Source organism: Cupressus sempervirens, chromosome 4 (genome assembly GCF_028749045.1).
Source record: "Cupressus sempervirens isolate cs-2001-9-10 chromosome 4, ASM2874904v1, whole genome shotgun sequence".
In the NCBI taxonomy this organism is placed as follows: Eukaryota; Viridiplantae; Streptophyta; class Pinopsida; order Cupressales; family Cupressaceae; genus Cupressus; species Cupressus sempervirens.
Window position 1 is genome coordinate 366,980,349 of NC_143121.1, and position 144,179 is coordinate 367,124,527.

Sequence of the window (144,179 nt, forward strand, 5' to 3'; positions counted from 1 at the left end):
TGAAAGAAGTTTTGGTCATCCTCATTCTAGTTTTCTCTCATTATATCTAAAGAGTGAAATAAAATACAATTATTAACATAAAAACAATGATTGGTTGACATATAAACTATTGGAAAAGTTTGGTTCTCTAAATTCACTAATTCTGAACTTATATCTCATTGTAGATGTATGCCAATTTTTGCATGCACTTGAACATTTTTGACTTGCAAAGTTATAAATCCATTTCTAGAAACCAAACCTAGAATGTACAATCATTTCCTTGAGCTAGATATTTGTAGTCAATGTTCTAAATTATGGGGCGTGAAACTTGACTTAAGCCCTCAAAAGAAGCTTGGAAACCCTTATATGGAAACCCAAATGGTGCATGTCTCCCATCAAATTTTACTGATCTATAACTCAATAGATTGAAAAAAGTATTATAGTATTTTAGATCTAATATATAAACTCTACATAGATAAAAATCCTTGCATAACTTGATAATATATAATAAATACAATATATAAACTCCAACTAGATAAAAAAGATTGATCATAACAAAGATTGAGCATAAATTTGTAATATAGAATCAATGCAACCCATTATATACATATGGTCATAACTAGAAACAACTCTAGCACATATGATTGCATGCAAATGATTGACAATTTATAGGCATTGATAGCACAAGATAATTTGAGCTTGCAGTAGAGGACTATAAATGAATCGATTAACATTTTGAATGTGTAGGTCCTTGTAGACATGGAAAGACATTGAACTCTATTTCTTCTTTGTGTTATACATATGGACCATAATCATTTCTTTATAGTGGCCATATAGCAGCCATGGAAATGAATTATAATAGAAGATCCTTTATATAGTTTTCTTATGAGACAAAGATTAGCTCTAAATGAAAAGTGATACACCAAAATATATATCACTTTATCTACACAATTCTGACACTAGCAAGCACCATCTTCTCCAACTTCTTGTTGATGCATCTTCATACTTTTAAAATGTCTAAAACTAAATATTCCCTTCATACTTTGGATAGGTTGGAGAAATAACCACCACTAAAAGTAGAATTGAAATGGTTGGGACATCACCTTCAAAGAAATTAGGTAGAGATTCTTCAACCATACTGAAAACAAAAATATGTTTATGAAATTGACATCAAGTGATGTCTTTTAGACATTTTATTATTGATAGCATTCACTATAACATTACTAACAAGACATCATACATATGCTTTTATAAATTTATCATTTTTATCTAGTCTTCATAATACTACTTGAGCATCCACTAAATATAAATATCTCATAATGATATATGCAATATAATGTGACAATAAGCATAACCAAGATCTTGGTTTTAATTGCTCTATAGAAGAAACAGAGTTTTAGCAATAGAGGGGTGTTGTAGGTAGGGTAAAAGCATAGATCTATGTCACCGTTTGTGATACCAAAACTTGTTTTGGTCAAATCTCATTTCTCTATCAAAACTCAATTTTTTTCAAAAACTAAAAATACCCTTTTATAGATCTTAGATTCAATATCATCATTATATAAAATTTTGAGTGTTTTGATTAGTTATAATATCTTATAATCTCAAAGTATTATAAGTTGATATTTCAACATTTTAGAAGATGCTCCCTCAAAAAAGGAAAAAAAATAGTAAATCATATCAAAAAAATTAAAAAATTATATTTATCTCTAGAGGAGAGAATCCTCTTCATGAATATGCAATTTTTTTATAAGAAGGTATAGATTTGATAAGAAAGTTTTAACAAGAGGAAAAAACTATTGGATTCTGATAAGGTCGAACTTGAGTACTTATAACAAAGAAATTATACATCAAAAATAATTATTTCTTTTTTTGTGCACTAGCTATACATGTCATCTATAAGATATTTTCAAATCAGAACAAAAAAAGATGATTTGCATATACTTGTTTGATGGGAACTACACCCTATATTTTTTACAATTAAAAAAGGGACTTCAAAATAAAATAAAATGAATAAATTCCTAATCAAAAAAATTATAAAAATTAGAGGCATAAAATTCATCCAATTATACACATTTCATCAGTTAACATCATCTTCATATTTTAAACACAAATACCATTTTTTTGGTCACTAATGTTGAACTGTCACATTCTAATATCACATTTCTTTATAAAAGGTGACACAGGTTTGTGCTTTTACCCCATACATTTTCCAATGAAAAATAGATTAAACTTTGTAACATATATACAATAAAGTTTAAATAGTTTAGGTAGCATCGGCAATAGTGGAGACCGTGTTGTTAGTCTCACATTTGTTGTATTCTTTATAGAGCTTGTAGTACCCATTTTCTCCCCAATTTGATCCCCATGGATTCTTTATGATCCTATAGGGATTTTTCTTAAGCTTGATGTGTACATTGGCTTCAGCAACATATCCTACCAGTAAAAATCCATGGTCCAAATTAAGCTTGGTACATATGTATGGGCAAGAAAAACCTACTATGTACATCTGCATAAAAGCAACATTGATTCCCACAGCAGATAGAATTTGCAACAATAAATAAGTCAAAATAAACAGTAATTATTTTGAGTCCAATGCAAATGTAGTTGGAATACATATCATTGTCTAGAATGGTACAATATTTGTGTTGATCTATCTTCAATGATTACAAATACACTAGATATCAAAAGGTTGGAAAAATTAGGCTTGTTTTCTTATTAGACGATAAATAAGTCCATATAGCTAAAAGGAAAGAGGTTAAATTAAAGTAAATAATAGGGTTGTCTTTCACAATGTTCAATTCCAAATGTTTCATTTGAAGCACCTACACACCTAAAAAAGAAATTGGAGGGCTATTTTTGAGATGGAAGGTCTTGACACACAATATGGCCCTTTGTTAGGGTAATTGATATGCTATTCTTATTTTATTTGAAAATGGTGGGCATGAGTTTGAGTTGGATCTATGCAAGAGGATTCTTCGATGATACCTATAAGCCATAAATCTCTCATACTTATTTTCTAAACTATGAATATCTAAATAGAGATGTGTAGTGTAATGCTTAGGGATTCTCAAATGTTAATAGGAAGAAGGTGGGCATGACTGAATATGTTTACATTCTATAAAATAGAATATATTTGTCTTAGATATCTACAAGATTGACACCCTTACTAGGTTACTACCCATTGCTTTCTTATTGCTTTATCATGCTATTAATGTGTGGAAAAAGATGGAAAAATATTTTTGAACATCCAAATTCAAACCCTAAATCTGGTTCAAAATAGAAGGATTTCACCCTTAAAATTTATAGTATGTAGGGAATAATTAAATATTATAGAAATAGGAGATTTGGATATTAAAATTTGCGAAAATCATGCTTATTCAAAGCAATAGACTTCACTTCATAATTTTCCTTATGCATGGGAAAATTGATTGTTTGAGGAAAAGAAGAATCTAAACCTAAAATTTGCAAAACACATGGCATGTTACCCAAAATTCAAAGAATAGGATAAAAGTAAACTCTACCACAAAAAGTATTAGAGTTGATAATAACAACTCTGCATAAGCCTAGATGATAATCTAAAAGCAAATACTCAACTACTTGGAAGAATGGAGCAAGGAACACATAATTGCTCTCAAAAGATGAAGTATATTTAACAAGAGAAAAAATATATAATTGTTTTACATTATGTTGTGTAATTTTAAACAAGGGGGGTGAACATCCCTATAAACAATTTCACCCACTCAACAAGGGGCAAGGTTGGTAAAGCAAGCCTTGTCATCCACTAGGGTAGGATAGGGGTCAACCTAGTCAACCACCCACAAAAGAAGGATAGGATGACAAGGCACAGTCACCCACTCATGAAGTGGTATAGTTTCCTATTCACCCACTCTTCAAGATACCATTTAATAATGAATATAATTATTAAATGTTATATGAAAAAGAAAGTAAATCTTAAGAGGCAATAGTAAAGTTGATTAACCTTTTACTTTATCAAGAGGTAAAAGGTTAACATCTTTACTATGCAAGAGTAAAAGGTATACAAACCTTAACTCTAATGACCCCCCCTTAAGATGAGCATCAATGTAGGATAAAAAATACAATGCATCCTTGGGCCCTAGCAACAAAGGCCTGATTAGGTACAAAATTACAACCAAATCTCTATAAGATGGAGAAAATAGAGAAAACCCCATGGGAAAAAATCTACTCCAAAAAAGAGATAACTGAAAAAGAAAGTACAAAGTTTCAAGAGACTCTCTCAAAACCATAAGTACAATAATACCACCCCACCCTCCACCCCCCCAAGAGAGGTGCAAGATCCATAGGCCCCCTTAAATGGTAGAACCCTTGTGTTGTTGATCACACTAATGTGGCTCCAATTTGGAAGAAACAAAGGTAATAGACAAAGAAGAGGAATTAGTGCCTACCCCTAGTTGACTTTTTGTATTATTGTCAAACTCTTTTAGGGCATCTTTATGTTTATGCTTGACGACCAGTGACATTGTTTTAAAATTGTTGGATATTATTTCATACTTAGTTAACTATATGATGAGTTACTTTGGTACTAATTATTTCATATATGCATGATTTTTCTTCGATGATGCTGATAGTATACAATGATTCCAGTTATTTCATGATGATAGTTAGATGGATAATTTATATGTGTTTTCTATGGATACTTACCCCATACATGCATGTGTATGGTGTACCTGTATGTTTTATTTTATGTATGATGTTTCTAATATGGTTGAGGGAGGGAGTCATAGTAAATTGCTAGTTGAAATCTACATGATGCACCACTTTCTGCAATTTCTTGTTTAGTTTAAAATATATGTATATGTGCATGCATAGATTTTATGTAGATTGTAGGTACCGGGTATCAACTTCCTTGAATTGCTAGGATGAGTGTACCCTATCGCAATATCTCAATGGTAAGAGAGGAGAGATAACTCTTGAGTCTAAATCCTATCCTTAAGCCAATTGTCCTAGAAAGTAGGAGAAGTACCTAAGTTGTTGACCTTCCAAATTTGTCAAGTGACATAAATTCATGATTATAACCCTTGAGTTTGATCTAGTATTTTGTACTTTGTTATGGATTTTCATATTCAATCTCATGGATCTATGATGATTTTCAATTATAATTAAATCAATTTAAAATAATATTTAATTATTTAATTTAATGGAAAATTTAATGTTTAAATAAATTTAATTAAATAATAGAATTAAATTTAAAGAATTAGGGTAAGTGCACCAAGTTGTGGTGCCAAAAAGATGACACCTTTTTTTTCTAGTTTTCAAAAGCACATATGCACTTTTTAAAACAAAAAAAATTTATAGATGGGCTATAAACCCATAGCCCATTTTATTATAACTTCATTTTGCAAGATTTCCTCCTCACGGTGCATACACGAGTTGAAGTAATTGAAGATTTTCACCACCCACATCCTCAAAATGCCTCCTCATCATCGAAGTTTGAGATCGAGATCATGCTATATGTTTTCTACCCTTTTTTTTGCATTATTTTATATGTTTTTGCATTGTTTTGTAGGTTTTTCTCGATTTTTCTTTAAATTTGTTTATTTATTTAGATTGCAATTGGTTTCTTATCAGGAAATGTGAATAATGAATTGGTAAATCCCGAACAAGATCAAAACCAAAACCCTCCACAAGATCTAAATGAAAACCTTTCACAAGATGAGAATCAAAACCCTCCACAACAAGAACAAGAAATTCCACAACTTGTGCCAATTGGATGACCTCCTATTGGCACACAAGACAACATAATAAATGAAATAGAAAGAGGGACAAATGAATTAGAAGCACTCATTGGTAGGTTGAAAGCTTGTGGACAAACCAATCCAATGAGAGCGGAATTGGCATCTTCCCTCAAGTCCATTATGACCCATGTAGCTTTTGTTAGTGGCTAGTTGGATATTTGGCATGTTAAGAGGGATGAACAAAAAAGATATTATGAAAAAAAAATTATCATATAAGGATGTAAAGAAAAAAGAAATACCAAAAAGTAGCATTTGTGCATTGTTTAGAAAGCCTAGTTAACAAAATATTGTTAGGGAGACAATTAAACGATTCCCCATCCATTGGTTCATACATGATGGTATTAGAAATAATTTTTTGGATAGATGGTGGATGGTCCCTGATGCCCCTCCCTACAATAAGCACGAGGTCCCAATGTATTTCTTAAGGAAATTGTATTATGAATTTTTCCTTGTGAAGATCCCCAATTATTTTGATAAATTAGAATCTCAGGGTAGAGGTGGGGGGTCATCATTTGAGAGGCCGGGGGCACATCATGACCCTAATGTAGTCAAGGCACCTATTGTCAAGCCACAAGGTAAGCATGTGATTATTCCTTCAGTTGTGAAAGAACATGTAGAGACTAGCACTCTAGTGACTATTAATGTTTTGACATGGACCTTCATTCATTACATGAGTTCATTAGTTGAAGAGGATCCTTTTGTGCATCATGGTCACATGTGCACATCATTTGGATCCTTATGCACATTTGGCAGTCATGCTAGAGATAGCATGGATGATGGGCTAGTCACTGATCAGTTCTTGAGTTAGACATTTGGCATTGACACATAGGTAAATTACAATTATAATAAACTAATTTGATCACATTTCATATGTATAGTGAATGACTAATTAATTAGCATGTATTGACATTGTTCAAAATCTAGGGTAAGAGTGTTGGTAGCCCTGGTAGAGATCCCTCGACCTCATTTTTTTTTCTCGTCAATGAGTCCAAAGTTATGTATCGATTTAATCATTTAAATTAATACATATATTTATTAAGTAATCATATGAAGGATTGACAAAAAAAAAAATTATGTATGTGCATCAGTTCTCTATAGGACCATTAATAGTCACTAGGGACTCCAAGCCTAGACGTGATACAAGCTTCATAGAGGTACAATTTTTTTCATGTTAACTTAATTCATTTGATTATATTTGCTTCATGTGTAATGTTACATGTAACTTGTATTGTATGACATGCAAATCTTGACATCTGAGATTCCTCATCTTTGACAGTCCATTGATCATGGAGTTGCTATAGTGATGGCTAGTTCAGAGCCATTAACTAAGGTATGAAAGAATTTTCTTGGTTTTAGTTGTTCTTTATAAATAGTTAGTATCAAAATTTCTAATTTTATTTATAAGTGATTATATTGATTGAATTTTTGTAAGGCCTTGTTACACCCAATCATTTGCGAGCCTTTGAGGTGGATGTATACAGTGACTATTTGATGGCAGTATGAAAATAATTAATTTTGTGGTGTTCATATATTTGATTTCATTGTATAATAATTTTTTATTCATATCTACTTTGTTTGTATTAGCTCGAGTTAGAGAAGAGCCTAAATAAGAGGACAAGCGAGCGTGTGAGGAAGACCCCATCATCCCCATCATCTCCCTCCACATGACAACTAAAGACCTCTAGGGATTTGTTTCCTTCCCCTCGTGGGAAAAAGAAGATATAGTTGGTAGACACACATGTATAGGAATTAGTGGACATATATGTTGGATTTTATGTTAGTGGACATATTCGATATACATTTGATGTATATATGACATTTTATATTTGATGTATGACATATATTTGATGGATGACATTAGACTTATTACATTATTGGTTAATATATGATATGTTTGTTCATGTATGACATTATTGGTTATCATTATATATTATTTGTTTGTTAATATATGACATTATTGGTTATCATAATATATTATGAGGTTGCATGGGTAGTTGTACCCACACCCCTGGTACTCGTACCCACATACCCAAGTACCGGGTACATGTATCCCAAGTACTAGATACTCGGTGGTAAGCATAATAGCTAAGGACATTGATTGAGATTTCTGAATTTTTTTTTTGGTTTTTTGTTTGTGTATTAGCTCATTGTTTATCAAGCTTAATTCAATACCTAATTAGTTTGAAACTTGATAGAATATTGATTAACAATAAAATTTATCATTGTTCAAGCATAAGTTTATCATTTCCAATATGTCATCATCATATGATTTATGATCTTGTTCATGATTAAAGTTTTCCTTCTCTGTTATTTTTTTATCAAACTTAATTCAATGCCTAATCAGTTTGAAATGTTGATACAATATTGATCAAAAATAAACTTTACTAGTGTTAAAGCCAAAAATTTATCATTTGCAATATGTCATTGTCATATGATTTATGATCATTGTTACAATACATTACATTTGCAAACTTTATCACTATTCTTGATTTGAAAAATCATTGTCATGACTCATAAATTCAGGTTTTCTATAAATATAAAAGTATAATTAAAAATAAAGTTTGACATACCCAAGTACCCCCATCCCCTATTATAAAAAATAGTTGTACCTGTACCCCTACCCATACCCATACCCTAAGTACCCCAAGTACCCCCATCCTTGTGCAACCTTGTATATTATATGTTTGTTCATGTATGACATTATTGGTTATCATATGTTAGTGAATAGATTATCATCTAAAGAAATAAATACAAATTAACTCTAAATGCCCAGATAGGAAGATTGAATCAGCACTAATAGTTGGATAGGTTATCATTGAATTGATAACCTTCTTTTGAATGTTATCAGGTAAAACTCCCCGTACATGATTTATAATGAATTAAATGTGGATGCTTTTAAACAAAAAGCACAAAAGGTTTACAAACATCTACTCGTAAACATGAAAGAGATGCGAAAACTAAGTGGCTAAATGAAAAGAACAAAAAATAACACAAAGTCTATTTTCCTAGATGGTGCATTACAAAATGAATAAAAATCCTAAGAAAAAAAAGAATCAAGACTTTAAAGGTATCTTGAAATCAGATATATTCAAGAAATAGCGATACTAAATGTGTTTAGAGAAAATTTAAAGTTACACCAAGATAATAGTCAATGGAAAGAAATCTACCCAAACTCAAAGTTTTGGTATACAATTTTCTCCCAAATCTCCCTTCCCGAACATGTATAAGATTACACAAACCTCAATACATATTGCATCAAAGTCACTATCTAAAATAAAATAGAATCTCCCTTCATTACACCTTAAAATCATAATGTCCTATTATTACTAACACAAAGTTTAGAAAAGACAACAAAGATTAGCTCTCCTACAATCCCAAAATCTATTGCCTCTCTTTCCTGCTATAGCACCCCAGTCTACCTCTGGGAAAGAAAAGTGGAACCCTCTACCTCTAGCTCTATCCGTTTATATAATTTTTCATCTTTTTGATGGGTCTTATTAATTATAATAAATTATTCTTGAAATAAAACCATCTCCCTCTATTCTCTTATACTTCTATATGTGTGTAATGCTTAATTCATAATTAAACATTTTATTATCACGATGAAAGGTGAGAGAGATTTGGCAATTGCCAACTTTGTACTGGCCAACACTACAAGTTTCAGCATCACCTAAGATGGCATCACAAAATCAAAATAGAGTAAGATCACCACAGAGAGAGAGAGAGAGAGAGAGAGAGAGAGGTTATTGTAGGTCTCCACAACATGGTCCTATAGCACCTAGAATCACATTCATACCTTGCACAAGCTTTGAGATATGCCCAATCAAAGATTGCTTCCCTATGACATTTAGTGATTCTTAGGGATGTTTCGGTTTAGCATGCTCAAGAATATTTGAGAGCTCAATGGGACAAGAAAAGCTTGGGGCTAGGGTTTACCTAACCACCCGAAGCTAAAAAAATAGATAGTTTGATCCCCTGACAAATGGTGAGGGAGATTTGGTAGTTGGCAACATTATACTAGCCAACACTACGAGTTTTAGCATCACCCAAGAAGGCATCGTAAAATCAAAATAGAGTAAGATCTCCAAAAAGAGAGAGAGGTTATTGTAGGTCTCCACAACATGGTTCTATAGGACCTAGAATCACATCCATACCTCACACAAGCTCTGAGATATGCCCCATCAAAGATCACTACCCTATGGCATTTAGTGACCCTTATGGATGTTTTGGTTTGGCATGCTCAAGAATGTTTGAGCACTCAATGAGATGGGATAAGCTTGGGGCTAGGATTTACCTGGCCAACTAGAGATAATGAAATAGACAGTTCTATCCCACGATGAATGGTGAGAGAGATTTGGTAGTTGACAACTTTGTACTGGCCAACACTACAAATTTCAGCATCACCCAAGATGGCATCACAAAATCAAAATGGAGTAAGATCTCCAAAAAGTGAGAGAGGTTATTGTAGGTCTCTACAACATAGTCCTATAGGACCTAGAACTCTATCCATACCTTGCATGAGCTCTTACATATGCCTTGTCAAATATTTCTGCCCTATGGAATTTAGTGACCCTTAGGGATGTTTCAATTCGGTGTGCTTGAGAATATTTGAGTGCTCAGTGAGACTAGATGAGCTTGGCACTAGGGTTTCAGCATCACCCAAGATGGCATCATAAAATCAAAATGTAGTAAGATCTCCAAAAAGTGAGAGAGGTTATTGTAGGTCTCTACAACATGGTCCTATAGGACTTGGAATTATATCAAAACCTCACATGAGCTCTAAGATATGCCCCATCAAAGATCATTGTTCTATGGCATTTAGTGACCCTTAGGGATGTTTTGGTTCGGTGTGCCTGAGAACATTTGAGCACTCAACGGGATGAGACAAGCTTGGGGCTAGGGTTTACCTAGCCACCCAAAGCTAATAGAATAGATAGTTCAATCCTAGGACAAATGGTGAGAGAGATTTGGCAGTTGGCAACTTTGTATTGGCCAACACTACAAATTTTAGCATCACTTGAGATGGCATCGCAAAATCAAAATGGAGTAAGAACTCCAAAAAGTGAGAGAGATTATTGTAAGTCTCTACAACATAGTCCTACAGGACCTAGAATCAAATTCATACCTTGTACGAGCTCCAAGATATGCCCTGTCAAAGATCGCTACCCTGTGTCATTTAGTGACCCTTAGGGATGTTTCAATTTGACTTGCCCAAGAATGTTTGAGCACTCAATGGGATGGGATGAGCTTGGGGCTAGGGTTTACATGGCTACCCAGAGCTAACATAATAGATAGTTTAATCCCACAATGAATGATGAGGGAGATTTGGCAGTTGGTAACTTTGTGTTGACCAACACTATGAGTTTCAGCATCACTCGAGATGGCATTGCAAAATCAAAACAGAGTAAGATCTCTAAAAAAAGAGAGATTTTATTGTAGGTATCTACAAAATTGTCCTATAAGACCTAAAATTGCATCCATACCTTGCACAAGCTTTGAGATATGCCCTATCAAAGATTGCTACCCTATGGCATTTAGTGACTCTTAGGGATGTTTCAGGTTGGCATGCACAAAAACATTTGAGTGCTCAATGGCACTAGATGAGCTTGGGGATAGGGTTTACCCAGCCACCCAAAGTGAATGAAATAGATAGTTTGATCCCACAATGAACGATTAGGGAGATTTGGCAGTTGGCATCTTTGTACTAGCCAACACTATGAGTTTCAGCATCACCTGATATGGCGTAACAAAATTAAAATAGAGTAAGATTTCCAAAAAGTGAGAGAGGTTATTGTAGGTCTCCACAACATGGTCCTATAGGACCTAGCATTGCATCCATACCTCACACAAGCTTTGACATATGCCCCGTTAAAGATCATTGCCCTATGGCATTTAGTGACCCTTAGGGACATTTTGGTTCGGAATGCCTGAGAATGTTCAAGTACTCAATACGATGAGATGAGCTTAGGGATAGGGTTTACCTAGCCACATGGAGCTAACAAAATAGACAGTTTGATCCCATGACAAATGGTGACGGAGATTTGGCAGTTGGCATCTTTGTACTAGCCAACACTATGAGTTTCAGCATCACTTGAGATGGTGTCACAAAATCAAAATGGAGTAAGATCTCCAAAAAGTGAGAGAGGTTATTGTATGTCTCTACAACACTGTCCTATAAGACCTAGAATCACATCCATACCTCACACGAGCTCCAATATATGCCTCATCAAAGATCACTACCCTATGGAATTTAGTGACCCTAAGGGACATTTCGATTTGGCATGCCTGAGAACGTCGAGCACTCAACAAGATGTGATGAGGTTGGGGCTAGGATTTACCCAACCACTCAGAGATAACAAAATGGGTAGTTTGATCCCAGGACAAATAGTGAGGGAGATTTGGTAGTTTACAACTTTGTACTAGCCAACACTACAAGTTTCAGCATCACCCGAGATGGCATCATAAAATCAAAATGGAGTAAGATCTCCAAAAGAGAGAGAGGTTATTGTAGGTCTCCACAACATGGTCCTATAGGACCTAGAATTGCATCCATACCCCTACGAGCTCTAAGATATACCCCATCAAAGATCACTGCCCTATGGTATTTAGTAACCCTTAGGGACATTTCAATTTGGCATGCCTGAGAACATTTGAGCACTCAAAAGGACTAGATGAGCTTGGGGTTAGGGTTTACCTAGACACTTGGAGCTAACAGAATAGATAGTTCAATCCCATGATGAATGGTGAGGGAGATTTGGTAGTTGGCAACTTTGTACTAGGCAACACTACAAGTTTCAACATCACCTGAGATAGTGTCACAAAATCAAAAAGGAGTAAGATCTCCAAATGGAAAGAGAGATTATTGTAGTTCTCTACAATATGGTCCTATAGGACCTAGAATCGCATCCATACCTCACACGAGCTCTAATATATGCCTTATCAAAGATCACCACTTTATGAAATTTAGTGACCGTTAGGGATGTTTTGGTTCGGCATGCCCAAGAATGTTTGAGCACTCAACAAGATGGGATGAGCTTGGGGCTATGATTTACCTGACTACCCAGAGCTAACAAAATAGATAGTTCAATCCCACGACAAATTGGGAGATTTGGCAGTTAGCAACTTGGCCAACACTATGAGTTTCAGCATCACCGGAGATGGCATTGCAAAATCAAAATGGAGTAAGATCTCTAAAAAGAGAGAGAGGTTATTGTAGGTCTCTACAACATGGTCCTATAAGACCTAGAATCACATCCATACCTCACACAAGCTCCGAGATATGCCTTGTCAAAGATTATTTCCCTATGGCATTTAGTGACCCTTAGGGACGTTTTGATTCAGCATGCCCAAGAACGTTTGAGAACTCAATGGGATAGGATGAGCCTTGGCCTAGGATTTAACCAACCATCTAGAGCTATTGAAATAGACAGTTTAATCCCATGATGAATAGTGAGAGAGATATGAGCAAGATATGTATGCCTAGGCCACTTTGTGCAAGATATGAGCTAAAGTTGCTAATTAGGCCAAATTGAGACTTTTTGAATTTTTGGTCAAGATAGTGTAGGATTAGGTTTTCTTAGTTGTTTTTAATAGTTTAGAACCTTTCCAAGTCCTAGAAGTGAAACCTAGTGAACTTTTCATTAGTTGCACTTTTTGTGCAAAATTGCAAAAAATTGTAAAAGTTTCTTAAAAATAAAAATTTGGCTAGAAACCTTCTAACCTTCAAAAAAATGTTTCCCATTCTCATATACCCAAGCATGGATAGTTACAACTTCCCAAACTTCCATTTGCAACTTTTTTGCAAAAATTGGAAAAGTTGCTCAAGCAACTTTTTGAGCAACATTACAACTTTGCATTTACAAGACATGGGAAGCCAAGATACTCAAGTTGGGCATGATCCCTCAAAGTTCTCCTTGAAATATATTAATGATCTTAATAGAACAACAAAAATATCATTGCTACCTTTAAATGAAGACTTCAGTTTAAATGGAGATTGTCAGTTCCCAAACATGTCCCAGTCAAGTAGATGATTGGTTTACAAAGCAACCAGTAGGAAAAGGGGTCGTGGAAATAAAATCAATGCTTAGGAATGTTTGGAAACACTAAAGTAACCTATTTCCAAATGCCCATCCCTTCACCAATTCCCAAACTTCTGCCATTCACAAATCAACACACTACAACAGGTCAAATCCTTCATGGTACTTGACATAGGGCTTAATTGGAAAAATCACAAAACACATCCTCCAATCTTGAAACCCTGTAATCTTAAAAAAGAACCTACTAAGTATCATTCCCCAAGTGGCCATGAAATTTCAACTCAGGAAATTGCAGTTAGAGGCCCATTTTTGCTGTGTGCACCAAAATGTTGTCCTAAAAACCTAGTTTCACTAAAAATGCAGTAACTTGAGTTAGAAAACATGTAGAAGGATGAGACTAGAAGAAAAAGAAATTTGATTCAAATCTCTATTACAAAAATCTATCACATTTGGTCTAAAAGTGTTTACATTTTGTAAAGCATGCAAAAAACAATAAAAATGACTCGAAAACTAAATTTCTTTCTTTGCAACTTCTTCCAATCCGTATATTAATGCCCTCTAGACCTCACAAATGAGGTATATATGTCTCCTATGTATATTTTAATGGTTAGAACAAATATTTTAATAGTTATAACCCTTTTCCTATTAAGTTACAAATTTGAGCAAATTTTACAACTTTCAACAATGCAACTTTGCACAAAAAGTGAAATTTATACATTTTTCACTTGATTCCACTTCTAGGACTTGGAAAAGGTTCCAACATACCTAAAACCAACTAAAAAAAACTCAATCCTAGGATTTCTTGAACAAAAACATTAAAAATTCCAAATTTTCCTAATGAGTAACTTTTGCTTATAAATTGCATAAAGTGCCTTAATCATAGAAAATGGTGTCTTTCTTTGACAATCATGGACTTCTTTCCAAGGGTTGTTTATTATAGCCTAAGTAGGTTTTTTTTTAAATGAAAACCAAAATATAAACCAAGTGCCTTGGTGCTCTGCACCAGGAACATACTCCCAAACATGAATGAAAAGAGAACAATGACCATGGACACAGTGAGATTGGTGAGATGCAGTAATAAAACTCTTCGTGTTTGCAAGTTTGCAATAAATGGCATCCAATACCAATACTACCACACCTAGGTCCAATTTGAAATTTTCATTTATTTAGATGAAGTGTTTTAGATAGTCATTATCACATTGTTCTGATGCAAAGCTTACAACCTTCTTTCACCAAAAGCTTCCTAAGTGCCTAGTAGCACCCAACACACTACAAGATGCCAATTAGGCTTACCAGCCTTTACCCAATGTTGACCACTATCTCTCCAAGTGGACTCCACTTTTCTAAGGTCTTTCCCCTTCTCTAGGGCTCTTAGCAAACTCGGGTCAATTATGGGTCTTTGGGACACTAGCCCTCAACTAGGCGAAATAAGGCAAAATGTGAAATCTGGTCTCCAAACTCCAAACATAGGCTAGGATCAACATCACTAGGCTCATAAAATAGAGATTCATGCACTTTTAGGATTCTAACACCCCCAAAAGACCAAATTCCCAAAATCAGGCCTAGAAATCCAAATAGGTCAATTTTCAATTTTCTATGGTTAACTTCCAAACTTTCCAAATGAGGTATCAAAAAAATTACCTTTTTAAATACCCTTTACTAGGTTCTTGAAGACTCCAAAATATCTTGGGTTGACCATACTCCAGAATGTCCTTACTCCCACTTGGTTTATAGACCTAATAGGCCTAATTAGGTTGGCTTTCCAAAGCAAGTGTTAGGAAATGGGTTCATAGAACTAGCATAACTACATGGAACTCTTCCTCTCCATGCCACATCTCCATTTCACCCTTTTCTTGGGTTAGATCAATTGGTTTGGAAGTCTAATCACCACTTCTGCTACAAATCTGGGTTGGACACATAGGGATGTTCAGCCTAGGGTAGGCTAGTAAAAATATGAAACCTTCTCCTCTAGGCCTAAAACTGTACCATATCAAAGTAGACTCCCCTAACTTGCATCCCTCCAAGTAGCATCAAATTCCAACTATGAGATTGCAAGTTAGAGGCACATGTTTGCCAAAATCCTCAAATTCAGCCCCAAACAAGAAACTTGAACAAATGGAAAGATAAATCCTTCAAACCAAAAGAAAATGAAGCCTAGTTCATTAGGCTATCCAACCATGTCAACTGATCCCTTCTCCCAATCCGTACAGTTTTGTACAACATAGAAAAATACTGAAAATGGAAAAAAATCAAAGTTTTATTCATGCAAATATTCACTAATCCGTACCATCATGTTGTCTTCTCCATGTACAACATATTTAAACATGTCCTCTATGTCTTCAATGGTCATAACCATATTTCAAATGGTTATGCCAACATACAACCATTTTTGCAATTTTGCTTGACAATTTTTGACAACTCACTTCCTATAGACCTAAGACTTGACCAAATGACCCTAAGGACCATTAAAACCTTCTAAGGATCACAAATATCCTATTTGCATTTAAAAACCACCAAAATTGCTTATTTTCTACTCATTGGTACAATTTGGCACTCTGGCTTATAATGGCACCTAGAGCCCAATTGACCTTACATTTTGGTCTTATTACAACATTCTTATTAATGTTCCAAATCTAAAACTAGGATCACTATCCATTTTCCTTGGTGCCTTGCACCAATTTCCTTCAAGAAAAATGATGTAAACGTCCCCTTTCTATCCTAAGTATGACTTGGGGATGGATTACTAACATGTATCATATGTAATTATGCATATGAAAGCAAGGGATAGTCAGGGGATGTAGATGGCCATCCAACTGGACAAATTTGGAGTGCTTGGGTGCATGAAAATCCATTAAATTTGATGCCATAGGTATAGCAGCTGGAGATCTACCTAAAGGAGGCCATGGTTTTACATAAAATGGGAAAATTAATCATCATAAACATGGTCTAGGATCAACTAACAGGTCCTAGAAGTGATTTCTTGGTCAGATTTGAAGAGGCCCTAGTTTTTTGCCTTATTTGGTGAGGGTTTCATAAAAAGCACATATAGAGAGTTTATGGGTTCAATGAAAATAAATAACCATCACTTTAGGATTATATTAAGATTTTTTACTAAGTTTTATGGTTGGTGGATAATTATTCCATATAGTTCTTTTGTAAATGGAGGGGTTTTTATGCCTAAAAAGTGGCCCATAGTGTAATAGAAAAGACTTGGTCCAAAACAACAATACCTAATATTTTTATATGTTATATAGAAGTCAAATGGGTATCCTAATCTTCAATTTATTTTCTTGATGTTTTTGATAAAATGTGGAGAAAAATGCAAGAGGACAATATTTGAGGGCTAGTTGGGGCTTGTAGGCCTAATAGGCTGGGATGATTGGTTTACCTTAGAGATAGGATCTTGGTATTTGGCAAACTAATAATTTGGGGAGTATTAGGGTATTAAAAACCATTAAATTACTAATAAGTCTTTGGATAAGTCATTTACCTAATTTGGGAAACTTAAGCCTTAAGGTTACATTTGGAAACCTTTGGGAAAACACATTGTTTAGAGTATTTTCTCATAGAACTTGGGAGGGCCCATATTTCTCTGCATCACTTTTCCTACAAGTGTTGATAAAGAAGATACATAATCATACCCTAAAGACTTGATTTCAAGTGTAGAAGAGATACAATATGTAATTGGGTGCTACATTACAAGTTGTAAGTTCAGTACATGTTGATATGTAGTCAAGTCTCAAATACTTAACTATGATTGTGTTAAAAGGGTGATATGCAATTAGGTCTTCAACAATATATTTTAGGGATGCAAGACTTAACCCGATGAAATATGAAGATGCTTAAAGAGCTTGCAATCAATTCCTAAAGACTTGATTACAATACGTGCCTATCAACATAGAAGGATGACTTATTGGTTGGGTCTTAAGGCTTGGCAACCACTTAGGCATGAGAAAACTCGCAATCAAGTTTGTGCAACCCAATTGAATTTTTTTAATGCATGTAACTTATGACTTGTAATTGATGTCAAGGTCCTTGACTACATATGATAACTAAGACAAACTATTCACATGTTGAGATTTAAATATCAACCTATACACTAGTAACTATGAGGATAATGCAAGGGCATTCAAAGACATAAAAAAAGGGCCTAACAGACATGAGCCACAATGCAAATGGATTTTTGTGTAGATTTATACTTAATTCTTACCAAGAAAAAATCAAGAGCAACATATTGAAAGGTTATTTTAAACAAAAATAATGTTGATGATGACCTTCAATCTACCTTTGAACCCTTTTAAAGAAAGTCGCATCTCAACATACCTTGTTATTTAAGATGAAACAATGTGTGGATTTTTCAATTCACTTTCTTCATATGTTCTTTACTCTTTTCTATCCCCAATTCAAACTTCTACTACTTGCAAAATACTTTCTAACACTTCCAACTTGTTAAATGGGCTATCCCTTAGCAATTTCAATGTAGGGACCCTTCCCTAAGCTACAGACTTATCCCTTAACTTTCTCATTGACCTATGGTAAGGTATGCCTTGACTTTTAGGCCAATTAGTGACTCTTGCAAATACATTGGGACTTCCTACACCCTAGCTATCACACCTAGGTCTAATGACCCTTATTAATGTAGAGCACATAGCCTACTTTTGCCACTTGGTTCTTAAACCTCTAATGATACCCAAACCCACTTTAGGATGATGTCTTGGTTACCAGCCTTTGCCAAATGATGACCTTTACTTATCCAAGTGGAGTCCACTCTCCTAAGGTCCCTCCCTTTTCCTAGGGCTCTTGGCAAACTTGGATCAAAATATGGCTTTAGGGGCACTTGCCCTCAACTAGGCCAATGAAGGAAAAACAAGTAAAAAGGTGTCAAGAATTCAAAATTAGACTTGATTCAGAATTTCTAGGACTTAACCACTAGGATTCATGCGCTTTCAAGGCCCCAACACCTTCAAAGGATCAATATCCCTAACTTAGGCCTAGAAATCCTAGTAGGTCAAAATTTAGTTTTCTATGGAAAACTTCCAAACTTTCCAAAGGAAAAGGAAAAATTATCACCTTTTCAAATACCTTTTACCTAGTTCTTGAAGACTCCAAAGGATCAAGGGCTAACTCCATTCTAGCATACCCAAACTCCACTTTAGTCCATAGACCTAATAGGCTTAATTAGGTTGGGTTTCCAAAGAAATTTCTTGAAGATGGGTTCATAGAATCAACTCAACCCCATGGAAATCTTCCTCTCCTTCCTAAAACTCCATTTCACCCTTCACCTAGGTTCAAACAATCAGTTTGGAAGCCTAAATGTCACTTCTTCAATTCCTAGTTGAACACATAGGGATGTTCAGTCTAGGGCCGGCTGGTAAAAATATCAAACCAATTCCTCTAGGTCTAAAACTCTATCATATCAAAGTAAACTCCCCTAAATTGCATCCTCCAAAGAGGCATTAAATTCCAACCATGGGTTTGCAAGTTAGAGGCACATGTTTGGCCAAACCCTTGAATTCAAGCCTAAATAAGCAACCTTCACAAAAACATTAATAACTTAAGCAAATGAAAAGATATAACCTTCAAACCAAATGAAAATGAGACCTAGTTCATCAAGCTATCCAACCATGATAGTTTATCTCCTTCACCAATCCATACACATCCATAGAACTTAGAAAAATAAATCTTCACCAGTCTATACAACTATGTTGTCCTCCCCATGTACAAAATTTTTAAACGTGTATTCCTTTCCTCCAATGGTCATAACCATCATTCAAATGGTTATGAAAATTTTCAACTTCCTTTTCAATTATTTAGCAAGAAAAGTTTTCATTTTGCATTTTTTTTGCATGACAACATTGACATTTTGCTTTAATAACCTCCTAGACATCTAAATCTTTTCCCAAAGACCCCAAGGCATTTAAATCTATCTAATGACCTACAAACTCCTTATTGCATTCAAAATAACTCAAATTCTTCAAATTTGACCTTTGGTTCAAATTGGTATCTAGGCTTATAATGACACCAAGGATCCAATTGACCACTCTTTCTCTCTCTCCCTCTCTCCCTATTCAATCTAATGAACCAACTAGATCTGCTCTACATTTTAATGTCTTAAATATTGCCTCATGGTCAGACTCACAAAATTTTCAAAGAGTCTTACTATGTGGTTTTTCACCATATTTTATCAAGTGGACTTTTGATGTGACAACAAGGTTCGAATAATGAAGAATCTTCCTCTCTATTTGCCAATCTTTGAATAACCACAAGTTAGGGTTCTTCATAGAATATCATCTAATCCATGTGTTAGTTACAACCACCACACCAATATGGTACTTTAAGCCTTCACCATCTATAACCAAGTGATCCAACTTTTTTTTGGCTTCGACACATTGACACAAATAATAATTTGTCCCTTCTTCATTGTCTTCAAGTGCAAAAATAGCAAAAACATGGCTTGTAGTGATAAATGTACAAAATGTGGTCATTAATTTAGAAAATACTTAGGTAAAAGTTATAAAGTTACATATTGAAATTACAAAGATATATAAAAGATATATATTACCAGGTTGCACTAGATCAGACAAGTGGTCAAAGTCAATGGACCAATCTATCTCTACCATTTCTAGTACTTGTGGGGGACGATAGGTGTCAATTAGATCCGAAACTTGTATATCCCATTTGTCCACCCATTCAGTCGACTCATAGTCATCCCAATTTTTCTCTGCACATGATGGACAATAGCCTACCATTTTTTCATGTGTGGATACTCCATGAACCTGCATTAGAGCTTCTAAAAGAGTGCAACTCACTTGATCCTATTAGTGTGCAACAATCTTCATATGGTGCAATATTAGTATTATCTATCAACCAAAAAAATCTACAAACTATAGACTCAGCTTCCTTACCTAGACTTATTGTAGCATTACACCACAAGATGATGGATTTTGCATCTGTCAATATTGCTCCATCTTTTTATTTTAGTTCTTCACAAGTTAAGGCTCATTTGATGCATGTGCCTACACCATTGTTGTCTCCCTTTCCATGACTAGCCTCTGTGAAATTCCATGTGTATTGAATTCTACCTAACTTGTGCATCTTGCTCAACGAATAGAACATTTATACATTCTTGAATTGAGATGTACAATTGTCTGACCAAATAATGTATTGATGATATGGTATGCCCTTGTTAGCCAAATCTCCATAAAATAGTTGAAAACGACCATGTACAAACTCTGTAGAATGTGATCAATCATTGCTAATGTAAAAATGGTACTCCCTCAAAATCTTCCTATCATCCTCTGTACTTTTAGGTGAGTGCATGAATGTTATGTGAACAAATATGAAAACCTATTGATAAGTATAATACTTTTCTTTCACCTCATTTTGTGGTTGTAGCGTGTAGTTGTCTGCGAATTCTACAACTAAAACAATGGTATCTAGTGGAAATGTATCCTTGCACAACTTGAATTGAAAATCCAACCATCGAGCTCTATGTGTATTCCTTGCATACTCATAAATAATCTTTTCATGAAAAATCTTCATGAACTCATACACAAAAATCTTTTCAATGACTAAATCACATCTTTTACCCTATTTCTCATCTTTTAGAGCATATGTCACTATCTTAAATTTTCTACAATCTACTATTTCATTTCCACTTGCATGTGTACTATCCATATGTTCAAAAGTTGATAAAAGTTACAAAGAACTACAAAATAAGCATGTACCATCCAAGCATGATATATTTTAAAAATTTTGGCCATCCCCTATTTTACATAAAATGTTCGATATGAATTCCCTTGAAGATCTAGGTGGCTCATTCATGTCACAATCCTACAAAACAAACTTAGAATGCAAAAATACACATATATGCCTAAAAACAGCAAAATGGTTAGAAAATTCAATATGTATCCTATAACAACAAGTTGTGTATGTGTGATTTATCTTCACATAAAAAGGTTTACCCATCTTAAAAAATCTTTGACTTATTCAAATTTGAGGATACATACTAATAAATTTTGCAAAAAAAAAGTGTCTGAGTTGAGTCCATAAATTTTTTTGCATGTGGGTGATGATTTTGGCTACCAATCCTCCTTCTTACAACATCTCTTTCAATAGGGGAAACATGTGTGTTATTTTTCCAAAAATCTTCAATCAGTGATTTCAAAGCTTCACTAATTTCTTTATCCTTTTATGGTAGTTTACTACTAAATGTCCATAACTCATTTTTTGTTGGATCTTCCAATCTCTCACACCTTAGCATGGCTCTCCTTATAGTGCCTCTACCAATTTTCAATGTTTTGCTTTTCTTTCTCATGAGTCGAGCTTTCTTCATTTTGGTACTTACTATTCTCAATGTAAGTACTCGTTTTGTGATATTACTATCTTTGGTGTGTGATTTAGAACCCACTTTGTGATAAGCACTCATTAGATTCTTTACAATGCTTTTTTCATTTGAATCATCCATCATTCTTAGCCCAAAAATCTTCATGATAGGCCTAAATTTCAAGTTCCTCATCATTTCAAAAAATAATTCGCATTGACCTATAATATTTAATTCTTCAAAGAATAATCTCCAAATACGATTAACTTTTCTTTGACAAATACGCTTGCTAATCTTGTCAGGCATTGATTTGAAAATGTTAGTATCAATATCAATCAAATATTTTGGTCTTCTAAAATAAATTCTTGAAGGTTTTATAACCTCTTCCATTCCCTCAACATTTTGAACATCAACATAAGGTTGAGTGCTTTGCATACCTTTAACCGAAGATGATGTGCCTTGGCATTAAGATGCAAAAGATGGAATATCACCTAATTGATATGTTGATGTTGTGCCTTCAACATGTCATGATGGAGTGTGTACATTTTCGAATCTAAAAATTAGTGTATCTTCAACATGAGATGATGATATGACTCCAACATTGGAAGATGGTGTAGCTTCATAATTCAATTGTCTTTTTGACCATAACAGTCTAATTTGTTCTCTTTGTTTTTCCAATTCTTCCTCTTTGAAAGTCAATTCTTCATTATTGCTTTGCAATTTTCTTTGTTCACGTAGTAGTTTCATTTTATCTCTTTTAATTGCCAAATTTGTCTCCCTCTCTTGCTTTCTTTGAGTTTTTGGTTTCTTCCTTGGCATGATGATGATTTCTATATGTCAAATTATTCAAACATCTAAATTACTTACAATTTGTAAATTACAAATCATTCAAATACATATAAAAATTACAATTATTTCAATGAATACACAATATATATTAAACAACTTGCTGAATTTCTAGACATTTTCAAATAACAATTCATTCAAACGTACAAATTTCAATGAATTCACTATATATTAAACAACATGTCAAATTGTAATCAAATTTGTCTCTATATATCAACAAACAATATTTAAAAAGGACTCCACTAACCTTTTCTATAGAAAGAATATTCAAAAAGCCTTCAAATAGCATATCCAATGATTGAATTTGGTGTTTGCTAGCTTCAAAAAGTCTTCAAATAGTGTTTGCTAACTTCCAACAACTTGAAACCCATGTTTTCTATCAGAAAAATAGAATGCGCAATAGACAAAAAGCAGAATATGGATCAGCAAGGACCCAAACTTGCTTTATGACCATTTTTTGGTGATTTCAACTAGTGCATATGCACTATAGCATGTACGCACTATTGTGTAGACACACTGTGTGAAAATAAATCTCTCCCTAGCCCACCATCCCCCATCCCCCACTCTCTCTCCCTACTCTCTCTCTCCTCTCCCATCCCCTACTTTGTCTCACTCTCTCTCCTCTCCCATCCCCTACTCTCTCTCTCTCTCTCGCTCTTGCTCTCCCTCTCCTACACCCTCTCCCATCGCCTACTCTCTCTCACTCTCTCTCTCCCACCCCTACTCTCTCACTCTCTCTCCTCTCCCATCCCCTACTCTCTCTCGCTCGCTCTGTGTCTCTCCTCTCTCATCCCCTACTCTCTCTCACCATCTCTCCTCTCCCATCCCCTAATCTCTCTCTCTCTCACTCCCATCCCACCCTCTCTCTCTCTCCCACCACCTACTCTCTCTCCCATCCCCTACTCTCTCACTCTCTCTCCTCTCCCATCCCCTACTCTCTCTCCTCTTCCATCCCCTACTCTCTCTCACTCTCTCTCCTCTCCCATCCCCTACTCTCTCTTGGGCTACTCTCTCTCTCCTCCTCTCACTCTCACTCACACACTCTCATTCTCCTCTCTCTCTCCCTCTCCCACTCCCTCTCTCATTGCCTACTCTCTCACTCCCATCCCCTACTCTCACTCTCTCTCTTCCATCTCGTTCTCTCTCTTTTTCACTCCCTACTCTCTCTCACACTCTCACACTCTCTCCTATCCCCTGATCTCTCTCTTACACACACTCCCATCCCACCTCTCTCTGTCTCCCATCTGCTACTCTCTCTCCCCCCTTTCCCATCCCCTACTCTTATATCTTTCACACACACACTCCAATACCCCCCTTATCTCTCCTCTCGCATCCCCTACTCTCTAGATCTCTCACACACTCTCCCATTCCCCCTCTCTCTCTCCCTCTCCCACTTCCTCTCCCACCACCTACCATTTCTCTCTGACTCTCTCTCTCTCCCTCTCTACTCCCTCTCTCTCCCCCATCCCCTACTCTCACTCTCTCTCTCCCATCCCCTACTCTCTCTCACACTCTCTCCCATCCCCTACTCTCTCTCACACTCTCTCCCATCCCCTACTCTCACTCTCTCTCCCATCCCCTGCTCTCTCTAACACTCTCTCACATCCCCTACTCTAACTCTCTCTCTCCCATCTCATACTCTCTCTGCCACCCCCTACTCTCTCTCACACTCTCACATTCTCTCTCATTCCTTTCTCTCTCTCTTACACACATTCCCATCCCCACTCTCTTTCTCTCCCTCTCCCACCACCTACTCTCTCTATCTCCCATCCCCTACTCTCTCTCTCTATCTCTCTCTCTCTCTCTCACTCTCTCTCTCAGGCTATTCTCTTTCTCTCTCTCTCCCCTCTCCCATCCCCTACTCTCTCTTTCACACACCCACACACTCCCATCCCCCCTCTCTCTCTCTCTTTTCCCATCCATTACTCTCTAGATCTCTCACACACACTCCAATCCCCCTCTCTCTCTCCCTCTCCCACTCCCTTTCCCACTACCTACTATCTCTCTCTCACTCTCTCCCTCTCTACTCTCTCTCTCTCCCATCCCCTACTCCCTCTCTTACACATACTCCCATCCCCCCTCTCTCTCTCCCTCTCCCACTCCCTCTCCTATCACCTACTCTCTCTCTCCCATCCCCTACTCTCTTTCTTTCACACACACACACACCCATCCCCCTCTCTTTCTCTCTCTCTTTCCTTTCCTATCCACTACTCTCTCTCACTCACTCTCCCTCTCCTAGCACTTACTCTCTCTCTCTCTCTCTCTCTCTCTCTCTCTCTCTCACACCCCCTACTCTCTCTCACATTCTCACACTCTCTTCCATCCCCTACTCTCTCTCTCTCTCTACCACCCCCTACTCTCTCTCACACTCTCTTCCTTCCCCTACTCTCTCTCTCTCTCTCTCTCTCTCTCTCTCTCTCTCTCTCTCTCTCTCATACTTACACACATTCCCATCCCCCCTCTCTCTCCCTCCCCCACTCCCTCTCCCACTACCTACTCTCTCTCTCCCATCCCCTACTCTCTCTTGGGCTACTCTCTCTCTCTCTCTCTCTCTCTCTCTCTCTCATGCACACACACACACACACAGACACACTCCCATCCATCCTCTCTCTCTCCTCTCCCATCCCCTACTCTCTCTCTCTCTCACTTGCACACTCTCATCCTCCTCCTCCTCTCTCTCTCTCTCTCTCTCTCTCTCTCTCTCTCCCACTCCCATCCCCTACTCTCACTCTCTCTCTCTCCCATACACTACTCTCTCTAACTCTCAGACTCTCTCCCATCCCCTACTCTCACTCTCTCTCTCTCTCTCATCTCATACACTCTCTCTGCCACCCCCTACTCTCTCTCTCTCTCCCACCACCTACTCTCTCTCACTCTCTCTCCCATCTGCTTCTCTCTCTCTTTCACAAACACACACTCCCATCCTCTCTCTCTCTCTCTCTCTCTCTCTCTCTCTCTCTCTCTCCTCTCTCCCTCTCACTCCCATCCCCTACTCTCTAGATCTCTCACACACACTCCCATCCCCCCTCTCTTTCCCTCTCCCACTCCCTCTCCCACCACCTACTCTCTTTCTCTCACACACTCTCTCTCTCCTTCTCTACTCCCTCTCTCTCTTTGCCACCCCTATTCTCTCTCACACTCTCTCTTACACACACTCCCATCCCCCCTCTCTCTCCCTCTCCCACTCCCTCTCCCACCACCTACTCTCTCTCTCTCTCTCTCTCTCTCTCTCTCACACACACACACACACACACACACACACACACACACACACACACTCCCATCCTCCTCTCTCTCTCTTGCTTGCGCACTCCCACTCCATCTTTGATAGCCTACTCTCTCTCCTCCACCCCCCTCTCTCAATCTCTCTCTCCCATATTATATACTCTCTCTACCACCCCTACTCTCTCTCTCCTCTCTCTCATCCCCTACTTTCTCTCTCTACCATCCCTACTCTCTCACATACTCTCACACTTTCTCCCATGCCCTACTCTCTCTCTCTCTCTCTCACTCCCATCCTCCTCTCTCTATCCCTCTCTTGCTTCCTCTCCCATTGCCTACTCTCTCTCTCTACCATCCCCTACTCTCCATCTCTTTCTCCCATCCTGAACTCTCTCTCTACCACCCCTACTCTCTTTCACACTTTCTCTCTCTCCCATCCCCTACTCTCAATCTCTCTCTCCCATCCCATACTCTCTTTGCCACCTCTACTTTCTCTCACACTTCCTCTCTCTCTCTCTCCCCTCTCTCTCTCTCATAGACACCCATCCCCCCTCTCCTCTCTCTCTCTCTCTCTCTCTCTCTCTCTCTCTCTCTCTCTCTCTCTCTCCTTCCCTCTCTATGCACTATTTTGCTCTCAATAGTGCATGCACACCAAATCTTGCATGTGCTATTAAGACTCAAATTTAAAAAGCTTTAAATAGCATGTGCACACTATAGCACATACACACTATTCAAAGCTTTGCATTCTACCAAGCCTAAGGCTTGGTTTTGCCTTAGGGATCCAACCCAAAGGTTTGGAGTCTGTAAACTAGTCTGAGATGTATTTTGTTGCAAACATACAAAAAATGATTGATTTTTCTTGTGTGCTCTCCTTCAAGTTTCCTCATGGTTGAGCATCGATAAAATCAAGTTACATGACATTGTAGGTCTCTGTGTTAGCTATATAACCATATAATTTATTTTTATTTGAAATATTTCAAGCCTTTCATCTATAATTTCTTTTGAATGTGTTGGTAAACAGATTTGTTCTTTTTGTTTTGACTCTTTAAATTCCAAGTTTCTAGAACAATATCTGAATACAACAGTTGAAATGCCACCCATAAATGAAAGGCTTTTCTCTAAATTGATAGGTATAGCTCCCTATGATATATTTTTAGTGAATTATTTTTGTTCCTACTATCTAATAAGGATGTGTTCTTAACCCCAGAACATCAAAGGTGTAACCAAGTTAGACTTAGACAAGACCTAACTCAAGCAAGTTTTAAATTCTAAAATAGCTATTCGATTTTATGCATCCAAAAATCTTATGGATTCATAAAACTTTCTAAAAATTAAACTATGAGAATTTAAATATAAACCTGAACTATGAATTAATCATACTAAGGATTCCTCTTCGAATGAACAATAACAATACTTATCTCATTCATTTGTTATATTATGAACAGGGGAAGTAAAACTCTATTTCTTCCTTGTTTCAATTCAAATCATATGAGGAAAATACTAACTTATAATCCTATGGAATAGAAAATAATTGATATTAAATACTCTCAATTGTCTCTGCAACAAAGGTACCTCACACCAAAAATTTGCAGACCTTTCATTAATCATTCAACTTCATACATATAGAGTTCAGAGATGACTATTATAATAGGAATTTTAATCGGTTCATCTTTTGAGGATGAAAAATGGTAAGATGCCAGTTTGTAGTATTAAAAATTTACAAAATTTGCTAAATGTACATCAGAGAATGAAAAGGTAGTGTCAACTAAATCACTCAGACTTCTTTCCCTTTTTAGTTTTCACTCTATATGCCTTAGCAGCTACTATAATTGGAATCATTTCTTCATGACTAGGCACATGTACATTAGTGAATCTTAAGAGCCACTTCAAATGCTCTCAAGCTAGCTCCTTCACTATATTTAGCTGACTTGTCAATTCTCTAGTAGCCACATGTACATATCCACCAAGCATCTACAACTCTACCACTCTATTTTGACCTCTTGAAGTCATTCCAGATAGATTATTCAAGTATGTGGAGAAGTTGTTTTTCATTACTTCTACCCCAATGAGAGCTTTCCCTTGCACAGTTTTTTGTGGGTCAGTGTGTAATCCTCACATGAGTTTGAATGCTCTATCTTGGGTCTTCCTCACTTTTTCCTTTATTTCTTTGAGTCCTTCTTTAGCCTCTTGAATCATCTCCTACTTAAATTGCATATTTTGAAGCCATTCAAACAAAGTCTCTGTCCCTTTCTTCAAAATCTTTGCATCAACTACCTCTTTTGCCTTCATTTGGATGACTATATTCAGAAGAGAAATACATTCATCAAACCTTGCCTTCTCTGCAGCCAAAGTGTTGTGATTAGACATGATATTATCCTTCTCAATTTCCAAACGAAGGATAACATTTCCAATTTGATCAATCAGAGCAGTTCCATCTACATTGAGTTTCTCAATCCATTATCTTCCAATCTGGCCAAAATGCCTATCCTTCTGAAGTTGTGAGATGAAGGCTTGCACTTCTTCTGTTGTAGGGTTCTCAGTAGCAGGCACACCATTAATGGTTGCCAATGGAACAACCAATTGCCTGATAAAATTTTTCAATTCTTCAATCTCAGCCTTCATTCTAATTTTTGACAATTTAAGATTCTCCAATTGTTCTTCTATCACCTCATTACTTGATCTCAATAGGCCCACCTTTGTATCATGCCTAGCCTCTCCAAGATCAATTGAATGCAGAGTGAAATCATTAGGTGTCATGTCCTCAATTCTCCTTTCTTTTTTCAGCTTTGCTACCTCCATTGTTAAGTGTCCTATTTCGAGATCTTGCCCAAGTATTGATAAAGTCTTCTACTTCTTAGCTTTCACTACTACAGATCTAGAACAAACTACTTGAGACATAGTATCCTTTGTAGGGATACTCTCCTCTTTCCTCTTGCTCTTCCTTTCTAAGGTGTCTTCTAGCCAGGACTCTATGCTAATCACTTTAGAAGCAACCCCAAGTGACTCTATCCAAAACATCTTCTTCTTCACCAGAGTCACTGGCACTAAAGTTCCAAAAAAAAGATTCTTAGAATCCTGAAATAGAAGCCTAGAAGAACTCAGGGCTTTCTCTTGCTCTTGAGTTTTCCTTGTGGCTTTGTCATATTTAGTGGATTCACTACTACTACTCTATTCATCCCTGATCTCTACTATCTGAATGGGGGAACCAGTTGGTTTCAAAAGGGGATCACTTGTAGATGGGCCAAGGCTATGATGAGGCGATGGAGTAGCAGTCACATGAGGAGGTGATACTAGAGCAGGAACATGAGGAGGTGAAACTAGAGCAGTAACACCATCTTTCGGCTCTTTGTCCTCTTTCCTTCAATGTTGGCTTCGGCTCCAATAACTGGTAGAGGACCGCCTAAGCAAGTTGGAGCTATTGAGATGTTCTTCTCTGAGGGTTGGTCACCTCCTCCTATAGATTGAGTAGCCAAAGTTGTAACACTAGGTCTGGCAGTTTGAGAAGAAGTGGGTGTAGCAGCAACTCGAGAAGCTTGAGTAGTCTTGCTCCTACTTTGGCCCTTTTTTGCTGTCCACTCGACCTATTTTTTGATTCTTTTGACAATCTAGGCCATCATAACATCAAGGTCTTCTTCCACATCAACATATGGCTTGGAACTTATTGGAGTATTTCTCAATTTGGTCAAATATGTATTACTATACATATTTTTCCCATCATCTTCTAGCCCTTCCACATCTAAGTTAATGTTATATGTCTTTATTTGTTCTATTGTCAATCTAGCAAAAGCCTAATCACAACTTTCCAACTCATTTTTACAATCTGCCCAATAATCTTCCACAGTAGTAACATGCTTAATCATGCTTCCAATTTGAAGCACATCTCTGGCATACCCATTTGGGTCAAACATAGGCCTCCCCACTTCATATTCTTCTAATTTGAACTTGTTCTCGAATACCTTGAGCATGTTTTTGGCATTGGATCGGGACTCACAACTGTATGCCCCAACTTTTATGGGAAATTCATATCCCTTTTTCTTCAAACTAGTGCTTAGCACATTCACCTGGATTTCTTGACTCATGATCTCAATGAGCATGATCATGTCATCTAGATATCTGGGCAGCTTCAGGGGAAATCCATCAAAAGCTGCAAGACACAAATATGAAAAGGATGAGAATTGGATGAAATAACTACCCAAGTGACTGATGGCCACCATTTCTTCTGGGATGAATCTCCTCTCCACACACCCTTGGAGTTCCCTACAAAGCCTCATTATAAATGCATCATTAACTCTAATATACTCTTCATAACTATTATGTAACTACAAGCATGGGTAAAACTCATAACTATTTACATCATCTAGAAAATTCTCTATTCTGGGAAGGCTCAGTGATAATTGTAGGGAAGCCAACATATATATAAGGAAAGAAGACATATAAAATGAATTGTAGAACTTGGCTACATTGAGAGCCCTAGATAGATGCTCACTTAGCTCATACGCCCAGTCAATTGTGTATCTGAGCAAATAATTTGCAACAAAAAGAAGTATTGTTCTACAAAGTTAAGGGCTTCAACCTCACCTTTCAATCGATGCAGAAGAACTAGAATGTCCACAATCTCAGGCTTGAGATTAGTGCCAAAAAGGGTTTTAGGAACTTTACTTTTAGCTCCCCTTGGCTTTTGGAACCAAGAACTCCTAATCTCCTTTTGCCACATCATCTTCTTCAGAGAGAATTCAGACATAGCTCCTCCAATTGTTAGTTTAGATAATTCCTCTCTTTCTGGAATCCTCAGACAATTGACCACTACTTGCCTATCAATTGAAATTAACACCATTTGATTAGGCAGTAAGATTTGCTTCATATCTGGGTTATAGTGATTGATACATTCAATAATTAGCTCCGAGGCTTGTACTACTATGGGAAATCTTGTTGCTTCTACTAGCCCACTTCTTTGAAATTTCTCCATTATGGGATGAATTGGTTCCATCCTCAACCTTCTTTGGAAATCTTGCATGTCAAAGAAATGAAGTGAAGTGTCTGTGATATTCTGCCATGTAGATTTGATTCTGCCTAATCCATCAAATCCAACAAATCTTGTTGCCATCTTGACTGAGGTAGAGATAAAATGGAAATCTTAAAACTCAAAATAAGATAGAGAGTAGAACATTGTATCTGTGGGGATTTTGGAATCAATATTCAACTTAACAGCATAATAGTTCAAATGAGTAAGTAGTAGTTTGAAAATCCATTATGTTCATCTCTATATAGAAACTCCAATCCACTCGTTAATCTTTAAAATCTGTGCCACACAAACAAATTAAATGATAAATCCATTAGATTATTAAATGTAGAGGTTACAATGGATTCTTTCTTGTCTTTTCATTGTTTCCATTGGCCCAATTGTTATTTTCCTTTATTATAGTTTTACTTTCCCATTTTTCACCAAGCTGAAAAGAATTAAGAACGGAGTACTCCGTGAGTAAAATTTTTCTCAGCAAGATTTTGAATAGAATACCTTCCTCAAAGTGATCAGCATGGTTCCTTTACCCTTTTTAGCTTCCTATAACTGATTCATCAAATAACCATGCTCGCAAGAGTGGTTTTCTATTGGATGCAAAAAACTACCTTCAAGGGTAGAAATCCCGTAGAGGAGAAGATGATTTCCACTTTTCCATTTTTTCCCTCGTTCTACCTTCTCTGCCCTAACCACTTTACTTAAAGCCTTTAGAAATTATGAAACTGGCTTCACAAATGAAAGGTGGGACCCACTAACTCAATTTATTCTTTCAAAAATGCTCTTTGGAAAAATTGACTTCGTTGTTTGAAACCCGTTGAGGAGAAGTTGTTTCTGAGTTTTTCGCCAATGCCCTTTTTTTTATCATCTTAGTGAGTTTTGAAAGATTCTCACAACAAGAACATGGAAACACTTGAATGATCTGTCCAAAATATAATTCCCTTCTCTTCATTTAACCTTGGAAATCGCATTTATGAATCTCGATGGAGTTTCACCTTTGGGGTGAGAAAACCCACCAAGGAGAAGACAAAACTTGATTTTCCACTAGTTCAACTTTTTATATGTCTAGAACAAAATGAGCTACAAGTAAGTTCATCTGAAGTAACATAATTTAAGAATCTCCATTGAGCAAGGTCTTAAACTACCTCAAAGACTCATGATGATATAAAAAACCCACCCGACCATACAATGCGAGAGAAGGGAAAAGATGAAAAATCTGATGGAGATACTTATCACTTGAGGAAGAAAAGGGGTAACTAACTTGACTAAAATAAAAATAATACAAGCTAATCTCCACTTTCCAAAATTGGTACATGGTGAAAAGTGAGGCAATAGAATGTATGACCATTTTTTGTCAAAAACCAACGTGTACTAATTGGGTTGTAGATTCTAGCTCGTTCACCAAATTTTGCAACAACTTTGTTTTTTAGAAACTAGACTCCATTCTACACACTTTGAAAAGAAAAATTTGATTTTAGATTAGTTTGCAATCATTTATAAGAGGAGCTATTAACATCATAATGTTTTTTTTGAAAAATGAGTGCCAACACACTTAATCATATTCCAGATTGGATGCCGAGTACATCATGCATGCCGAGTGAAGATCAGTTACAGAGTGAAGAATAAGTGTCGATCAATACAAGGTGTTGAGTGTTAACAAGTGCTGAGTAGAATCAAGTGCCAAGTGTTAACAAGTGCCAAGTAGAATCAAGTGCCGAGTGAGTTCAAGTGCCGAGCTAGTATAGGTTCCGAGTAACACAGAGGTGCCAAGCACCAGTAACTCAATAATGCCAAGTTGCTGCATTATTTAGGAAATTGAAGATTCGCCAGATCGAAGCCGACAAGGTTGTTATCTAGAAATCTATGAATTAAAAAGGAAGATAAGAATGATGAGTTGGTAGCACAGAACACCATGTAGAACATTTTTAAGATACAACTGGTGAAGTTTCAAGAAGAAAACAAGATATGGGGTAGATACATTATATCCTACCTAATCAATTTTGAAATCGTAATTGAAGAGGGAGAATTGAGTGGTAAAGGCATGCAACCAATCAACAAAAGATAAGTATTGAGTGGAAAATGAAGATTGAATATGGATCGTAGATCCATACCTAACCCTAAATCTTCAAATGTCTTTATAAGGAAGACAAAACTTCATTGTAAAAAGAAAAAAAATGAGAAGATATACAAGGGTTCGCAAGGAAGTCTATTTTTAGAAGTGAGGATTATCAAATCACAAAAGGATCCAGATCAGAGAAAGCAGAACAAGTGCCTGCAATCAGCAATCAAGGATTGTAATCAGTCAGGTTTATTATACCTAATATTTTCTAGCAATTGTATTAGAATAAAAATCCTACAGTGATAGGTTAGCTTTACAGCTATTTTGTAAGAACCTTTTGATTAGGTGATTAAAATCCTTTAACAGGGTAACACTTCATGTTAAGTGTTTGAAAGCCTCTAACCAGGTCACTATTCACATAGTGTAAAGCCTTTAATAGGGCAGGCCTTTAACAGGGCAAACCATCAGAAGTGGTTGAACAATATTGCTGCAATAATTTTTGTGGGTATCATCCCCACCCTAGTTTTACCTTCTTATTCCTGGAGGGTTTCTGGGTTACCAAATTCTAGTGTTAAGTGTTATGGTGCATGTGTCTGGTTTAATGATTATTTGATATGCTTACATGCATGCAATTTACTTTCAGTTAAAAGTTTCTATTGGCTAAAGTATGATACTTATGATTCACCCCCCCCCCCCCCTCTCATAAGTACTCTTTCCATATTTAAATATTCCAACAATTGGTATCAGAGCATAATCTAGGTTCTCTTAAAGAAATAGCCTAACAGCTTGGAGGAAAAGATCTAAAGATGGAAGCCTTCAAACTTGGAAAGAACATTGAAAATCAGGTGATAGATGTGTAACTTGCTTTGCATAGCTTGGAGGAATTCAGAAACAAGTTGAGAAACTCATTAAAAAAGAGGAAGGATCTAGCCATAGCTGAAAATGATATACACTACAAGGAGATTGATACCACCAACATATTTTCCAATGGAGACACTAAAGAGTTTGATGCAGCAATAGCAGAACTGATGGAGAAAAATAAAATTCAAGTAGAAGAGATAAGAACTCTCAAGATGGAACATAAATCACAGGCTATAATGATATGTGAAATTACTGAACAAAAGAAAAGAGTAGTTGATGATAAGGTCATGATGGAAAATGACAAAAGGAATCTTGCAAATAGACTTGAAGAAAAATGTACTGAACTGACAAGGATCTCAAACATGCAGATGGATACACTTGCGCAAATGATGAATCTTCATCATGAACTCAATGTAAAGGATATTGAGATCTCTACCTTGAAGATGCAAAATGAACAAATGCAGAATGAGTTGAACAGGGAAAAAGAGGTAGCAGAGAATCTCAACAAATCAAGTGAAACAATCAAGTATTTTGAACAGTTACTGAAATCACCAAAATTTTCCCATGATACATCAGGACTAGGATACAACAGCACTAAAGTTGGAGAATCATCAAATAGTGTTGAACAAAGAAGTGATAAAGGTAAGAATTCTAAACCCACTTGTCATTTCTTTAAAAAGAAGGGACATAGAGCTAATGTGTGCAGGAGTAGAAGATTCAATCAATCAAACATACCCAAAAGTTTTTGTCACAAGTGCAACATGCAAGGACATATGACACAAAATTGCAGATCCACTGTCACAAGGACTCAAAGATTTGACAGACATTGTTATAATTACAAAAAGTATGGACATAGGGCATTTGAATGTAGATCAAAACCTATGTGGACATTAAATCAACCAAAAAAGATAGAAGGAAATGAAAGTCATTATCATTGGGATTACAACACCAGGTACAGTTGTCACTATTGTCAAGAATATAGACATATACCACAAAACTATATAAGAACACATTTCAAAGGAAACTACAAAAGATGGTTGAATCAAACCACATGATTTAGTTGCTTAAAAATTGGTCATATCAGTAGAAACTGTCCTACAAGATCAAAGGCACCCAAGACTGAAGATTGCAAAGGAAAACAAATAATTGATGTTGAAAAGATAAGAGGGCAAATGAATAAGACTTGGAAAAAGAAGGAAGAGTGCAACACATCAAGTGGAGGGATCACTTCACCCAATGGGTCAAGTGATCATACTTCATCAAACTAAGCACAAGAAGTACATAGGACTGATATACAAAGCTATATCATACATCAGTCCCAAGAAAAGGAAGTTAAGCAAAGTATAAATACACATGAAGCAAGATGTTAAGATAAAACTAAATGTTGATGCCGAACTGCCTTTGGATGTTGTGCTCCCAACAGCGACCAAGATGAAAATTGATGCCGAGTTGGGTAACTCCAATAGAAGCTGAGTAAAATGGAAATAATGGAAGCCGAGTTAGGTCAAAATTTCTTTAGAAGCTGAGTTGGCAGTTGAGCATTTAATGCGATAAAATCGGGGTATATTATCGCAATTTGAATCATTTTTTTGCATCTCAATCAAGAAGCAAAGGAGAAGAAAGAGAGCTTAGCAACTTCATAGCAAGAATCTAGTGTTTCAAGAAGATTGCAAACTCATTCAACACATTTTTCATCGATCTAAAGGTATTTTTGTTTGTGCCGAGCTACGCAATTTTATACCCATTTGTTGTATAAAACCTAGTTCACAATAATGGCATCAAGTTCAAAGAAAACCCAAGAAAAAGAGTCATTTGAAGTCCAGTTAGTTTCAAATGAAGTGAAGCAACCTGATTTCCACCCTATTCCCGAAGTTGCCTACAAAAATGACCCAGCCAGAGCTCTCTCCCACATTTCCCCAAAAGTTGTAATGGTTCAAGATGTGAGGAAATGTTACAATTGCAAAATTGGTGCCATAGGAGACTTAGAAATTCATAATGCATATGATAAACTGTGTGAAAACAAAGTACTGAAAAATGAGTTTTCAATAGTAGAAAGAAAAGGATTGACCAAAACCCTAGCATTTCTGACTGTTTTCAAAACAGAATGGGTACGGATAATTTTGAGCCGAATACATGACGGACCTTTTTGGTTAGAGTTAGGGCCAGTAAAATTTACCAAGACAACTGTTCATAGGGTTACTGGTATTCCAACCCTAGATCGGCCAAAGACCCTGTGAAGTGACAAAAGGGAAATAATAGAGAAAAATACAAGTGCCAAATGGAACAATAGAGGAATGACTATCGACATAGTCACAGATCCCCTACTAGATTTTGCTGCAAGAATTATTTCACACAAATTTTATCAATCAAGCAGGTTGAACAGTGTACCTTGTATAGCAGTTGATGTTGCATACAAGATAACCAAAAGAGATCACACTTATGATCTAGCAGAGCTCATGTTTCAACAGATTAATGAAAATCTGGGAGCCATAAGGAAAAGCAAGTGAGCTCAATGCAAATTTGGATCACTTTTGATGTGTATGTTCTTCTATCTGATGAAAGAATTCCCTTCTATAGGGAAAGTAAAATGGAATCCAGATAAAACAATTGTTGAAAAAATTAATCAATACATTAAACAAATGGGTGAAAATTTTGATGCCCAAATGACAGGTTATTTTGAGGATTTCAAGAAATCCATGAAGCAAAGGTCAAGGATACCAACTTCATTAGTAGAAAAGAATACAAATGACATATGTTTCTTAGTTGATATAGATTATACTTACATACAAGCAGTTATACCTAGAATAAGATGGCTTAGGCCACTAGGTTATGAACTTGATGTTGATCAAGCCTCTGTAGCAATAACAACTCTACTTGCAAAAGAAGCTAATAAAAATGCACCACATTTTGGCACTTATGATGTGGTAAGATAAAAAATAAACATGGAATTAAAAACTACTTCTACATTGAAGAAGAAAGATAAATTAGTCAAGAAGATCAAGAAGAAGTTTGGCAAAGAAATTGAGGCTGAGGTAGAAGAAGAAGAAGATGACAGTGAGGATGAAGATGAGTAGGAATAAGGGCCAATAAAACTAACCCATGGTCTTGAAGAAGACAAGGAGGAAGGTGCAGAGGAAGAAGAAGCCAAGGAAGCACCAACTGAAGCCGAGCCAAAGAAGAGAAAGGCAACAGAACAGACTTCAGCCAAGCCAAGAATGAAGAAAGCTGCCACTCCATCACCTCAAAAGCCAACAACATGAGCATCAACAAGAGCCTCTATTCAAAAGGCTAAAGAGGAAGTTGCCAAGAAAAAACAAGTCAAGGAATCTCAAGAAGAGCCGAGGAAAAGAAGAAAGTATGTGGCTCAACTTGACACTGATGACGAAGAACAACCAGAAGAGGTAAGCAATTCATCAGTTGATACCCTATGTAAAAGGATTGCAAGTGGTGACTTGAATAATTTAAATAAAGTTGATTTTAGTAAATTTAATAAAGAAGAACAAAATAAGATAGAAGAAATAGTGTATGGAATGATGGCATAGTTCAAGTACACCCCACTTGAACTAGAAGGTCAATTGCCAAAGGAGCTGTCAAAAATTATAGAAGACAAATGGCATTTTTGCTTAAAAATGGAGAAGGAGATGAGGGAATCAACCCTAGCCAGTGTATTGCCAGATTTGACTAAAGAACAAATTAGCAAAGCAGTCAAAAGGCATAATAATAGGTTCACACCCAAATACAGGGCATTCTTTATACTTCAAAATAGAATGGAAGAGATTGTTCAAAGAACAATAAAATCGTGGAAGAATTTGTATAAAAAGATTGAAGATTTTTTTGAGGAAGAATACAAGGAAGAAGCAGCCATACCAATAGAAGACAGAAAAAAGAGGAAAGAAGAAGAAGAAAAGATAGATGGAAAGGAGGAAAAGACACAAAAATAGGATATAATGGCAACAGCTAAACAAGAGGAGCAACTAGATCAGAGTGTGCAAGACACACAATTTCCACCCCCTAGCCCTCCACAAGCATCCATTCCACCTATAGATACAATAACAATTACTGATGTTCCTAATACTTCTGGTCAGAATGTCAATCCATTAACTGCAGAAGACCTGAAAAGAATTCTTGACCAGTCAATACAACAAGCAATATTATGTACAGAACCAGTATTGGTTAGTATAGATGAGTTACAAAAACTAGTAGAAAGTACAGTTAAAGATAAGGTGAATACACAAGAACCATGTTCTATCACAACTACTAGTAGTCAATTTGAAATACCAACTAGTATAATTGATGCTGCAAGACAAAAGCAAAGTGCAGCTGTAGAACAACGAAAGGAACAAATAGGACAGACCATTACATCTAATCCTACAACACAAATACAAGGTGGATTTCCACATATAACAATAATTGATCATGGTAGACAGAAGGAGGAGGAAATATTAAAAACCCCTAAAGAATAGGAGGCAATACAAACACTAATAAATTTGCCTACCTCGGGGACTCCTTCACACAAGCCATTACAAATTTCAGTACCATCATCTAGCACTACCAGAATTGCAAGGGTACTTCATTATGGAGACCTTGAATTAGATGAAGAGATAGTCATACCAAGTTATGACTCAAAATCAATAACCATTGATCAAATCAATGAAGTGCAGGATGCACTAAATAGAAGAAAAAGGCAGGAAATACTCAGGAAAGAGTATAAAAATAAGCAAACACTTTATGAGATCAAGGACATCTTTATGGATGCCTTCAATTTGCAATCACCAGATGAGTTGAAGCATATCACAGAGCAACAGATATTGTTCACCAGGTGACAAATGAAGACCTAGAAACTAGTGCAAAACTTATGGAATGGTCAGAAAAGAAATTTCAAGGGAAAGTGAACGAGAAAATATCAAGACAAATTGCACTTTCACAAGTAGAATTGGCAAAGCTCATTGATAAGGTGAAGAAAGTACTTGAGAATATATTCTCACTATATAAAAAGTTGTGTGATTTTTAATATTTCACACAAGAAACAAGCCAAAAGATACTGAGCTTGGAAAGAAATTTAAACATTTCAAGCATGCAACTACCGAGTGATCCAGCTTAAAGTGAGAAGCATTTTGCTCAATCACTTCACACTCACAAAGAAATAGTTGTTTTAATAGCAAATGAGGCCAATATTAAGGCAAAAGTAATACAACTCCAGTCCTCCATTACCCCACATTTAGAGATACCTCATAAAGAGCAAGTATATTCTGAAAATATACTCAAGAAAGATCCAAATCTTTCTACATTAGATGGACTTGTTCATCTTGCTGTCGAAACTACCATCCAACATAAGTCACTAGAAATTGCTTTGAATAATTGGGATGCAGCTCTCAGAATCATTATGGAGGTAAATAGCACATTCTTGGCCAAATATGGTCTTAAACCTTAAACACTCTTTGACATAAGTGTCAAAAAGGGGGAGATAAAGATTGTAAAGGGAGAGTCACAAATCAACTTAGGGGGAGTTACAAAATTTTTGAGTTATATAGATTAATAAGGGGGAGAACAGATACAAAGGAGGAGCATTGATATACATTGTAAGATTGTAAGACATAAATTTTGATCAAAGTTTTCAATATGTACATACCAATCAGATTAGTAAATGCACTTATAAGGTCAGTTAAGTGTTTTTGTCACTCATGTCAAAGGGGGAGATTGTTAACATCATAATATTTTTTTTGACACTTGAGTGCCAACACACTTAATCATATTCCACATAGGATGCCAAGTACATCATGCATGCCGAGTGAAGATCAGTTACCGAGTGAAGAATAAGTTTCGAGCAATACAAGGTGCCGAGTGTTAACAAGTGCCGAGTGTTAACAAGTGCCGAGTAGAATCAAGTGCCAAGTGAGTTCAAGTGCCGAGCTAGTATAGGTGCTAAGTAACACAAAGGTGCCGAGCGCCAGTAACTCAGTAATGCCGAGTTGCTGCATTATTTAGGAAATCAAAGATTCACTAGATCTAAGCCGACAAGGTTGTTATCTAGAAATCTATGAATTAAAAAGGAAGATAAGAATGATGAGTTGGTGGCACAGAACACCATGTAGAACATTTTTAAGATACAACTAGCAAATTTTCAAGAAGAAAACAAGATATGGGTAGATACATTGTATCCTACCTAATCAATTTTGAAAGCGTAATTGAAGAGGGAGAATTAAGTGATAAAGGCATGCAACCAATCAGCAAAAGATAAGTATTGAGCGAAAAATGAAGATTGAATATGGATCGTAGATCCATACCTAACCCTAAATCTTTGAATGTCTTTATAAGGAAGACGAAACTTCATTGTGAAAAGAAAAAAAAGAGAAGATATACAAGGGTTTGCAAGGAAGTCTATTTTCAGAAGTGAGGATTATCAAATCACAAAAGGATCTAGATCAAACAAAGCAGAACAAGTGTCTGCAATCAGCAATCAAGGATTGTAATCAGTCAGGTTTATTGTACCTAATATTTTCTAGCAATTGTATTAGAATAAAAATCCCATGGTGATAGGTTAGCTTTACAGCTATTTTGTAAGAACCTTTTGATTAGGTGATTAAAATCCTTTAACAGGGTAACATTTCATGTTAAGTGTTTGAAAGCCTCTAACCAGGTCACTATTGACACAATGTAAAGCCTTTAACAGGGCAAACCATCAAAAGTGGTTGAACAATATTGCTGTAGTAATTTTTGTGGGTATTGTTTTCAGTTAGGTTTGCACCCTTGTCCAAGGCCTATGTGCAAGAACAACCTAGTGAAACATGGAAACAACCTCCAAGCTGTGGGACTTGAACTACGAAGTTGAGTCTCTAGAGAAGGCCGGATTCCTCTTACTGTCAGGGCACACCTATCTATTCTCAAAAGAAAAAGGGAGAAGGGGAGCATGAAAGCAAATCTACCTAGTCTAATCTAAGGCGGTGATGCACCAAAATAGAGTGTTCAGACTCATTTCTGCCCATGTATGCACTACAAAACTAGGGTAACATCCAAATTCATACATTCATTCAGACTTATATCGATCAACAACTACATACAGATCAGGAAACCAACTGAATAACACCAGGAAAAGAAGATTTTGCTTGTATATTATTCAATAGGCCAAAGATAGATACAGTATGTAGACCACTGATCTCAACGATACATCAATGAGAGGCAAAATGATGCACATACACATTGATGGCTGAAAGAGATGATACAAGATGCTTATCTAGCTCAAAGACAGAGGGATTTTTACACTACAAGTCTACAAGGAGTAGCAGAGAAAATCAGGAAGAGTCGACCCTAAGAACAGATCACCAAATTGCCTTTATAGATTAGGTGTAACAGAAGATTTTTGCATTACATTCACTTCTCACCTACTGGCATTAACTTTCCATCCTGAGAATCCAATCAAAGATCTGATTGAACATGGCATGGATACTGAGAAATCTGATATCCCTCTAAGAAAGAGCCTGGAGAAGACAGGAACGACACCACAACATTCCCTGACATGGTAGATGGATCGACCGAATGGATGGAGTGTCTTCCTGCGCTTGGCATTCATTCCGAGTTGGTAGCAATTAATCCCACTATCAGATTGTGGCAAAACCCAGATTTCTCATCATTCATGATTTGTGCGCCCATCAGAATTGATTAGTCAAATAGGCTCGACGAGCCAACTGGGCCATGCAGGCCAATCACACCTTCGATCTTGCCACCCTGGCAGTCTCTTACGTTTGATCGGGTGCTTACCACCCTTTCTGTGCAATTGGGTGCTATGTCACTATCGAAAAAGTCTTCAAAGATCTTGATAGTGCCATAGCACCTAAGGGTTTCAACCTAACTGTGCCACCCTTCATCATCTTGTCGTAACCTTACGTTAACCGCCATGTTGACTGCGACGATTGCAATGACCTCCAACTGCCAACTGTCTTACTTACTATGCTTCCAAATTTGGGCCCACGAGGACACACGGTGCATGGGCGCTAACTCGCCATCATAAAACTTGCGCGGCTTCTCCATGGCGAGATAGCGCCCACCACTGATCTCCGTAGATCTGACGGTCACAAAACTTGACCTCCCGCGACCCTTCTTCTCTATTGATTCATCGGGCCCACTGATACGTGGCATCTCCTTGCTGGTCTGTTGGTTACTTAAATCTGACTGCACTGGCAGCATGTAATGTGGCCCCACCAGGACACGTGGCACACGGGCGCTATGTCACCGATGTTAACTCCTGGGCAGTTCTCGATAGCGAGATAGTGCCAGTCGTAGATCCCTGTGGATCCGATGATCGTGAAGACTCACCATCTGTGCTGAGACTACTGGGCCCGCTGTATGTTGTGCACTGACTCATACACATGGCACTTCCCTATTTGGTTCGACGAAACACTAGCTGAGAACCCAAGACCTGATCTACAGAGCAACCACGTGTCAGCTAAGTTCCATGTCGCTATGCGAAAATTGAGACCAAATTCCCATAGTGCCATAGCGCCCACTGACAGCGTGCCCTGAGATTTACATGTGTCCCCATCTGATTCACCACGTCGACTGCGCTTGCACGGCACCCGCTGGGACCTATCTGTCTAATCATTCCTTGCCACGGTGAACTTTCTGTTTGGGCGCTATGTCGCCATCAAAAAATGCATGGGTTTTCTGTTGGTGCCATGGCACCTCGCCATTTTTTGAAACCTCTGGGCCATGAAACTTGTTTGCCCGCCACCATAAAACTTCTGACCTACCATACTCTACGATCTGCGACCAGACCCATCCCACTCGGTGCCATGTCTGCAACTGCACCGCATTCTGGATGACACCTGGCAATCCTTGGTGAGACTTGGTCCTGTCAATCCATGTGGCAGATGGTCGCTATGTCGCCATGATAAAATCTGCGCATCTCTGCCATAGCGAGATGGCGCCATCTATTGATGCGACCCAATCCGACGATCATGAGGACTCGTCATACCTCGTGCTTTCGCCCTCCATGTTGATACACCTAGCATTGCCTTGAGACATGGCCCCACCTAACATGTGTCACCAAGGCGCGATGTCGCTGTCATAACGTTCACGCAACTCCTCCATAGCGCGATGGCGCTTACCGTTGATCCGAGCTGATTTGACAGTGGTGATCGTAAGCCCCAACTATGTTAGCTGTGCTGACAGAAAATCTGACCTGGCACACATGGTTCCTTCTGATTTGTTACCACAACACCTAATTCTGTCGGTCGTTGAAACTCGCCGCTGTGAATATTTTCATCAGGTGCTATGTCGCTATGGAGATTTTTTGGCCAATATGTGATAGCGACATAGCACCAAGGGCATCAAAGAAACTTTTCTGACCCGCAGAACGCCGGACACACCCCTGCAACATGTCATCAGGGTGTCATCGTGCTATAATAAATATCATGCATTTCTTTTATAGTGCGATGGCGCCAACCGTTAGTACTGCTTAGATCTGAAGGCCAAAAACTTGCAGGTTGTAACATTAAAATACTAATTCGAGACTAACCGTTGCACGAGCCATGCTTTCAAATTTAAATCCTTGGCGGTAAAACTAGAGGTAACACTTCTGGTGACTCGCAGGGGGCATGAGCCTGCTCAATGCATGACTAGTGCTTGAGAATGATCCATTGGGCCATGGAGTCGGAAAAGAGGGCCTGGAAGGTACGGAACCGAGAGCTGCAAGAAACCCTAACCCTTAATGAGGAAATCAAAACATTAAAAACCCTTGAACTCTGGCTCTGTCTCTATGACTTGGAAACAAAAACAAGACCTCCTCAACACCCTGAGACTTGTCAAAACTTCGAGAACTGACAACTCAAGAAGTGAGCCATATGCACATGCACTTATTGCAAAATAGGGACAAACAGGAAGCAACTAAACTAACTATGTACATGGATTCACATTTTTTCTAGAAATAGGGCTTCAGATGGATCCCATTGACTGGAATGGGCAGAATTTCACCATTTGGCCTGCTTAGCTGGAACGCATTGGCCTATTTGCAACTGGAGATCAGATAAGGGCCACTCCATAGTGGATCAAATTTGGAGTGCCTTCTTGGTTTTGCTCTGTCTGAGTCCCACTTGAGAACTAAATCTCCCTCTCTAAAGATTCTAGCCCTTGCCTTCTTATCAAAACTCTTCTTCATCTGCTGCTAGTGTATCTCTAGGGTTTGCATAGCTTTGTTTCTCTTTTCTTCTAGTTCAATCAATTCTGCCATTCTCACTGACATGGAACTATTTTCAACCAATTCCAGCTGATGAGCCAACTCCAAGGATGGGATTTCCAACGAGATTGGAAGTTTGGCCTCCCTACCATATACCAGCACAAAAGGTGAATTCCCAATAGATCTCTTGGGTGTTATCCTATCAGCCCATAGAGTAGTCCTTAATTTAATATGCCAGACCCTTTGATTGTCTTCTATCGTTCTCCTTATGATTCTGATCAGATTTTTGTTGAAAGATTTAGCTAAACCATTACCTTGGGGGTAGTAATTTGATGATGTGCTCAGATAGATATTGTGACTCATTGCCCATGCACAAATTTGGGTTCCAACAAAAGATTTGGCATTACCTGAGATGATAGTAGAAGGGGCTCCAAACCTAGATACAATTCCATCAAGGAATTCAACAACTGATGGCTCTGTAGCATCCTTCAAGGCAACTGCCTCTGTCCACCTAGTGAAATAATCGGTAGCAGCCAAGATCCATTTATGTCCTGCACTAGATGGAGGATTAATGGGGCCTATAAAATCCAACCCACACTGGGTGAAGGGCTGATCCACCTGAATAGGATGAAGAGGAAGAGCTGCAAGTCGCTGTTTGCTTGAGAAAAAAGCACATTTCTCACATTTTCTCACATACCTATAACAATCATGGAACAGAGATGGCCAATAATATCCAGCCCTCATGATCTTCATGGCGGTTGTTCTTGCAGAGAAGTGGCCACCATCAGGGCCATCATGAAGTTCTTTAATCATCCTCTCAACCTGATCCTCTTCAATACATCTCAACAGGGTCCCATTAAAATCCCTCCTGAATAGGATATCATCAATCACAACATAGGGAATGGACTACAGTCTATATTGTCTTCTTTTAGCTCTGTCCAATCCCTGAGGGTATCCATTCCCTGATAAAAAGTTCCTCATGTCATCCATCCAGCTCCTTGGGGCATTAACATTTCTTTCCTCCTGCTGCTCTGCAATTACCATAGCAGTCCGTTCATCTGAATCCTGACCTGATAACATTTCTTTGCATAATCCTCTCCCTCTTACCAATTTGGTAATCTGAATATCAACATCATATTCCATTACCCTAGTGATCCATCCAGCTCTCTTTTCACTGATGTCCTTGCTTAACAGGAAGTCTTTTACACTCACATGGGGCACCAACAAATGGATCCTATTGTGGGATAAGAGGTGTCTAAATTTCTTCAAGGCTCTAATGAATGCAAGGGATTGCTTCTCAAAAAAGCTATATTTATCTTCATATTCCTTGAGTCCTTCACTACAGAAGGCTATGGGTTGCTCCTCATTCTTGTCATTTGTCTGAGTCAAGATAGCAGAAACACTTGACTCACCACCTAAAGTGTAGAGGATGAAATCTTCCTCAAAATTTGGGTTCATGAGAGTGGGAGCTGAGGCTATGGCTGCCTTGATTTCTTCAAAACTCTCCTTCCCCTCCTTGGTCCATGAGAAGACCATATCTTTCTTAAGCATGGCTGTGAGGGGTTTCACCATGATGGCAAGATTAGGAATAAACCTTCTTACAAAATTTATCCTACTAAGGAAACCTTGCAGCCCCTTCTTGTGTTTAGGGAGAGGAAGGGAAAGTATTGCTTTTGTTCTTTCTGGATCAATGGTCAACCCATCCTTAGATACAATGTGTCCCAGTAATTTTCCTTGGCTTGTAGCAAAGACACACTTGGCTGGGTTGAGGGAAACCCCAAACTCTCTACATCTTAGAAATACCTGTCTCAAATGATCAAGATGATCTTCTACATTCTTGGAATATACAGTTATATCATCAAGGTATACTAAGACAAACTTGTCGATTAATCTTTTGAAAGCCACCTCCATTGCCTTTTGGAATGTGGCACCTGCATTTGTTAGTCCAAATGGCATCTTGCAATGAGCATAGGTGCCCCATTTAGTAGTAAATGTTGTCTTGTATCTGTTAGATTCTTTAACCAACACTTGGTTATAACCAGAAAATCCATCAAGAAAAGAGAACCTCCTTGACCCACTGACCTTGGACAGAATTTTCTCCATAGAAGGGAGAGGGTGGTGATCCTTAAGGGAAGCCTGATTAAGATCCCTAAAGTCCACACACAATCTGATTTCTCCATTCTTCTTCCTTACAAGGACAAGGTTAGCCACCCATGATGAGTTTTTGATAGGAAAAATTATGTTAGCTTCAATCAACTTGGATAGTTCCTTCCTCATTACGGGTTCAATCTTGGGATTCACTGGCCTCTATTTTTTCCTTACTGGTTTGACCCTATCAACTAAATCTATGGTATGTTGAAACAAACTAGGGTCAAACCCCCTTAAGTCATCATATGTCCAAGCAAACACATCATTAAATTCTTGACATAGATGAATGAAATTTTCTTGCTCAGCCTCAAAACATACCTTCCCCATGTTAAGAGATTTTCCATCAGCAATTGTAATTGGGGCATGATCATCTTTTTCTGCAGCTAGATTCATTCCTTTGCCTCTTGTCTGATCATCAGGATTAAAGACACTCTCCAAGGTAATGAGACCCTTGGGCAACTTGTTGGAACTGAGGTGAATCATCTGATCACCATACTGATCTTGTAGTCTTGACTGATTTCTTTCTGAAAATTCTGCTTCATTCTGCAAGAAACTCACAATCTTCTCATCAGACTCAAACACTTGCCAATGAGTATTATTATCAGGAACAATAGGCCTTACTACCACCTTTATTTGTTGCTTCTTCTTTTCCTCAAGATTCCCTAGCACATCATAAGATGCCCCCACTACTACAAGTCTATCAGCATATTTGTTTTCTTTCCTAGGAATGCTCTAGATATTAAATGCTTGGAAACCCTCAAGAAAATCCAAGACTCTGTGTTTGTAAGACTTGAGCAGGCCATTTTTGCTGATATTCTGATTTCTCACTTGGTTCACTACCAACTCACTATCTCCATATACTTTTAGGGCTTGAATTCCCCTCTTTTGGGCAAGTAGGAGACCTTGGATCAAAGATTCATACTCGGCCACATTATTGGTGCAACTGAATTGGAGCCTAAAAGAGAAGTAGTATCTTATTTGTGTAGGAGAGATCAACATAACACCAGCCCCTGATCCATTTCTATTCCTTGAGCCATCAAAGTACATACTCCATATTCCACTTATGTCATCATTAGCTCCAACAAGATCAAGAACTTGAGCCTCCTTCTCTATTATGCAATATGTACTAAGGCCTATCTCAAGAGTTTTCGACATAGGCTCAAACTGACATGTATTTGCCCACTCATCTAAGAAGAAATCAGGAATCTCTACTATGGAGGTGGCAGGCTCATTTACTATGTCATTTTCATCCATCTCTAGAATAGGGCAATTCATATTAATGAAGTTGGGGGTGTAGGTTTCAGTGTGATGAAGGGCTTGAGGTTCTTCTCTAATTGAAGCATTGGCCCCATTTCTGGTCTTAAATGACATATAAGACCAATCAACAAATATGAATCCACCTATTTGGGTAGTGAAGTCTCTTGAAAGACAGATGGCAAAATAGGGCTTGACTTCAGCCACAGATATGTCTTGAATCATAGTACAACCAGGGCATGCATGTAGGGCCATTTCCACATTCTTAAGGATGCCTATGGTTTTGACAATACTCCCATCTAGTTGTAACACATCCCTAATAATGGGCTCATATTTCATTCCTAAAGCATCAGCAACACACCTAGGCATTACTGAGCTACTAGCCCCCAAATCTATCATGCAATTATGGACTAATTTTCCCCCTATAATCAGAGAAACATAGAATGGAGGAGGTCTAACCTTTTTATTTGTCTCCACATCACCTGCTGGTTGTACTAAACTAGTGTCACTTTCCATGGTAGATGACTAATATTTGGGTTCAATCTTTTCCAATTCTTGCTGCAGCATCCTTTTCTGCATTGGTATGGTGGCAACTACATCCCACATGGAAATGCTTACATTGGTTTTCTTCATTTGCTCTACCACACTCAAGGGTGCATTAGGAATTTTGGTGGAAACTTTGTGAGCTGTACCCATGAGAGGCTAAGATGGAGCAACATAGGGATCACTTGTATCCTCCTTTCTTGGACCTTGCCTTTGCTGTTGTGAAGTGTTTGTCTTCTCATTTGCTATTTTTGTATGAGGTATAACACTCGAAGTTGAGGCCTTCTTAGGAGAAAGGGGGGCAGTATGTTCCATAGCTCTCTTCTTGCTTCTTGTGTTATGAGCAATGAAATCCTGGTTTACATTACAATGCTTCTCTATCTGGTGATTCATGAAAGAGAAATCACCCTCCCTTTGAATATATGAGGCCTCTTTGGGATGATCTTCCTTGTATGATTGCTTTACTACGAACTCCTGGACAGTTAGGGCCAAATAAGATTCTGCCTTCTAACATAGGCAGTAGGCATAAGAATAGTTACATGAAGGAAAGAAGTCTTGATCTTGGGCTAAGTTATTTTGAGGAACTAAAGCTCTATTCTGATTTGAGCTTGAAGCAGCAGCATGACTATTTTGCCTATTCTGATCAAAAGAGCTATTCCAATGATTAGGAGGCCTACCACCACTTGGAACCTAATGTTGTAATTGGGGAGGCTTTCCACTTTGGGCTTGCTACCTTTCTAAGGTCACCACCTTGTTACTCATTTTTTGTATTAGAGAAAAACTATCCTCTAATCTCTTCCCTTGGTCCTTCAACTCCTTCCCCTACTCTTGCAATTTTTTATCCAGAGTCCTATCTCTTTTATTTGTATTCAGCACTAGACCTTGGAGCATTTCCTTGAGTTCATCTATTCCATTTGAGGATGTGGAAGCTTGGGGAACTGGAGTAAGGGCTTGTGATGTAGAGATTGTAGGAAGGGGGGCTATTGCTGGTTGGTGGTTGGGAACATCAAGAAAGAAAGGCATAGGAGGCCTTGGAGCCAACTTTCCTCCTTGTATTAGGATGTTCTCAGCTTTTATAGCTGTCTCATAAGCATTCGGTAATGTATCTCCTCCCATAGTTTGGATTGTAGTGGCGATGTCACTATTGAAAGCTCTAAGGTAATGCAAGAAGGCATTACCAGGGGTAGGTTTCACTATATAAGGTATTCTATCCCATGTCTTTTGGAATCTGTAATTAAAATCAGTCATACATTCATGGGGGGCTCTTTTTATTATAGTCATCTGCTCTAGTAGTAACAAATGGTCACTCTTATCCTCAAAATGTTTGCATAATCCTGCTCCTAGTCCATCCCAATCAGTTATGGAACCATGAGCTAAGCCTCTATACCACTGTAATGCTTTTCCTTTTAAAGATGAGGCTAGAAGTCTGACAGCAACATCGTCCTCTATAATACCATGAATATTGCAGACATTGGCTACCTCTTGGATATGCTCTAAAGGGAAAATAGAAGTTTCACCAGTAAAATTAGGTATACTTTTTAGTGCAGATACTGGGATATCATGTCTTTGGGCTAACAACAGAGGACTTCCACCATTAAAGGTGGCAAAAGCATGAACTCTTGGCTATGCCATATAAACAAGTGTTCTATTGATGAGTGTTGATGGCAATCTAGGCTGAGTTCGAACAGTAGGGGGAGTAGAGACAGATCTTATAGGTATATCAACTGTTATTCTACTCCTAACTGGTGATAATGAAGTTCTAGTCCTTCTTCTCCTAGGATTTGAAAGAGAAAGCTCTTGATATTGAAATTTACCTCTAGGAGATGCCCTTGTTTCAATCCTAGGCATGAATTACTGCAAACTTGGTCTGGAACCAGACTTTTTTGATGTTCAGAGTTGCAAAGTACTTGAAGAAACAACCTCTTGAAGGCTCGAAAACTGAAGCCAACACTACTCTTAAGCATTTATCTCTAGAATTGTTTCTTCTTGACATCAGTAGACCTAAAATCTTCTGATATGAGTCCCACCAGGCGTGCCAAAAAATTTTGTCACTTAGGTTTGCACCCTTGTCCAAGGCCTATGCGCGAGGACAACCTAGTGAAACATGGAAACAACCTCTAAGCTGTGGGACTTGAACTACGAGGTTGAGTTTCCAGAGAAGGCTGGCTTCCTCTTACTGTCAAGGCACACCTATCTATTCTCAAAAGAAAAAGGGAGAAGGGGCGCACGAAAGAAAATCTACCTAGTCTAATCTAAGGCGGTGATGCACCAAAACAGAGTGTTCAGACTCATTTCTGCCCATGTATGCACTACAGAACTAGGTTAACATCCAAATTCATACATTCATTTAGACTTATATCGATCAACAACCACATACAAATCAGGAAACCAACTGAATAACACCAAGAAAAGAAGATTTCGCTTGTATATTATTCAATAGGCCAAAGATAGATACAGTATGTAGACCACTGATCTCAACGATACATCAATGAGAGGAAAAATGATGCACATACACGTTGATGGCTGAAAGAGATGATACAAGATGCTTATCTAGCTCAGAGACAGAGGGATTTTTACACTGCGAGTCTGCAAGCAGTAGTAGAGAAAATCAGGAAGAGTCGACCCTAAGAACAGATCACCAAATTGCCTTTATAGATTAGGCATAATAGAAGATTTCTACATTACATTCACTTCTCACCTACTGGCATTAACTTTCCATCCTAAGAATCCAATCAAAGATCTGATTGAACATGGCCTGCATATCGAGAAATCTGATATCCCTCTAAGAAAGAGCCTGGAGAAGACAGGAACGACGCCACAACATTCCCTGACATGGTAGATGGATTGACCGAATGGATGGAGTGTCTTCCTGCGCTTGGCATTCATTCTGAGTTGGTAGCAATTAATCCCACTATCAGATTGTGGCAAAACCCAGATTTCTCATCATTCATGATTTGTGCACCCATCAGAATCGATCAATCAAACAGGCTCGACGAGCCAACTGGGCCATGCAGGCCAATCACACCTTCGATCTCGCCACCCTGGTAGTCTGTTATGTTTGACCGGGCGCTTACCACCCTTTTTGTGTGACTGGGCGCTATGTCGCTATCAAAAAAGTCTTTGAAGATCTCGATAGCGCCATAGCACCTCAGGGTTTCAACGTGACTGCACCACCCTTCATCATCTTGCCGTAACCTTACGTTAACCGCCACGTCGACTGTGACAATTGCAATGACTGCCAACCGCCAACCGTCTTACTTACTATGCTTCCAAATCCAGGCCCATGAGGACACGCGGTGCACGGGCACTAACTCGCCATCATAAAACTCACGCAGCTTCTCCATGGCGAGATAGCGCCTGCCGCTGATCTCCGTAGATTTGACGATTACAAAACTTGACCTCCCGCGACCCTCCTTCTCTATTGATTTGTCGGGCCCACTGATATGTGGCATCTCCTTGTTGGTCTGTTGGTTACTTAAATCTGACTGCACCGGCAGCATGAAATGTGGCCCTGCCAAGACACGTGATGCACGGGTGCTATGTTGCCGACGTTAACTCCCAGGCAGTTCTCGATAGCGAGACAGCGCCAGTCATAGATCCCTACGGATCCGACAATCATGAAGACTCACCATCCGTGCTAAGACTACTAGGCCCGCTATACACTGTGCACTAACTCATACACATGGCACTTCCCTATTTGGTTCGACGAAACACTAGCTGACAACCCAAGAGCTGATCTGCAGAGTGACCACGTGTCAGCTAAGCGCCATGTCACTATGCGGAAATCGAGACCAAATTCCCATAGTGCCATAGTGCCCACTGATAGCATGCCCTAAGATTTACATGTGTCCCCATCCGATTCGCCACGTCGACTACGCTTGCATGGCACCCGTTGGGACCTATCCATTTGATCATTCCTTGCCACGGTGAACTTTCCGTTTGGGCGGTATGTCGCCATCGAAAAACGCATGGGTTTTCCATTGGTACCATGGCGCCTCGCCATTTTTTGAAACCTCCAGGCCATGAAACTTGTTTGCCCGCCACCATGAAACTTTTGACCTGCCGTACTCTGCGATCTACAATCGGACCCATCCCACTCGGTGCCATGTCTGCAACTGCACCGCACTCTGGATGACACCTGGCAATCCTTAGTGAGACTTAGTCCTGTCAATCCACGTGGCAGATGGTCACTATCTCGCCATGATAAAATTCGCGCATCTCCGCCATAGCGAGATGGCACCATCCGTTGATGCGACCCAATCCGACGATCGTGAGGACTCGTCGTACCTCGTGCTTTCACCCTCCATGTCGATACACCTGGCATCACCTTGAGACACGGCCCCACCTGACACATGTCACCAAGGCACAATGTCACTGTCACAACCTTCGCGCAACTCCTCCATAGCACGATGGCGCTTACCGTTGATTCGAGCTGATCCGACGGTGGTGATCGTAAGCCCCGACTGTGTTAGACGTGCCGACAGAAACTCTGACCTGGCACACGTGGTTCCTTCTAATTTATCACTACAACACCTGATTTTGCTGGTTGTTGAAACTCACCGTCGTGAATATTTCCGCCAGGCATTATGTCGCTATGGAGATTTTCCGGCCGATATGTGATAGCGACATAGCGCCAAGGGCGTCAAAGAACCTTTTTTGACCCATGAAATGCCGGACCCACCCCTGCAACGTGTCGTCAGGGCGTCATCGCGCTATAATAAATATTGTGCATTTCCTTTATAGCGTGATGGCACCAACCGTAGGTACCGCTTAGATCTGACGGCCAGAAACTTTCAGGTCGTAACATTAAAATACTAATTTGAGACTAACCGTTGCACGAGCCATGCTTTCAAATTTAAATCCTTGGCGATAAAACCAGAGGTAACAGGTATCATCCCCTAGAGGGTTTATGGGTTACCAAATTCCAGTGTTAAGTGTTATTGATGCATGTGTCTAGTTTAATGATTATTTGATATACTTATCTGCATGCAATTTACTTTCAGTTAAAAGTTTTATTGGCTAAAGTATGATACTTATGATTCACCCCCCCCCTCTCATAAGTACTCTTTCCATATTTGAATTTACCAACAGGAGCACGTAGATATTTCACATTTTTGGGATGTATCTAATTAAAAAATTCATTAAAAAAAATAAACATTATAAAATTACCTGAAAAATCTGAGATAAACTACATAGTGTTAGGTAACTTTTGACTAAAGTGATTGAAGAATTTCAAAAGAAAAGTTAAAATTTTAGGGGAGGCCACACTTTGTACTATGTTATATTTTTTTGGAATAAACAATACCACTTTCTATGGCCCCCTTTTTGAGGACCTAAAACAAAACCATTTTGAAAAAAATTAGTAGTTTAGAAACTAGATTCCAAGGACTACTACTTTTGTTTTTGTCATATCTTAAAATTTTGAGCGTAAATATCTTCAAATTCTTGTTGAAGTTCATAAATTGTTGATTTCAAAAAAAAAGGTGTCCACTTATACCCCCTTTTGGCACCACAACTTGGTGCACTTACCCCTTAGTTAAAGTCTAATTTTGGGCGTAATAATATTTATTTAATTTAATAATAATATATTTAGGAATTCATTTTTAAATAAATGTTAAATATTATTATTACTTAAGTTAATAAATATTTTTATCAAAAACATCTCAAGAATTAATTAAAGAGAAAAAGAAAATTATTTGATAAAGATATTTTAATTAAATGGAAAAAAGGTTGTGCATGAATGTTAAAATATAATTAAATAATAAAAGTAAAGTGTTTTTCATGTAATTGCACAAACAAAGCCCTAAATTGGGGAAAAAGTCTTTATTAGCAATTTAGAGTTCATTTCTTCATAGCTAGATTTTGGAGGAGCAATTTCAGATAAGAAGGGTTTTAGAAAAAAGGGAATTATTTGTGTGCTTTGTATGTTTTTCATCTTAGCATCAGATCTAGGTAGGATTTGGTGGGTTTATTTGTATAGTGGTTTTTTGTTCTTCAAATTCCTGTCTTCTTTGTTTCTAGATAAATTTATATTTTGAGTTTTAAGTTAGGGTTGAAACCCTTGTTGAGAAGAAATTTATGTCCATTATTGTGTTATTTGTATTTTCTAAAACCTCAGTTGTTTAAATTTGGTAATTTGTAGATTGAATTCTTTAAGAAATCTATTTTTTTCAGGTAGGGTTCGAAGAAGAAAATCAAGAATTTTATATAGAAAATTTGATTTGCTGAATGTAGTTGCCCTATCAAATCTAATGGAGAGAATTTTTTTTAAACACACACACACACAGAATAATTTGTGATTATATTATTAAATATAAGAAAAAATGAATTGGGGGCATTTTTTTATATTTTAATATAATAATAATTATATAAATAAAATAAAATTTGGGTGGGTGGGGCCACCACACCTCCCACCCCACTTCTCCTTTGTTTTCCTTCATCCTAACGGTGTATGGAGATTGTCACAACAATCTTGCTAGGGTCGCAACAATGTCTGTTGTAGAAGCATATTTGCTACAGGCTAGTGGGCCTTTAAACATGCCAACTTTTGTTTTTAAATTTTATAAAAAAAATTTAATGATTTTTAATAATAGTTTTTATTAATTACTAAATTTATTAATTATAGTAAATGTTGTGTAATAAGTTTCAATTAAAATTTTATTATGTTATTATTCAATGATTGTGATTGTTAAGGATCTTGTAATTATTTTATTAAATAATTGATAATTATTATATAAATTATTTTATAATACTTAATAGAGGCATTATTATTTTCAGAGGTTAATGGTAATTGTGTGATCGATTTTAAAAGGTGAAAATGGGTTCAATTATAGGGAAAATTTATAAACTTTATAAAGTCAAAAACTTAGAAATGAAAACTCAAACCTTACTATTAAATCAACTATGTATTTTCAAAACCAAACAGAACTATGAAACTACACTGCTAGTTGTATGTTTTTTTGTGTGTGTTGGGTTTGGGGTTGACTTAATTCTTTGACAAAATCAGGATTGTTTACTAGAGGCTTGTGGGTTTGTTCTATGATGTCATGATGATGTTTTGTAGACAATCATTTATACCCAACTTTGGTGATGTGTTACCTATTTCTATGATAAGTTTGATCTATTGGTGGTTATTGCTTTCTAGTGTTCTTATGTGGAACTAAGGTGAATGGTGTGACTTTTCTAATATAACCTTTGATTCATTGATCAATTATCTTTGGGTTGTTTCCTAGTTACTTGTATGGGGCTAAGGTGATTATGAGTTATTATTTTTAGGTGATGTTTTTGTATATGTGTACTTGTTTTTGGATCAGTCATGTTAGGATTATTGTATTGGTGAAATCTATGATTTTTTATCAGTGATATTTTAGTTATTTTTCAGTTGTTTGTTTGAGAACTGATGTGTGATTTATGGTCATATGAGACCTTTTCTTTTACTTAGCTTAGGGTAGGTTATCTATATGTTATGCCAAGAAGTGGCTTGCAATGGAGGCTAAAGTGCTAAAGAGGTTGCCTGGGCAACCCATTGTAGGTTATTTTAATAAGGGATAACATTTCATTAAATGAGAGTAAAATGAATTAATAATTCATTATTTTTCATTGCCCATGCCTCTAGTGCTAGTACAAGCTAGGATGGGAGTAGAGAGGGCACTTGGTTGCGACCATGTTTCATTAGTATGCCTTGTCAATATGAAAGGATACTAGTGCTATATAGAGTCACTAGGGGGTTGGAGTCCAGTCAGGTTGCCTAGATAACCTTAGAGTTGGCTCATGCAATGACACTTGCCCACTTACATAGTAGATTTCCTATGTGTCTTTTTTGCCTCTAGGTTTAGATGTCACTTGTACCTTGGTATCTTGAGTTAGATTGCTTTCAGGTTTTCCTTGACCTAGATGTTGATTTTGATTTTTGGGATCGTTATCTTGTTTGGGACTTGAGACTATCTCCTTAGTGCAGTGGGAGTGGACCCTTTTCGAGTTACCACAAGGTCAAGTGGTAGTATTTTTTACATTTACCATTGAGATCTGACTGTTCGATGTTGTGCCTGGAGTTCCTTGTTCTATATTTCCTTTCATTCTATTTGTGTGTACTATGATGGATGGTTATACCTATTGTATTTTATTTTGTTTCATGGATCTTAAGAGATAATTTAATGTATTTTATTATGTATCTTCTTTTAGCCTTTCATACTGTGTGACCTATATAGTGGATGATTGTGCATTCTAATTATTGCCAAGTCTCATTCAAGATAATTTAAATGGATTCATACTTGTAGTTATTCTTTAATGTGGATGTGCTATATATTGGTTTTAGTATTTAATTAAACTTAAAAGTGATTCAACATCATCAGACCCTTAAGAATTGTAATTTATTTTATGGCATGTGCTTATGTGTATGTTATTTCTTCCACTATATTATTTCTATTGTTGTTAAGTTATTATCTCTCTCTCTCTTTTTAAATTTTTGGCAAACTTATTGACACTTTAGGTTAATTTCTTTTGGGTTCCCTAGCAGGCATTACAAGGAAACCTCAAAATGTGAGGAGAAATTGGAAGTCTGAGCTAATGCTTAAAGGAGTATACATGAGAATCTTGAAATGGAATCTCCAATGGTAGTGTGATAACAAGTGTGTTGAATCTATCATCAGAGAGGAGATGAATGTCCTCTAAAATATTTGCAACAATTGCACTAGGTGGCTTGATGAATGGAGTTGCAATGTCAGGCGATGCTAAAGAGGAATCTTATGCAATCTAAATAGGAGGAAGAGGTGTGGAAGTCTCAACACAAGTCTTAGGAACAATACAAAGGCTCAAGTGACTTGACTTCAGGGTAAGTGCAAGAAGTTGGGTCTCACTTTTGGGAAAAAAGTGAAAGTGTTTTTCCTATTTTTGAAAATTTTTGTCAATTGATATCAAAATTTGAGGCATTTAGTGATTGAATATAAAAAAACTTTAGAAATAAAATTTTTAGTGCTCAAAATCTAGTTTTTGAATATGTAATTTATTTGTGTACCTATATGACAGATTTTGTTTTTTCTATGGATCTTTAAAAACCACTTTTTCAAAATGGTTGTTTCAGGACCATACCACACTCGTGTACGAACACCATAATTTGACACAAATAAATGAATTTTGTAAATCCTTTTAAAGAGAGTTACCTAATACACCTAAGATTGATGAAAATATTTTTCCTTAACTTTTTATTGAATAATTTTATTATTATTAATTATTAATTAGCTATAAAGGTAAATTTTAAAACCTCTCGTGTATGGACACCATAATTTGATCAAAATTTCACTTTTTTCAAAAAAATATTTTTTTTAACCTCAAAAGAATTGTATGTAGATTGATGACATATAAATTAATTTAAGAAAAATTATTAAAGTTTTAGTGAACTTCACTATTTTACATTTAGGTACCACCTTTCATTAAAAAATAATGCAAAAATAGTAAATAAAATCATAGCACTATAAAATTTATATTTATGAAATCAGGACAGTGAAAGCAAGTTTTTGTTTCATAAAAAAATTGATCGGGAAGACCCTCTAAAAATTATGGCAAGGCATGAATTTTTCAATTCAATGCCTTAGCCAAATCTGGAGAGGTTAAGGCATAGGCTTGGTCTCACCAAGCCTATCCCAAACCAAAATCTGAGGTGAGAGAAAAAAATCTCACCCAATGTTGTAAGAAACAAGCACCCATTATTTGAAATTCAAAAAATGGTTACCCATTTTGAAAATGTCAAATCAACATACAAAATCCCCCTAGAAAATAAATTTTTTAATTTTTAGAAATGGGAACGCATTTTTTAAAAGTAAAAAGTAGGTACCCATTGTTGAAAAAAAGGGTACCCGTTTCTAAAAAATACAAATTTTTTATGTTTTCAAAAATAGATACCCGATTTTTAAAAAAATGGGTGCCCATTTTCAAAATTTAGGATTGGGTGCTCGAGCCTAAAACGGGTACCCATTTTTTAAAAATGGGTACCCATTTCTAAAGGAGCACGATCTCAATCCATGAACTTCTACGAAATTGAGACCCAACTCCTTGCTTCTACCCTTCATCTCAAAAGGCTCCCATGAAAAAAGATAGTGATGCTCTGAAAGTGGAGATGGTGGACAAAAATGTGAGGAGTACAAGTAGGAAGTATGATTAACAATTCTGGTGCCAACAATATGTCTTGTCTCATGGTCTCTGATGTGGATTGAATTAGGGGTAAACTCAAATCTCTTCCTGATCCCATTGTGTGCAATATGATAGATAGAGAGAAGGTTAGAGGACAAAGAAGGAACACATAGTACATCATCGAATGTACCATCTTCAATTCCTATAGAACCTTTCACACAAATAGTCATAACAGTGTTATTCCCCATCAAAATGTAAGGAGTAGGAGAAGTCTTAAAAGTAAAGAACAAATCCTGAGAAGATGTCATATGGTGTGAGGCACTTGAATCCAATAGCCATCTAGAAGAATGGGATGTAATAGTAGCACAAAATGCATGAACCTTTCCCATAACGGGCCCATCATACTGATATCATGATGAAGAAGATGTAAGAGAAGTAGAAGGAGGAGAAATGTTACCCTTTTGAAGAAGAGCAGTCAAATCTGACACCTATTTTTCATATCCATCTATCTTCTTCTCATAGCATCATGTCTCATCATGATTGGGCTTATGACAAAAAGAGCATATCAGTCTTTATTTCTTTGATTTAATAGGTGGCTTGGAGGAATTCTTATTTTCACCTAAATCTGATTTCGGCTTCGACTTTTGCTTATTGTTCATAGAAGCAGATTGAGAAACCAATGTTGAAGTCTTTGATCCAGTTAGATAATCTAATTGTATAATCTTAGCTTTCTCTCAATTCAAGCGATCACAAAACACTTCAAAAGTTGGCATTGTAAAAGTGGGGCCTAATGCATCCATGGTGGAGTGAAAAGTAGAGGAAAATTTTGGAATTGTCCCCGAAGCTTAGATAAGATCAAGAAGATACATTCCTTATCTATCTTGATCTTTCCACAACCTTGCAACATCGATCTTTGTTGCTTTAATTTCATCAAAAATTCCTTAATGGATGGAAAAGAATCAGGCATGAGGGACGTAAGTTCGGCCTCAAGTTGAAGTACCCAAAACTCATTAATTATACTAAACAAGGTCTCAAACTTGAGCCACATCTCTTGAGGAGTATTACACTCATCGAGATGAAACTCCAAGCTATCTAAAATACCAAGAGAAATCAGACCTATGCCCTCATCCATCTTATTGTAGTGTGGATAAGTCTTAAATAGACTCAGAAAGATAGGAATCTCTTCATCCAAACAAGACCATAATCCCTTACAATGAAGAAGTTGTGTCATGGCAATCTTCAAGTATGATAGTTATGTGGGGATAGAGGAGTCAGACTAGAAGACATTTCATCCATTGTGGAAAGCGATGATTGTGTATTACAAATAGAAACAACTAAAAAAATACCCCCCCCACAATACAAGAAACCGAACCCCCCAGAAATAACAAGAAGATAAGTTACAATCATAAAATAAAAATAGTTCTTGTAGCGATATGTTGGGACCTATAAAGAAATATGATGAAATGAATGCAAGATTGGGATAGAGAATCACAAGAGATTTCCAACTTCTTTTCATTGGCCAAAAATAGAGCTCAGATGAACAAGATATGTTATCTGGAGTGCAAAAAACAAAGTTCAACCTTTGATAGTGAAAATAGATAGCTAAACAACATCAAAATCTGTTGAAACCAACAACATCACGATGGGCTCAAAACCATCTTTTTGGTGTATCTCATTTTTCAAAAACAGAGTCTGGATGCTCAAGTTATGAGCAAAAGACCATGTTGCTCCTTATGGCTTAGAAGGGCATGTAGAATGCCTATGTAGTGATGACATCAATAGATAGTTATATGGTTATCATAGGCAAAAAATGACCTTTTGACATGGCAGGTCCTTTTGGCACTGACCGTGCATGATAGGGCATTGACTTGGCATACCACGCGTCATGCTGACATGGCAATGGGTCCTAGTGATGAGATGTCAATGGATGATGTGGTAGTACCACATAATGGATGACATGGATGGCTAGCATGGTTGGGACCCAATGACTAGGTGCCACATGTAACTAGCAATTGCTTCTTCGGATAGTTGCCAAAAAAAATCACCTCCCTTACATGAAACAAAAAAAGACTAGAAGTCAAAAATATTGCCCTTCCCTTGGAAAAAAGGTTGGCAAGTGGTTGCACAATGGCAAAGGGGACCATGATGTAGGCAATGGTTAGGAGGTCGTAAAAGGGAGAGAGTCATGTAGGCGATGCAAACAGGAGTCACGGGGGCTAGCAAAACAGGGGTTGCGATGGTTGTAGGGAGCACTACTTGGGCAGCCACAAGGCAGAGTAGAGAAGAAAGGTCAATGGTGGCACCTATAAATTTTTTTTTAATATTAAATATATATATCTCTATACATATATTTATATATTTGAAAAAAAATTGCACAACAAAAAATGTGCAATAAAAAAACAATTTGCAAGAAAACAATTGCGAAAAAAAATTTCACCTCGATTTGCATGTCAAGGGTTGAGAGGCCCTTGGACTAAAATAAATTTGTCTCCCATTCCAATTGTTTCCAAAATGGACAAGTTATATATCAAAATGAGGGTTTTGATGTGCCAAGAATCCAATTATGAGGTCGGTTTGGGCTTGAGGTGCTCTAAAACAAAGCTCCTCTACATATCTAATTAGAAAACCTTTGAATCCATCAAAAGCTCCAAATTTCTTCAATCATGAGCAAGTAGCTTTCATATATGAGGCTTTGGTACCATGTTAGAGTTGATAATAACAACTTCGTAGGAGCCTAGATGATAATTTGAAAGCAAATACTTAACTACATGGAAGATTGAAGCAAGGAACACAGAATTGCTCTCAAATGATGAAGTATATTCAATAAGAGAAAAAATGCATAATTGTATTACATTATGTTGTGTTACATTATGTTACAAGGGGGATGAACATCCTTTTAAAGGATTTCACCCACTCACCAAGGGGTAAGGTTGGTGAAGCAAGCCTTGTCATCCACTAGGGTAGGATAGGGGTCAACCTAATCAACCACCGATAAAAGGAGGATAGGATGACAAGGCACACTCATCCACTCATGAAGTGGTAGGGTTTCCTTGTCACCCACTCTTGAGAATAACATTTAATAATCAATATCATTTTAAAATGTTATATGCAAAAGAAAGTAAATCTTAAGAGACAATAGTAAAGTTGATTAACCTTTTACTTTACCAAGAGGTAAAAGGTTAACAAATTTACTATGCAAGAGTAAAAGGTATACAAACCTTAACTCTAACAAAAAGGTGTGACCGCTTTGCAAATTTGTAGGCTATAGAAATCAAGTAGATAGTTGGAAGCCAAAACAAAGTTGGGAGAGAGAAAGTGATGAGATTGCTTTGTATCCTCTCCTAAAATAATAGTATATGTGCTCCATTCCAAGATACTTGTTTAGGAGAAACAATTTCATTTATGCATCATGCACACATTGTGTCAAAGGAATAAGGTTTTTGGAAGAATGTTGAAAAATCTGTATTTTTTTTAGGCCAGAACATAAAAAGATTCATCGAAAAAAGTAATATGTTCAATTTAAAAATAGCAAATTAAAATATAGTGATTTTTTAATAAATAATTTTTACAAACCATATATTAAGTGGGAAATATGGAAGTGTGCATACTTATCAAGATGAGCATTAATATGAAATAAGGAAGTTGAAAATATTAATCCCTACCGTTAGAAGGAAGGGACTAATAAATAGATTAAAGAGGATTATAATCCACCAAACATATCTTAGATATCTAAAGTTAGTCAATGTCATCTTCATTTTTAAACAATCAATTGCTGGTCATAGTTTATTTAATTATGAAGATTTGATAAAATTAAAACATTAAGTATTTTTTCTTATTTGACTAGTTTAAATAATTTCATCATCTGTATTTTTTATAAAAGGTAATCAATTAAATTAATCATCAAATTTTACGTATGAATCTAATATATTATACAATTCAATTTAATTAATTTTACAAATATAAGATAATTTATTAAAAAATAATAAAATAGGTCTTGGTGATGATGAGTCCTTAGATAAAATTCAAATTAATTACTAAATCTAACATATAAGAAAATTGTGCAAAATACTTTAGAGAATCTAAAGCATTTTGAGAATTCTATAAAATATTCTATATTTAAAAATATTTAAGATTCCTAAAAATGTCATTTTCTAAAATCTAAGAAGTTAAGAATAGGCCAATATTCTTCTTTTGCATATGTGATGGCCCTAATTGTAATAATTATTTACAAATTAAGAGAAATGTGTTGATTATTATATAAACCATTTAAAGGGAAATATATGAGAAATACGTTTATTATTAGATAAATAAATATTAATAAATACAACATAAATTAAATCAATATGGATTAAATAGTTAAGAAGAATCTTAAATATGTAACAATAAAACCTATGTACAATAAACATATAATTAACTTGAGCACTTACACACTAAATAAAATATTAAACATATTAATAATTGAAAAATTCTAAAGGAGGGGTCACATGTTAGATGCCATCTCACTAAGAAGACAGATCAATGGTTTATGTCAAGTATAAGTATCAAGAATCTCTTTGGGAAATAAAGCTTCAAGGCAATATGTATGGAAAAGATATAAAAAGAATATGAAGGGCACATCAGTCAAGTCAAATCTGACTATACAAAGTCTTACTTGATTACACTAGTGTCCATGTCCGTTGATGTTAGACCAGTTACAAGGACAACCAAGTATAAAGTAGCAACGCGTGCTTTAGTGCAACTATGACCAATAGATTTGTACTCTCTCTCTCTCTCTCTCTCTCTCTCTCTCTCTCTCTCTCTCTCTCTCTCTCACACGCACACACACACACACAATTTCATTAAGAGTAAAAATGATGTTATAGTTGGTAACCCTAACTTCATGCTTCTCATAATCCTACGTGAAAATTTCAAATCACTCACAATTGTTTACAACTTACTTGGTAAGTCCCTACTTATAACTAAGGTTTTTACACCACATCATTGGATATGATGCCATATAAAAACACTTTCCTACAAGGAATCCAAACAACCCCAAGTTATGGATGTTTTATTAGTCTATATGAATGTTTTATTATGCAAATTATGCCAAAAAAATCATATGAAGGAGCATAATGCATGGTTATAGATATGTATATTGTTTGGAATTGTTGTGTAAATTTCCATTTTCATTCAGTTATTGTAACTTTTGCTAATTGATTGAATAGTAAGTATCTGACACAATCTTGGCTAGGTAAAAATTCATTTTAAACTAATAAGAAAATGATATAATAAATTAAAACATGTAGTAGCATCTTCAATGAGACTATATATCTTACTAGAAGTGATCTAAAAAAACTTGACCAAAATAGCCAAATTTGAAAATATTTAGGGTTGTCAAGTGAATATATAATGAGGTACTTTCCAATGTATGTTAAGATTGACTCAAGAAGCCATGAACAAATAGTCAGAGTGCCCTTCAATAATTTGTTGTTTGTTCATGGATATAGGAAATTTTGATCATTGTTTATTTCATAATGCAACGACCATAAACTTGAAATGTACCATTACCATAAAGAGTTAGATCAAAACATAAGATTTAAATTTAAAAAGAGTTCAAAGTACATCATAATGCAACAACTATAAACTTGTAGAGTACTATAACCATCAAGATGTATCTTCCTATGACAATAACCTTAGGGCCCGTTTGGTGAGTGGAATAGGAATACGTATTCCAAAAATTGTGAATTCCTTGTTTGGATGCACCAAAATGGGATTGGAATAGGAAGCAAAAATGGAATACGTATTCCATTTTTGGCCCAAAAATGGGGTTTTGCAATTCCACCAAAATAAGTGGTATTGGAATACGTATTCCTATTCCATTTTTATTTTATTTTACAAAACATAAATTTTCGTATCCGCGAATTCCCATCAAATATTCGCTGAACCAAACGAAGAACAGGAATACGTTCTATTCCAGAATACGTATTCCTATTCCGCTCACCAAACGGACCCTTAACGAAGTGAAATTGGTAATCTACTTATAAATTTTTCCTAACGTTACTACATTGATCAGGATGGCCTCATTATATTATGTGATAGGTTAGGCTTGCGAACTGAGATGAATTTGGTCAGAGAAGAGACCTAATAGCCGAGCTATAACCGGTTTGCTGGTCAAAGTACTTGTTCCACAGCATGACCCCTCCATATTTGGTGTTCTTGATCTTAGGCAGCACGTCGGAGATGAGTGTGTCTGCGGGAATGAACCCACTTCCAGCTGCAGCAGAGGAAGCGGGAACCCCCAGAAAGAAACCCTCCGCTTGAACAGTCGTTACGGACGTCGTCCACGTGTTCCACGCATTCACCAGATTAGTAGCGTCCGCGTTGGTATACTCGCACTGGCCATTGTTATAGAACTGAATCCACACGTAGTCAAACAAACCCGTCTGCAAGGCCCGTGGAGATGCTGGTCAGCATAAGGGCACTGCGGTGCGGCGCTGAGGTACACCTTCGACGACGTGCTAAGAGCAGACACGGCCCTCGCCAGATCGTCCCAGTGCTCCGTCGTGGCTTCGATATCGAAATCTATGCCGTCCAGAACGGCGGCTCCGAGAGGCCCGGAGCCGGTATTTCCTCCGAGATAGTTGTTCCACAGATACGTGGCCACGTTCTGGGCATCGTCTGCGCAGACGATGGAATAGCTTCCGCTGGCGCCTCCGAGGGAGAGGAAGACCTTTACGCCGCTGGACTGGCACCAGGCAATGTCGGCGGTCAGGGATTGGCACGCTCCTGTAGAGGGCTCGCAGTGGCCTGCCAGGTTGAGAACCGGTGTCTGCCCGTTGCCGAAGGTGGTGAGAAAGGAGAGCATCACAAATTGGAAGTTGCCGCTTGCGCAGGTGTCGGCGAGGGAGGCTTCGTCGCCATTTTGGCCCCAGTAAACGGATAAACTCGCCCCCGATGCTCCGCTCAACAGCAGAGCCAGAGAGAGTGCAAAGGCAATTGAGGCCGCTTTATTGATTCTCTCCATTTCTTACAATGAAAGTATACGTGTTGAGGGTAGCACTGGGATCCCTTTATATACACAGGCGAGTTTGGAAGAGAAGATCAGAGGGAAATTTGATCAGCAGCTGCTTCCGTTACGTTCCATGCCTCGGATTCCACACGCGGGAATACTTTATTTCTTCCTTGTGTGTTCAATTTTAACTAGTCCGGATTTCTGATGTGAACAGTCGTGTTTACTATCTATTCAGCAGTCTTAGGAAATAGTTGGTGGTCAAGGACAACCACTCATAACCTTTTAACCTTTCCCCTTGCCATTTTAACTCCATCCACGACCTATGTACATGTCCCTGGCATACTTCAAGGTCAGAGTGTGAGCTGCCCAACCCAAGGAAATGTCAGTCCTTAATAAATGCACCAATGCACATGGGTCTTGGGAAGGGTTTAGTAACTCCATCCACGACCTACGTACATGTCCCTGGCATACTTAAGGTCAGAGTGTGAGCTGCCCAGCCAATGGACATGTCAGTCCTTAATAAATGCACCAATGCACATTGGTCTTGGGAAGGGTTTAGTAACTCCATCTGCGACCTACGTACATGTCCCTGGCATACTTAAGGTCATAGTGTGAGCTGCCCAACCCAAGGACATGTCAGTCCTTAATAAATGCACGAACACACATGGGTCTTGGGAACGGTTTAGGGGGCTAAGGGTGAGTAGGGATTATAGAGTGTTAAGGATTAGTTAATGAGGTTTAGGATGGGATTAGGATTATAAGTAAGATATTAGTATTTAGAAATTATGATTTGGTTTTTAATGAATTGAATTAGTATAAATCTGATTATGAATTAGAATATTTAATTAGTATGTGGACAATGATGTTTTGTATTTACTAATTTCATATTAGATTGATGGTTGAGTAAGGTTTAGGAGATACTTAGGATAGAGATTAGTTGTTAGTAATTAGTTCTTAGATATTCTTAAGTTAGTCCCTTGTTGGTGTATTTAGAATTAGTATTATAGATTTTATATTTGGTATTTGGTATTTCTTTTAAATTTAATAAGTTGTAGGAAAGTTATGTGTGCATTGTTTATTAGATAAATGGGAGTTAATATTAAGATAGCATTAGAGGATGGTTGACTATTGTAATTAATTTTGTATGAATAGTGCTTAAGCATTTCAAATCTTACACCAATTATATTAAGGCTTTATCTTGACATGATTTAATTTGATATCATATATTTGTAAGGGGGCATTATGTGGTAAGTAAGTGCTCATGTAAATATTCGAAGGTTTTATAGGTCAAGAGTTGACATGAAAATTTGTAGGACGATTTGGATTATGTTAGTTAATGTTGTGATTAGTTTAATAGTAAATGTTTAATGTTTGAATTAGTTTCAATAGGTTATGTGTATAACTAAAATCAAGTATTTAATATAGTAGTAGGTTAATGTTTAAGTGCAGAATTAGCCCTCCTAGCGGATCAACCTAGTAAAATGTAACAAGTGTTTTAGTATTAGATTAAATTTAATATAACTTATGTTACGGATCAAATAAAATGATGTTTTATTCTTTATGGTACATAAGGTTTATCAAAAATTAATTAGGGTAAACCCTGAATGTGACAATGAAGAGGTGTGTTCCCACCCTCATGGCAGAAGGTGAAACTTGTGATCTTGACTGTACTGAAACTATACCTAAGTATCTTGAGATTCATCTTAAAAATTGGAAACCCTAAAATATTTCTCTAAAATGATGTCATACCTTAGTAAACATATTATATTATGTGGTAGGTTAGGCTTGCAAACTGAAATGAAATTGGTCAAGAGAAGACCTAATAGGGGAGATGTAACGCCCCGCCAAGGGATCCAAAAGAATTAACCTAAAGTTTTACTAAGTTTGTCAAACATTTTTTTTTTAAAATCAAGAAAGATAAATCATACACATCAATCACATAGTAGCGAAAGTAATAACATACAATCAACTATAAACATACATAACAGGTTACATTCCTTAAGGATCCCATGACGTTGAGTCACATTTAAACTTAATTAATTCTAAATCCAACAACTACCACATCCACATGAAAGAATAATAAGAAAGTCCAATGTCCATTTAATATACATTTGTTCCAAATGTCTCTTGGAAAATTAATTCAGAATGCTCAATCATCCACTATACATGTCACAGGGTATGAAAGGCTAAAAGAATATACATAAGTAGAAATAAAGATACATCATCCTCCAAGAATCCATGATACAAAGTACAGTAAAATAAATGAAACCATATACCATGCATGATACATCCATCCATCATAAAAGATATAAACATCCAACATGAAATACAACTATACATCTATCATAAAACACAACTAATCTAAGTATGTTATTCCTCCCAAACATCAATAGCATCATTAGACCATCGTGGGCCCTAGCCATCCCCCACGTGTAACATCCCAAGTCACCGATAAGATTGTCGGTACTATAGTAATAGGGATATCACACCTAAAATATGCTACAACATATGCATAAATAAATTTACATACTAGAATAAAGCATAGTAAACAACATCATCTATACATGATAAACAACATACCAAGAAGCTCTAGCCACGGTAGCAATAGACATATCCCAAATGGTAAGAGTAAAAAGCACTACCAACCGACCGTGTTGAACCTAAATGGTCCACTCCCACCATGCTGAGGAGATAGTCTCAAGTCCCAAACAGGATATCAAATCACATAGCATAAGTACTCTCTAAGTCCAGGAAATCCTAAAAGTATACTAACTCAAGGGTTCCAACACATGGATCGACATCTAGACCCAGAGGCACCACAAAGACACGTAGGAAACCTACTATGTATGCGAGAAAGTGTCATTTCACAAATCACATTGGAAGTTACCTAAGAAATCCCCTAGGAATTTTGGGTCCCCTGTGTTCCTACGGCCACTAGTATCCTCTCATACTGACAAGGCATACTATGGAATGCAAGGTCGCAACCAAGTGTTCTCTCTACCCCATCCTAGTCTGTACTAGCACTCAAGGCATGGGAGAGAACATACAATTATCTTATTAGGTTCATTTTAATCCCCATTTAGTGTAAATGTTGTCACTTATTAAAAATAATTATAATGGGTTTCTCCAGGTAGCCTCTTAGGGCCCCGACCCCCATTGCAAGCCACTTCTCAACACTACACATAGATAACCTACCCTAGGCTCATGAAATCTCAAATCAAAGAATCATAATAAAATCACCTCAGTCTTATATAAGCAACTGAAAACATCATAAATATAATCCACAATAACCACATCAGTTCTCCATGGGCAACTAAATAGCATCAAATAATAATCATAATCATCACAACAGATCTCTATCAACATCTGAAGGCATCCATGATAAATCATAATATCCAATGGTTCTCCAATGAGCAACCAAAAAGTATCCCAATAATAAATTACAATAATGATCGAAGACTCCAAAATGGTCAAGTTAAAACATGTCACAACATGACTTCATCAAGAAAAAATCATCCAAACATCTCAGTCCTCTCAAAGTGACTAGAAAGCAACCCAAGTATAATTGATCGATGACTCAAAAATGGTTATCAAATATAACTGATCGAGACTCAAAAAATAGTTAAGTCAGGTATCTCATAAACATACACCTCAGCTTCACACAAGGAAACTGGAAAGCAATAAATACTAGTAAAAACATCCATCAGAGAGCATATCAACACATCACCATGGTTGGGTTTAGAAAGATCGAGACTAAAACATCATATCATCGCAATCACATAACCCCTGAGCCTCTGTTAATAACCTATAACTGGTCAACATCTAATCAACCCTAAAACACCCCAAAGCATAGACAATAAATAGAAAACATAATAGTCTAACAGTTGGATTTGAAAACATGCAGTTCAATCAAACATTAGAATTTTAGTTTTCATTTCAAGGTATGATTCAAGTTCAAAAGATTTCTAGATTACCCTACAGGTTGACTCATTCACTTGTTCGAATGAAACTAGAATTATCCTCCCATCATGTTTTAAATTAATAATATAATTCTACAATTTTATCAAATAATATTCATTATTAATTAACTTTAATTAAACTAATTTTAATTAAATTAATTAATAATTATTGATCTAAAATAATAGCCATGTGATTAATCATAGGTCTGCCACTAGTGTACGACTGCGAGCAGTGCCACCCAGCGTGCATAAAAGCTGCTGACCTAGAAAGGTACATGGGGGCAGTTTGTGTATATATATTTTTTGACTTTTTTCTTTAATTATGTGTGTGTGTGTGTGTGTGTGTGTGTGTTATTTTATTTAATTTTATACCAAATTTAATATAACAAATTTCTTCCCAAAAGTCATAGCTTATTATTATTTTCATTTTTAATTAAAAACTTTTAAATCATTACCTTCCAAAAGTAATAAAGTACGTATTATTAATATTTTTATTTATTTAAATATATAATAACTTAATATAATTAAACTTCAACATTACCCCTTTTAAATATAAGTATATTTTAATTTTTATTTTTATTAGTTTTTATAAATGTTTGCAATCATAGTCTGATAGGAGAAATTTGACTAACCAATCGAATTTCTAAATTAAAATTTTCTTTTCCTAGATTTCAAACCCTCCTTGTTTTAAGTAAAATTTCATCTTTCCTGCGGACAAAGTTTCAAATTGATTTATTTTTCCAATTCTTATATACAGATGAAATACGACATAATATCATAGCATTCATCACAAGAGAGCGAATGATTCATTCAAAAATACCCAGAAATTCTTTTTTTTAACAATCACGAAGAAGACAGGAAAAGATAATTGCATAATTAATTAGTGGTCAAAGCACAAGACCCTACCTGAGCCTGATGCTAATACATAATCCCCGAAAATTGTGAGAGAATTCATTCCTCTTCAAGAATCTTTCTCTGAAAATTCTCCCAGAATTCTCCTTTTGAAATTTGCTTCAAAATTTTGCATCCAAAATTTGTCTCTTCAAAATTCCTATCCCAAAATTCATGTCTAAAATTTGTGTTCAAAACAATCCCCCTTTCTTGAAAATGAACCCTCAAGTAATAATAATGAGTTCTCTCTCCTTAAATCGAAGAACCAACTATACTTTCACCCATAATAACTCTGTGCTAACAAGACTCAACTCCAAATTTAGCTTTTATTAATCTTTCTTTTATCTTTTCATGCATGTTAAGTGGATTATTAAATAACTTTATTTAATTTTCCACTTGACTTCTATTTTTAATTAATTTATAAAATTTGATTCCATGCAATTAAATATCTTTATTGAATTCACATGTTTTATCTTTTAATTAATTTCTATTATTTTAATTTCATGCACATATCATGTGAACTAAAATCTTTTTAATAATTTAATATCTTTTCACTCTTAATTTATTTGTAGAACTCTAATCGATAAAATATTTATTAACTTAAATAACAATAATATTTAGCATTTATTTAAAAATAAACTCTAAATATATTATTATTAAATTAAATAAATATTATCACGTTCTAAATTTAAAGATAGAACTTTTATCTTCAAATTTAATTCTTTTATACTTAATTAATTTTTTAATTAATCAAATATTAAAATATCATAATAATTTTCCATTAAATTAAATCATTAATTAATCTTTTAACTAGACTTAATTAATAGAAAATAGATGAAGGACTCATAAAGTAAAATACGAAAATCAATTATAGAAAAACACATACCAAATCAAACAAAAGGGTTATGATCACGAATTAATGTCATTCGACGCATTCAGGGGGTACTTGACTCAGATACTTGTCCTAATTATCAACTAGGACAAATGGCTTACAGGGTTGGGATTTGAACTCAAGAATTTATCTCCCCTCTCTTACCATTGATATAATGCGATAGGGTATGCTCATCTTAGCAATTCAGGGAAGTCGATACCCAGTACCTACAACCTGCATAAAATCCACACATGTACAGACACAATATTCTAAGCTAAACAGGCAATGGCAGGAAGTGGTGCATCATGTAGATCTCGACTAGCAGGTGACTTTGACTCTCTTCTTTAACCACATCAGAGACGCCATACATAAAGAAAACAAACACGCACACCATACACATGCAAGTATGGGGTAAGTATTTATAAGAAAACACATACAATAACCATCTAACTAATCATCATCAATAACTACAAACACTATGATAATCATCATGCATACATGAAATATAGAGTACCAAGTAATCTCATCAAATAATAAACTGAATGTGAAACAATAACTGATAAACTCAAAGTAATGCTACTAATCATAAGTGTAAAACTAGCCTAAAACAGTTCAACAATGATAACAGAAATGCGAACTAGGGGCAGGCACTACAGGAGAGGACCCAATAGTTGAGCAGGGTCCAATAGTCGATCACCCTATGGTGAACATAGAGTCCAACCTTTCAACACATTTTTGCTATATATTGTGATTAATTGATCTATTTGTAAATATAAAAAAATCCAAATGTTGATAAAAAGTATACCAATACTTGAACACATGAAAACTTATAAATGTTATAGAATAAATAAATAAATGAATTCATTAATGAGTGAAATAAATAACATTTTGTCTCAAACAAGATATCATAGCTATCTAATATATGTGTGTCACTCCAAACATAATATGCCCACTTAAATAAACATTGATATCTTAGTGTACACGTAATATTCTTATGTGTACAACTATTGGGGTAGCAATGCATATGCATAAAGTAAACCATATCAATAATATGTATAATCACAAATATAAAAGCTGAATACCAGTAAATGCCTTGTATTTTCTCATGAAATGTGTGAGATTGTCAAAAAAAATTAGTGTTCAAGTAATGGTCCCTTTGTGTTAGATATAGGTTGTATTTTATATGATAATGTGTTATTTTTATAACAACAAATAATTGTTTTGTGCTATATAAAAAAGTTATATATTACAAATATTTATGATTAATAATAACTATTTGGTCCACTTAAGTTGCATATATGTTACATTTCATATAGTTATACAATATTCTATTAACTACAAATTGTTAATATTTGGTAGCTTCTATCGGTTAACTTTATGGTTATTCATATAAAATTAGATATGAAATATAATAGTATGTGAGATATAAGCCTTTATATATATATATATATATATATATATATATATATATATATATATATATATATATATATATATAAAACAATAACATAATTAAGTTTGTATTATTAATTATATGTTTATTGAATAGACATGTCTATTCATTGACCTATGCCTAATATAAATCAGAGGATGTTGCATATGGAAAACATATACTTTATTACAGACAATGCAAGTACATTTCCAGCGATCCAAGAAACATCAACATGATATTAGAGCCGGATTGCAAATGTGAAAAAAAAAAAAAAAAGAGATAGAAAATGGAAAAGATTATAATTTTATACACTTTAAATATTTAATGAGAAAGTCAAACCTATGAGGCTTCAGAATTTATGGAAGTGAAGACTAATACAAATAAACAAAAGGCAATTGCAGACGATGTCATCATTTTCCTTAATACATATTTGGGATGAAGTTGATAGAGAAATTAGAAATTTTCTACGGAAACGTGTGGCACTACATTTTATATTATAGTGGTAGGATTGGTAGTTGTGGTGTAATCAGACACAAGATTCAACACCCGACGTTATGGAATGGGCAATGGGAAATCATTGGACATTCTAGATCGTATTCTAGAAAAAGAGAGCCTTTGTTCCGAATAGCTAATATTGCAAATCCCTTGATTAGGATTTATCCAAATGAAAGACCAATCGTGTCAGATATAGTTTCATGGTTAAAATAATTTTCCAGGAATATCTCATGCTATAATTAATCAATCCTTTTCATAACCTATTCATAGCGTAAGCTTCTATATTCCAAAGACTGACGAAGGTTGATGATCTGGTGTTGACGTGGCTTGAAATGGTCTGGACAATGGATCTTGTTGAATGATCTGTAATCCTAGTCAGAAGAGGCATGGCATTGGAATGAAACAAACATGCTCGCTATACATGACAGTTATTAGTGATGAATCGTCTTTGTTATGGGTTGTGAAACTTCTATAACAACGTTATTTTCTATAACAAATTTACATTAATGGCAAATGTCCAGTTGGGTGAACTGAAAGATAAACAATGTCCTTGCATGAAACAATGGATCTCAAGCTTAGGTTTTTATATTGACAAATTAAATGCATGGAGTGGATTAAAAAGTCGATTAGGTTTCCTCATGGATTTTATCAACTAGCTTATATATATATAAAATGTCGAGAGTGATCTTTCTCGAGGCACCTATTTTAATTTAAATCGTAATGATTTTTTTGTGTTGGATACGATTTGAATTAAAATAGGTGCCTCGAGAAGGATGACTCTCGGCATTATATATATATATATATATATATATATATTCTAATTTTTTATTTTTGATAAAATTAGTATCGATTTATTTGTTTATATATAAGTATATCTAAGTTTAACCCTAACACTAACGTTAACTCTATCTCTAAGTTTAATTCTCCCCCTAACCCTAACCTTAACCCTTTATAATCCTAAATCTAATGCTAATTTTAACCCTAACCCTAATTCTAGCCCTAACCCTAAGCCTTACTATAACTCTAATCCTAACTCTACTTCTAACTCTAAATCTAACCCTAATTTAAACCCATATTCTAACTCTAACCCTAACTCTAACTCCTACTCTATCTCTAACCCTAACCCTACCCCTACCCCTAATTCTAGACCTAACTCTAACTCTAACTCTAACCCTCACTATAATTATAACTCTAACTCTAATTGTAACCCTAACACTAACCCTAACTCTAACACTAACTAATTAAATGCATGGAGTGGATTAAAAAGTCGATTAGGTTTCCACATGGATTATATCAATTATTTGTATGTATCGGGTCGATCAGTAGCTTTTTTTGGACAAATGGGATGACTGGTTTGTCAAAAGGTAAGTTGTCGAATCCCCACAAGGAATTTGATGTACATATAAAAGGTACATTAAATTTTTATTTTAAGTAATTTCTTTTACTTCATAAGTAAATAGAATTGATATTTAAATTTTTAATATTGAATGTCTATTAATATCATAAAGAATAATATGAGATTTATTAAATTGATAGATTTTATTAATTAATTGATACGTGGCAAGATAGCTATATTATTATTTATCATGATATCAATTGAGATAGATTTATAAGGAGGCATATGTGATTATAATATATCTATGGATATATAATATGCTTATAAAAATAAATCATGATGATATATTAATATTTACATCAAATATTGAATAAAATAAAATTAGTAATGAATAAAGAAGTCATGTGAAGGAGATTATGTTTTGACTACATAAGATAAATTCACTTTTGAATAGTTTTTTTCATGTACTCTATAGAAGATCTCTTTTCTTATTTTATTACTATATGAGCTATCTGCCTTGATCTTTTCCTCCAAGAATGTTCTTGCAGGAAAAAGAGGGAGATTAAGATTCAGAGGGAGAAGACCGAGGATGCTATTTTGGTTAAACTTTAGTGAACCTGATTTTATTAATTGAAAGGAGTACACCATATTGATATGGATTCCCTAGTGATCTATAAATTGTGACCATGTGATTTTAATGGGCTTAGCTCTATGTACATCATGAGAAAGTGACGACTTCCAAATGATCATCACTTGTATTTGGGAGAAGTTGTTGTAAGGTGAGAATATTACAATCAACTTGTATAATGAGATGAAATAAATTGAGTAAATGGTGAATGTCCTACATCTCAACATTCTGGGAGGCCATTACTCTTAGAGTACTTGGTGAATATCATTGATATTCTTGGAGGCCAATATTCTTGATATCAAATGTGGTATCTAAAAACATTTTGAGTAAGTGGTGAATATCATTGTTATTCTAGGAGGCCAATACTCTTGATATCAAATGTGATATCTAAAACATTTTGAATAAGTGGTGAATATCATTAATATTCTAGGAGGAAAATACTCTTGATATCAAACCTTTTTTTTGAGTACTTGATGAATATCGGATGTCGATATTTTGGGAGATCAAGACTCTTGATATTAAATGTGATATCATACCCTAGTTTGAGAAATTGATGAATATCATATGTTGATATTCTGGAGATCAATACTCTTGATATTGTATGCTATATTAAATGGTTGAAAACTTCTGAGATATCCTTAATATTACCAATGGTGTAATATTTGTATTGTGTTTGTCCTCTCTTGCTAAGAGGGAGTGTTAATGTTTGGTAGCTTCTATCAGATAACTTTATGGTTATTCATATAAAATTATATATGAAATATAATAGTATGTGAGATATAAGCTTATTATTTGATATATGTATGTATGTATGTATGTATGTATGTATAACATAATTAAGTTTGTATTATTAATTATATGTTTATTGAATAGACATGTCTATTCATTGACCTATGCCTAATATAAATGAGAGGATGTTGCATATGGAAAACATATACCTTATTATAGGCAATGCAAGTACATTTGTAGCAATCCAAGAAACATCAACACAAATGATAATTTTAAATTCAATTAGTAGAGATTTTTAGATTAAGCTTTGGTCAAGTGTTCAAAAAGTCATTTTTTAGGCACATTTCACTAGGTGCACTATTTTAACGAGTTGTGCGATGAGTCACACCTTCAAACCTTAGTTGTAGGTAGTTCAATGTCCATTTTACATTTCAAAGAAAAAAAAGAGGTCTTACGACATCCCATGTAATGGCTACATGTTGACAAAGTTAGCCCTCATGACTACTAGTTCCTCTCCCCTAGCTGAGCTATAATCAATTTTCTAGTCAAAGTACTTGGACCACATCATGACTCCTCCATACGTGGATGATACCTTTATCTAAGGCAACATAGTAGAGATTGTTTGACAACTTCTTTCATTATGAGACATTGCCTTGTTGTGTCTGGCGCGAGAGACATTACATGCCTTGGTTTCCACACACAGGAATACTTTCCATGTGGAAATTTCCTTCTGTGGACTCGCGTTGATTGCGATGATTTCTTCCTTGTGTCTTCTATTTCTTGACTTGACCCCAGAGACAATGTCTATTGCTCTTTCTATAAGGACTTTGGATTCATGTGATTATTGTCTATTTAATGATTTTCTTAGAAGCTTCGCTTGCTTCCACATTCTTCATGACCTGCGCACTAGAGAAAATTCCTATTAGACACGGCTAATTATTACTGGCATTTCATTAAAGGATTAATAATCATAGCATTAAAGTACATTAAAAGGCATTAGTAGATTTAATTTTTGTAATTATAAATGTACTATATTTGTCTTTTCTTGATTAGTGTAGAAAATAAAATATTATAATTAATTAGTAGTAGTATTTTTAATAGATAGAAAAATGAAATTTAATAAAATATGGGACATTAAAAGTGAGTATACAAGAAAATGCACATTTATGGTATCTATTATTGTAAGAGAAAATTTAGAAAAGCTTCTTTTGTCTTTCTAATAATCTTATATGAATTTTTTTTTATTGCAAATCTTGTGACATGGAGGTGCGGTCTATATAATGTTGGAAATGAGAATAGAGTAACTGAGAGGGGGAGGGGGTGAATCAGTTACTACAAAAATTTCCACAGTTCCTAAGATGTCTGAATATACCCTTGATCTGATTAATATAAAATTTTGAAACTTGATAATGCAGCAAATGATAAATATTAAGAACTGATATGTTATCATGCACAAAGCAATTCAGTAATTAAGAACACAAGAGACACCATTTTTAACGTGGAAACCCAATATGGGAAAAACCACCAATGTAACTAGATACTATTTTTCACTCTTCTGAAGAGAGCCCTGTTAGGAGTGGCCTTGCTAGAGGTCTTTAGAACAATTCAATTGAACTGTCACCTTGTTAGAGGATTTATTGAATGGCTATTAAATTAACTCTGTTAAGAGATTTTGAATTCACTATTACAATGGTTAGAAAGAAACAATGAAGTGACTTGATATAATGTGCAACTTATCTTTGCTGATTACAGATCTCTGTTATGCTTGACTGGATCCTTACTGATCAAATACAACTTTACAGCTCCTTCAACACATCTGATCCTTCATCAGACTTTGCTCAACATTCGCCTTTTCATTTCATACTATAATTCACATTCATAACTTCTTTTTCACAATCACACACCTTTTAATTCATAACTTGAATGACCATATATACCTTTCAGATTATCTTAGTCGGCTCAAATCGCTAACTAAACAAACAATTACAACAGTCGGCTAGAAGTAATTAATTAGCAAATCCCTATACTGGCTGACCCTGCACAGTGAACTTTGTTCAGAAAATAATTCCTGTGTTAACCGACTGAGCTCGATTAATACAACGAACTATGTGACAATCCTTCAATCGTCAGGAGAACTCGGTAAGTACTGAGTTTCTTGAGATAACCGAGTGAGCTCAGTGGAAACTACCCTTTGGAGATCGAGTGAAGCTCGATTAACACTGACTTCTCCATGATTCCTTTGATGACCGAGTGAGCTCGATGGAAACTACCCTTTAGAGACCGAGTGAAGCTCGGTTAACATTGACTTCCACATTTCCTTCGTTGACCGAGTGAGCTCAGTGAACACTATCTTTCACCTTTCCTTTGTTGACCGAATTAGCTCGGTTAACACTGTCTTCAACATTTCCTTCGATGACCGAGTGAGCTCGGTTGGCACTGTAGATTGCATTGCAGACTGTCTAAGCTCGATGAACTTGAGACTAATGACTGATATGACATTTGTGTAGCATCACAGACAACATTATCCAACAATCTCCCTATTTGGCATTGATGGCAACACAACATGTCATAATAGAATGAAATTTTGAAAACAAGTCCAACAAGATAAAAGACTTCTCCCTCCTTCAATAATCTCCCTCTGTTAAGGGACTTCATGGAAAACTTTTCAAATCTAACAAATTTCAGAAGGATATGATAGTAAATCTCTCCCTCTTTGAAAACACATGCCAAAGACAACAGAAGTTAAGTGAATTTTAATGTACCTTTAGTACTGATTCATATGCAATGATTTTTGATTAAACTGCATCAACAGATAGATCTTCAATATTGTATGCGTTGATACATTACTAGAACTTATTTTTAGTGGACTTTAGATAGGGGAATGACCCCTAATTTACCTCTGAGATACAAAAATGCATCCTTAGGTAAAGGCTTTGTGAATATGTCAGCAATTTGTTCCTTTGTATGGACACATTCCAATCTGATCTCCTTGTCTTGTACCAATTCTCTGACAAAATGATATTTTATTGCACTATGCTTGGTCTTGGAATGCATCATTGGATTCTTAGATATGTTGATTGCACTAGTATTGTCATAGAACATGACAACTGGTTCTTTGATTTCCATCTTCATTCCTTGCAATAACTGCTTAAACCAAACAATATTTGAATAGTTTACTGCTGCAGCAACATACTCTACCTCTACTGTAGATTGGGATGTACAATTCTGCTTTTTGCTTGTCCAAGAAACCAATCTTTTTCCAAGAAAGAATGCTCCTCCACTTGTGCTTTTTCTGTCATCAAGGTTTCCTGCCCAATCAGCATCAGTAAACACTTTCAAATCCAAATTACCTCCAAATTTGTACCATAAGCCATAATCTTCAGTTCCTTTCAAATATCTCATTATTCTTTTGATTGCCATCAGGTGAGTTTCTCTTGGCTTTGCTGAAAATCTTGCAACAATACCAACTGCAAGGGCAATATCTGGCTTGGTATGAACTACATATTGCAACTTTCCAATCATAGATCTATACAATGTTTGATCTACCTCTTTCGATTCATCATCTTTGGTAAGTTTCAATCTAGTACACATAGGAGTTCCAACAGGTTTACAGTCCTCCATACCAAACGTTTTCAATATCTCCTTGATGTATTTTGATTGAGTGATGTAGATGCCATTCTTATTTTGTTTAATTTGAAGACCAAAAAAGAATTTTATTTCACCAAACATAGACATTTCAAATTCCTTGTTCATTTGTTTTGAAAATTCTTTGCAAAGATCATAATGCCCTGTGAAAATAGTATCATCTACAAATATTTATGCCAAGACAATCTTATTATCTGGTCCTTCCTTTATATACAAGCTACTATTATAATTAGTTCTTTGAAAACCAATCTGAATAAGATAGCTATGCAATTTTTCATACCATGCTCTAGGGGCTTGTTTCAGACCATACAGTGCCTTGTGTAATTTGTGGACCATATTCTTTTTATCTGGATCAAAAAAACCTTCAGGTTGTTCAATGTAAACCTCTTCATCCAGTATTCCATTGAGGGATGTTGACTTGACATCCATCTGATAAACTTTGAATCCTTTATGAGCATCATATGCAAGTAAGGTTCTGAATCCTTCCAATCTTGCAACAGGAGCAAAGGTTTCTCCATAATCTATGCCTTCTTCTTGAGAGTATCCTTTGCATACCAATCTGGCTTTGTTTTTGGATACCTTACCATCTTCAGTCAACTTGTTTCTGAATACCCACTTGGTTCCAATTACATTCTTATTTTTAGGCCTAGGTACAAGAGTCCATGTCTTGTTCTTCTCTATCTGTTCTATTTCCTCGTTCATTGCCTCAATCCAACTATCATTTGCCAATGCATCTTTAATGCTTCTAGGTTCAAAATCAGCAAGTAAACAAGTATTTTTTAGCTTGCTTCTTGTCAAGGTTCCTTCAGATATGTCTCCAATGATCTGATCTGATGCATGATGTCTTCTGACATATTTAGCTAATACAGGTTCTTTGCCTCTTGAATGAGTTTCATTGTTATCTCCTTGTGCTTCAATTTCATGTTCAGGTTGTTCTAGCTCAGTAAGAATTGGCTCGGGTGCTTCAAACTCGGTAGACACTTGCTCGGTAATGTTTAAATGTTGTTGTGGCTCAGTTTGAACATTTTGCAACTTGATTACTAATGACTCAAGATTTGAGGATTCTTGAGTGAACGGTATGCTTGGTATAGTATCTAGTTCAATGTAAACAAATCTTCTGTAATCTTCAAGTACCTTTTTGCTTTCTTCTTTAGATTTGTCTGCAAACTCATCAACTTTCACATGTGCACTTTCTATGACTTTGTGAGTGGATAGATTTAAACATCTATATGCTTTTCTTTTGCAAGAATATCTTAAAAATATTCCTTCATCACCTTTTACATCAAATTTTCCTTTTCTAGATTCTTTCAAAATATAACATTTTCTTCCAAATACTTTCAGATAACTTACATTGGGTTTGTAGCCATACCATAATTCATAGGGATTTTTGAATGAGTCTTTCTTCAATTGTACTCAGTTTAAGGTATGAACTATAGTGTTGATGGATTCCTTCCAGTATTTGATAGCAATGTTCTTTTCTATCATTAGGGTTCTTGCACAATCCATGATGGATCTGTTTCTTCTTTCAGCTATTCCATTTTGTTCAGGAGTTCCTGGTGCTGAGACCTGTCTTTTAATACCTTTTTCAATGCAGAAGTTGTTGAATTCATGTGAGATGAATTCACCACCTCTATCTGACATTAAGCATTTTAGTCTTTTTCCTGTTTCTTTTTCTACTCTTGCCAAATACCATTTGAATTTCTCAAATGCTTCTGATTTATTCCTTAGATACATGATAGTCATCATTCTTGAGTAGTCATCAACAAAAGGAATGAAAAACTTTTCTCCAGTATAGATTTCTATTCCAATGGGTCCACATAAATCAGTATGCACAATTTCTAATATATCTTCAGACTGATAGTTCTTACCTTTAAAACTAGTCTTTCCCATTTTACCAATCTGACAATTTTTGCATAGACCAACCTCAGGTTTCTTAATGTTAGGAATGCCTCTTACTTTCTTGAATTTTCTTATTTTTACCATATTATCAAAATTGACATGACACAACCTTTTATGCCATAACCAACTTTCTTCAATTTGAGCAATAAAACATGAGCATTCACCAAGTTCTAGATAGAACAAGTTACCTTTAGTTTGAGTGCCAGATCCTATCAGTTTTCCTTGCTCATTCAACAGTCTTGCCTTTCCATGCATGAATTCCACCTTGAATCCAGTATTGAGTAACTGTGCCACACTTAGCAAATTATGTTTAAGACCTTCAACCCAATAGGCATTATTACATACAAGTTCTTTGGTTAGACAGATTCTTCCTCTTCCTTTTATGAAATGAGGTTCATTATTACCAAACCTTACACTGCCACCATCATAGTCTTCAAACTGATCAAACTTAGTTTTATCACCAGTCATATGATGTGAGCAACCACTGTCTATAATCCATGTATCATTCTTACTTATATGAGAAACAAGTGCCCTTTTATCTTCCTCATCACTGTCAAAATCATCTTTAGCAGCAATATAAACAATTTCATCCTCACTATTATCAGAATCTTTAGAATTTTCAGCCATGAAGCATGATTTCTTACCTTTGTTCTTGGATGATTTGAAGTCTTTCTTGCCATTCCATTTGTAATCTTTCTTTTCATCATTGTTTTGCTTGTTTGGACACCTTGCTGCAATATGACCAATTTCTTCACAAGAAAAAAAAAATTAGAGAAACTTTACCTTTTTATTTTCCTCTACCTCTAGAATATTTCCTTGCTAATAGAGCTTCAATCACTTCGAGGTCACTGTCTAAACTTTGGCTTGATTCATTTTCACTTTCTGACTGAGATTCCTTCTCCTTTTTGTTTTTCTCCTTGAGTGAGAGCTTGGCTTGAAATGCTGATTCAATGTTCTTGGAGGCTGGAATATAGTTGTCAAAGTTATCTAGTTCAAATGCAGTTAGTCTTCCAACTATGGCCTCAAGATTTATCTGATGATTTGCTTCACACCTTCTTTCCTGAATTGTAGAAACTCTGATTGCATAAACGGGAAGCAAGGTTCTGAGAACTTTTCTTATAATTGTTTCTCCTTTGATATCACCTCCAGATGCTCTGATTGTACTCACACATGCTTTAACTCTTTCAACATACTTTGCAATGTTTTCATCCTCTCTCATCCTCATTTGATCAAATTGTCCTCTTAGACTTTCTGCTTTTGCTCTTCTCACATTATCATCTCCTCCATAGATCTCTTTTAGCTTGTTCCACATCTCAAAGGCAATTTTGTAGTCCTTAATGTCATCAAATTCTTCATAACTGAGAGTGGATGCTATGTCTATCATCATATTGTTGTGAGTCTTCTTTTCAGCAATGTCATTGACAGGCAATGTGCTAGAAGGTTCTTCATATTTTTCTTCAAGGTATTTCAGTCCAGTATCACCAACACTAGCCAGATGAAGTCTCATCAATACTTGCCATGCGGAGAAGTTATCTCTATTGAGTTTTGGAATTTCTCTTTTGTAAGACATCTTGATCTTTGGCTTAGATCCTTGAAATCTTTTCTTGCAAGCACCAAAGGCTCTGATACCAATTGTTGGAAATGAGAATAGAGTAACTGGGAGGGGGTGAATTAGTTACGACAAAACTTTCCACAGTCCCTAAGATGTCTGAATATACCCTTGATCTGATTAATATAAAATGTTGAAACATGATAATGCAGCAAATGATAAATATTAAGAACTGATATGTTATCATGCACAAAGCAATTTAGCAATTAAGAACACAAGAGACACCAGTTTTAACATGGAAACCCAATATGGGAAAAACCACCAATGTAACTAGATATTGTTTTTCACTCTTCTGAAGTGAGCCCTGTTAGGATCCAACCCTATTAAAGGTTACAAAAACACACTGTTAGGTTTGACCCTATTAAAGGATTTAATCATCTTGTTAGGAGTGGCCTTGCTAGAGGTCTTTAGAACAATTCAACTGAACTATCACCTTGTTAGAGGATTTATTGAATGGCTATTAAACCAACTCTGTTAAGAGATTTTGAATTCACTGTTACAATGGTTAGAAAGCAACAATGAAGTGACCTCATATAATGTGCAACTTATTTTTGTTGATTACAGATCTCTGTTATGCTTGACTGGATCCTTACTGATCAAATACAACTTTACAGCTCCTTCAACACATCTAATCCTTCATCAAACTTTGCTCAACATTCACCTTTTCATTTCATACTATAATTTGCATTCATAACTTCTTTTTCACAATCACACACCTTTTAATTCATAACTTGAATGACCATATATACCTTTCAGATTATCTTAGTCGGCTCAAATCACTAACTAAACAAGCAATTACAACAGTCGGCTAGAAGTAATTAATTAGAAAATCCCTATACTAGCCGACCCTGCACGGTGAACTTTGTTCAAAAAATAATTCCTGTGTTAATCGAATGAGCTCGGTTAATACAACAAACTTTGTGACAATCCTTCAATTGCCGGGAGAACTTGGCAAGTACTGAGTTTCCTGAGATAACCGAGTGAGCTTGATGGAAATTACCCTTTGGAGACTGAGTGAAGCTTGGTTAACACTGACTTCTCCATGATTCCTTTGATGATCGAGTGAGCTCGGTGGAAACTACCATTTTGAGACTGAGTGAAGCTCGGTTAACACTAACTTCCACATTTCCTTTGTTGACCTAGTGAGCTCAGTGAACATTGTCTTTCACCTTTCCTTTGTTGACCGAGTTAGCTCGGTTAACACTGTCTTCCACATTTCCTTCAATGACCGAGTGAGCTCGGTTGGCATTGTAGATTGCATTGTAGACTGTTTGAGCTCAATGAACTTGAGACTAATGACTGATATGACATTTTTGTGACATCAAGGACAACATTATCCAACATATAAATCTTATAAATATTAAAATTTAAGGTCACTGTCACTTTAATACGAGTCTTTGTTGAAGTTAATGAAAGATCAACCTCATAGCTCCCAAGAATCACCTGCATACAAACTCCTACCATAGAAAGTGACAAATAAAAGCAATGGAAGCTTGAGTTCATAGATCCAAAAGGAGACATTCTTGATGAGAAAAAAAAGAAATTTCTATTATCAAAAGTGAATCTTTACAATGAGAGATCACCCTTATAAAGGAGATTGAAGCCTTAAAAGGGTCTAACCTAGGTTGCATCATAATAATTAATTAAAGTTTTAAGTAATTAAATATTTTTTTATTAATTAAAGTGTATTAATTAAATAATTAACTCACTGATTATCTCTAGTTTACTTAAGCTAAACTTTGGGCATATAATAATTAATTCTTTTATTAATTATTATCATCCAATCTAGGTTAGTTACTTGTTAGGGTTTAGATCTCCTTTATAAGGACGTCCTCTCTTTGTAATTGATTGATTCATTATTGATAATAGTAATCTCTCTGTTTTCTCATCTAGAATGTCTCATCCATTGATCTGGGAATTCTAACCTTCGTAGCTTTTTTTTCTCTCTTTCTATGACTGGTGTTTGCATGCAGGTGATTCTTAGGAGTTGTGAGGTTGAAATTTCATTAACTTCAACAAAGACTTGTATTAAACTGAAAATGAACTTAAATTTTAATATTTAAATAAGATGATAAGTACATTGTGATCAAGAAGTAGATACATACAATTTGAATCCTCAATGTTTGTGGAAGAAAACTTTTCCATTACTCAAAAGAATGACAAAAAATATGTGCAAAATGATTTTTTTACTTTTTACTATCATTGTGCAAGACAATTACCAAGAAAAAGTAAGCTACACTTATATAGAAGATATAAAGATAAAAATAAATCCCTTGACCCAACAATTATTTGGTATTTCTTGATACAAATTATTTTGTTAAGAATAGCTTAATCATCTGGTCATATAAAAAGAAAGAAAAGATATTAAAAAGAATAGTAGAAAAAAGTAGATGAGTTGTTTAAAGTTGACTTTAACATAATCTATGAAGAAAAAAATCATACATTGGCATTCCAATATCAAATATCCTTATTTATTGGAATAAATATTGGTTTACAATTTGAATAATATACTGTACAACAAAAATTGAACTTATATGTTTTAATTACACTTCAAAAGAGGGGTAAGGAAAAAATAAACTAATGTTATAGGTATTAAATATAGATCTATATAATTTCATCATGTTGAAAATTGGAATATATAATAGGTGTGTAATTTGAATCATCCACATTTTAGTAGTAACCTAAATGTCCATATTTACTACACATAAAAATAGGGTTCAAGAAAACCTTTAATGTGCAAGGGTTCAAAGTATAGATCATTAAATTGTATAATAATTCTAAAATTTAATATATAGTTAACATATAACAAATCTTGATAAAACATAAGAGAGAGGATGCATGATTTTGATGAAGATAAGAGAAAACAATTGTCAAAACATTGCTTATGTTCAAAACAAGTGCCACAAGTTAAGCTCTTGATAAATAATATAGAGAACATGTTCAACATAACATATTCTTGAAACCAAACACATAGGGAATCACACATCCACCATATTATAAATATGTATATATCTACTTTAAATGTGTGATGAATTTTAGTTAGGATTAGTGGCTTGTCCATATTAATCATCATAATACATTCCATCAAGAGAGTACAAAAGCTAGATAGATTTATGTATGTTAATATGGAATTAATTTAGTATCTCCTCCATTATAACAAGTTCAAACTCTTTGATATCACATGTCTTAGAGCTTGCTTCTTTTACTCGGTCAATGATCAAACTACAACTAAGTGATAGAAAATTTGTAAAAAAAATATTTTCTATTGCATTTAACCCATTCCAATTGATGAATGCATTTGATCTAGTTGATGGCAATGAAGAAATGACTTATGAGTCATTACTTGAAATTTCAATTATTTTATTTGGTTATTGATGATTTTTCATGACCTAAAAATATTGAAACAAATGTTAATTACATAGAACAAAAATGGAAAACTGATATAAATGGCAAATGCAACTAACACTGATTTTGAGGATCGACTTTTGGGAATTCAACTAATATAGATATCAAGAAACTAAATACCTAATCATTGAGAAGAAATTTAGATTATCTCAAGAATAAAGCTTAACTCTTGGGAGTCTAGATAGAATACCTAGATACTTGTCCATTGAGAGGAGTATAGGATTATCTCAAGAATGAAGCTTAACTCTCATGAGTCTAGATAGCATACCTAGATACCTATCCATTGGGAAGAGTTTCAAATTATCTCGAGAATGAAGCTTAACCCTCAAGAATTTAGATAGAACACCCATATATGTATCTATCAATATCTCAATCATCCGCATAAAGATGTTTGATTCATAAGAGTCTAGATAGAACACCTAGATACTTGTCCATTGGAAACATGAGAATATTTGTCAACAGTCATAGGATCATCCCCAGAATGAGGCTTACTCCTCAAGAGTCCAAGGAAAACACCTAGATACCTATCCATTGAGATATAACAAGATCTGTTGTGAGTTTAACAAGATAACTGATAGAAATTCAATCACATGATTAATGGATAAGACAATACTAGAAAGATTTAAGTTATAGCAATCCAATCTGCCCCTATAGATTTTAGATATCCATGTGTAGATTGTAGGATATTCAGTTTCAATCAAGATATGAGTAATTGAATATGCCCCTAGTAATGAGATGCCCTTATCGATGAGAACTTTGAGTTTTGGTCAAATTTTTTTTAAGCAAGGTTTTGTTGATGCGAGAGATGTGTTCATCCCACCTCCATGGGAGTGAAATGGAAAGATGAAACATTAGAATAATAATGTCAAACAATTGATGTGATTCAATGATGCAATTAAGAATTCATAATAATTTAGAATAGGTGACAATATATTGAGATTGAGTTAGATCAAATTTGGAGCTCGTTTAGTGAGGTTTTAGACATTGTTTGACCAATTTTGACTAGAGTTGACTTTTGTTAGAAAAGTTGAGCATGTCAACAAAATGTGGATATGATGAGATTTTTGTATAAAATTGCATCAAAAGATGGACTGCACAAGCATTTGATCATGTCAGTCCCAAAATTTTAAATATTCAATGTTTTGGACTGTTAGGAGTGTTAGATTTTGATTTTGATCCTGAAAGGGATGCACAACAATCAAATTAGGGAGGGGGGTTAATCGATCACATATGCAGTCGAGATAATTATGTTACTCGTATAGAGAACTCTACCTTTCACTTTCTAGATTCAATAAAAAGAGTAAATATAAACCATACTAAAGTGCAATCCTGAAATGAAATGCAAACCTAAACTAAATGCAATTCTAAGAATTTTCCACTAAGATATTATGATATAGTTTTATCATTTAGCATTTTTTGATAATACCATAGGATTTCATACATCCCTCACTAATATTGCTATAATGAGAATATGAATATGACATGAGTTAGAGTTTTGTCTAAATGAGATGTAAGCATCACGGGACAAGGAGCTAGAATGACCAGAACATCTTTTTTCTATTGATTTAGAAAGTGAACTTAAGCATCAAAACATAAGCACTAGAATGACTTGAATTTTTCTTGCATACATGCATACCATACATGTAAGAGTTCCTTCTAATTCTAAGTAACAATAAGCATTTTGTTCACAACGACCCTTTATTGTTCGTGACCTAAGACAAAAGTTCACTTGATATAGCTACAGTGACCTTGAATTCACTTTGCAGGAAATGTATCAATATTTATAATAGCATAGAAAATTCACTCAAATAGAAAATGAGAAGATCCAACCTAACTGAAGTGTTCATATAAACTGAGTCAAGGTACACATGGCCATCCAAAACAAGATAGAGGTTGTTTTCATTAAGTAAAAGGAGGTTCTAAAGGACCCGAAACCTTTTTACAACCAGTATTTCAAGAAATAGATAGAGCATATAAGAGTCAACATGGAATAGACCTCCAAAAAGAACAAAGATGAGGTCATAGAGAGAACTACTGAAAGAGACAACAACAAGTCAGCACAAAGACAACAAAAATATAGTAAAAAAGACAACAAAGAACCAACTAGGTAGCCTTGATTAGGTCCAACACCTGATCAACTAGAATCTGCATGTTTTCAGCCACTGCCTTCACCTTGTCCTTCTTACCCATGTCTTCAATCTTCTTCGAGTGAGCCCTAGTGCATTTGTTGGGACCTTGGCTATCAACAACCTGAGGGGAATCCTAGCATTTATCCATTTCTAGTTTCTTTAGCAGAGTACTCACATTCTCAGCCATTCATTTGATCAGTTTCTCCAAGTTGCTCATCTTTGCTTCCATCATTGTGACCTTGCCCTAGTTAGCATTTAAATCTCTATCCATTTCCCTATTCTTAGCCTCCAATTATAGGATCTTATACATTCGAACCTTTCCAATCATTTGAAGTACACCAAAAAATTGAAAATAAAGAAAAGATCATGCGCCTAGTCCTTGCTCCTCTAGTCGAGATAGATATATCAAAGTTGTTTGAAGGGGAATCAACAAGAAAAACAAAAGAACACAAAGAAAAATTATAGCATAGCTCAAACAAAACAAAAAAATCATTTTTTTGCTTCAGTGGATTATTTGTCAAATTTGGAGTTGAAGGTGTGTTTGAGAAAACTCTTCAAAAGTATGGAGAAAGTAGGACAAAATCATAGCTAGTGATTGATGCACAAGTGACTCATTGAAAGTATAGGAAATTTCCCCTAGTACAAATAGGTTGACCTTAGAATTATGACTAATTTCAATCCATGAGGGTGGGAGTGATATCTCAAAGTGCTTTGGAGCTTATGCATGAGTGACAATAGCAAACTAAAGTAGGAAAATTGTAGAAAGAAAAGCATTCAAAGAAGGAAAGTGAAAGAAAATAATAACTATATAGGAACTAGGAGGTGCATTGATAGATGGAATATTTTGAACAAGAGGCACTTGTTTACCAAGTTTTCACCATCTTATAAGAGATTCTATATTTTCTATCATGAAACCTATTTTCTAGGTTTTCATCATTGACACTTTTTCAAAAAAAAATGTTCTTTTCTCTTTTTTCATTTTTTCATTTTTCAATTTTTTATTTTTTTTATATTTTTCAAGGTGCCTATGCTAGGTTTTCATGAGGATAATAATTTTTTCAGGACTTTTTCCAATTATTCAATTTTTTTTCCTCTGGACATTTTTGCATATTTTTATGATTTTTTCAAATATTGCTAGCTCTCAAGCAAGATTACATTGATTTTCCCCAAATTTCTGGTAAGAGGTAAGAGAACAAAGATGAATGTGTGAGCTGATAGAGTAGAACTGGATAGGGCATGCTAGATGAAACAATTAATGTAACCCTCAAGGAAAGTCTCCTTAAGATTACTGAAGCCAAGGAAAAGGATATAGCAGTATAAGTGATGAAGGGACACACCACCCTTACCAACTCACAACCAAAAACACAAGAAGATGGAGACAAAGAGAAGATAAAATGCTTCATAAAACATCCATTAATACTTGAAATTCATTACAATATTCTCCAAATGAGAGAACTCCAAACTCTTACAATATAAGAGAGCTTCCACACTAAGAGCTTACACTTGAAGAGCTTGATTACAAATGCTCATAAGCCTTTCTTAAATAGGTACTTACCACCCAAGATATTACAAACACAACCAATGTGGCATAAAAGGTAAATACAACTATCTTAAAATAAACATTAAATTCCCACCTAAATACAACTAAGCACCATCATGTGGCCAAATTAGAAAATTACATTTCCTTTTTTGATCACAACAAATATTAAATACATGATTTAAGAAAATTTCCACAAACTTCTAAGATACCACCTACACACCTCGATAAATGAAACGACAATTATTTTTTCATTATTTTTCTATTTACGCCACCTGTGTACCTTGAAAATAGGAATTCCTCATTTCTCCTTTTTCCTATTTTTTATCTTTATTTTTATTTTTTCACTAATTTTTGTCACTTTCTCTCTCCTCCATTTTTTTTTTAAATAATAATATTGAATACACCCCCTTTTTCAAGATGTGAGATGCTCTTGCATCAGACACCCATGGTAGGAAAAATTTTGTTGATATGAATTCAAAAAATGAAGCAACTCACAATGACATTTTTTTCTTCTCATCCAATACCTAGCTAGAGCAAGTATTGAGCATCGATATATTTCCTTTCCAGCATCTAGCTAGAACATGTGTCTACTGCTGAAAATACTCCTCTGTAATGAAATTTTTCCAAGTATAACTTTCATCCTCCTCCAATCTTGTTGAATGAAATACACTTGTAATAAAATGAACAACACCATACCAATCATCCTTTGCATACCAAACATCACTAACAATATCCTCATGTAAACCATCATCATTATTTTTCAAACTCATTTCATATTCAACATCCCATGATGCATACAAATTTACCTCTTTCACATCTTCATCTTTTATTTCTTCTTCCATGTCTTCAACAAGGCAAGTAGCTGCTTCACTTGTTTGACTTCCAACCAAGGAAATGTATGCATCCTCTACTGCTATAGTCTTAAAATCATCTTCATCTGCTTCCATCTCACAAATATTTTCATCTTCATTCTCTTCATCTTTTTCAACTTTAGGTTCACAAATATATGTATCTTCATCCTCTTGCTATTCTTTTGTATCACATGTGTGATACTTCACTGGTTCTTTCTTTTTCACATCTAAAGAATTGTCGACATCTCTTTTCTAGTGAAACACTCTTCTCTTTCATAACTCTTCTTATAATTCATTTATTTCGTCTATAAATCAAAGAATGCAACTCGCAATGCCTCTTGATTTCTTACTCTAATTTTCTCATGTCGAGGAATCCTCAGAATCCATCCAATCACAAATGTCATCTTTTTCTTTTTCTTCTCCATGCTCAAGTCTTCATAAGAAAAACTTCATGCAACACAAGAACCTTGTGCAAGTTGCCTTACAATTGGTGATTAGTCTACACAATCAAGAACTCCTTGACAAACTTTACCCAATTCAAGATCATGGTGCAAACTACTTCATAGTCAGCAATCTATGATCCACATACTTAGGAACTGCCACTTTGATACCATTTGACGAAAGGCCACGCCACCTTTACCAACTCACAACTAAAAACACAACAAGATGGAGACAAAGAGAGGATACAATACTTCATAAAGCATCCATTAATACTTGAAACCCATTACAATATTCTCCAAATGAGAGAACTCCAAACTCTTACAATATAAGAGAGTTTCCACACTAAGAGCTTACACTTGAAGAGCTTCTACTTAAAGAGATTGATTAAAATTGCTCATAAGCCTTGCTTAAATAGGCACTTACCACCCAAGATATTACAAACACAACCAATATGGGATAAAAGGTAAATACAACTACCTTAAAAAAAAAAAATTCCCACCAAAATACAACTAAGCACCACCATGTGGTCCAGTTAGAAAATTACATTTCCTTTGTGGATCACAACAAATATTAAATGCATGATTTAAGAAACTTTCCACAAACTTCTAAGATGCCGACTACACACCTTGATAAATGAAATGGTAATTATTTTTTATTATTTTTCTATTTATGCCATCTATGCACCTTGAAAATAGAAATTTCTCTTTTCTCCTTTTTTTTCTATTTTTATCTTTATTTTTATTGTTCTTCTAATTTTTGTTACTTTCTCTCTCCTCTAGTTTTTTTTCCCCTTTAAATAATCATTTTGATCACACCCCCTTTTTCATGATGCAAGATGTTCCTACATCAATAAGATCATGGTGTAGTGGTAAGTAACATGTAGGATAATGACTTGATGTCATGAAAAGTAAGTAGTCTAAGAGAGTGTACATATCAATAGGATTTTGATAATAATTTTTTATTTAACTTTTTTTTAAAAATTGATCAAGACCAAGCGACCAATTTGGACAAGATATGGATAGGATAACACAATTATAATTAAGGATAATGGAGGCTACAAGTGTATGAGTTTTAGAAACAATGTATTTGAGGGATAACCATGATCATGATAGGGTAGTATGGATGGAAGAATTGCACTTGATGCATGTTTACTAGGTTTTCATCATGGTACTTGCCCAAGGTGCCACAAGAAGTGATTTTCACCATAGGACAAATTTATTTCTCTTTACTTTTGCTACCAAGGTGCATATTTCTAAGTTTTCCCCAAAGCAATTTTAGAATAAAGATTTTTGGAAAGAATTCAAGCCTTTTTCAATTTGAAAAGTGCTCCTACTGGAAGGAGAAGTCATGGTACCCTAAGGCCATAAAAAGCTATTCTCAAAGATGTTGATAGGGTAAAGAAAGGGAGATAGTAGAAAAGGTTATATGGAGTATATGGTTTTAGGATTTGGATGAGATAAACAAGATGGAAGGATAAAAGGTAAGAGTATAGAAAGTGAAGTGGATAGGGTATTGAAAGGGATGTAAAAGGGTAGAAGAAAAAGTGGGCAAGATATGTTAGTGATTTGGCTAAGTGGTGGCTATAGAAATACTTTAAGATGGTCATTTATAGAAACACATATAATATAATCAGTGAGAAAATTCAGTGGTTAAGCTTTAAAGGAATTAACTCATAAATTTTTCTAAGTGTTGCAAAGAAAAACTTTGAATAGAGATACCTTTTTGGTGGTGAGACTCACAAATAGAGTTTTAGAACATGCACACTTGAGGGAAGCTAGAACAAGGTATAAGGATACTACGTCTTATAGCACAATTCATTATGGACAAAGTTATTCAAGCTTTACTAGTTGTAGTCATATACAAAAAAAAATAGGACAAAGTGAAAGAAATAGGAGTTTATGTTAAGGAATTATTTTATTTATCAAAATAATTACTTGACTATTTAAGTATGACATCTGATAAGTTAACCCTAAATAGGCATGTAACACCCCACCAAGGAACCCAAAAGAAGTTAACCTAAAGTTTCACTAAGTTTTGCAAACATTTTTTTTGAAAGATAATAAACAACAAGAGATAATATAGTAGAAACATTAACTCACATAAATAAAATCATCGTAAATAGATTACATCTCTTAAGGGTCCCATAACATTGAATCACATATATTAATATTAAATATATCACATAACCAAAATTCACATCATGGAATAATCACAAGTAGAAATCCATTTAGATAATAGTACAATTATAAAGGATACCAGAATGCATAAACATCCACTATACAAGTCATAGGGTATGAAAAGCTCAAAGAATATACTTAATCAATAAGATCTCTGATAAATAAAGTATAATACAATAGAATATAACCACCATCAAAAATACAAGATAAGAAAGAAAGGATTGACTACATAGGTACATCCAACAGTGGGATCACAATGGTATAAGAAATATGTACTATCACCTGACCTCGTGGAACCTAAATGGCCAACTCCCACTGTGCTAGGGATATAGTCTCAAGTCCCAAATGAATATCAATCCACAAGTCATAACCAACATCTAGGTCAAGGAAATCCTAATAGCCATCTATCTCAAAGGTGCTAAGACACAAGTATCATTTAATCCTAGAGGCAACAAAGACATGTAGAAAATCTACTATCCAAGTGTTAAAGTGTCATTGCATGAGCCAATGCTAAGGGTAACCTGGCCACCACTCTAGACTGTGGCCCCCTAGTGTCTCTATGTGGCACTAGTATCTTTTCATATAGACAAGGCACATTAATGAAGCAAGGTTGCAACCAAGCATCCTCTCTACTCCCATCCTAGCCTATACTAGCACTTGAGTCATGTGAAAAGAAAAAAAAATGATTTTTATTAATTTTTTATAAAACCCATTTAATGAAATCTTATCACTTATTAAAACTTACAATGGGTTACCTAGGCAACCACTCTAGGCTTCTACCTCCATCGCAAGCCACTTCCCAACATACACATAGATTGCTTGCCCTATGCCCATAAAAATAAAAATCATAAAATCACAATTTTCACCTCAGTTCTTTACAAGCAACTGGAAAGAACCTATGGATAAAATGCAATAATCACCTCAGTCCTTTATAGGCAACTAGAAAGAACCTAAAGACAAATCTCTATATCACCATAGTTCTTTACAAGCAATTGGAAAGCACCATAAGATAAAACACAATACTCACCTCAATCCTATGCAAGCAACTAGAAAGCATCAGAAGACAAATCTATACATCACCTCAGTCCTATAGAAGCAACTGGACAGGACCATAAGATAAAACACAACAATCACCTCAATCCTATATAAGCAACTAGAAAGCATTAGAAGATAACTAATCAAAGACTCAAAGGTTACACTAGAAAAGTCACACCATTCACCTAAGTTCTTAACAAGCAACTAAAAACATTAACAAACAACATATCAAACTCATCATAGAAGACATGTGACTACATCACAATGATTAGGTAGAAAAGATCATATACAAAACATCACCATGACATCACAAAAAAACTACCTAAGCCTCTGGTAGACATCTTGGTTTCATCAGAGAACTAAGTCAAAACCCAAAATCCATGGCACTAAACCACACATCACTTAAAGTATAAGAAAATATAACTTTCATAACTCATTAGGTTTTAAAAACACAACAATTCAATTTTCACTAAAGGTTTTCAAGTTTGCAAGTATTTTAAACAACTCAATATTCCATTTAAATCCCTATAATACAATATCATATAAAATGAAATACTTATTCAAAAAAAAATATTTCTTTTAATGAAAATGGTATTTGGAACTACAACAAGTGTGTGTGTATATATATATATAACATAACAAAAATCTTTAAAATAAATACTATTAAAATTAATCATAATCATTAAAATACAAAAAAGATAATTAATAAATTATTAATAAACATATATATATAAAAACTTATTAAATATTATAATTATTAAAATTAATAATAATATAATAATCATTATTAGTTCTAGTAGTAATAAAAATAATAATAAATTTACCTACAATAACCTAATTTTTTTTTTTTTGCATTTCCCTAGGCTGAAGCTACACTATCCAAGTCTGTGTACTACCTAAGACTGCATACACTACCTTGGCAATAGTGCTTTATCCTTGGGATAGCCATATGCTGCCTTGGTAGCATACTTGTCCTTAGGACAGTCACTAGCAATGGTAGTTGAGCTAGGGGATAGGGTCTCCACCCCTCTAAAACAATTAAATCTTTCTTTTAATATGCTTTTTATAAAAATATATAAAACACACTCTTTAAAAGTTTTTTTTTTTATGAAGAATTGCAGATAGAGGTATGGTATATACAACTTTTTTCTAGTAGACCTTTTTTAAAAATAAAATAAAATTAGAATGATTTTTTTCCCCAAATAAACTCTCGAGTAAATTTAGATCTGATTCATGAATAAAAAAAACATAAATCCCATCTAGGTTGATAAACTAAACCAAACATAAACTCTCAAAATAAGGGTTTCCAATCTCAAATTAACAAACAAGGGTTTCAAAAAGATGAAATTCATTCATAGACATTTTCGAAAATAAAGAACAATAGATTTGTAAATAAGGGTTTCCACCCAAATTGAAATTTTGAAAATAATTTCATTCAGACATGGAGAAGACAAATATTTCAATGAATGCCCTACTCCACAAAACCCACAAGATTGTACCTAGATCTGATGCTAAAACAATGAATGTATGAAGCTTACAAGCAATTCCCTTTCTTCTAAAAACCTTCTTCTTGGAAATTCACTCCTCCAAATCTCGATATTGAGAAATGAAATCAAATTTCCTAATAAAGAGTTTTCCCCTAAATTAGGGCTTTGATTTGCAATCACGCTAAACCCTTTTCCATTTTTTTTTGATATTTTAATTCTCATGTGTAACCTTTTTGAAATTTAATTAAAATATCTTTATTAAATCAATTCCTTTCTCTTTAATTGAATTACAAGGTCCATTTTTAATCAAATGTTTATTAATTTAACCAATAACATTATTTAGAGTTTATTATTAAAATAAAACTCCTAAATAATTATTATTAAATTAAATAAATATAATTACACCAAAATTAGAACTAATTAAATCTTTTAAATTTAATTCTTTTATTTAATTACTTTCTCAATTAATTAAATATAATTAAATATTTTATAAAAATTTCATTAAATTAAATAATTAGATTATCTTTTAATTTGACTTAATAATAACTAAAAATCACAATAGACCCACAAACCAAATACAAAAACTTAACTGAAAGACAAAGCATAGATTTAAACACCAGGCTCAAAGTCATGAATTCACATCACTTGACAAATTTGAAAGGGTAAACAACTCAAATACTTATCCTAATTTCTAGAACAATTGGCTTAGGGTTTAGAATTTGGACTCAAGAACTATTTCCTCTTTTTTACCATTGAAATACTATGATAGGGAACACTCATCTTGGCAATTTAGGGAAGGCATTTCTTAGTACCTACAATCTGCATAAAATTTGAGCATGTACATATACATATAATCTAAACTAAATAGGCAATGTTGGGAAGTGGTGCATCATGTAGATCTTGACTAGCAAGTGACTACAACTCCCTCCCTCATCCACATCAGTAATGTCAATCATAAAGTAAAACATACACATAAACCACACACATGCAAGTATGGGTAAGTAACCATAGAACTGCATATAAATCATTCCTCTAACCAACATCATGAGATAACTAAAATCACTAAATGAACATACATATATCATCATCAAATTAATCTTGAACACATAAAATAACTAACTCACTCAACACATATATCAACTAAATATGAAATACATCTAATCAAATCTAGTAACCAAGTACCACTAATCATAAAACATAATCATCAAACATGCCTAAAAGAATGCAGCAATACAATCTAAAAAGTAAACTAGGGGTTGACATTACATCCACCCCCTAGACACAAGCTTATTCTTGGAAGCCTACAAGAAGGATAAAAGCTCTAGCACTCATTGTGCGGGTCCCATTGAACCCTTTCGCCCTATAGGAGGATAAGACTCCATTGAAAACACCCAAGCAAGAATAATAAGAATGCTCACAAAGTCAATCACATGAATACCACCTTAAAGTACAATCATAAGGAAACATGCCTGAAATATAACTCAATAGTTAATCAAGTTTTGCATTTTCTATGTTTCGAGAAATCAAGTCTAAAGTTTCAAGTGTTCAAGTTGTAATAGATACACAAACTATTTAAGTTTCATTTCAGTTTGACTAGTTGACAACTAGCGACATTCCATTATACCAAATCTCCCAATGTAGAAACTCAAGCTCTGATACCAAATGTAACACCCCACCAAGGAACCCAAAAGAAATTAACTTAAAGTTTCACTAAGTTTTCCACACATTTTTTTTTGAAAGATAATAAACAACAAGAGATAATCTAATAGCATAAATAACTCACATACATACAACGATCATTAACATATTACATCTCTTAAGGGTACCATGATGTTGAGTCACATATGTAAATAAGTTTATTAATATTAAATGTAACACATAACCAAAATCCACATCATGGAATAATTACAAGTAGCAATCCATTTGAATAATAATACAATTACAAAGGATGCCACTTGGCATAACTAGAATGCATAATCATCCACTGTACAAGTCATAGGGTATGAAAAGCTCAAAGAATATACATCATCAATAAGATCTCTAATAAATCAAGTATAGTATAATAGAATAAAACCACCATCAAAAATACACGATAAGAAAGAAAGGATGAACTGCATAGGTTCATCTGGCAATGACATACAATGGTAGGATCTCAATGGTAAAAGAAAATTGCACTACCACCTGACCTCGTGGAACCTAAATGGCCTACTCCCATTGTGCTCAGGAGATAGTCTCAAGTCGCAAATGGATATCAATCCAAAAGTATAATCTAATCCCAAAGACAACAAAGAGATGTAGGAAATCTACTATGCAAATGGGCAAGTGTCATCATATGAGCCAACTCTAAGGTGACCCTTGCAACCACTCTAGACTCCAACCCCTTAGTGTCTCTATACGACACCAATATCCTTTTGTATAGAGAAGGCATAATAATGAAGAAATGTCACAACCAAGAATCCTCTTTACCCCCATCCTAGCCTATACTAGTACTTGAGGCATGGGCTAGGAAAAACCATGAATCTTATTAATTCATTTTAAAACTCATTTAATGAAATGTTATCACTTATTAAAACAAATTACAATGGGTTACCTAGGAAACCACTCTAGGCTCTGACTTCCATTGCAAGCCACCTTCCAACATACACATAGCTTACCTACCCTAGACTCATAAAAGTACAAATCATAAAACCATAATTTTCATCTTAGTCCTTTATAAGCAACTAGAAAACACCTATAGATAAAATACAGTAATCAACTCAGTCCTTTACAAACAATTGAAAAGTATCTAAAGACAAATCTCTATATCACCTTAGTCCTATAAACGTAATTGGAAAGCACCATAAGATAAAATGCAATAGTCACCTTAGTCCTATACAAGCAATTGAAAAGCATCAGAAGGAAAATTTGTATATCACCTCAGTCCTATACAAACAATTAGAAATCACCATAAGACAAAACACAATAGTCACTTCAGTCCTATAATTGCCACTAGAAAGAATCACAAGAGAACTGATCAAAGACTCAAAGGTGACACTAGAAATTTCACACTATTCACCTCAGTTCTATACAAGCAACTAGAAAATATTAACAAACAATAGATCAAACGAATCATAGAAGACATGTAACTACATCACAATGGTTAGGTAGAAAAGATCATATATAAAATATAATCATGACATCATAGAATATAACTCCCCAAGCCTTTGGTAAATGTCCTAGTTTCGTCAAAGAACTAAGTCAAAACTTGAAACCCATAGCAGTAAACCACACTTCACATAACGTATAAGACAATATAACTTTCATAACTCATTAGGTTTTGGACACACAATAGTTTAATTTTCACTAAAGGCTTTCAAGTTTTCAAGTATTTTAAACAACTCAATAGTCCATTTTAATCCCTATAATACCATATCATATTAACAAAAATACTTGTTAAAAAAATCCAAATTTTATAAATAAAATTTCTTTTAATTAAAATGGTATTTGCAACTACAACAAGTATATATATATATATATATATATATATATATTAATAAATTATATTTAAGAAAAAATATTAAAAAAATCATTAAAGCAAATATTATTAAAAAGAATAATAATCATTAAACTACTAATAGTAATTATTAATACATTAATAATAAAATAATAATCATTATTATCAATAATAATAATAAATTTACCTATGATAAACCAAAAAAATCCACATTTCCTTAGGCCAAAGCTACACCGCCCAAGGATTTGCTTCTTTAGTAACATGGTTTTGAAGGTCTACTTTCAGATGCCACACCTTTATCAAAGATCCCCATAGTCATAATGAAAGTGACTGGGGAAGTGATATATGGTTAAACCCTATATTGAGTACTTTTGATCAAAATCCCTAAGTAATTTCTATTGAAAGTACTAAATAATTTTTTAAATTTTGTTAGCACTTTCAATCAAAAGTGCCCAAAAGTGGTACTTTCAATTGGCAGTCTGCTACTTCCAATTGAAAGTACTAAGATGTTTCTATCAAAACCTTGTGAGTGTGATTTTGAGATCATACCTTTTTGAAGGAGAAATTCCTTCAAAAAAAATTATCCTAGTATTACGGGTTCACCCTCCAATGAAATCTCATTCTGCTAGAGATTTTTTTAGTGGCAAATCTTTGCCATTTGATGATTCTATCTCGTCATTTGATCGTCATTTGGTGAATAGAACATATAAAGTTGGTCTACCACATCACCAAAAATTTACAAAATTTGGGTCTAAAGCCCATGCTAGTCACCCATTAGTTTTCACATAATTGGTCAAAAATCCTAGTCCAATCAATCATCAATGTAATATACCTTTAGGATACAATTATTTTGAAATTTTTGCTATCCTTTATCTATTATTTTCTTATTGGGTAATATTATTACACCATTAGTATAAAAAATTAATTATCCCCTGGGTTGGGTACCACTTATCATTTTATCAATGTTTGTCACCTACTAGCAGCATTTAGCCAACTATTTTATCAAAACTATAAGATTTCCACAATCCATGGAAATAAGTTTTAATTTTTGGATTTGATTGTGTATTGGTTTTTTTTTTTCTTTTTTTCTTCATGTTCTCTTGCATCCTGATGATGGATCATGTAGTATGATCTGAAACATTGATGGTAAAAAACTATACACAATCAAATTCAGAAATTAAAACTCAACTATTTTATATTTTGAACTTACATAGGAAGTGTCATTTTGCCTACTTTTGACATTCTTGCTTATTAATCCCATGCAATTCATCAACCTATTTTTCTATATATACATTCATAAGATACTATTTTTTAATTTATTTTTTATGTGGTTATTTTTTATTGTCCATTGGAGTGGATAATAGATACCTTTTTGACATCACACATGCTCAGATAGGTTTGTAATTTTTTTTGTGTAGTACTATAGACTATGGTGGGTATACCTTTTTTATGTGGGAAAATCATATTATTTTCATTTTAGTAATAAATTTTTCTCATATTAATTAAATCATATTGATTTAATTATTAAGTCACTTATTATCTCTAGTTTACTTAAGCGAAACTTTGGGTATATAATAATTAATTCTTTTATTTTTTATTATCATGCAACCTATCTTAGTTACCTATTAGGGTTTTGATCTCCTTTATAAGGATTGATCTTTTTGTAATAATTCCTTCACTTTTGATAATAGCAATTTCTCTTTTTTGCACATCAAGACTGTCTCATCTTCTTTGGATCTCTAAATTCAAGCTTTCATAGATTTTGCTTCTCTCTTTCTATAACAGATGTTTGCATCTAGTGATTCTAAGGAGATGTGGGGTTGAGATTTCATCAACTTCAACATGGTATCTTGTATGTAGAAGAAATATGTTGAAGAGAATTCAATTTTTTAAGTTAAATGGACACCATTGTCCAGGTGTAAGGAAAGCCCACGATCTTGTTGAGCATCTTCACACAATAAAATGTCAAATGGAACTTGGAAGAAAAGGTGATAAGTATGTAGGTGTGTAAGTGGAGATGATGACCTTCAGACTATTTGCAAAAATCCTATAGGGAATTTCATCTAGGGACACAATGTTGGTAGAGAATAAGAAAAAGATTGAAATACAATGGACAAATCTAAATTCCATATCTATAATCTACAACTTCACTACCATTTGACGAATGAATGCTACATGCAGGATAATGAAATTGTGAAAGAGTTACATGCATAAATAGTAGTATGTCTATCAATTTATAAGGATACAATTACCAATGCTCTAATGATAGAAGTGGAGTAAATGGCATTGAATTCCAATTTGGCATAAATAGAGGAATAAAGGAAAGAAATTAAGGGTGAAACTTTACTGATGAGAACCATAAGTACATTGAATACATGATAGTGAAATGCCAAATGGATAAGGCAATGGATCCTGCAAAACATCCATGGTCGCAATGGGTTGCAAAAATGTCTACCCAACATCTCACAAATGCAAGTGACACGATATTATATGAAATGAGACAATAATAATAATGTCAAAACCAATCATCCATGACATGGCATAGATTTTGAATAATCATGCTACCCTATGGAAAGTATCAAAAAAAATATCTATTAAAATGTAAACCATCAATGGTGGATACACCATTAGAGAAAGGAGCGTGCATTTCATAGTTAACATGCCTTATAAAGAAACAACACTACCACATAATGTGCAAACACAATAGGGAGTCTAACATGGAGGAATAATTATCTATGATGATAAATGGAAGTGATATTTTTAAAGAAGTGACAATCTTGGAGTATAAAAGAAATCTAAATATATGTCAAATGTTCCACTTGTACATGGATAATACATAAGCTGAAAAATAAGCTATGAAGATTCACATGGGATCATTCAATAAACAAAAATTATGGAATGGGCGATCCACAAAAGTATGCATTAATATGAAACAAGGTTTCCTACTTACACATCAATTGTCTAAGGAGGAAATCGACATTCATCTTTCCAAAACATGATGTATGTGTGTCACTTGGAAGGGATAAAACACTTTACATATCATATGAAGGGAACAATGTATGACATGGAGGTAAGTATTTTTATGTGAATAAGATACTTCAAAGTAAAATATATTTTCTATATAGTTTCTTATGAATATAAGTGAAATTGATCATTGTAGATTTTTATGTAGCATTAGTAAGAAAATAATATGTTGAAAATATAGAAGATGGAATATATACATATATGTTCAATGTGTGTGTATATATAAATATATATATAACTAAGATATTAGTTATATTGAAATATATGCATATATGTTTATCTACATTTCATTGGAAAAATCTTATATTGAGTATTATTATACTATCTCTCTCTCTCTCTCTCTCTCTCTCTCTCTCTCTCTTATTTTTGTTTAAATACTATGAAAGGTATCTCCCTTGATCTTTTCGTTTGAAAATGTGACTACAGTAAGACGTAGGAGGATGTGGTTTTCATAATCAAATCAATACCTAGAAAAGGGTAGAATCAACCAAAATGAAACTGACAGATGGGAGAAGAGTGCAGTTGGCAAGAAAGAACCCTAACCAAATATTCTCAACCCAATGTTAGTTATAATATAATAGTACTTCAAAAGTAGAGAAGAAGATAAAATCTCTCTCTCTCTCTCTCTCTCTCTCTCTCTCTCTCTCTCTCTCTCTCTCTCTCTCTCTCATTTTTATTTTAAATACTATGAAAGTTATCTCCCTTGATCTTTTCCTTTGAAAATGTGACTACAGTAAGATGTAGGAGGACGTGGTTTTCATAATCAAATCAATACCTAGAAAAGGGTAGAGTCAGCTAAAATGAAACCAACAGATGGGAGAAGAGTGCAATTGGAAAGAAAGAACCCTAACCAAATATTCTCAACCCAATGTTAGTTATAATATAATATTACTTTAGAAGTAGAGAAGAAGATAAAATAATGGTCCATATCAAACCAATTAGCATATTTAATATCATACTCATAAAGATGAAATAAGAAACATGCCCAATTGATATAAAAGATAGATGCATAGAAAAATGAATTATAGTGATACATGTTAGAATCATTATTAAGGCATTTGATTTGTATTCTCCATTTTTCATCCACCTTTGGGATATACATCATCAAGTTCACTTAATGCATTCATCACATAACTATTACAAACTTGAATGAACAAAGTGGATAAGACTTACCTTATATATATATACTCGAGGTACCTACATGAGCCATACCACAAATCAAAAGGATGATTTTGTTTAACTTCTTATATCTATCATAGATTGGGCTTTGGAAATAGTTCTTGCCTCATTTTAATTTCAACAAGAGAATTTTATTACTATGATGAAGGGTTTACATATGAATTTGAGATTGGAGAAATACACAAGATATAGCTCTTGATAGTTAAACCTCTACATATCAAAGAAATACATTTAGATGGTCTCTTACATGATAATATTACTCCTAATTCATATAGGGTTCAAGGACATTACATTGAGGCATCAATCTCCACCATTAGATGGAAGATTAAAAATGTATGTATAATCTATGATGTCTCTAAGGATGAAGTATTGACTGTAAAACATAGAATAATATGTAAATATAAAATAAGGGCTTTATGATATGGCAACAAAGAAAAATAAAAACATTGATTTAGAATTATTGGTTAAATGAATCATATTCATAGGAGGGGCATTACAATGAGGGTTGATATCCCATGGACATGAAATAGTTAGTGAAATTGGCATATCCAACATTGGTGCCAACACATATATATAGATATACATATCCAACAAACTATATATACATACATGTGTGTGTGTGTGTGTGTGTGTGTGTGTGTGTGTGTGTGTATGTATATGTAAGTGTACATATATATATGTAAGTATATATTTATACATATATATGTATATATGTATATATATATATATATGTATATGTATATATATGTATACATACATATATATGTATATGTATATATATACTTACATATATATATATATATATGTATGTATGTATATATACATTTATATATATATACACATACATATATGTATATATGTATACATGTAGATGTATATATGTATATATATATGTATGCATGTATATATATGTATATACATGTAGATATATATATATATATATATATATATATATATAAACATATATATATATATATATGTTTATGTATGTATATAATATATATATATATATATATATGTATATATATTATATACATACATAAACATATATATATGTATATACATATACATATACATACATATATATATATATATATGTATATATACATATGTATACATACATACATATATATATACATACATATGTATATATTGTTGATCTTAGATTGGTTTTGACGTTTGAGTGCTAACACACTTAAGATACTTATTTTATGTCAAAATAGTAAAAATGTTGAGTATAATATGTAAATACAACACTATACCAAGTTGCAATGAGTGCCGAGTCACTCAAGTTTTGAGTAGATAGACCATGTCGAGTGATTCAAGTGCTGAGTGAATAGAAGATGCCAAGCAATTTAGATGTCGAGTTAGAAACAAAATTACAGTATGTGCTAAGCATCAGTGACTTCAAGTGCCAAGTAACACAGATTGGACATTTTTTTTTTTCATTGCACAAACAACTATGTAAACTATTTTCAAGATAACATAAGGTTAGATTTTGATTCTTTAAAGATATTGCATAATCCCTATGTGTTTGCATGTAGCTAATTAGAAAATAAGAAGGATTAAGTGGCAAAAGGAATGAATCTCAGTGGTAGTTTCATACCTAACCCTAGGCCACCAAAAATCTTTATAAGAAAGATGAAGCCCCAACAATAATAATGAATTGAGAGAGTGAAAGAGATCATGTTATAGGAGGTAACAAGGGTCAAATGATTGAATTTGTTCATAGAGCATTCAAGCTGATTTAGTAGTGAGAGTGAATTGCAGAATCAGTTGGAAGACAACAAAGAATAGAAGGATACAAAAATTGTTATATCATATCTAAGAGGATCAAGAAGGAAACTGTATGGATTTGATCTTTAATCAAGCAACTAGAGCCAATCATAAGATCTATGCTAAAACATCCTAACAGGTGATTTTAGTTAAATCTCCTAAGCAAAGTAGTCCTAATAGGCTATTGTAAATCCTTTAACAGGGTGACATTCCAAGTGGATGTTCTAAAGTCCTTTAGGTAGGCACACTTCTAACAAGGTGAGATTTAATAGTCTTTGTAAACCCTTAACAGGGTAGGCCTTTCATAGGGCAGATCATGTTTCATGGTCAAACCATTGTAACCTTAATTAGCTACACTTTATTGCTACAATAGTGAATATTTGTAGGTGTCATCCCCTCACCAATTTTACCTTCTCTTTGGAGGGTTTTGCGTAATCATATCTGGTGTTAAGTGTGTGTGTTCAATTGCTTACGTGTTTTAGATGCATTTACTTTCCATGTTATTTTTAGTTCATATATTAAATGCATCTAATGAATGGAGAAAGGTTTAATAGCTAAAGTTTGAACTTCTGATTCACACCCCCCTCAGAAGTATATGTTTCCCATTTGTAATTTCCATAATTGGTATCAGAGCTAAGTTCACAGATGAAGAAGCTTTGTAGCTTAGAGGAAAGATCTTGAAATGGAGTCTACAAATTGGGAAAGACCATTGAGAACCAAGAGATTGAAATATATCTTATACTACATCAACTAAATGAAGCCAAAGATGCTTTGAAAAGTTCCCTAAAAAGAAGGAAAGAGATTGCCATAGCAGAAAATAACACATAGTACAAAGAAATTGACACCACAAAGCTATTTGTAGATGGTAACTCTAGTGAATTTGATGCAAAAATTGTAGATCTAATGGAGAAAAATAGAGCTCAAGCTAAAGAATCAGAAATCTCAAGTTGGAGTAAGAATCACAAGCTATATTGCTATCTGAAGTGAATGAACAAAAGAAGAAAGCTATAGAAGACAAGACCATGATTGAAGAAGATAAAAGAATTTTGGTAAACAAACTAGAAGAAAAGTCAATAGAGCTATCTAGGATCTCAATCATGTAATTGGATACCTTAAGCCAAATGATGAATGCTCATCACGAGTTAAATGTGAAGGACATTGAGATAACTACATTGAAGTTGTAGAATAAACAACTATAGAATGACCTGAAAAGAGAAAAGGAATTTTCTAAAAGTTTCAACAAGCCAAATGAAGCCATCAAGTACTTTTAGAAATTATTAAAATCCCCTAGATCTAATAGAGATACATTAGGATTGGGCTACACAAGCACTAAAGAAGGAGAATCATCCAAAGCTGATGAGGAAAGGAACAACAAAGGTAAGAACACCAAACCTACTTGTCATAATTGTGGAAAGAAAGGACATACCACTAATGTGTGCAGGAGCAAGAATACAAATCAGAATGCTAAGCCGAAGAATGTGGTCCACTATCATAAGTGTAATAAACAAGGTAATGAGGCACATGAATGTAGAACTAGAACCATGCATGCAACAAAATTTTAAGGATATTGCTAGAAATATTAGAAGTATGGACACAAAGCCTTTGAATGTAGATCCAAGTCTACATGGACATCAAGCAAGCCAACAAAGGTAAGAAGCTATGGAAATTCTTATAACTAGGATTATAATACAAGATATAGCTATCACTATTGTTAGAAATATGGACATGTACGTAAAAAATACATTAGGACTCACTTTAGTGGTAATTACAAGAGGTGATTGAGTCAAACTACATGTTTCATCTATTTCAAGACTGGTCACATCAGTAAACATTGTCCAACTAGGTCCAAGGCACCAAGTTGTGAATTTGATAAAGGAAAAGGCAAGGTAGATGTTGAACACATCAAGAATGAGATGAATAAGATATGGAAGAAGAATGATGGTTACATTACATGATATGGAGAAGGGATCGCTTCACCCAATGCATCAAGTGGTCACACCTCATCAAACTAAGAAAGCAAGAGGTATGTGGGATTGATACTTAAAGTATCATATGATACATTAGTTCCAAAATAAAATAGCACTGATAAGTATAGATAAGTATGAATAAAGATACAAGAAGTTGTAGAAAGTTCAAGGTTAAATCTTCAAGTTTTCATGTTGTTGCTGAGCATGAAAAGCTCTCTGTGTATGTTGAGTAAAATACTAGTTAGTGTTGAGCCGTGAATCTAAGTCAGTCAAGGTTGAGCTTATAGTAGCTGCCAAGTGATGGTCACGTTAGTAGATGCCAAGTAAAACAAAAATCATGTTGATTCTAAGTTTAAAGTTGTACAAGCATTAAGCATTAAATGCAAAATTTTGAAGGGTATAAGGTTGATTTTCACTAATTTTTTGTCATTTCAAATTTGAGTGAATACAAGGAGAGTAGAAGGAAACTCAAAAACTAGTTTGAAGCATTTGCACAGATTCTAGTGATGATGCAACACTAGTCCATCAAATTTCCAAGGTATTCTTCATAATTCGAGTCATGTAGTTTGAAATTTGTATAAACCCTAGTTTGTCAAATGGTTTCTAGCTCAAAGAATATAGAGGGTCAAGAAGTTTTAAATGTTCAATTAGTTAGCAATGAAGTGAAGCAACTAGATTTTAGAGAAATTCCAAGTGTTGCTTATAAACAAGACCCATTAGATGCACTTTCCATGATTCCCCCAAAGGTCATAATGGTCCAAGACATAAAAAAATGTTACAACTACAAGATAGGAGGAATAGGAGACATGGAAATAAGGAAAGCCTATGACAACTTGTGTGAAAACAACATTCTAAAAGAAGAATTTAAGATTGTTGAAAGGAAGGGTTTGACCTATGCCCTAGATTTTCCCATGGTGTTCAAAACAGAATGGATCAAGATAGTGTTGAGTAGAATACATGATGTATGTTTATGGTTGGAAGATGGTCCTATCAAAATTTCAAAAAGAATAGTTCATAGGGTGACTAGTTTTCCAACCCTAGATTGGCCAAAGACTCTACAAAGTGATTTAAAGGAGGTCATTGAGAAAAGCACAAGAGCAAAATGGAACAAACATGGAATGACTATTGATACCATCATAGACCCACTACTTGACTTTTCCATAAGGATAATTTCACATAAGTTTTATCAATCAAGTAGATTGAATAGTGTACCTTGTATTGTAGTAGATGTGGGCTACAAAATTGTGAAGAGGGATCATACCTATGATCTAGCTAAACTACAATTTCAAAAAAAATGGAGAACCTAAGTGCCATTAGAAAAACCAAGAGTGCACAGTGTAAGTTTGGAGAAATCCTAATTGGCATATTTTTCCATGTTCAAAACACATTCCCATCTTTTGGCAAGGTGAGTTGGAAAACAAATAGAACTATTGCAGTTCAAGTCAATGAGTATATTGAGAAAATGGGAGATAACTTTGAAATTATCATGGCCAGCTATTTTGAATACTTCAAGAAGTCTATGAGATAGAGGATGAGAATACCAGTTTCTTGGGTTGAACAATATTATAATAACATATGCTTTCTTGCTGATATTGATTATACATATGTATAGACTACCATACCTAAGGTAAGATGTCTAAGACCCTTAGGATATGAGATTAATGTTGATGAAGCATCAGTTGCCATCACTGCATTTCTTGCTAAAGAAGTGGATAAATCAACCAAAATATTTGGAAACTATAATGTCATGAAGTCCAAAGTTGAGATGGCATTGATGAAAACCTCCACATTGAAGAAGAAAGACAAATTGGTGAAGGAAAAAAAGGCCAAATTTGGTAAAGGTACAGGTGAAGAAGAAGAAGAGGATGAAGAGGATGAAGAGGAAGAACAAGAACAAGCTCAAGAACCTCTTACATTAACCCAAGGATTGGGAGAAGATAAGGATAAAGAAGAGGAAGAAGGTGCCAAGGAAGAAGACACCAAGGAAGCACTAGTACAAGAAAAACCTAAGAAGAGAAAGGCCAAGGCACAACCTGTGGCAAAGACAAAGGCAAAGAAGATTGCTAAGCCAAACCCAACAAAGCTAACTGCATCAACAACTAGGGCAAGCACATGGGGCACCACACAAAAGCCCAAAGAAAAAGCTAAAGAAAAGGCCAAGGCTACAAAACAAGAAGGCCCAGAGCAAAAGAAAAAAAAGAAGGAAATACATTGCACAAATAGAAACTTATGATGAGAAAAGAGAACTAGAGGATACAAGCCAATTTGGAGTGGTAAGTCATCCACTAAAATCTGATCTTGAGAATATTTGTGAAAATGTTGGAAATAATATACATTTTTCTAGTTTGAAAAGTATTAATTTTGAAAAAATTGCAAGAAGAGCATAATTTGATTGAAGAATAAATATATGAAATGATGTCTAAATTCAAGAACACCCCCACTTGAATTAAATAATACTATGCCAAAGGAATTATATACTATTGTTGAAAATAAGTGGCATTATTGTTTTAACCTAGAGAAAAAAAATAGAGAATCCACATTAGCCAAGGTAATGCCAAAATTTTCAGAAGGGTAGATTACCAAGGCCAACAAGAAATATGGTGGAAGGTTTGCACCAAAATATAGGGCATTCAACATTTTTTAGAATAACATTGAAGATGTTGTAAAGAAATCTACTCGAATGTGGAAATGGATTTATGGATTGACAACTATCAAACAAGGAGAAGAAGATTCCTTTGAGGGCAGAAATAATGGATATGATAATGATGACAAGGAGGATGATAAAGAAAAGGATAATACTAAGGAGTAGATACAAAAGAAAGATGAAGATATGGCTACAACTAAAGAAAAACAGGAAGAACATAGTGTGCAAGGCACACAAATGCTAAGTATGAACCCTCCTCATGACACTAGCATGCTTGTAGAAACCATAACTATTAAGGATGTTCCTAATAGTTCAGCTTAGAGCATCAATCCTTTAACTATAGAAGATCTAAAGAAGATTCTTGACCAATCTACACTACAAGAAAGACTATGTGAAAATCTAGTATTGGTTAGTGTAGATGAGCTTTAGAAGGAAATAGTTGACATCACAAGGGATAAGGTGAATATGCAAGAACCACCTTCTACCATCCCTTTAGCTACTAGTGTTCAACCCTTGATTCAAACAATTGAAGATATATCTATAAAGGTTGACACCAGTGTCAAAGAAGAAATAGTTGAGCTGTTGGAAATAAAAGAGGAGTAACTGAGAGGGGATGGGTGAATTAGTTACTAAAAAAATAAATCCTAGATCCCTTAAATGTCAGTAAGAAATGAAAATAGATAACTTAATACTACTGAAGCTTGGTAAACACATAGACTGCTATAACTCAGTGATAATTGGATTAGCTTAGTAAAATGATTAACACATAAACCTTTAGATGTTAGCTGTGATTACCATTATTTTAACTAAGCTGCAAACACATTAAAAAAATAGCATGAACACATTAGACACTAGGATTTAATGTGGAAACCAAAATTTATTCTAGTTCCAAAAATTTCTTAGAGATATGATAGTGAACTTCTACCTCTTTGAAAACACATGCCAAAGAAAATAATTTTGTAAATACCAATGTACCTTAAGAATGGATTCATCTGCAATATGCCCTTGCTAATTTTTCACCAACTTATTGATCTTCAACAAGTTCTGGTTGATGCATTCACTAAACTTTATTTAGTGAATTTTAGATAGGGGAATGACCCCTATCTTACCTCTTAGATACAGAAATGCATCCTTAGGTAATGGCTTGGTGAATATGTCTACAATTTGTTTCTTTGTATTCGCATATTATAATTTGACTTCTTTATCTTGCACTAAATCTCTCAAGAAGTGATATTTTATATCATATGCTTTGTTTTGGAATGCATTACTGGATTCTTTGATATGTTGATAACACTAGTGTTATCACAATATATGATAGCTAGACCTTTGATCTCTACCTTCATTTCTTCCAATAGTTGTTTGAACCAAACAATGTTAGAACAATTGACTACTGCTGCTACATATTCTACCGCTGTTGTGGATTGAGATGTAAAAATTTTCTTCTTGCTTGTCCAATATACTAGTCTTTTACCAAGAAAGAATTCTCCACCATTGGTGCTTTTTCTGTAATCAAGACTTCTTGCCCAATCAACATCTGCAAATACTTTCAAGTCCAAATTGCCTCCAAGTTTGTAACATAAACCATAGTCTTCATTACCTTTCAGATATCTCATGATTCTCTTGATTGGCATCATGTGATTTTCTTTAGGATTTGCTAAGAATCTTGCCACTATTCCAACTGCTAGAGCAATATCAGACTTTGTGTGTACTACATATTGCAATTTTCCAATCATTGATCTATAAGTGGCCTTATCTACTTCTTTGGAATCATCATTTTTTGAAAGCTTATGTCCAATAGACATAGGTTTTCCAACTAGTCTTGAATCTTCCATTCCAAATATCTTCAATATTTCTTTGATATACTTAGATTGAGTGATGTAGATACCATTCTTGTTCTACTGTATTTGCAATCCAACAATGAATTTTATTTAACCAAACATGAAAATCTCAAATTCTTTACTCATTTCTTCTAAGAATGTTTTGCATAATTCATCATTTCTTGTAAATAGAGTATCATCAACAAATATTTCTGCCAAACAATCTTCTTATTTGGTCCTTCTTTGATATATAGACTACTATTGTCCATTAGTCATTTGAAAACCAATCTGTACCAAGTAATTATGAAGTCTTCAATACCAAGCTCTAGGTGCTTGTTTGAGATCATATAATGCTTTGTGTAGTTTGCAACCCATTTCTCCTTTACTAGGATATACAAAACCTTCTGGTTTCTCAATGTAGGCTTCCTCATCAAGAATTTCATTCAAGAATGCAGATTTAACATCCATTTGATATACTTTTAATCTTCGATGTGTTGCATATGGTAGTAAAGTTCTAACACCTTCTAGTCTTACCACAGAAGCAAAAGTCTCACCATAGTCAAAACCTTCTTCTTGAGAACAACCTTTGCACACTAATCTTGCTTTGTTTCTTGAAAAATTTTCATCTTCATTTAGCTTATTTCTAAATACCCATTTTGTACCAATTACATTTTTATCCTTGGGTCTAGGAACAAGAGTCCAAGTTTTATTCTTTTCTATCTGTTCTATCTCTTCATTCATTGCTTCAATCCAAATTTCATTTTCTATAGCATCTTTAACACTTCTAGGTTCAAATTTAGCAAGCAAACATGTACAGTTTAATTTTGTTCTTGTCATTGTTCCATCTAATTTGTCTCCAATGGTCTAATCAGGTGCATGATGCCTTCTGGCATATCTTGTTAACATAGGCTCCTTGGTCTTTGAATGAGTTTTACCATCTTCTTCTTGAATTTCAATTACAAGCTTGGGTCCTTCTATCTATGACTTGGGTCCATCAGGCTCGTTTTGAACTAGTTTAGTATCCTCTGATTGTGACTCGGGTCCTTGTAGCTCGGGTTACACTATTTGCAACTTGGTAACTATTGGAGTTTCCTGGGACTCGAGAGATTAAGCTTGTTTTCTTTTAGGTAGATTTGGAAAAGTATCATGTTGATAGTAAAGAAATCTTCTATAGTCTTTAGGTTCCTTGTTGCTTTCTTCTTCACTCTTTTCTACAAATTCATCAATTTTGACATGTGCACTTTCTATAATTTTGTGAGTAGACAAATTCGAACATCTGTATGCTTTACTTCTGCAGGAGTATCCTAGAAATATGCCTTCATCACCTTTTACATCAAATTTTTCTTTTCTAGAATCTTTCAATATATAACATTTGTTTCCAAATAATTTCAAGTAACTTACATTAGGTTTGTAGCCATACCATAGTTGATAAGGTGTTTTGTTTGAATCTTTCTCAAACTAAACTTTGTTCAAGGTATGAACTGTAGTGCTGATAGCTTCCTTCCAGTATTTGAGAGCAACATTCTTTTCAATCATCAGTGTTCTTGCACAGTCCATGATAGATCTATTTCTTCTCTCTACTATACCCTTCTACTATGGTGTACTAGGAGCTAATACTTGTCTTTTAATTCCTCTTTCAATGTAGGAATTATTGAAATCATGGGAGATGAATTCACCATCTCTATCTGATCTTAGCCATTTCAACCTTTTTCTAGTTTCCTTTTTTACTCTTGCCAAATACCATTTGAATTTTTGAAAGGCTTTTGATTTATCTCTTATATACATTACTATCATCATTCTAGAATATTCATCAAAGAAAAGAATGAAAAACTTTCTCCACTATAGCTTTCTATTCTAATAGGTCCACATAAATCTGTATGAACAATTTCCAAGACTTCTTCTAGTTGATAGTCTTTTCTTTTGAAGTTTATCTTTTCCATTTTACCAATTTGACAATTCTTGCATAGACCCATGTCAAGTTTCTTCAAACTGGGAGTACCTCTTACTCTTTTATATTTGCTTATTTTGACCAGATTATCAAAATTCACATGACATAGCCTTCTGTGCCATAACCAACTTTCCTCTACTTGAACAATAAAACATGAACAATCACTAAGATCAAGATAAAATAGATTGTCTTTTGTTTGCTTGCCATATCCAATCAAGTTTCCTTTCCCATCCAACAATTTGGCCTGTCCATTCATGAATTCTACCTTGAATCCAATGTTATTCAGCTATGCCACACTCAGTAGATTATGCTTTATTCCTCCAACCCAATAAGTATTATCACATACAAGTTATTTAGTCAACAAGATACATTCTTTTCCTTTTATGTTACAAGGTTCATTGTTTCCAAATCTTACACTACCTCCATCATAATATTCCACATGTTCAAATTTTTTTTTCTCACCAATCATATGATGTGAGTAGCCACTATCAATAATCCATATTTTATTTTTGCTAACATGAGAGATAAGTGTCATCTTATCTCCTTCATCATCAGATTCATCTTTTATAGATATATATACCATTTCATCTTCACTGAACTATTAGAATCTTTAGCTATAAAATAATATTTCTTACCTTTGTCCTTGAAGCTCTTGTAGTTCTTGGAGTCCTTCTTGCCTTTATGCTTGCTACTTTTCTTCTCATCATTGATTTCCTTGTTTGGACACCTAGCAGCAATGTGACCAATTTTTTCACAAGAAAAGAAGATCAGTGAAACTTTACCTTTGTACTTTCCTCTTCCTTTGGAATACTTCCTTACAAGTAGGGCTTCAACAACTTCAAGATCACTATCTAAAATTTCTTCTGATGATCCATCTTCTTCACTTCTTGATTGAATGGACTTTGACTTTTTACCCTTTTCTTTGAGTGGGAGTTTACCTTTAAATATAGATTCAATATTCTTTGAAGCAAGAACATAGTTATCATAATTGTCTAATTCAAAAGCTGTCAATCTTCCAACTAGAGCATCCAAGGATATTTTATTATCTAGATCACATCTCATTTCTTGAATAGTAGATACTCTAATTGCACAAATAGGAAGAAGATTTTTGAGTACTCTACTTAAACAACAATTTCTTCTTTAATGTCTACTCTAGATGCTTTGATTGCACTTACACTAGCCTTGATCCTTTCCACATATTTTTCAATGTTTTCATCTTCTCTCATTCTCATTTGATCAAATTGTCCTCTAATGATTTCTACTTTGGCTCTCCTTACATTTTCATATCCTCCATAGATATCTTTTAGTTTGTTTAACATTTCAAAAGTAGTTTTGTAATCTTTTACCTCATCAAATTCAGCATAACTGAGAGCAGTTGCAATGTCAATCATCATGATATTATGATTCTTCTTTTCAATAATATTTTCAATTGATAATGTTCCAGTAGGAGTCTTATATTCAGCATCAAGATACTTACAACTTGAATCACCGATGGTAGCCAAATGTAACCTCATAATTCCTTGCCACGATGCAAAATTGTCTTTGTTTAGCTTGGGAATCTCTCTTTTGTAAGACATCTTTCTCTTAAGCTTAGGTCCTTGAAACCTTCTCAGCAAGCACCAAGAGCTCTGATATCAATTATTGGAAACATAAGAGGAGTAACTAAGAGGGGAGGGGTGAATCAGTTACTACTAAAATAAATCCCAAATCCCTTAGATGTCAATAGAAAATGAAAACAGATAGTTGAATGCTACTAAAGCTCAATAAATATAGAGAATGTTGTAACTCGGTAATAATTAGATTAGCTAGGTGAAATGATTAACACATAAAGCTTCAAATGTTAGCTATGATTACCATTACTTTAACAGAGTTGAAAATACATAAAATAAAATAACATGAACACATTAGACACCAAGATTTAACATGGAAACCCAGTTTGGGAAAAGCCACCAATTGCAACTAGTTACTATTTTCACTCTTCTAAAGTAAGCCCTATTAGGAGCCAACCCTGTTAAAGGTTACAAAATACACTATTAAGTGTGGCTCTATTAAAGGATTTAATCACCCTATTAGGAGTGGCCATGCTAGAGGTCTTGAGAACAATTTAATGGAATTACCACCTTGTTAGAGGATTTACAAATATATTTTAATCCAACTATGTTAGGAGATTTTAGATCACTGCTACAATGGTTAGAAAGTAACAATGAGATGATTTCATTTGAGTGCAACTAAATTGTTGATTATAGATCTGTGTTTTGGCTTATACTTGATCCTTCCTGATTTAATATGGCTTTGCTACTCCATAATGATATTTTTCTTATCCTTCAAACTTTCTTCCTCTTCTCATTATCAAATCTTCAATAAAATCTTCATGACTTACACTTTCAACCTTTTGAAATCACAACTTGACCTTATACTTATATCTTCCCCTTTGTCAAGTTGACTCAAATACAACTTAGAATAATCAATATTCATCACCATAGTCGGCTAGAATCAATAGATAAGTCAATTGAGCTTAGTACAACAAAATAAGAAAATCCTTCGTTAGTTGACCCAGCTCGATATAAACTAACTTAGAAATGATTTCCTTTGTTAACCAATGAAAGCTTGCTTGACAATGAAAACTTACAAAAATCCTATGGCAATTGAGTGATCTTGATTAGCACTAGTTTCATCTAACTTTCCTTCATTACCTAAGTGAGCTCAGTTAACAATCGCTCTCTACAACTTTTCTTTTGATGCTTGAGTGAACTCAGTAGACACTGCCTTCCAAACTAGGCAAACACAAGAATGCTCAGTAGACACTAAGAATTGTCTTCACTACCTGAGTGAGCTTAGCATATACTAATTAATAATGATATCACATTTGTGTAACATCAAAGACAACACATAATTAACCAATTGTAACCAACATGAGTAGGGGCAGATTGCTAAAGAAGAAGAAAATTAGACAACAACAGAGGAAACAAGATAGATAAACACATCTATACCTACAACAAAACCATAAGGTGCAAGTCCAATCATTTTGATTGACCAAAGTAGATCTAAAGAGAGAAAGGATACACCAAAGGAAATGGAGCAAGAAGCTATTCAATCATTGGTAACATTACCAATGCCAAGAAATTCTACAAAAATCCTTTAGAAGGTGAGCACAGAGGTTGTACCCACACCAGGCTCATGCTTTACAAAAGTTGACAAGGTAACTCACTATGGTGATGTAACTTTAGATGAAGAAATAGTGATACCTTTTTTTGATTATGCAACAATGACTATAGAAGAAATAGGAATATTACAACAAGCTTTGGAAAAGAAGCACCGAGAAGTTCTTAGAAAGAAATTTAGGCAAAAGCAAGCATTACAAGAGATCAAGGAAATCTTCTTAGATGCATTCAATATGCCTACACCTGAAGAAACAAAGCCTCTATTGGAACAATTATCAAAAATTATTGAAAAGGTCAATAATGAAGATATTGACACAAGTGAAAAACTTCTTGAGTGGTCAGAGAAGAAATTCTAGAGTAAAGTGAATGAGAAAATATCTGGTGAGATTGTACTTACTCAAGTTGCATTAACTACAAAGGTTGAGGATGTGAAGAAGGTACTTGAGAATATTTTCTCATTTTACACTAAAATTTGTGACCCCACACTCTTCACTCAATAAATAAGACATAGAATTCTAAGTCTAGAAAGAAATCTCAAAATATTAGGTATGCAATTACCTCAAAACCCATTTCAGAGTAAGAAGCACTTTCACGCATTGCTTCAATCACAAAGTCAACAAGCTATGTTAATAGTAGAAGAGGCCAATATAAGAGCCAAGTTGACACAAATTCAAGTCTCCCTCACCCCACATATGGAAATACTCCATAAAGAACTAGGATATTTAGAAACTTTTTTAAAGAAAGATCCTCAAATTTCTACATTAGATGGCCTAATTCACCTAGCAACCGAGCTGGCAATCCAACTCAAGTCATTGGATGTTGCCTCTGATAACTGGGATGTAGCTTTGAAAATAATTATGGAAGTCCACAAATCCTTTTTGGACAAATACACTATAAGTGTATAGAACCTTTGACATAAGTGTTAAAAAAGGGGAGAGAAAGAAAAGATTAAGGGGGAGAGAAAGAAAAGAGTAAGGGGGAGATAAACCAAAGGGGGAGAGTAAGATAGCAAGAAAAGGAAATAAGGAAAGGATCAGATAAAGCAAGGAGAGAATAATGAAAGGGAGACTAAACAGAATAAACAAAGGAGAAAGAAAGCTCAAAACAGAAATAGAATAGGAATAGAGCAGAGAAAATATCAGCTAAGGATAGGGCATCAATTGCAAATACATTGAAGGCAAAGAGTATTAGTCAGCATAGACAAATCTACTCAGAATGGATAACAAAGTTTTGATACAAAATAGGCACATTAACTCATTGGGAGTTATAAATTTTGAGGTATACAGGTTATTGTAAAATTTTGAAAATTTTAAAGTTTAGAAAGAAAAGGGTAAGGGGGAGAGTAAGATAGAAAGAAAAGGAAATAAGGAAAGGATTAGATAAAGCAAGGAGAGAATACTAAAAGGGGGAGCAAACAGAATAAATAAAGGAGAAAGAAAGCTCAGAACAGAAACATAACAGGAATAGAGCAGAGCAAATATCAGCTAAGGACAAGGTATTAGTTGCAAATACATTAAAGGCAAAGAGTATCAGTTAGCAGAGAAAAATCTACTTAGAATGGAGAACATATTTTTGATACAAAATAGGCACATTAACTTAGTGGGAGTTATAAATTTTGAGGTATATAGGTTATTGTAAAAAAATTAAAATTTTGAAGTTTTGTATATAAGCCGAGTTGTGAATATGTTATACGTGAGAAGATTAGATTGATTATGTGAAGTTAAGTGTTTTTGACACTCATGTCAAAGGGGGAGATTGTTGATCTTAGATTGGTTTTGACAATTGAGTCTCAATACACTTAAGACACACACTTAGTTTATGCTAAACTAGTAATGTATACCAAGTATAATATGTAAATACAAGACTATGCCAAGTTGCAATGAGTGTTGAGTCACTCATATGACAATTCACTCAAGTGTCGAGCAGGTCAGGTGCCAAGTTAAAAACATAATTTCAGTATGTACTGAGCATTAGTAACTTGAAGTGTTGAGTAACACAGATTGGACATATTTTTTTTTGATTGCACAAACAACTATGTAAACTGCTTTCAAGCTAACATAAGGTTAGATTTCAATTCTTTAAAGATACACACAAATCTATTTGTAGAATCCCTATGTGTTTGCATGCAGCTAATTAGAAAATAGAAAGGATTAAGTGGCAAAAAGAATGAATCTGAACTGTATATTCATACCTAACCCTAAGCCACCAAAAGTTTTTATAAGAAAGATGCAACCCCAACAATAATAATGAATCAAGATAGTGAAAGAGATCATGTTACAGTAGGTAAAAAAGGTCAAATGATTAATTTTTTTCATAGAGCATTCAAGGTGAATTAGTAGTGAGAGTGAATTGCAAAATCAGTTGGAGGAGAACAAAGAACAAAAGGACACAAAAATTTTCATATCATATCAAAGAGGATCAAGAACAACATTGTACAGATTTGATATTTAATTAGGCAATCAGAGCCAATCATAAGATTTATGCTGAAACATCCTAATAGGTGATTTTAGTTAAATCTCCTAGGCAGAGTAGTCCTAATAGGCTATTGTAAATCCTTTATAAGGGTGACATTCCAAGTGGATGTTCTAAAGTCCTTTAGCTAGACACACTTCTAACAAGGTGTTAAAATTCTCTAACAAGGGGGGACTTAACAGTCTTTGTAAGCCTTTAACAGAGTAGGCCTTTCATAGGTCAGATAATGTTTCATGGTCAAACCATTGTAACCTTAATTGGCTACACATTATTACTATAGTACTGAAGATTTGTGAGTGTCATCCCCACCCTAGTTTTAGCTTCTCTTTGGAGGGTTTCTGGGTAATCATATCTAGTGTTAAGTGTGTATTCAATTGCTTACATGTTTTAGATGCATTTACTTTTCATCTTATTTTTAGTTCATATATTACATACATCTAATGAATGCAGAAAGTTTTAATAGCTAAAGTTTGAACTTCTGATTCACCCCCACCTCTCAAAAGTATATGTTTCCCATTTGTAATTCCAACACACACACACGCACACACACACACACACACACACACACACACACACACACACACACACACACACATAAAATCCATAGGGAGAGGATATATCTATTTCCTAAGAGAATAAGGACTCTCAAGAAGAACAATACTATAATCTCAACAAATCAAGATCACATCCACATATTATATTTGAAGGTACATGTATTCTATTATGGATAGTCTTGGAGATTATTCATGGATAATTTCTTTAATAATGCACAATTAAGTTAATTAAGAGATGATCTAGGTCATTCTTGTAGCCACATAGAAATCTATGTAGTCTTGGTGACTAGTTTTATGTGCCTACATATCTACATTTAAAGAAGTCTTTGATGATTATGAATAGTTTATTTTCCATATATCATCATTCAAGGAAAGGGTTATTTAAAGAGTAATAATATTCTTTTAGTAGTAAATTATGATTATATTTTGGAGTGATCTATGGGAATTGTCAAAATAACTAAGATGTTTTCATACTTGAATATGATGTAAAATTATTTGACAATAAAGTGGGAAGTTCACATTATGGGGGGTCAGAATGATAAACAATTCTCCACTCCCACTTGAACCATATTTAAAGGGGAGATGTTCCATTCATGTGCAGATAAGCACTCTTATCTTTGAGTATTATATTTATCTAATGATTGTAGTGTCTCTCATATTTGTAATACTATACACACTATAAGATTTATCTTCCTTGATCTTTTTCCTTTATGTATGAGGATGTTCTTGTAGGAAACAAAGGTTTGTTACTTTACATGTGCTACAAAAATATTGTTCAGGCTCAATCTTATGATAGTAGCTCAAAAGAAGCTATTATCTAGAATTCATTAGTCATTTGATGATCAAACTAGATAAAGAGCTTAGAAGATTGATACTTAGACAAAGCCTACATATATATGTGTGTGACTACATGATTTTTATGGGCCTAATCCCATGTATATAATGATGAAGTAATGACTTATCACTAGAAATTTAGAACGATCAATATCAGATTTAGAGGCAACTTGACAGGCATCCTTAGGTAAAGAGAGCTCTAAGGGAGTAACTAGATGACTTGATTTCCCATGATTGTTGTTCAAAGGGACAAATTTGACATGTGATCTCTTCTCTAAAAGGGAAAAGTTCAAAGTGAAATTACTTTTAATGCATCATTCTTTGAGAGAGAGAACTAAGGTGAAAGCCCTTGTACCGCACTCTGACTTGGTTCATGGTGGTTACTATTTTACATATAATATGTAATGAAAGGCAATGATCTTTCATTGACATATATAAATAGAAGGTGACCATTGTAAGGTGATGATCTTATAAATGGTGGACCTATTATCATGATAGATTTCATTAAGTTTTTTTCCCAGAGTGGCGAAAGTCATGATAACAAATGTATCATGATCACACTTCATTAAGCTATTGTCCCAGAGTGCTAGAAATCATGATACTTGTCATGATAGAGACAATGACATTGTGATTTATTGTTAAGTTGTTGTCTTAGAGTGCTATAAATTAGGTAACTCATATCTTTCTAAGATATAACATATTCTTTTGGAAGGTGTTAAGGATTTTATGCTAGTGCACATACCAATAGAATATGTTCATGATGAATATCATATGATTGATAGTTCTTGTTGAATCATAATTCAGATTATATTAGAAGATAACATCTAAGTCGATGAATTTATATTGATATCCTTAAATATATCATTCCAAGAATATCATACTAAGATGATATCTCTTCATATACTTGATAGGATAATATGTTCTACAAATCCTCCCTAGTTAAGAGGGAGCATTAAGGTTATAGCTTTAGTCAGATCGATTCGATCTGAGATGCATTATTGTTATTTATAAATCATAATTTCCTATATATATGTATCCATGTTAAATTATATATATATATATATATATATATATATATATATATATATATATGGGTATGTGCAGGATCATGGTGTACCAAACTATGGCCTTAAGTGGCAGTGAAAAATTAGCAAATCAGGTTTATGTCAACTTGACACATAATTTTGAAGTGGTTATGAACTTTATATCAAAATTTTGTAAGAAAATAATATGTAGGAAATTGAATATAGTTTCTAAACTACAAGGCCTTATTAGGAGAAAAAAATAATTAATTGGTCAAAAGTTTGAATTTTAATATACTACTAAGAAAATTTCAGGACAAAAATAAAAAGTAGGTGTATGTCTGACCACCTTAATCAAAATCAAATCATAATATTTTTTTAATGTAATTATAGATATGAAAAGTAGACTCATACTCAGATGTGATGCATATTTTTTGGTATTTTTATTCCAAATAAATAATTAAATATGAATTGTCTACCAAAATTTTTTCTGAAAAAAAAAAGTCTCATGTCTGACCACCCTAACTAATAGAAAATTTTACCAAATTTAAATTTATTTATTTATCTTATACTAGGCGAAGTATAGAATGTGATGCAACTTTTAGATTTAAAAAATGTTATACCGTTTGAAAGTTATAGCTATTTTTCAATCAGTATGTCAATCAACACTTTACAATAATCTTCATTGATAATTAACTAATAAATATTTATCAAACTTAGAATTTGACAAAAATTATATTGATGGAATCTAGAGAGCAATATTAAAAAACCCTTTTCGTTTTATTCAATTTAGATCAAAATAGCATTGTCAGATGGCTATCTGAAGTCTGAGTATCACTAAAACCCTCTTCAAACACGTCTTTTGGGTTAACCGGGTAAGCTTGGTAAATACCAAGCCTAATTGAATATTCGATATGCTGCGATAGGGAAATTTCAAATCCCAACCCATTTTGGAGGAAAAATTGGATTTAAACGTTCTAGCTTATGATTTATAAATTATTTAACTTATATTACTATGTCCCTAGGGGTCCTAAGACCCATACAGACATATTCAAATCGTTCATATGAGTCAAAGGGGGTCATAGGTCACTCTTTGACCCATTAAATGATGACATATCTCTCTATGGGTCCTAAGACCCCTAGGAAAATATTTGAATGGGTAATATGGGTTAAAGATGACCCCCTTTGATATATTAAATAACGACATATGTCCCTAGGGGTCCTAGGACCCCTAAAGACATATTCAAATCATTTATATGGGTAAAAGGGGGTCATAGACCTATTAAATGATGACATATGTCCCTAGGAACAAATTCGAATGGGCCATATGGGTCAAAAGGGGTCATAGGGTGACCTATGACCCCTTTTGACCCATTAAAAGATGACATATGTCCCTAAGGGTCTTAGGATCCCTAAAAAAGTATTTGAATCGTTCATATGCATCAAATGGGGTCATAGGGTGACTTATGACCCCCTTTGACTCATTAATGATGACATATGTCCTGAGGGGCCCTAGGACCCATAGAGACATATTTGAATTGTTCATATGGGTCAAAGTAGATCATAGGGTGACCTATGACCATCTTTGACCTATTAAACGATGAGATATGTCCCTAGGAGTACTAGAACCCCTACGGACATATTTGAATCGTTCATATGGGTCAAATGGGGTCATAGGGTGACTTATGACCCCTTTTGACCCATTAAATGACTACATATGTCCTTAGGTGTCATAGGACCCCTAGGGACATATTTGAATCATTCATATGGGTCAAAGGTGCTCATAGGGTGACCTATGACTCTCTTTGGCTCATTAAATGATGACATATGTTCCTAGGGCACCTAGGACCCCTAGGGACATATTCGAATTGTTCATATGGTTCAAAGGCCCTATGACCCTCTTTGACCTATTAAACAACGACATATGTCCCTAGGGATCCTAGGACCCCTAACGACATTTGAATCGTTCATATGGGTCAAAGGGGGTCTTAGGGTGACCTATGACCCACTTTGACCCATTAAAAAATGATATATGTCTCTAGGAGTCCTAGGACCCCTAAGGACATATTTCAATGGGTAATATGGGTCAAACATATGACCCCCTTTGACCCATCAAATGATGACATATGTCCCTAGGGGACCCCTAAGGACATATTTGAATCGTTCATATGAGTCAAAGGGGGTTATAGGGTGACCTATGACCCTCTTTGGCTCATTAAACGATGACATATGTCCTTAGGGGTCTTAGGACCCCAACGGACATATTCGAATGGGCCATATGCGTCAAAGGGGGTCATAGGGTGACCTATGACACCCTATGAACTATTAAATGATGACATATGTCATTAGGGGTACTATGACCCCTAGGGACATATTCGAATGGGCCCATTAAATAATGACATATGTCCCTAGGTGCTGTAGGACCCTTAGGGACATATTCGAGAGGGCCATATGGGTCCAAAGGGGTCATAGGTCACCCTATGACCCCTTTTGACCCACTAAACAATGTTATATGTCCCTAGGGATCCTAAGACCCCTAGAGACATATTCGAATGGGTAATATCGGTCAAAGGGCCCTATGACCCTCTTTGACCTATTAAACGATGACATATGTCCCTAGGAGTCCTAGGAACCCTAGGGACATATTTGAACCATTCATATGGGTAAAAGGGCACCTTATGAGCCTCTTTGACCCCATTAAACGATAACATATTTCTCTAAGAGTCCTAGGACCCCTAAGGACATATTTGAATGGGTAATATGGGTCAAAGGGGGTGATAGGGTGACCTATGGCCTCCACTCATTAAATGACGAAATATATTCCTAGGGGTCCTAAGACCCCTACAGACATATTCAAATTGTTCATATGGGTCAAAGGGAGTCATAGGGTGACCTATGACCTCCTTTGACCCATTAAACCATGACATACATTTCTAAAGATTTTAGGACCCCTAAGGACATATTTGAATGCTTCTTATGGATCAAAGGAGGTAATAGAGTGACATATGACCCCTTTCGACCCATTAAACGATGACATATTTTTAGGGGTCCTAAAGACATATTCGAATCATTCATATGGGTCAAATGCGGTCACAGGGCCACCTATGACCCTTTTGCCCCATTAAACAATGACATATGTCTCTAGGGGTCGTAAGACCCCTAAGGACATATTTGAATGGGTAATATATGTAGAAGGGAGTCATAGGGTGACCTATGATCCACTTTGACCCATTAAATGATGACATATGTCCCTAGACATCCTAAGACCCCTAAAGATATATTCAAATGGTTCTTGTGGGTCAAAGGGGGTGATAGGGTGACCTATGACCCCATTTGACCTATTAAACGATGTCATATGTCCCTAAGGGTCCTAGGACCCCTAAGGATATATTCGAATCATTCATATGTGTGTAAGGGGATCATAGGTCACCCTATGACCCTCTTTGACCCATTAAACGTTGACATATGTCTCTAAGGGTTGTAGGACCCCTAGGGACATATTTGAATGGGTAATATGGGTCAAAGGTGGTCATAGGGTGACTTATGACCCCCTTTCACCCATTAAACAATGGCATATGTCCCTAGGGGTCCTAGGACTCCTAAGAACATATTCGAATGATTTTTATGTGTCAAAGGGGGTCATAGGGTGACCTATGATCTTGTTTGACCCATTAAACGATGACATATGTCCCTTGGGGTCCTAGGACCCCTAAGGACATATTTGAATCATTCATATGGGTCAAAGGGGGTCATAGGGTGACCTATGACCCTCTTTGACCCATTAAATGATGACATATATCTCTAAAAGTCATAGAACCCCAAGGGACATATTTGAATGGATGATATGCATCAAAGAGGGTCATAGGGTGACTTATGACCCTCTTTGACCCATAATGTGATGACATATGTCCCTAGGGGTCCTAGGACCTCTAAGGGCATATTCAAATCGTTCATATGGGTCAAAGGGAGTCATAGGGTGACTTATGACCTCTTTTGAGCCATTAAACGACAACATATGTCCGTAGGGGTCCAAGGACCCCTAGGGACATATTCAAATTGTTCATATGGGTCAAATAGGGTCATAGGTCTCTTTGACTCATTAAATGGCGACATATGTTACTAGGGGTCCTAGGACCCCTAGGGACATATTTGAACAGGTAATATGGGTCAAAGAGAGTCATAGGGTGACCTATGACCCCCTTTGACCCATTAAATAAATACATATATCCCTAGGGATCCTAAGATCCCTGAAGACATATTTGAATCGTTCACATGGGTTAAAGGTGGTCTTAAGGTGACCTATGACTCTCTTTGAACCATTAAACAATGACATATATCTCTCAGGGTGCTAAGACACCTAGGGACACATTCGACTGAGAAATATGGGTCAAAAGGGTCATAGGGTGACATATGACCCCCTTTGACCCATTAAAAGATGACATATGTCTCTAGGGGTCATAGGACCCCTAAGGACATATTTGAATCATTCATATGAGTAAAAGGGGGTCATAAGGTGACCTATGACTCCCTTTGATGCATTAAACGATGACATATGTCCCTAGGGGTCCTAGGACCACTAGGGACATAGTCGAATGAGCTATATAGGTCAAAGGGGGTCATAGGGTGACCTATGACACCCTTTGACCCATTAAACAATGACATATTTTCTTAAGGGTCCTAGGACCCTTAGGGACATGTTTGAATCGTTCATATGAGTCAAAGGGGGTCATAGGGTGACCTATGATACTCTTTGACCCATTAAATGATCACATATATCTCTAAAGGTCATAAGAACCATAGAAAAATATTTGAATGGGTAATACGGGTCAAAGGGGGCCATTAAATGATGACATATGTCCCTAGGGTTCCTAAGACCCATAAAGACATATTTGAATGCTTCTTATAGGTCAAAGGGGGTCATAAGGTGACCTATGACCCCCTTTGACCCATTACACGATGACATATGTCCCTAGGGTTTTTAAGACCCCTAAGGACATATTCGAATCATTCATATGTGTCAAAGGGGGTCCTAAGGTGACCTATGACCCTCTATGACCCATTAAACTACGACATATGTCACTAGGGGTTGTAGGACCCCTAGGGACATATTTCAATGGGTAATATTTGAATAGTTCTTATGGGTCAAAAGAGGTTTTTGACCCATTAAATGACAACATATTTTTCTAGGGGTACTAGGACCCCTAGGGATATATTCAAATTGTTCATATGGGTCAAAGAGGGTCATAGGGTGACCTATGACCCGCTTTGACCGATTAAATGATGACATATGTCTCTAGGGGCCTTAGGAACCCTAGTGACATATTTGACTGGGTTATATGGGTCAAAGGGGGTCATAGGGTGACCTATGACCCCCTTTGACCCATTAAAAAAGGACATATGTCCATAGTGTCCTAGGACCCCTAAGGACATATTCAAATCGTTCATATGGGTGAAAGGGGGTCATGGGGTGACCGATGACCCTCTTTGATCCATTAATGGATGACATATGTCTTCAGAGGTCATAGGACCCTTATAGACATATTTGAATAAGACGATGACATATATATGGGTCAACGGGGGTCATAGGATGACCTATGACCCCCTTTGACCCATTAAATGATGAAATATGTCCCTAGGGGTCCTAAGACCCCCCGGGTCATATTCGAATTGTTCATATGGGTCAAAGGGGGTCATAGGGAGGCCTATGACCCCCTTTAACCCATGAAATGATGACATATGTCCCTAGGGGTCCTTGGAGCCTTAAGGACATATTCGAATTAGCCATATGGGTCAAAGGGAGTCATAGGGTGACCTATGACACCCTTTGACCCATTAAACAATGACATATTTTCTTAAGGGTACTAAGACCCTTAGGTACATATTCGAAACATTTATATGGGTCAAAAGGGGTCATAGGGTGACCTATGACCCTATGACCCGCTTTGACCCATTAAACAACATATGTCTCTAGGGGTCATAGGACCCCTTGGGCTATATTGAAATCGTTCATATGGGTTAAATGGGGTCATAGGGTGACCTATGACCCTCTTTGACCCATTAAGAAACGACATATGTCTCTAGGGATCCTAGAACCCTTAGGGACATATTTAAATGAGAAATATGGGTCAAAGGGGGTCATAGGGTGACCTATCACCCCCTTTGACCCATTAAAAGATGACATATGTCCCTAGGGGTCCTAGGACCCCAAGGGACATATTCGAAAGGGCCATATGGATCGAAGGGGGTCATAGGGTTACCTATGACCCCATTTGATCCATTAAATGAGTACATATGTTCCTAAGGGTCCTAGGACTTGTAAAGATGTATTCAAATCATTCATATGGATCAAAGGGGGTCATAGTCACCCTATGACCCTATTTGACCCATTAAAATATGACATATGTTCCCAGGGATCCTAGGACCCCTAGGGACATATTCGAATGGGCCATATGGGTCAAACGAGGTCATAGGGTGAGTTATAACCCTCTTTGACTTATTAAATGATGACATATGTCTCTAGAGATTATAGGACTCTTAGGGACATATTTTAATGGGTAATACGGGTCAAACGGGGTCATAGGTCACCCATTAAATGACAACATATGTCCCTAGGGGTCTTAGGACGCCTACGGACATATTTGAATAGTTCTTATGGGTCCTTTGATCCATTAAAAGATGAAATATGTCCCTAGGGTTTCTAGGACCCCTAAGGACATATTCGAATCATTCATATGGCTCAAAGGAGGTCATAGGGTGACTTATGACCTTTGACCCATTAAACAATGACATATGTCTCTAGGGGTCGTAGGACCCTTAGAGACATATTTGAGTGAGAAAATATGGGTCAAAAAGGGTCATAGGGTGACTTATGACCCCCTTTGACCCATTAAATGATGACATATGTCCCTAGGTGTTTTAGGACCCATAAGGACATATTCGAATGGGCCAAATGGGTCAAAAGGTATCATAGGAGGACCTATGACCCCTTTGACCCATTAAATGATGACATATGTCTTAATGGGTCCTAAGACCACTAGGGACATATTCAAATTGTTCATATGGGTCAAATGGGGTCATAGGATGACCTACGACCCCTTTTGACCTATTAAACAATGACATATGTCCCTACGGGTCGTAGGACCCCTAAGAACACCTATGACCCCCTTTGACCAATTAAATAATGAAATATGTCCATAGGGATCCTAGAACCCCCAGAGACATATTTGAATCATTCATATGGGTCAAAGGTGGTCATAAGGTGACCTATCACCCCTTTTGTCCCATTAAACGATGACATATGTTCTTAGGGGTCCTAGGACCCTTAGGGACATATTTGAATGGGCCATATGGGTCAAAGGGGGTCATAGGGTGACCTATGACACACTTTGACCCATTAAATGATGACATATTTTCTTAGGCGTCGTAGGACCCGTAAGGACATATTCGAATCGTTCATATGCGTCAAAACTATTAAATGATAACATATGTCTCTAGTGGTCGTAGGTCCCCTAGAGACATATTTGAATGGGTATTATGAGTCAAAGGGGATCATAGGGTGACCTATGACCTCGTTTGACCCATTAAATGATGACATATGTCCCTAGGGGTCCTAGGACCCCTAAAGACATTTTTGAATGGTTCTTATGGGTCAAAGGGGATCATAGGGTGACCTATGACCCCCCTTTGACCCATTAAACGATAACATATGTCCCTAAGGTTCCTAGGACCCCAAAGGACATATTCAAATCATTCATATGGGTCAAAGGGGGTCATAGGGTAACATATGACACACTTTAACATTTTAAACGATGACATATGTCTTTAGGGGTCATAAGACCCTTAGGGATATATTTGAATGGGTAATATGGGTCAAAGGCGGTCATAGGTGACCTATTTAATGATGATATATGTCCCTAGGGCTCTTAGGACCCCTACGAACATATTTTAATGGTTCTTATGGGTCAAAGGGGGTCATAAGGTGACCTATGACACCTTTTGACCCATTAAATGATGACATATGTCCCTAGGGGGGTCATAGGGTGATCTCTGACCCTTCTTGACCCATTAAATGATGACATATGTCTCTAGGGGTCCTAAGATCCCTAGAGACATATTTGAATGGGTTATATGGGTCAAAGAGGGTCATAGGGTGACCTATGACCCCCTTTGACCCATTAAACGATGACATATGTTCCTAAGGGTCCTAGGACCCCTAAGAACATATTCAAATTGTTCATATGGCTTAAAGGAGGTTATAGGGTCACATATGGCCCTCTTTGACCCATTAAACGACGACATATGTTGAGAGGGGTTCTCGGACCCTTAGGGACATATTTGAATGAAAAATATGGGTCAAAGGAGGCTATAGTGTGACCTATGACACCCTTTGACACATTAAATGATGGCATATGTCCCTAGGGGTCCTAAGATCCCTAGTGACATATTTGAATGGGCCATATGGGTCAAAGGGGACAATAAGGTGACCTATGACCCCTTTTGACTCATTAAATGATGACATATGTATGGGTCAAAGGGGGTCATAGGTCTCTTTGATCCATTAAACGATGACATATGTCTCTAGTAGTCGTAAGACCCCTAGGGACATATTTGAATGGGTAATATAGGTCAAAGTGGGTCATAGGGTGATCTATGACCCCTTTTGACCCATTAAATGATGACATATGTCCTTAGGGGTCCTAAGATCCTTATAAACATATTTGAATGGTTCTTATGGGTCAAAGGGTGTCATAGGTCCCTTTGACCCATTAAACGATGACATATGTCTCTAAGGTTCCTATGACCCTAAGGACATATTCGAATCATTCATAAGGGTCAAAGGGGGTCATCGGGTGACTAATGACACACTTTGACCTTTTAAATGATGACATATGTCTTTAAGGGTCGTAGGACCCTTAGGGATATATTTGAATGGGTAATATGGGTCAAAGGGGGTCATAGGGTGACCTAAGACCCTTTTTGAAAAATTAAATGATGACATATGTCCTTAGGGATTCTAGGACCGTTACAGACATATTCGAATAATTTTTATGGGTCAACGAGGATCATAGGGTGATTTATGACACCCTTTGATCCATTAAACGATAACATATGTCCCCAGGGGTCCAAGGACTCCTAGGGACATATTTGAATTGTTCATATGCATCAAAGGGGGTCATAGGGTGACCTATGACCCTCTTTGACCCATTAAATGATGACATATGTCTCTAGGGTTCCTAAGATTCTTAAGAACATATTTGAATGGGTTATATGGGTCAAAGGGAGTCATTGAGTGACCTATGACCCCCTTTGATCCATTAAATGATGATATATGTTCTTAGGTGTTCTAGGCCCCCTAAGGACAGATTCAAATCATTCATATGGCTTAAAAGGGGTCATAAGGTGACCTATGACCCTCTTTGACCCATTAAATGACAACATATGTCGCTAGGGGTCCTAGGACCATTAATGACATATTTGAATAGGAAATATGGATCAAAAGGGGTTATAGGGTGATTTATGACCCCCTTAGACACATTAAATGATGACATATGTCCTTAAGGGTCCTAAGAACCCTAGGGACATATTTGAATCATTCATATCGGTCAAAGAGGGTCATAGGGTGACCTATGACCCGCTTTGACTCATTAAACGATGACATATGTCTCTAGGGGTCATAGGATACTTAGGGACATATTTGAATGGGTAATATGGGTCAAAAGGGGTCATAGGTTGACCTATGACTCCCACCCATTAAATGATGACATATGTCCCTAAGGGTCTTAGGATTTTTACGGACATACTCGAATCGTTCATATGGGTCAATGGGGGTCATAGGGTGACTTATGACCCCCTTTGACCCATTAAACAAAGACATATGTCCCTAAATGTCCTAAGATCCTGGACAACATATTCGAATGGTTCTTATGGGTCAACGGTGGTCATAGGGTGACCTATGACCCCCTTTGACCTATTAAGTGATGACATATGTCCCTAAGCATCCTAGGACCCCAAAGGACATATTCAAATCGTTCATATGAGTCAAAGGGGTCATAAGGTGACCTATGACCCTCTTTGACCCATTAAACAGTGACATATGTCTCTAAGGGTTGTAGGACCTCTAGAGAAATATTTGAATGGGTAAAATGGGTCAAAAAATGATGACATATGTCTCTAAGGGTCCTAGGACCCCTACAGACATATTCGAATAGTTCTTATAGGTCAAAGGGGGTAATAAGGTGACCTATGACCCCCTTTGACCCATTAAACAATGACATATGTCCCTCGGGGTCCTAAGACCCCTATGGACATATTCGAATGGGGCATATGGGTCAAAGGGGGTCATAGGGTGACCTATGACCCCCTTTGACCCATTAAATGATGACATATGTCCCTAGGGGTCTTAGGATCCCTAGGGACATATTCGAATGGGCCATATGGTTCAAAAAGAGTCATAGGTCACCCTATGACCCCCTTTGACCCATTAAATGACCATATATGTTCCTAGGGGTCCTAGGACCCTTAGGAACATATTCGAATGGGTAATATCGGTCAAAGGGCCCTATGATGCTCTTTGACCCATTAAACGATGACATATGTCCCTAGGGGTCCTAGGAACCCTAAGGATATATTCAAATCATTCATATGGGTCAAAGGGCACTGTATGACCCTCTTTGACCCATTAAATGACGACATATTTTTCTAAGGGTCTTAGAACCCCTAGGGACATATTTGCATGAGTAATATGGGTCAAAGGGGGTTATAAGGTGACCTATGACCCACACCCATTAAATGACAAAGGATGACATATTCGAATCATTCATATGGGTCAAAAGGGGTCATAGGGTGACCTATGACTCTGTTTAACCCAGTAAATGACAACATATGTTCCTAGGGGTCCTAGGACACCTAGGGACATATTCGAATGGATAATATGGGTCAAAGGGCCCTATGACCCTCTTTGAACTATTAAATGATGACATATGTCCCTAGGGGTCCTAAGATCTATAGGGACATTTGAATTATTCATATGAGTCAAAAGAGGTCATAGAGTGACCTATGACCCTCTTTGACCCATTAAACGAAGACATATGTCTCTAGGGGTCCTAAGACCCCTACGGACATATTTGAATAGGTAATATGGGTCAAAGGGGGTCATAGGGTGATCTATTAAATGATGACATATGTTCCTAGGGGTCCTAGGAACCCTAAAGACATATTTGAATCATTCATATGGGTAAAAGAGGGTCATAAGGCAACCTATGACCCCCTTTGACCCATTAAATGATGACATATGTCCCTAGGGGTCCTAGAACCCCTAGGGACAAATTCGAATGGGCCATATGGGTCAAATGGGGTTATAGGGTGACCTATGACCCCCTTTGACCCATTAAACGATGACATATATCCCTAGGGGTCCTAGGACCCCTAGGAAAATATTTGAATCATTCATGTGGGTCAAAAGGGGTCATAGGGTGACGTATGACCCCCTTTGACCCATTAAATGATGACATATGTTCCTAGGGGTCCTATGACCCATAAAGACATATTCGAATCATTCATATGGGTCAAAGGGGGTTATAAGGTGACCTATGACCCTTTTTGACCCATTAAATGATGAGATATGTCCCTAAGGGTCGTAAAACCCCTAGGAACATATTTGAATTGTTCATCTGGGTGAAATGGGGTCATAGGGTGACCTATGACCCCCTTTGACCCATTAAATGACTACATATGTCCCTAGGGGTCCTAGAACCCCTAGGGACATATTCGAATCATTCATATGGGTGAAAGCACCCTATGACCCCCTTTGACCCATTAAATGATGACATATGTTGCTAGTGGTCCTAAGACTCCTAGGGACATATTTGAATCATTCATATGGGTCAAAGGGGGTCATAGGGTGACCTATGACCCCGTTTGACCCATTAAACGATGACATATGTCCCTAGGGGTCCTAGGACCCCTAGGGACATATTCGAATTGTTCATATGGGTCAAAGGGCCCTATGAACCTCTTTGATCTAGTAAACGACGACATATGTCCTTAAGGGTCCTAAGACCCTTAGGGACATTTGAATCGTTCATATGGGTCAAAGGAGGTCTTAGGGTGACCTATGACCCTCTTTGACCCATTAAATGATGACATATGTCTCTAGGTGTCTTAGGACCCCTAGGGACATATTTGAATGGGTAATATGGGTCAAAGGGGGTCATACGATGACCTATGACCCCCTTTGACCCATTAAATGATGACATATGTCCCTAAGGGTCCTAGGACTCCTAAGGACATATTCGAATCATTCATATGGGTCAAAGGGAGTCATGGGGTGAACTATGACGCCTTTTGTCCCATTAAATGATGACATATGTCCTTCGAGGTCCTAGGACCCCCAGGGACATATTCGAATGGGCCATATGGGTCAAAAGGGGTCATAGGGTGACCTATGACCCCCTTTGACCCATTAAATGACAACATATGTCTCTAGGGGTCCTAGGACCCCTAAAGACATATTCAAATCTTTGATATGGGTCAAAGGGGGTCATAAGGTGACCTATGACTCCCTTTGACCCATTAAACGATGACATATGTCACTAGGGGTCCTAAGACCCCTAGGGACATATTTAGATCGTTCATATGTATATGGGTGAAAAAATGAAAGGATATATATATACTATTAATAATATTTTATGATAATAATAATATTAAAAATAAACACTAAATATTTACACTATTATATCTATAGTAATAATATTAATACTATTATGGGTATAATAATAATATTAATACTATAGCTATATTAATACTACTATTTATTAATAATATTATATATTAATACTATTATATATTAATACTATTGATAGTTTATATTAATACTATCATACTATTAGATTAGTAATAAACCAAAGTCGGTTTCCCTCTAATGATTTTCATAATATTAATATAATTATGGAAAAGGAGGAAAATTATAGCAATTCTTCCCCCCAAAAATTCACTTTGCAAAATCGAATATCTGATTTTACTGGCACCGATTCTCAATATTTCTCTATCCCTGCAAACTCGACAACATCACTTTTTCACTTCTTTTTTCATGAGTTTTGCAAAATGTCACATTTTGTGGCCCAACCAATTGAATTTTTTTTGAAAATATAACCTTAGGTGTTCAAATTTGTCATCTAAATGGGGAGTAGCAATCATTGAAAGGATAAATGCAAAAGGAAGATATCCAATGAAGACATTGCGACATATAGAGTAAGGGACAAAATGGAACACCGAAGAAGAAGACAAGGTATGCTAAATATCAGTCAAGTTGACGATGAATTAATCGAAGGTGAAATCATAGAGCCAAATAATGAATATGTATAGTTGGGGAATAAAAATGTACCTATTGAAAACAATAATGCTGAAATTGAAAATTTGAAGAATGAAAATTTTGAATAAGAAATGTCACCAAGTCATAATCCAAATTGCATAATTGACCATGTCGAAGATGACAATGCACAGGAACCTAATGCACAAGAACCTTACATATCTCCTAATTATAATCGACATGAAGGTTCTAAAACACCAAAATGGATAATTGAAATTGATGAAATGATTATTACTAGTTTGGAAGGAAAAAAATCAGAAAGAACCATTCAGTTATGGGCTTCAAGACTATATCAGATGTTTTTCGGCAACAAGACAGTGGTAGAGTAATGTCATCTTTTCATGCACTTATTAAAGATGCAAAAGATGAGATCTATCCTTTCCAATTTGAAGATTCATGTCAATAAAAAGTTGGAAAGAAATGCCATTATTGTGAAGAATCTTTTCAGTGCTCTCAATAGCATTGGAAAAAATAGGAGAGAGAAGGATAATAGAGCTGCTCGAAGGGTTATTACAACCTCTTTGGTAGGTCATCATTTGAGAAAGGGTAGATATATGAGACAAACTTGTATTGATTTGAATCTAAATCGTACTACTTTGAGAAGAGCACTTAGTCGACGAGAGAAAATTGATGATCCTATTCAAAATGAAACATGGGCATTTGGTGGGAGAATTTCACGTTTTGATAAGAAGCTATCCGATGATGTGAAATAAGAAATTACACAATTTTGGCACTCTAGCTCACGAGTATCACCCAATGCTAAAGACGTCTTAAAGTTGAGAATTGGCATCAGAGACTGCACACCACATCCTAAACACCATTTGGAAGTAAGTCAAACTATGTTGTTCAAACAATTTAGAGAGAGTCATCCAAGTCTTCATATATCACAAAGGGCTTTTGAATCTTTGAAGCCATTTTATTGTGTGCTACTCAAAATTTGAAATACATGTTATTGCAAATATCATGTTGAGTTTTCTATGCACCATGAACTATTACGCTCCATCTGTTCTACTTTGCATAGTAAAGAAATGTTGGAGTATTGTGGGGCTAGTGGGCTTCCAAAATCATCAAGAGACTTGCTAGATCAACTCTTATGTCATAGAGTTGATGGTTGTTCCTTTTATAGAAATGCTTGCTTAAATGAGAAGTGTTCACAATGTGGTGGCTTATCCAAGTTTGACACATGTTTCCATGAGGGGTGCGAACAAGATCTTGGAAAGACAATATTGAAAAAAAGGTATATGAAATGGTGAAATACACATTGAACAGTGGGAGTGAAAGCTCTAGATGTGAATTGGTTGGTAAAGATATCAGTGTGGCTAATTTTATTTCAAATTTCAAGGAAAATCTTTTTTACAAATATGCAAGACATAGTCACAGGTCTCAATGGTTGGATCAACAATTTAGAACATGTAAGGGGACTTTTCCCATTGGCACTATTATATCAGTTGCTGATTTTGCTGAGAACTACACATTGCAACCTCAAAATGAGACACAATCTTAGTATTACAACTCCATTTAGATTGCAATTTTTGTTCACATAACATATAGACATGCCCTTGATAGTGCAAAAGATAATCAAAAGATTATTAGAGAGTATCATTTTTTAATGAGTGATGATAGATCTCACTCTCACGAGTTTGTGCAACATTGTTTCGAGAATTTTTTTGATTTCTTACATGAGCATGCAATTGCTATGGATAAACATATCATTTGGTCAAATAACTGTACAGGTCAATTTAAGAATGCTCGCATGTTTTATTAGTTGTGTGGGATGCACATAGAGAGAGGGGTGCCTCATATTTGGAGTTTTTTTGAGTCCGACCATGGAAAAGGGGAACATGATGGAGCAAGGGCATGTGTGAAGAGAGCTCTAATTAAGGAGCAACTAAAGATTTTAACAACAGAGCTTCTTGATGCTCGTAGCATTGTTGATTGGTGTAGTTTAGCATTATCATAGGGGGGGACTCTTGATTCAGTGGTACGCAGGTTCTTTTGGTTGGTTGAGGAAGGGTCCATAGGAGATAGATCGGATTGTGCTACAGTGAGAGACTCATCAAAAATGCATTCATTTCAGAGCTCTGATTCTAGTACATGGACCATTTGGACATAACAACTAGCTTATTTTTGTCGTACTTGTTTTCAGTGCGATTGGGATCATTGTGAGTCAAGTGAGTGGGTGGACACATGGGCTCCACATTATCTTACTCCATTGTCTCTCATACCCTCTATCAAAAATGATGACATGGAGAGTTCACTTGAGCATAACCATCTATCAGATCTACTTCAGCTAGGACATGTCTTTGCATTGGTTGCACCACAGGGGAATGATGAGAAATCCAATTATTGGTTAGCACGTTGTGTAAGAGGTAAACAAAAACTTGCACAACTGATCACAAATGATGATGGATTCACATATCCTACTAGTTCAGTGGTTGTTGTTGGAACATGGTTGCAGACATACATACTTAGAAGGAACAAAATTCCTGCATTCGAAGACTATTAGAAGCACAAAGTAATTCTCATATATTTGCATCTTATTATAGAAACAAATGTAAAGTTATTGAAGCATCAAGGAAGACCAAAAGTAAAAGAACTTTTTACTATTGCTAATGTTGATCATGAAGCCCTGTTGGAGATGCTAAAATAGAGAGAGGACCCTATTGGAATACAAAACTAAGTATATAGATACAATAAGTTACTAATTTTTTTATGATATTGAAATGTAGGTACATCATGAAGAGTTGGAGGGGGTGGTATTGGGGAGAATTTTTAAAATTTATGATGTATTATGATGTAAAATGTGTACTTTTTTTGTATATGATTTTTGTATTTTGGTAGGTTCTTTGTAAGAAATTATAAGAGGAATATATTGAATAAGTTCTTGAAAATCATATTTACATGTGATACAAGGCTGTAAGGACAATTATAAGAGCATTTATAACTATATGAAAGATAATTACTTGCAGATATCTTATTACAAATTTGGTTTTTTCCTTATTTGACATAAAGCTGACATTATGATTATTGAAACTATTTTTATCAAACTAATCAAATAAGAAAAATTGAGAAAGTACGGATGAACAATTAGAATACTTGATTTCTTCCATTTTGCAACCAATCATGGCATTTGAAAGCATAAAGAGTCATAATATTGTATAATGTTTTGAAAGACTTTCATATTGAAAAGTTGTATGAAGCACATTTGGGATAAGCCATGAAATCCATGAAAGAAGATAGCATGTAGGATAAACAATTAAAGCCAATAAGAAAGATAGCATATGCATAATGACATGATATGAAGTTGGATATGAAGGCTATGAGTGAATGAGAAAGTAAAATAGGGAATCTCATGGATAAGATAGCCAATACGTAAGGATAGCTCAAAATTGTCAAGATCAAAGAGGAAGAGGGAATAGATGGATGATGGAAGAATTACACATGATGCATGTTTACCAGGTTTTCATCATGGTACTTATCCAAAGAGAAACAAGAAGTGGTTTTCACCATGGAATGAATTTATTTCTCTTTACTTTTTCTAGCAAGGTGCCACAAATAATGGTTTTCATGAAGGCACATTTTTTATCTTCTTTTCTATTTTTTATTATTTTTTAGAAATAGGTCAACTCTTTTCAAGTTAGATAGTGTTCCTATAGGAAAGATAAGTTATGATAAGCCAAGACCATAGATAAGTATGCTCAATGATGTTGATAGGGTGAAGGAAGTGAGATGATAGTAGGATAAAAGTTCATTCCTTGGAAGGATTGTATGAGTATGGATAGTAGGTAAGTGTAGCTTTGAAAAAATTGCATAAGGGTAGGTGACAAAGTTGGGAAGACCAAAATTTACACACACCTTGGAGGGTTTCTGAATGATGGAGGAATCATGGAGGAAATAGATCAAGGTTTAGATGTATGAGCCGGTAGGACAATGTTAGAAGAAGATTGAGTGGAATATTTTTAAGCTTTTGAGAAAGATGTTTGGAAGAAAATGGAGTGGAAGCCTTTGGAATATTGAATGTCAACTTAGATTTATGTTCAATATTAAAGTCTTTCAAGAGAGACTTTGGAATCCATATAGCTTTAGATTTTCCTTTGGATACTTTATAACACATTTCTTCAATAATGGGTTTAGGAACCCATATTTTCTTTGATTTCACTTTTTGAATAGTGAACCTTTGTGGTATCTTCAATATATTTTCATCATGTCCATTCACATGTTGATTAGATGAGACATAATGATCTCTATTTTTAATGTATTATTGTATTTCTTGTGTTGAACATCCGAATTGCTTCCAAAAGATTTGGGACTTATGGATGAATAAGGCTGATATGACTGGTTTAGATGGTTGAGTGGATGGTTATTTTCTAAGATGAATTTCTTGTTGATCTTGAGGTACATTAGGAGAGCTAGAAGTAGAAAGTGTAGGAGAAGGTTTGAAGACTTTAGATTAGATCGATAAGGACCAAGGATAGAATTAGGAAATGCAAAGGGATAGTGACTAGGGATTTCAACATCTTTAGAGTGAGTAGCATGACCAAAGTCATCAATAGACTCATGAGTACCTTTTATAGGAGAAAGACCTTTGATAGGAGTGTTTGAATCTTTAGCATAGTTTTGAAGTGGATATGGAGAAGTAGAACATGAGGGGACACTTTGATCTTGACATGTTTCTTTATATAGCATAGAAAGATCACTTTTCCCATAAGTTTCAGTAAGCTCAATGGAGGTAGTGGAAATGGTATCCTCATCATATGTAGAAGGTGGGTAACACATAGGATATAGAACGGTGAAATTTTGGATGAGATGAAAAGGTGTTTGATCTTGATCTTTATTTATATATTTTTCTTTTTGAGAGTCATCTTGATATGCAACACCTTCTAAGGACAAGGGAAAATGTGAGGTGTGCATGATAGAATCTTAAAGTAATAATGCAGGATTAGCTAAAGTGGGCATAGTAATCATAGTATTGCATGAATGTTGAGGATCTTTAGTCTTAGTAGCATGGAAAAGGTTTGCAGACAAGTGAAGGTTAGCTTGATTTTCTTTTGGTTGTAGCCCTTGAGGGTATGCATGGTCTATATAGAAAGAATTAGGTTCTTTGTTTGGTGGAGGCATTTTGGAAAGCTTTGACACTTTTAGAGGTTCATTAGTGTTATAAGAAGTGAAGGTGTCAAGGAAATCATCACTTGACATAGGTTCATCAGCATGATCTTGTGACACATGAGTCATTAGAGGTATCAACAATCCCATCATAAATGAGATCTTGGATTTTATGTTTCAACACTATGGAATCTTTAGTTTTATGAATTTTTCTTCCATGGAAGTGGCAATAATGAAAATTTCTCCACTATGGAGGTTTGATTTTGGGTTCATAAGGTCTAGAGTTGTCTAGTAATGTGATGGATTCATTATCAAGAAGTGTTTGCAATATGTTATCATGAGAATCTTCCAATGGAGTAAAAGTTCTCTCAAAAATTTCTCCATGATAATTTTGTTGTTTCTTAAGTGAATAGAATGCATCCATGTCTTCATCACTATCTTGGTCAAAGATAGGTCCATAATGAAAGTTTGGCATAGGATCAAAGGAGGTATCACTTGCTTGCTCTCTAAAGAGGTCTTTAGATCTAGAAGATGAAGATATTTGATGTCTTGGAGTAGAATATGTAGACCTTGAAGAAGATGACCCATGTGTATGTAAAGGTCGTAAGGGAGATTAATTTAAGAATGCAATATTCTCCTCTAACCTTTTCTCAAGTTTAGAATTGATTTCTATCATGTGCTTAGAGAGATGAAGGTAAGAAAGATTATTTGTCTCTTCTAGCTCTTTGTATTGAACATATAGATCTTGAAACTCTTTAGTGGCATGGAGGTTACCATGATCGTCTAGATTTGGTTGAGGTTTGATACAACAAGGTTTGAATACCATAGTGGTAGATAGATAATAAAGCATGAAGGAGACCAGAGGAAGCTAATAAGGTGACACAAGATAACTTGATGTCCAAACTAGAGAGGTAGAGTGTTCACATGTCAAAGAGAGGTAGAAATGAATGAGTGACTTGTCAAACAAATTGTCCAAGTAGGTTACAACACTAGTGACTAAAGTCAAGAGCTACGAAAAAATCCCAAATAGCAATGTAGATAAAGAAAGAGAGATGACAAGTGAACAAATTTAAGTGTAGTCAATAGATCAAGGAAACCATTTAGTGAAAGAAATTCTTAGTATGCATATCATAGACCATGAAGTTAGAAAATACCAATAGCTTTAAGACCAAAGAGCCATTTTAAGCATGTTCAAGAACTAGAGACATAGAAAATCAAAGTCAATTTATGAAACTCCCCTTAGCAAAAAATCCAAACAAATATTTGCACTTGATGTTTTGACTTGGTTGAAAAAGTTTGACAATAATTGATAATATTGCAAGCTTGATGTTCAAAAGAAACTTTTTTTCCAAGAAAGATAGTGACACATGGAGTAGTCTTCAAACAATCAAGCAAGGCACAAAGCAACCTTTCATGGTACAAGTCAAAGGGGTCAACCTTTCTTGACAACTTTTCAAAATCTAACTCCTAACAGCTACAAGTTAGTGCCATTAGCTCCAAGTGGGTGGGTGAACCCTAATGACACCCTTGTTCCAACCACGAAGACCCTCTATCATTCGTGGCCACCTCATATAGAGGAGTCTCCAAGGTGCTCTAAGTGCATTTTGAGGTCGATCTTTTGAGGGTCATAACTCAGAGCTCGTGAGGTCTATCAATGAACTGCCAAATGCTATAGGACGGTGATACTGAGGCCTAAAATAACCTATCTCATTTTTTAGAGAACACATTCTGTTTGGATTCGACACAGTGATCTCGTTCGATGCCAAAACTTGCAGTGTGCCTTAGTTCATAGGTGCACCACAGCGTAACTTTGAAACCACTGATCTTGGCATCGAATCACCAGTGCCATTAGCTTTAGATGGGCAACTGAACCCTAGTCACACCCTTGTTCTAGCCACGGAGACCATCCATCATTTGCAGCCACCCCGTACCGAGGAGTCTCCAAGGTTCTCTAAGTGCATTTTGAGGTCAATCTTTTGAGGGTCATAAATAAGAGCTCATGAGGGCTATCGATGAACTGTTAAATGCTATAGGACAGTGATACTAAGGCCTAAAATAACCTATCTCATTTTTGAGAGATCACATTCCATTTGGATTCGGCACAGTGATCTTTCTCAATGCCAAAACTCGTAGTGTGCCTCAGTTCATAGGTGCACCACAACGTAACTTTGAAACCACTAATCTTGGCATCAAATCATCAGTGCCATTAGCTCTGAATGGGTGGGTGAACCCCAGTCACACCCTTGTTTTGGCCATCAAGACCATCCATCATTTGCAACCACCCCGTACTAAGGAGTCTCCAAGGTGCTCTAAGTGCATTTTGAGGTCGATCTTTTGAGGGTCATAACTCAAAGCTCGTGAGGGCTATCAATGAACTATAAAATGCTACAAGACGGTGATACTAAGGCCTAAAATAACCTATCTCATTTTTGAGAGATCACATTCCATTTGGATTCGGCACATCGATCTCACTCAATGCCAAAACTCGTAATGTGCCTCAGTTCATAGGTGCACCACAACATAACTTTGAAACCGTTGATCTTGGCATCAAATCGTCAGTGCCATTAGCTTTGGATGGGTAGGTGAACCCTAGTCACACCCTTTTTCTGGCCATGGAGACCATCCATCATTTGCGCCCACCCCATACTGAGGAGTCTCCAAGGTGCTCTAAGTGCATTTTGAGGTCGATCTTTCGAGGGTCATAACTCAGAGCTTGTGAGGGCTATCAATGAACTATCAAATGCTACAAGATGGTGATACTGATGCCTAAAATGACCTATCTCATTTTTGAGGGATCACATTCCCTTTGGATTTGGCATAGTGCTCTCACTCGATGCCAAAACTCGCAGTGTCCCTTAGTTCATAGGTGCACCACAACGTAACTTTGAAACCGCTAATCTTGGCATCGAATTGTTAGTGCCATTAGCTCTGGATGGGTAGGTAAACCCTAGTTACACCCTTGTTTCAACCATGGAGACCATCCATCATTTGTGGCCACCCCATATCGTGGAGTCTCCAAAGTGCTCTAAGTGCATTTTGAGGTCGATCTTTCGAGGGTCATAACTCAGAGCTCATGAGGGCTATCAATGAACCATTAGAGGAGACAAGTTTGTAAGAAGTAGTAGCTTAGTGTTTTTGCTAAAATAAGTTAGTGGGAAGGCTTTATTAGAGGGTCTTGGCCAAACTAGTGGGGTGTCTGCCCACTCTCTAATTTTAGAGACAATTAGATTTCAGAGGGAGATTAGGGGAGCTCTACTACAACTATCCTTACCCTATCTTGGACCAAGGTTGGTATCTCAAACTTGCTTCTTTTCCATTTCTTTCTTTTAGCATGGTTAAGCAAATATGCAAGTGTGGAGTTTATCAATGGAGTATGCATTGCATTGCATTGTGGAGTAGCATTCATGTGAGTGCTTGAATGGTGTTCATTCCATGTAGATTAGTGTGACACCATTGTGCATCTTTTTGTATTGTGTGGAGTATTATGAGTATGAGGTTTGGATTTCCTCTATTTCCTTGTTGTATTATGGGTGTTGATATTGTGTTGTGAAAATGTGATGTGCTCTTGAAAATTTCTTGTTTTATTTCTACTTGGTTTTGTTTTCTTGTTTTGTGCTTGAGTGTTGTTATGGGCATGGGACTTACACTCACCCTTGTGGGAAGGGAAGAGAAGTCCAGGGTGAAGGGCTTAAGTTGGCTTCAAAAAATGTATTGAGAACCTTGGAGTATGGGCTCCATTGTATGCCATAACCATTCATATCTTACTGGGGGTGATAAGGAAAGTATGGTGTAGAAAGGAAGTTTGAGGAGTTACAGCTAATGGTAGTGGGTTTTGTGGAGGAAATGTGGAGGCCTCGAGAGGGCATTAACTTGTTGATTTGTGATAGCCCCGAGAGGGCATAAAATTTGTTGAA

General features: G+C 35.4%; 1 pseudogene; it reads right to left on the reverse strand.

Moving 5' to 3' along the window:
* Nucleotides 1-64,462: 64,462 nt before the first annotated feature.
* On the reverse strand, nucleotides 64,463-65,364 carry LOC149561588 (acidic endochitinase-like; annotated as a pseudogene).
* Between the last annotated feature and the right edge of the window lie 78,815 nt (nucleotides 65,365-144,179).